At 42.2% G+C, this 106,143-nt stretch overlaps 5 protein-coding genes, 1 long non-coding RNA gene and 1 pseudogene across 8 annotated transcripts; 2 read left to right on the plus strand and 5 right to left on the minus strand.

Annotated features, from left to right (window-relative positions):
- Positions 1–7,135: 7,135 nt before the first annotated feature.
- Positions 7,136–20,565, minus strand: LOC139423887 (uncharacterized). Of its 2 annotated transcripts, none has more exons than XR_011635889.1 (5): positions 20,445–20,565; positions 20,270–20,337; positions 20,040–20,099; positions 19,730–19,797; positions 7,136–7,464 (listed from the first exon to the last, which is right to left on the minus strand). It is a non-coding gene; the product is annotated as an uncharacterized lncRNA (long non-coding RNA). The 2 variants fall into 2 exon arrangements; XR_011635888.1 differs by lacking the exon at positions 7,136–7,464 and adding an exon at positions 15,405–16,054.
- An 833-nt stretch (positions 20,566–21,398) lies between these two features.
- Positions 21,399–28,666, minus strand: LOC139423888 (transmembrane protein 150B). Its single transcript, XM_071175529.1, has 8 exons — positions 28,575–28,666; positions 28,302–28,371; positions 27,683–27,766; positions 26,108–26,167; positions 23,897–23,964; positions 23,691–23,818; positions 22,969–23,146; positions 21,399–22,665 (listed from the first exon to the last, which is right to left on the minus strand). The coding sequence occupies exons 3-8, from the start codon at positions 27,745–27,747 to the stop codon at positions 22,469–22,471; spliced, it is 696 nt and encodes a 231-aa protein (XP_071031630.1). The 5' UTR covers positions 27,748–27,766; positions 28,302–28,371; positions 28,575–28,666; the 3' UTR covers positions 21,399–22,468.
- A 1,216-nt stretch (positions 28,667–29,882) lies between these two features.
- LOC139364563 (adenylosuccinate lyase-like) lies at positions 29,883–49,948 on the minus strand. Its single transcript, XM_071101397.1, has 11 exons — positions 48,631–49,948; positions 45,996–46,199; positions 43,918–43,962; positions 43,673–43,752; positions 39,315–39,533; positions 39,078–39,168; positions 38,864–38,933; positions 38,257–38,495; positions 33,948–34,037; positions 30,631–30,807; positions 29,883–30,361 (listed from the first exon to the last, which is right to left on the minus strand). Exons 1-11 carry the CDS (start codon positions 48,883–48,885, stop codon positions 30,275–30,277), a joined length of 1,557 nt encoding a protein of 518 aa, XP_070957498.1. The 5' UTR covers positions 48,886–49,948; the 3' UTR covers positions 29,883–30,274.
- Positions 49,949–50,367: 419 nt separating this feature from the next.
- Positions 50,368–52,030, plus strand: LOC139423547 (GTPase IMAP family member 9-like; annotated as a pseudogene).
- An 11,099-nt stretch (positions 52,031–63,129) lies between these two features.
- LOC139364564 (cyclic AMP-dependent transcription factor ATF-4-like) lies at positions 63,130–66,675 on the minus strand. Of its 2 annotated transcripts, none has more exons than XM_071101400.1 (3): positions 66,088–66,675; positions 64,770–65,180; positions 63,130–64,436 (listed from the first exon to the last, which is right to left on the minus strand). In XM_071101400.1, the coding sequence occupies exons 2-3, from the start codon at positions 65,062–65,064 to the stop codon at positions 63,514–63,516; spliced, it is 1,218 nt and encodes a 405-aa protein (XP_070957501.1). In that variant the 5' UTR covers positions 65,065–65,180; positions 66,088–66,675; the 3' UTR covers positions 63,130–63,513. The 2 variants fall into 2 exon arrangements, with proteins under 2 accessions (XP_070957501.1, XP_070957500.1); XM_071101399.1 differs by having other exon boundaries at positions 63,130–64,439; positions 66,088–66,273.
- Positions 66,676–82,081: 15,406 nt separating this feature from the next.
- LOC139364565 (cathepsin D-like) lies at positions 82,082–89,346 on the plus strand. The gene is made up of 9 exons (XM_071101401.1): positions 82,082–82,307; positions 82,698–82,866; positions 83,164–83,287; positions 86,069–86,187; positions 86,424–86,623; positions 87,381–87,503; positions 87,806–87,950; positions 88,152–88,250; positions 88,478–89,346. The coding sequence occupies exons 1-9, from the start codon at positions 82,240–82,242 to the stop codon at positions 88,637–88,639; spliced, it is 1,209 nt and encodes a 402-aa protein (XP_070957502.1). The 5' UTR covers positions 82,082–82,239; the 3' UTR covers positions 88,640–89,346.
- Positions 89,347–90,674: 1,328 nt separating this feature from the next.
- Positions 90,675–99,636, minus strand: LOC139364566 (mitochondrial dynamics protein MID51-like). Its single transcript, XM_071101402.1, has 5 exons — positions 99,502–99,636; positions 99,161–99,342; positions 98,754–98,934; positions 95,956–96,218; positions 90,675–95,745 (listed from the first exon to the last, which is right to left on the minus strand). The coding sequence occupies exons 2-5, from the start codon at positions 99,305–99,307 to the stop codon at positions 94,918–94,920; spliced, it is 1,419 nt and encodes a 472-aa protein (XP_070957503.1). The 5' UTR covers positions 99,308–99,342; positions 99,502–99,636; the 3' UTR covers positions 90,675–94,917.
- Positions 99,637–106,143: the final 6,507 nt, after the last annotated feature.

Genomic DNA, 106,143 nt, shown 5'->3' on the forward strand with positions numbered 1-106,143 from the left:
TTGTTCCCCGAGCCACTTAGTTATCACTTTTGCCTTATGGCAAGGTGCTCCATCAAGCTGGAAAAGGCATGTTCATCACCAAACTGTTCCTGGATGGTTGGGAGAAGTTGCTCTCGGAGGATGTGTTGGTACCATTCTTTATTTCTTTGCTGTGTACTTAGGTAAAATTGTGAGTGAGCCCACTCCCTTGGCTGAGAAGCAACCCCACACATGAATGGTCTCAGGATGCTTTACTGTTGGCATGACACGGGACTGATGGTAGCGCTCACCTTGTCTTCTCCGGACAAGCTTTTTTCCGGATGCCCCAAACAATCGGAAAGGGGATTCATCAGAGAAAATTTACCCCAGTCTTCAGCAGTCCAATCCCTGTACTTTTTTGCAGAATATCAGTCGGTCCCTGATGTTTTTCCTGGAGAGAAGTGGCTTCTTTGCTGCCCTTCTTGACACCAGGCCATCCTCCAAAAGTCTCCGCCTCACTGTGCGTGCAGATGCACTCACACCTGCCTGCTGCCATTCCTGAGCAAGCTCTGTACTGGTGGTGCCTCGATCCCGCAGCTGAATCGACTTTCTTGGGCACCCTGAAGCCTTCTTCACAACAATTGAACCGCTCTCCTTGAAGTTCTTGATGATCCGATAAATGGTTGATTTAGGTGCAATCTTACTGGCAGCAATATCCTTGCATGTGAAGCACTTTTTGTGCAAAGCAATGATGACAGCACTTATTTCCTTGTCGGTAACCATGATTGACAGAGGAAGAACAATGATTCCAAGCACCACCCTCCTTCTGAAGCTTCCAGTCTGTTATTCGAACTCAATCAGCATGACAGAGTGATCTCCAGCCTTGTCCTCATCAACACTCACACCTGTGTTAATGAGAGAATCACTGACATGATGTCAGTTGGTCCTTTTGTGGCAGGGCTGTAATGCAGTGGAAATGTTTTTTGGGGATTCAGTTCATCAAATCAAATTTTATTTGTCACATACACATGGTTAGCAGATGTTAATGCGAGTGTAGTGAAATGCTTGTGCTTCTAGTTCCGACAATGCAGTAATAACAAGTAATCTAACTAACAATTCCAAAACGACTGTCTTGTACACAGTGTAAGGGGATAAAGAATATGTACATAAGGATATATGAATGAGTGATGGTACAGAGCAGCATAGGCAAGATACAGTAGATGGTATCGAGTACAGTATATACATATGAGATGAGTATGTAAACAAAGTGGCATAGTTAAAGTGGCTAGTGATACATGTATTACATAAGAATACAGTCGATGATATAGAGTACAGTATATACGTATGCATATGAGATGAATAATGTAGGGTAAGGTAGCATTGTTTAAAGTGGCTAGTGATATATTTACATCATTTCCCATCAATTCCCATTATTAAAGTGGCTGGAGTTGAGTCAGTGTCAGTGTGTTGGCAGCAGCCACTCAATGTTAGTGGTGGCTGTTTAACAGTCTGATGGCCTTGAGATAGAAGCTGTTTTTCAGTCTCTCGGTCCCAGCTTTGATGCACCTGTACTGACCTCGCCTTCTGGATGATAGCGGGGTGAACAGGCAGTGGCTCGGGTGGTTGATGTCCTTGATGATCTTTATGGCCTTCCTGTGACATCGGGTGGTGTAGGTGTCCTGGAGGGCAGGTAGTTTGCCCCCGGTGATGCGTTGTGCAGACCTCACTACCCTCTGGAGAGCCTTACGGTTGAGGGCGGAGCAGTTGCCGTACCAGGCGGTGATACAGCCCGACAGGATGCTCTCGATTGTGCATCTGTAGAAGTTTGTGAGTGCTTTTGGTGACAAGCCGAATTTCTTCAGCCTCCTGATGCTGTCCGTGTGAGTGGACTAATTCAGTTTGTCTGTGACGTGTATGCCGAGGAACTTAAAACTTGCTACCCTTCCACTACTGTTCCATCGATGTGGCAAAGAGGGACTTTGCAATTAATTTCAATTCATCTGATCACTCTTCATAACATTCGGGAGTATATGCAAATTGCCATCATACAAACTGAGGCAGCAAACTTTGTGAAAATTAATATTTGTGTCATTCTCAAAACTTTTAGACACGACTGTACAGTATATCCTCTGACTGCCTCTCCTCCCTATCCTGGTTGGGGGGGAGGGCTTCCACAATGTACCACAGTATATTAATATCCTATACAGACTTTTCCTTTGACAGGAAACACATTACCTCACTGCACCCCCCCCCCCATCTCCCAAACAAAATCCCTCCAACATTATTTCAACCTATCATCAACCTCCTTTTCAACATTCCCTAAAGCTCCACTCAACCTCCCATTGACCTCCTCCCAACCTTCCCCCTACTTACGATCAACCTTCACCCAACCTCCCAGGTCTGAGCAACATACAGGCATTGTCGGAGATAAACACAAACCTCAATAAATGTAAATGTACATAAAAACTACCCAAACAGTTAAAGAGAGAGAGTGTGGAGAGGAGACCAGGAGACAGCCTGACTGGGAGGGACCGCCACATCCACCACAGAAATAGAAACAGGGACACAGGTGTGTATTCTACTGGTCAGTCTGAAGGCTCTTCACTTACACCCCCCCACCTCCACTCTCCCCACCGCTGTCCTCCCTGTTTAGAGTGCAGCTTCCTGATGACACTGTCAGTGTCATAGTCCCTCATCTGGTATTCCTTTCAGATGAGAGATCACTCTAAGGCCGGAGGTCTAGGCATAGAAATATCATTATTAGAACAGACATTCTCACTTGAGTCAATGTTCTGTGGTGTACCGGTAATACTATTTCTATTGGTCTAGATTCCTGGAGGCTGGGTCTGTGATTACGTTGAAACCAATTTCAAACTGAAAGCCTACCAAGTTTCAATATATTGTTCATTTTTATTTAGCATTATAATCATATGCATTCTCACAGCCCAAGATGAATGTTGTGTTTTTTATTTTTCGATGAAAAGTGGGTTTAAAAAAATATTTTGTATTTTTTTATTTCACCTTTATTTAACCATGTAGGCAAGTTGAGAACAAGTTCTCATTTACAATTGTGACCTGGCCAAGATAAAGCGAAGCAGTTCGACACATACAACAACACAGAGTTACAAATGGAGTAAAACAAACATACAGTCAATAATATAGTAGAAAAATAAGTCTATATACGATGTGAGCAAATGAGGTGAGATAAGGGAGGTAAAGGCAAAAAAAAGGCCATGGTGGCGAAGTAAATACAATATAGCAAGTAAAACACTGGAATGGTAGGTTTGCAGATGAAAAATGTGCAAAGTAGAAATAAAAACAATGGGGTGCAAAGGAGCTAAATAAATAAATACAGTAGGGGAAGAGGTAGATGGTTGGGCTAAATTATAGACGGGCTATGTACAGGTGCAGTAATCTGTGAGCTGCTCTGACAGCTGGTGCTTAAAGCTAGTGAGGGAGATAAGTGTTTCCAGTTTCAGAGATTTTTGTAGTTCGTTCCAGTCATTGGCAGCAGAGAACTGTAAGGAGAGACGGCCAAAGGAAGAATTGGTTTTCGGGGTGACCAGAGAGATATACCTGCTGGAGCGCGTGCTACAGCTGGGTGCTGCTATGGTGACCAGTGAGCTGAGATAAGGGGGGACTTTACCTAGTAGGGTCTTGTAGATGACCTGGAGCCAGTGGGTTTGGCGATGTGTGTGAAGCGAGGGCCAGCCAAGGAGAGCGTACAGGTCGCAGTGGTGGGCAGTATATGGGGCTTTGGTGACAAAACGGATGGCACTGTGATAGACTGCATCCAATTTATTGAGTAGGGTTTTGGAGGCTATTTTGTAAATGACATCGCCGAAGTCGAGGATCGATAGGATGGTCAGTTTTACGAGGGTATGTTTAGCAACATGAGTGAAGGATGCTTTGTTGCGAAGTAGGAAGCCAATTCTAGATTTAACTTTGGATTGGAGATGTTTGATGTGAGTCTGGAAGGAGAGTTTACAGCCTAACCAGACACCTAGGTATTTGTAGTTGTCCACATATTCTAAGTCAGAACCGTCCAGAGTAGTAATGCTGGACGGGCGGGCAGGTGCAGGCAGCGATCGGTTGAAGAGCATGCATTTAGTTTTACTTGTATTTAAGAGCAGTTGGAGGCCACGGAAGGAGAGTTGTATGGCATTGAAGTTCGTCTGGAGGGTTGTTAACACAGTGTCCAAAGAAGGGCCAGAAGTACACAGAATGGTGTCGTCTGCGTAGAGGTGGATCAGAGAATCACCAGAGAGACTTGTTTTTAGAGAGTTGGATTTTTAAAAGTAGGGTACAGACCTGGATAGTAGGACAGAACTCTGCAGGCTATCTCAACAGTAGATTGCAACACTGCCCCCTTTGGCCGTTCTATCTTGTCTGAAAATGCTGTAGTTAGGGATGGAGATTTTAGAGTTTTTGGTGGTCTTCCTAAGCCAGGATTCAGACACGGCTAGAACATCCGGGTTGGCAGAGTGTGCTAAAGCAGTGAATAAAACAAACTTAGGGAGGAGGCTTCTAATGTTAACATGCATGAAACCAAGGCTATTACAGTTACAGAAGTCATCAAAAGAGAGCTCCTGGGGAATAGGAGTGGAGCTAGGCACTGCAGGGCCTGGATTCACCTCTACATCACCAGAGGAACAGAGGAGGAGTAGGATAAGGGTACGGCTAAAAGCCTTGAGAATTGGTCGTCTAGGACGTCCGGAACAGAGAGTAAAAGGAGGTATCTGGGGCGATATAAATAGCTTCAAGGTATAATGTACAGACAAAGGTATGGTAGGATGTGAATACAGTGGAGGTAAACCTGGGCATTGAGTGATGATGAGAGAGATATTGTCTCTAGAAACATCATTAAAACCAGGTGATGTCATCGCATGTGTGGGTGGTGGAACTGAAAGGTTGGATAAGGTATAATGAGCAGGGCTAGAGGCTCTACAGTGAAATAAGCCAATAAACACCAACCAGAACAGCAATGGACAAGGCATATTGACATTAAGTAGAGGCATGCTTAGCCGAGTGATCAAAAGGGTCCAGTGAGTAGTGAGGTTGGTTGGGGTCACGGCAATTCAGACAGCTAGCCGGGCCATCGGTAGCAAGCTAGCATAGGATGGAGGTCTGTTTTTAGCCACCTTGTGCGTTTCCGTAGGTAGATTAGTGGGGTTCCGTGTGGTAGAGGGGACCAATCCAATTGGCAAAATAGATATAGTTATAGTGACCCAAGAAAATTTTCCGATAGACCTATTCAGATAGCAGCCGATAAGAAAGCTAACGATTAGCGGGCCGCAGATGGGCGTTCAGGTAACGTTGTGACGGAGGGGCCAGTTGGATAACTCCCTCGGGCAGATAACGTCGGTAATCCAGTCGTAAAGGCCCGGTGGGGCTCCGCGTCGGCAGTAAAACGGGTCCGGATAGGTGATTGTACCCCAGGAGTGGCTGATGGAACTCTTCAGCTGGCTAGCTCCGGAATAATTGATGTTTGCTCCGGGATCGACGTAAGCAATAGTCACTCGGATAGCACCTAGCTAGCGGCAATATCCAGGTGTAAATGTCCAGAGCTTGCGGTTGAAATCCGGGGATATGGAGAGAAAATAGGTCCGATACGCTCTGGTCTGAGTCGTGTTGTACAAAACTGGCGATAGCTTTTCAAGCAAAAGGATAGCCGATGACCTCCAACCGTGGTTAGCTGAATACTAACGTTAGCCAGTAAACTGGATAGCTTCTGGCTAGCTTCTATTGTGGATTTGAGGTGAATAATAGGTGAATAAAAAAAATTATTGGTGAGGCGGGTTGCAGGAGAGTGTTTTGAAGTTGAGATTTTTTGAAAAAAAGATATATAAAAAGATGTGCGAAGAAAATACACGGTACACGACAAGACGAGGACAAAGGACGTCTGACTGCTATGCCATCTTAGGGCCCCAAGTTCCTTTATAGTGTTGCCATGCAGCTGCACAACTAAAGTGAAAATCCTTATAGGATCTCATAAATTAAAGACGTCAGATCAACTGGGATTCTTGGAAGACATTTATACACAGCAAGTCGCATCTGCACTTACATCAACACACACACACGTACTGTGTATACACACACCATGCAAACACACAGTGGAGAAGGAGGTGTTGACTGGTTCACCTCAGGACCCAACAATCAAAGCAAATAATCAGACAGGCCCAGACAGCACTGAGCCACTGTGGAATAATCACGAGACAAAAAGCAGTAACCGCATCCGAATATCTGCCATGTTTATACGCCTGTGTCTATATACACCTCATTATATATAAGTGAAATGATCGTTTATTAAATCGTTTTGGGGGAGACAGCTGCCGGTAAAGAGATGATGATGATCATTGACTGAGGTCCATGGGCAAGCCAGACCTGGGTTCAAATAGTATACAACATTTTTCAAATACTTTGTGTTTTGGTTGAGCCTGCCTGGAGTGAAGATACCACAGAGTCCCAGTGTTTGGGCTTGTGGGACCATTCCATTGGTCCCATTGCACTAAGATCAATCAAGGGCATCTTAAGTAGTTGAACGCAAACACTTACACACAACACAGGTGTCTACACTGTAAAACGGTGACCTCCCTGCCAGTGACCTCCCTGCCTAGAGCAGAGGGATGGTAAAGAAGCAAGAGGAGGAAGAACCTCATGAAATAAAACACATTATGTTTTACCAGCGAGGGAAGGAAATGAGAGGGTAGGAGTGAGCGTTAGTGGTTAAAGAGGGAGAGAGGGAAAGAGAGAGAGAGAGAAAGAGGGGAAATCCACATCTCACCTCTAAGGAGGAGGGGAGAGGGTGCGCCACCTGTTAGGTGTGAAGCCAAAAGGCTTGACTACATTCCTAGCCAGCTGCTCTCCTCTCCTGCAGGGCTTTCCATTGGGTTGCTCCCTCTTGGCACTCCAAATACAATGAAAATTGTGTCGGAAAACAATGTGAGCTCTACTTTGACAGGGGTAGCAGAGAACTGTGTCAAGGATGTGATGCTTGACTGCATGCACAACAGAGCAGGGGACTGACTATGTTTTATAATGTAGGGCCTTGCTATTTAACCTCAGATCTTAAAGTTTCTTCCTTCACAGTGGTAACACCTCACCATAAAGTTAGCTGTCAATGCAACACCATGGCAAACTCACCTTGTGCATTTTGCTAGCCCGTACAAACGGAAACATTTGTGAAGTCAACATTTTCAGGTTGGTGTTCTGGGTTCATGAATCAATGCAGGCATGATGCGATTGATTCCAAATTGACCTTTGATCCCTGGATGATAGTCAAATTAACATGTTTGAGCTACGATAAGAACTCTTTCCATCGTTGGTCTGCTTTCATACATTACAGAGCAGCCAAATCCTGCCCCACCCTTCCGCGCTACTCACAGCTCCATATGGCTTTCACATCAGCTCTCCTCTCGCCTCTCCTCCTTCAGCTTCCTCTCCTGTGTTTGTTTGTCCTCCGTTCAGGTCCCAGGTGTTTTCCTTCGCTGGCTCAGGATCTGCGTTCTGTAACGGAAAGAGTTGGTTAAGCCCGTCATCCTCTGACTCAGGTACAAGTGGTTCCCCTCCCTCTCCTTCGCTTCTCTTCTCCTCCTTCACCGCCGTGGTCCTACACCTCCCGTATCCGCCCCGGGACCCTGCTCCCGGCTTCCTCACTCTTTCCCCGCATCCAACAATAACACAACAAACTCCACTTCCTGTCAGAACGGGAACAATAGTAGGATAGCTTTGATGGCGTGTGGTAGGTTGTTGTAGGTGCTGGCTTATCAACCCTGAAATCACAACCTGAGTCATAGATCTGGAGTCAAACTCAATCTTGGTTGCTCTTACGTTCCTAATATCTTTGAAATAAATAGTTTTTTTCATATGATGTGGTCATTTTACTGTAGCAGACACTATTATTCAGTCAACACATATATCCAGTGTATAAGGGATGAAACCCACAACTGTGCCCTAACAACAGCTGTACAGATTAGTTGGAGTTGTGTATGTGTTATGAAACAAACCCCAGCGAAGCACAAAGAGGTGTATGTGTTATGATACAAACAGCAGCTAGGCAGGTGCTGCAGATGACAGAGGTAGTCATTAAGAAATGCATCAGGAGACGACTGTGTAAACACTGAATACTGCGTCAGCTCTCTCCCTCTGCCATATGGTGCCTTCAGCCTCCGGCCTCCAGTGCTGAGCCTTCAGCCTTCAGTCCCACTAGAGCCACTAGAGCCTGGACATTACCTCTCCTGGACTTTACCTAATAAAACAGTCCAAAGCCCTAAGGGCCGTGGTAAAAAGTAGTGCACTACATAGGGAATAGGGTGCCATTTCGGACACAGGTCCTGGACAGCCAGTGGACTCAGTTCACTCATTGTTTCTTTCTCTCTCTCTCTTTTTCTCTCTCTCTTTCTCCCTCCCTCCCTCCCTCCCTCCCTCCCTCCCTCCCTCCCTCCGTCTCTCTCTCTCTCTCTCTCTCTCTCTCTCCCTCCCTCCGACTCATTCTCTCCATCTATCAATGCCTCCATTTATTCGATTAGGCCCGAGTCCTCCCAGGGTCATCGTTGTGTTAGGATTCCGAGTTGCCCGTGGCAACAATTTGATCATCCCGCCTCCGCAACCAAGGCCCTGTCCCTTTTGTCCACACACACAGTGGACGGACGGAGGGAGTGGTGGTTCGAGGGGTGTTTGGGAAGGTTAGAGAGGGGAGGGAGGCGATGACTCATGCCACATACCAACCTGCAGGGCACAACAGCACCCCCTGTTGATGGTTAGGGGAAACCCCGCGGCGTGGGTGTATTGTCTCTAGAGAGTGCAGACATGTCATCACATAACAGGATATCTCCCACTCACCTCTTTGGTTTATGTGGCTGGGGTGGGAGTGGGGGGGGGCACAGGTGGGAACTAGTGTGTTGTTCTTTCTTTCTACTGTACCCACGGCGATAGGCTACTCTTACTCGATCAATGCCCTCCATTGTTTAATTTCATGAGCATTTACCAGGATTAACATTGCACAGCATTGATGGATATATACTGTATAATTGCACAAACAGATATTCTGACAGACGGTACACATTGAGGAGTGTGAGGCCGCTACTGTAACATTCGCCTTGGAAATCAGAATCCTTGGCAGACTCATTATACAACTAGCTGTTCTGTGATGTGGCCGCATGTCTTGACGTTTTGACGACGTCATAATAATAATGGACTATTATCATCGTCATGTGTTACGATGTGTTGCTACGTGTTACTATGCACTACTTGTTGTTTTGTTATTTTTTTATTTTTGTAACAGTTCTGTTAGGCATTGACGTCATCCCTCGGTATGACCATCTGTGCCCTCATACAGGAAACGGAGTGTTTATTGAGTTGTGAGAACGATGGATTGTCTTGTCAACAGGTGTACCTCGGGTCTCGTCTGAAACATGTGCTAAGTGAGTACCCTCCCTCTCTGCCGTCACACTAGCCCTGTCCTATATTCCCTTAAACACACACACACATGTGCACAGACACACACACAAACGCATGCCAGCACGCACATACACACACACACACACACCCACCAAGACAGGCACACACTCGCGGCGCGGCAGGGAGAGGAAACTGCAACACAATGATAAGGTCTCAGAACACAATGGGTCCAGCAGAGCTCACACAGAGCCAGGACCAGTTTAGCTCTGAAAGGTCAACAAGCCTCTCCAGGCTTTCATTCGGTTCCCGACGTTATTATTGTTCACGTTCTAATGATTACTCTGATGGTCTTTATTTTGCAAATGTGGAACCATCCGGAAATACCAATGAAATATGAAAATGCAAGGCCAGAAAAAAAAGAGAGACGGCGAATGTGTTTGACGTCGAGCTTCCCGTTGCCTGCGAGTTGTTCAGCTCTGTGGCTGCTGCTGCTGGGATCGCTGGTGAGCTGCCAGGTCAACAGCCCTTAGTCCTTTTGTCTTTCTCTGGGCAGCTAACAGAACAATACCCATCACTGGACAATGCATGGGGCAGTTTTGGAGGTTTGGGTTGTGTTTTAGGAGTTTTCCACTATTCAGACTGAATACGGCACAGTAGAATGTCTTGTGTGGTGATGCTGTCAGGAGAAGGTTATGAATTGTGTCCATATTTTAACCTCTGATGTTTTAGAGTAGCTTCAGTGTATTACAAAATCCAACTTTTTCAAGGTACTATATAAAGATACTATAAATTGAGCGTTTGCCTCTGGGGGTGCTCATGAGCCAAAAAGGGGTGCCTAAATAGAGGAGTACAACTTTCCCTTTAGATTAGTCATGAATCACCCTATAGACAGAACACAGAGAGAGGACCCGTCTTAACTTCGGTAAGACCGGATCGAGAAAGACAGCAATTCCTCTCGACAACAGTAGCCATGTAGCAGCATCTGTCTGCTCTATCCTCAAAGGAGAGGGGAGCAGGAGCACGTCAGCCCACCCAAATGTCATCCCCGGCTGTTACACAAGCCAGCACTGTATTCTATTCTGCATTATGGCACATATGCAACTAACATTCTCCATTCTGAACACTCCCAATGCAGCGGAAAAGGTCACGGTATAAAAAAAAGAAGAAGGTATTGTCGCTGACCACTGGCATCAGGCAAAGGTTAGGCGTGGAGAGATGACGACTGGGGGTGCGTTTTTGGAGGCTGTTTACCCCCCTGGTGTTATGTCTGTGATTCATAAATGATGTTTTATCTGCCACGAATGGATTGCACTCATTTATCAATACCATAATACGGGTTAACCGTTAACGTGAGCCGTATGGACATAAGGCCATTGTTGACCATTATATCTCAATCATCGGTTATTTGTCATTAAAGGATAACTGCAATAGAATTTGTAAAACTACCCTCTGGGTTAGTTTGAAACGCTCCAGGTCCATGAAGATGGCATTCTTTAGAACGTTGGTAATGACTGCAATTTCACATTGCACACAAAGACAGTGTGCAGTGCATCACAATAAAAACGTCAGAAGAACAAATATAACCCCAACTATGGGTGGTTATGAATTCATCATTGTTTTGTTTTTTTAAAGCACGCTTTTGATGAGCCTCAGAAAACGACTGATCCTATACTCTTACTCCTGCTGCTACTGGGGAGGCGGGCACTCAGAAAAATCCGACCTAAAGACAGAGACGCTCTTTCTTGGAGCATCTTTAGTTCTAATTACATGGTGATAAGACAACAACAATGACACATTACCAGAGGAATAAAATAAGAACAGTGGAGGAGATAAAGTGTTGGCTCCACTCTCTCATCTCCACCCTTTCTTTCTCTCATGATCTCTCTCTGTCTCTCTCTCTCTCTCATGATCTCTCTCTCTCTCTCTCTCATGATCTCTCTCTCTCACGCACGTACACTCACACACACACACACACTCACGAGCACACACGCACTCATCAAGCTTCTCATTAGATCAAACAACTGTCTTTGTGTGAACTACGGTGAGGTGTGGAATTCAGCCTCTGTTTGACTGTCAGCTTGTCACAACAGAGCTAAGTCAAGACTCAGACGGAGAGGGAGATTTGTGTGAATGAGAAGAGAAGTAGAGAAATTGATACAGTATGATATCTGACCAGAGCAGAATATAGGATTATTAAAATGTCAGTGTTTCTTAATCCTGATTGTTAATTTTGCCCTGGCACTACACACCTGATTCCACTAATCAAAGGTAGGATGATGAGTTGATTAGTGGAATCAGGTGTGTAGTGCTAGTGAAAAAACTAAAGTGTGCACCCATTTGCATCCCCAGGACCAGGACTAAGGAGCACTGGTTTAAATGCTTCCCCAGGTATTGGAAAGATTTGTCGATCTACTTACGCCTGCGAAGAATCTGTGCCTCTCAAACCCGCACATTGACAGTGGGTTGTGGGATGACAAGGGGAGGGGACAGAAGGCAGAGAGTTGGATGGGAGAGGTACATTGTCCAATAGCAAGGTTGGCAAGAAGACGAGGCAGTGAAGGAGTGAAGGACACAGAACGTGGACTTCAATATGGTACTCAGGGATGGACATGTGAATAACAGTGTCAGAGAAGAGAGTCAAGCCAATTTAAAGGAACAAGCACGTTCATTGTCTCTCCATTACTCTTGCCTTCCACTCTCCTCCTAATGCATCAGTGTGCAACCTGTGTGTGTGTGTTTGTGTTTGTTTTGCACACACTACAAGAAGGGGGAAGTTCTGCATTGTCTAAGATCTCCACTCAGTCAGCTCTCCCCACCATCATCAGCCTACCCCCTTCCCCCCCACTCCCTGTCTTGTGCATATTAACAATAGTCTATTCTGTGGCGCCCCGTGCAAGAAGGGACACACCCAACCCAAGGCCGTGCTGCAGGGAGAGAGAGTTGGGAGGTGGCCAGTCATCAGGGACAGTGGCTCGATTCTCGTCTGGGAGCGGGGAAAGGGGACAGGGGGCGGTGGTCTGTCTTAACTATCACATGCTGATTCTCATGGTGTGTTTGAGTGAGAGAGCGAGCGAGGGAGATAGAGTGAGAGATAGTGTGTGTGTTTATGCGTGCCTATGTGCATGCGTGTGTGTGTGTGTGTGTGTCATTATTATGTCTCAGTCTGTTCATATCAGCCCAGTACATCTATAGCATGGGGCATTTTTGATTCACTGTGAACTTACTTGGTTTCTCTCTCTCTCTTTCTCAATCCATCCCTTTCAATCCCTCCCTTTCTCTCTCTCACTCACTCTCTCTCTCAGTTCAATTCAATTCAAAGGTATTTTTTGGCATGGGAAACACATGTTTACATTGCCAAAGCAAATGGAATAGGCAATAAACACAATGGAAATAAACAAGGGAAACATTAGTGAACATTACACACACAAAAGTTAAAGAATATAGACATTTCAAATGTGCCACAAATCTTTCTGCTTTGATTGCACACTGTGGGATTTCGCCTAACAGATATGGGAGTTCATCAATGTTTGATTTGTTTTCAAATTCTTTGTGGGTCTGTGTGATCTGTGGGTATTTTATGTCTCTCATGTGGTCTCTCTCAATCCCTTCCTTTCTCTCTTTTTGTACATTACATGGGCCCCCGTGTCCAGCAGCTAGTGCCGATTGGGCCGCTGACCCAAAAAAAGTCCCCACCCGCGTTACATAGAATCACAATGCACCCCATTACAGTGGGGGACAGACCAGACAGAAGGTCACTCCCTCGCCCTCATGCTCCGACACGACAATCTCCCTCCCTAACTACACAGACCACAGTCTTTTGAGCTAGACTTCCTCCATTGTCACATACGCAAATATACCGTTTCTGAGTGTCTGGGTCTGCACACTAGTGCAATTATATAATTATGTGATTGTCGCGCGGGGGGAAAAAGAAAGAGGCGAGGGCTTTTGTGTGCCGGTGGATGGAATGTGGTGCGCATGGCATTTTTATGCAAAAGGGCAGTTTTCTGGAACCTTGTGCCAAGGAGAGGAGGGTGAGATCACAGCTGGTAGTGCCCACTCTGTATCTCTCTCTCTCTTACTCTCCCGACCCCCCCCATTCCGTTTTCTCTCTCTCTCTCTCTCTCTCTCTCTTCATACAGTATATACAGTATATCCCTCTATCTGTCCCGTAGAGTTCCAGGTTCGTGCCGCTGCTCTTGGACAGATCTGGCCTTTCACTACCCAGTGTGGAGCAGTATTTTGGGAGTCAGAAGATAAGGGTTAGGGCACACTGTGAGACCACGGTCCGAGGGCCTGGGGCGAGTGCTCCGTTCTGCGATAGTGGAGCAGCACTATTGTTGCTGGTCAAGAGCAGTTAGTGGGATAATAGCCATTTGAGCCGAGGCAGGTGTTTATTGAGATTACAGTAGGCTGCAGCACGGCGGCCTATTGAATCAAAGTCGAGGCTAACAAATCAGGCATTTCATCAACCGTTCTCTTTTACTGGAAGAGAATGTCTCACTCTCAACCGTTGCAAGATTTTCATCGATGACCTCTCTATTTTAACTCAGTTTTTTTTATTAGGTGTTATTGCTTTATCAGGGGGCCTCCTTTGCCATTTAATGAAAACAGCAGGACCCAAGGTTCTGTGGCACCAGGACTAGTTTAGGAATTCCTCCTCATTAGATGTACCGTAACACAATTTCAATCCCGTCTAGTGAAAATATCTATTAGTCTCTGCTACTTAATCCAAGTTATGTTCCCACTCTACTTGCAATGGTTCACAGTACTAGGCCTGCAGTGGCCCCAATGTCTTACTTAGCACACTATAAACAATAAACCAAGTTTGAAACGAAACCAAAAATAAAAAAAACGGGTACTTGGGGGAAAATTCCCATTGAATTCCAGCATGTCTGATCCCCTCGCCTCTCGTCAAAGGCCCCGTCTCGAGATCACACAGCGTGTAGTATGTGAAAGAATGCCAAAGGGGGACTGGGGGGGCAAGAAGAGCTAGGGGGCTTGAGATTCCCCGTCTAAAACCGATTACGCCGCATTCAAATGGACGCCAAAGGTATTTTATAGCGGCAATAAAAGTTGTGAAGTACAAAGAAGTAGAATCAAAGGTCATTTAATATCATCCTCTTGTCCACACAGACTGAACTGCATAAACGTGGAGATGAGTCAAGGACTGGACCCCTGCGATCACCATGGCTGGCCCTGTAATCAGCCAAGATACTCAGTTCATCTTAAAATACCCCTAACAGATTGTTTGCGAATGCAAAATGTCTGGCTCGACCAGGGGTATCTTCCAAAATGTTTTGGCATGTCACCAGAATGACATGTTCCCATCAGTATGATCATGCAATGCAGCTCCATGGTGCTCCATAGTGCAGTGCCTCCGGTGGCCATGTCTGTCCCTACAGGGCTGACGGAGAACATCTATAGAGTGGAGTAGAAGGTGCTAAACTAACATTAGACGAGGAGGTGCAACCTAAAATCATGAGCGCATTTGAAGGGGATATGCGCAACTCTTTCTCACATTTTAAAAACGTTGTGTTTCATTAGCTGCTTGAAATAGCTCACAGAATATATTGTACCCACAGAAGTAAGTTGTGTGGTAAAGGACATGGGAGATAGGACCACAACTCCGTGTTGTATTAACCTTGACATTTTTGTAATACTTGATATAAACGCAACATTCTGTATTTCTACGTTATGACAAAATTGTCCCTTGCTGCTAAAGAAAATGTGACATTACATTTATTTAACAGTGACATTTCACATTACATCATTGTGAACTTTTCCTTTCCTGCAGGCTCAAGCCACCCTCCAGTCTCCCTTCATCCTCTCTTTCTCTCTCTCACTCATTGTTAGCCAGCTGACAGGTGGAGAGACAGACAAAGGCCAGACTTTTCCTGATGTGGTGACAAAATGCTATTGCCACGGGTTCAATACACACGCAACACAACATTAGACAAACACACTATTGCTCCATAAATAAGGTTGCAGAACATCCAAACCATCCAATCTGTAAGGCATGTTATATTTAATGAGTTTACTTCATTTTTGTGACACCAAAAGATATGTCGTATACTGTGAAGCTTCAAAAGTGTTCAGTACGCTGAAGTGAGTATAGGTCAGTCGACATAACTGGCTTGGTGGCGCCACCATGTGGTAGAATGAACTAAATACAGTCCAGCACCTCTACGTCATCCTCACATAATTAAATATGTAGATAAATAACAATTACACATGACACTCTCCATGATGCATCGTATATTGAATATGAATCAGGGGTCATTTTCCCCATTACCGTCTTGCTAGCTGTGCTACCATACATTCTAACATACATTCTTACCACAGGAGGCTGCAGAGGGGACGACGGCTCATAATAATGGCGTCCTCCCCTCAGGGTGTATAGAATGGAGTGAATAGAATGGGAAACCATGTGTTTGATAATATTCAATTTAATTCCATTCCAGCAATGAGCCCGTCCTCCTCAATTAAGGTGCCGCCGGCCGCCTGCGACTCTGATGAGACCGTCGGTGCTCTGGGTCTCGCTGAGACCTTGCTTCTGCATAGTGAGCTGGTGACAGTCGATTGTGACGGAGCTCGGAGCAAAACAGGTCAAACAGGCCAAAGAAGGACATGACCAGAGCCCACTCAGAAATGGCCGCTCCAGAGCAGAAGGGCACATGAGAGAGTATGCCTACAGACACTAAAGAAGGGAAAGGGGAGGCAAAGTATTGGTTTCCGTGTTGACAGTACGTCATTCTGTATAGACAGATTCTGATTGGATTGTGCTGCCATGGAATCATATACACTTCACCATACAAAACAGCTAGGCAACAGCATATTTAACTCAACAGAGTAAACAGTTGAGAAAATCTAATCAAATCAAATGTTATTTGTCACATGCGCCGAATATGTTTACTTTACAAGCCCTTAACCAACAAAGCAGTTAAGAAAAATAATATTTACTAAATAAACTAAAGAAAACGTTTCACCAAAGAGCAACAATAAAATAACAATAATGAGTCTAAATATAGGGGTACCGGTACTGAGTCAATGTGTGGGGGTACATGTTAGTCGAGTTAATTGAGATAATATGTACATGTAGGTAGGGGTAAAGTGACTTTGCATAGATAATAAACAGCGAGTAGCAGCAGTATAAAAGGGGGGGATCAATGCAAATAGTCCTGGTAGCCATGGTGCTCCGGTACCGCTTGCCATGCGGTAGCAGAGAACAGTCTATGACTAGGGTGGCTTGAGTCTTTGACAATTTTCAGGGCCTTCCTCTGACACCGCCTGGTATAGAGGTCCTGGATGGCAGGAGACTTGGCCCCAGTGATGTACTGGTCTGTACGCACTACCCTCTGTAGTGCCTTGCGTTCGGAGGCCGAGCAGTTGCCATACTAGGCGGTGATGCAACCAGTCAGGATGCTCTCAATGGTGCAGCTGTAGAACCTTTTGAAGATCTGAGGACCCATGCCAAATCTGTTCAGTCGCCTGAGGGGGAATAGGCTTTGTCGTGCCCTCTTCACGACTGTCTTGGTGTGTTTTGACCTTAATAGTTTGTTGGTGATGTGGGCACCAAGGAACATGAATCTTTCATCTTGCTCTACTACAGCCCGATGAGAATGGGGACGTGCGCCTCACAAGTCCTCAACTGGCAGTTTCATTAAATAGTACCCGCAAATCACCAGTCTCAACTTCAACAGTGAAGTGGCGACTCCGGGATACTGGCCTTCTAGGCAGAGTTGCAAAGAAAAAGCCATATCTTAGACTGGCCAATGAAAAGAAAAGATTATGATGGGCAAAATAACTCAGACACTGGGCAGAGGACATCTGTCTAGAAGGCCAGCATCCCGGAGTCACCTCTTCACTGTTGACAGTCAGAGTGGTGTTTTCCAGGTACTATTTAATGAAGCTGCCAGTTGAGGACTTGTGAGGCGTCTGTTTCTCAAACTAGACACTCTAATGTACTTGTCCTCTTGCTCAGTTGTGCACAGGGGCCTCCCACTCCTCTTTCTATTCTGGTTAGTGCCAGTTTGCGCTGTTCTGTGAAGGGAGTGGTACACAGCTTTGTACGAGATCTTCAGTTTCTTGGCAATTTCTTGTATGGAATAGCCTTCATTTCTCAGAACAAGAATATACTGATGAGTTTCAGAAGAGTCTGATGAGTTTCTGGCAGTTTTGAGCCTGTAATCAAACCCGCAAATTCTGATGCTCCAGATACTCAACTAGTCTAAAGAAGGCCAGTTTTATTGCTTCTTTATTCAGAACAGTTTCACTACTTGGTACACCACATAAAATAAGATTTAAAAAAAGAGAAGTATTGCCATTGTACTTTTCCTCTCTATGCCCAGTCATAGAATTCATAAACTTAATCTCCATTTAAATTGGATTATTTGTTGCAACATGATTTGTGTACTGTAGGTCTGCGTTACTCTGGAGTCGTTAAACCCTTTACAGTGTTGTAAAGACCAGTGTGACTCCTACCTGATGTAGGGGAATCTCTCTGTGATATTAGAAGTCTCAGCGATACCCGGCAAGAACAAGAACTGTGTTTAGTATTTCAACACTTCAGTGAAAATAAAACTTTTTTCAGAACACACTGTGGAGTTTGACACCAACAGAATGTAGCTATTCAGTTCATGTATTTTGTTTCTCGCTCTCAGAACGTACGTTTCCTGTGTCTATTACTTTGCACCAACAGTACTTTTTTAAAATTATAGACACCTTTTCATTGTACATTAGCTTGAGATACCGGTGACCACAGCAAACCAGCCGGTCAGATACTCGCACCGTCCATACGCCCACAGTGCCAAACACCGCCAAGCTGATCGGAAGCAGCACACAGGACCACATTATGATCCAGTTAGGTCACCTGGGATAAATTAAACTAGACACCCATTTTAAAGTCATTTAAATGATCCTCTTTGCTCTTCTAATGATTATCTAATCCCATATAGACACAAGCTATGGGCTAAATATGGCATATGTTCTCTACTCTGTTTTGGAACACAAAGTTGCAGTATAATGTACTTTCAAAGTTCAAAATTGTAAGCTGAAAAATATTTGCCACTCAGTTCATATGATTACGTTCGTAAATGTGAAACACTCCATTTAGTATGGTATATTTAGGTTCCGTTATTAATTAGGTTAGGTCACATTATGAATGGAATAACGCTTGTACAATATCATCTAAATTAGAGGATGCATAGTATCACATGTCTTACCCAGTCGCACAATAGCATATGAATTGGATGGGAAACTAACTACAAAGGTTAGGTTAGGATCATTTACATGAAGGTTAGGAGAACTAAAATGACAAAGGTTAGGTTAGGATCATTTACATGAAGGTTAGGAGAACTAAAATGACAAAGGTTAGGTTAGGATCATTTACATGAAGGTTAGGATAACTAAAATGACAAAGGTTAGGTGAATTTAAGTAGCAGGTTAGTTTTCAAGCTATGTAACTTTCAAAATACATAAATCATCCCTGTAAGGATGCAAAATGCATCACACGGGGAAGATTTCCTGACAAGCAAAACATTGTGGGTCTATAATGTACTAATAAAACAAATACCAAAATATACTTTCTGGGGTGGAGTTTTCCTTCAAGTTTTGAATAAGGGTTAGGGGACGGGTTAACTCAAATGTATCAGTTGTCCCCTACTCAACTCGAACACGCAACCTTTGGATCGCTAGATGGTAGTGGATTACACCCCCCACCCAACTGACCTCCCTCTCTCCTTTTGTTTCTGATTTAGTAGGTATCATACGTCTTGGAGGTGCTAAGAAATACATTAAGTATGTTTCATATGGCTCTGAGGCCAGGCTGACTTACATGGCCTGATTGTGCTCCCATGTTGTAGAATGGACTAACTACAGTGTAGCGCCTCTCTCACCCTCACCCTACAGATTCCTGTCACAGTGAAAGCAATACCATGAGACAACCTACAGAGAGAGGAAACATAGCAGCCACCACTGCTGTAGTCAAAAGATGAACAAAGATCAGGAAAATCTCATCAATATTTCCCTTAAACTCAACAGAAACCAAACAAAGAGGTTTAGCTAAGGAGATGCCGCATCAAAGTTAGTAGTATTTTATTAAATAAAAAGAGTAGCAGTTTATTCAACAATAGGTTTAAAATATGTACACTTATGTAAAGCTCATCAGTCAGAGCTGAATGTTCAATTATTATATAATTATTACATTACTGTTCTGAGAGAGAGAGAGGGAGAGAGAGGGGGGTAGAGGTAGAGGTAGAGAGGTGTAGAGGAGGGATGATAGAAGGGAGGAGAAGGTTGAAATTACATACGAAAGACAAGAATGAATAATAAAGTGATATGAAGCAACATGTAAGTGCTGAATAAATTCACTTACTCAAGACCGAACAGATGTTGCAGACCTGGGAAAAGATACAGCTCTGTGGATCATAGGTGTCGCATTCACTGGAAGACCAATTCACATTTGAATTATTTACAAATCTGGAAACGACTTGGTAATGAAATATTGACTTTAAAACAATGAGCCACCCGTGTGTGTATGGTGGCATTGTGGGCTCATTAACATTTCCCAGCATGTTTTGTTAGTGTTTATACCAGTTTAACTGTGGTAGTGCCTCTATTGACATAGTCCAAATACACAGTGGAATTCGGGGTAAACCCTTTACAGTGACTAGCGTCACTCTTACCTTATGTAGGGGAATCTCGCTGTGATATTAACAGTCTCATTTGATACAGCGATACCAAACCTGGGAAGAACAAGTACTGTCGTTAGTATATCAATACTTCAGTGATTTTCTGTTTGTTGTTTGCACTGATAGTACGTTTCTTATCAACACCATCTCATTGTGCATAAGACCACACTATTATTCTATCTAGACAAGTAGCTGGAGAGCAGACCAGTCTGTTAGATACTCACACCACCCATATTCCCACAGTGCCAAACAGATTGGAAGCAGCGCCCAGATTTTTGTTTACTTACGTCACCTGGGAAAGACGAAACGAGACAACTGAGACACCCAGATACACTTGAGACCAATTTCAATAAAAAGGGACAAAGGTCCTCAACTAAGGAACTCATAAAAACATCTTACCTCAGGCCACTTCAAATGGTGACTATCCCAGAAAAATTAAACACAGATGTCTGCAATGATCTTTGAGGTGTATTGACGGGACAAACAAACCGTTTTACAATCGGGCATGTCAGACACCTGCCTCAGAGCCTTAGACAGGAAACTGTCAGAGGCACCTGTAACCTGGCAACGGAGTGGAATAGTCAAACAAAACGAAGGTTAATCGTTGGATGTTGAAGTGAGTATAGGCTTGGTGGTGCCACCATGTGGTAGAATTGATTAAGTGCAGTACAGCTCCTCTGCATCACCCTCACACACAGATTCCTGTAACAGTGAAAGCAATACTATGTGACAACAGAGGAACGAAACATAACATCCACCACTGCAGCAGTCAAAACATTGAAGACAAATTCTCCCCTTTCAACAGAAAAAAAGATGTAGGCTCTAGGTGAATAGATGCTGCAGACTACTTACTCCCAAGCAAATCTTGACCTGTATTTTCTGCAGTAATGCTCAGGGTTGACTTGAGACACCATGTAGCATGCCGTCTTTCTAATGCAGCGTGAATCAGTCAGTCTTCACCTTCAGCTCGATAGCCTGGCTAAATGGACTGACAAAAACGGCAGTGTTCTCCTTGGCAGGCAGTCAATCAGTCTGTGCGGCTGCAACGGCGGAGGACTGGTTGTGTTCAGGAGGGTGCAATGTTAAAAAAACGTTCAGATAGAAATTGGTTATGTAGAACAGCTATACTTATGTCACATAGAATTGGGTGTCATGCCACGTCTATCTGCAACGTTTTTAATGGGTAGTTCTGAAGAAAATGAAGGGCAGCACAGCTGATCACAGCCACCCCCTGCAAACAGCCCTTGCCTAGAGTAAATCAGGAAGTGGTAAGTTTCCCAAAGGTATTCTTTATGTTTTTTGGTAACCCACACCCAAGGCTGCTTGTCCTAAAGGCTTAATTAAGACACATAATGCTAATGTGCGTATTTATTCAGAAACACTAACAATAGCACTGAAAACAGATTTGGTACTATATATCAACAATATGGACCTTTGCACTGCACATTGATTGTTGTAAAAAATACATCTGATATAACTGCTGTTTTAAAATGTTTTAAATTCTGTTTTAAATGTGTTTGCACTGAGAAAACAAATGTCATGTTTTATTTTTTTGACGTGACAGACACTGATGGAAGGCTCGATATTCTCTGCACAGTTTGTTTAAAGTTACATTTTGTTTAACATCAGCAGAATAAATTAAAAACACTTACAGTTACGTAAACCCTCATCAGACACTTGTGTAAACCCTCATGACTTGAAAAAGTATCCATTCCTGTATCACATCTTCTTCTACATAAATAGTGTAGATATGTTTACAGTGTTCATGTCTTGATGTGCTCATTTAAATCATTTCTGTTGGTACAAAAATAAAGCCAAAAGGGAGAAAATCTTAGATCTGCTTGACTGAAAAACAGTACAAGACAATTAGATTTGGGATACAAAAATAATTATCTGAAAGCCACGCCCCTAATAGACCACGCCTCATGAAAATAACCTGGGTTACATTAAAAAAAGACCCAGCTGCTGGGTCAACCATACTGACGGTTAAAAAACTATGAATGGTTAAATTAACCCATGTTTGGGTATTCCAAACAACCCAACTTGTTGTTTGTTTGGAATACCCAACCATGGGTTAATTTAACCATTGGTAGTTTATTTAACAGTCAGTTGGGTTATTCACACAACCCAACTAGCTGGGTCAAAATAACCCTGTGTGTGTGTGTGTGTGTGTCTTTAGATGTTAAGCTATGAACAGTGTATCAATGCATGGTCACGGTCTCATTTTTATTTATTTTTTAACCTTTATAGGCAAGTCAGTTAAGAACAAATTCTTATTTTCAATGACGGCCTAGGAACAGTGGGTTGTTCAGGGGCAGAACGACAGATTGTTTTTACCTTGTCAGCTCGGGGATTCAATTTTGAAACCTTTCGTTTACTAGTCCAACACTCTAACCACTAGGCTACCTGCCTCATTGGCTGTACTATGAAACATAATTCATTCTGACCACTCCGTTGGTGCTCTGAGTCTTCAGACGTTGTTTCTGCACGGTGAGCTGGTGGAAGTCGATGTGACGGAACTCGGACCCAAAGAGGCCAAAAAGGACAAAGAAGGACATGACCAAGGCCCACTCACAAATGGCCGCTCCAGATTTGTAGCCGGTATTATGAAGTATAGCCACTGGGGAGGGAAAGGCCAGTCAAGGAGCAACAACACAAGCAGATGACCTGTCAATGTCTAAACGATACAGTTTGTATACAGTCTCATTCCCAGCTAAGTGTTCTGCCAGTCTGGCCAGGGAATATACACTACAGCCTCCACTGTATTTGTGTCATATTTTCACTGGTATTCAAGTTGATATATTTTGCATTAAACACTGTTTAGCATGGATCAAAAGTGAGTAATAGATGCTTTATATATTCCTACATGAAGAGACATTCTCTGAGAATGGAGAGCACCCCAGTGTATTATCTGTAAGGATACTGGTGATGACCAGGACGGTGCAGATGCTACAGAATGTAGCTCGAAGAGGTCCAACCCAGTGACGGTCTTTCAAGGGATGGGCTTTGTAGCAGAGCCACACCTGCAGCCAGAAGTAGGCCAGGCCCACGAAGAACGCCAAGAACGCTCCCAACAAGTGGATCCCCATCACTACAGATTGCTGAAAGAGAGGGATGAAGAGAGGGAGGGAGGGATGGGAGAGAAGATGGAATGAAGGAGATATTGTCAGCAATTATCAGGGTATAACAATATGTCAACTTTCTATGTGTACATGCAAGGGGTGGAGGATATTTAAGCAATAAGGCCCAAGGAGGTGTGGTATATGGCTGTTCTTATACACGACGCAACGCAGAGTGCCTGGACACAGCCCTTCGCCGGGATGTATTGGCATTATAGCACAAACCCCCAAGTTGTCTTATTGCTATTACAGTGGCTTGCGAAAGTATTCACCCCCTTGGCATTTTTCCTATTTTGTTGCCTTACAACCTGGAATTAAAATGGATGTTTGGGGGGGTTTGTATCATTTTATTTATACATCATGCCTAGGCACTGTATAAACTGGTTACCAGTGGCTGTCAGCCAATCAGCATTCAGGGCTCGAACCACCCAGTTTATAATAAGACTTAGTATCAGAATAATACAGAGATATTATGATAGTATTGCGATAACTTCAGTTTACACTGAAGTGAGATTCTAAACAATACCTGGAAGTTTCCGATGAGGGAGATGCCCACACAGGAGATGAAGCCCAGTACGATACTGGCGATGTTCACCTTGCTGTTCTGACCATAGTCCCTGACCTGCTGAAACCGGATCACCACAACCCACAGGGCTGACACAGAGAGAGAAGGGGGTATTAAAAGTGTGTGTGCGTGTGCGCGCCTGCGCGTGCGTGCATCTATTCACTTACCCAAGACAGCACAGACGTTGCAGATCTGAGCAAAGATGCAGCTCTGTGGATTATAGGTGCCACACTCACTGTGGAACACAAAATTCACATTTCAATTCTCTACGATTAGAAACACAACATCAGATGTAACAACCTCATAATGAGTATTGGTTAATTTAACAATACAAACCTTAATGTTTCCCCTCTCATCCTTTATGTAAAAAATGTGTCTTATTTTGGCTTCTACATGATTTGGACATGAAGCGCAAAAAAGCTAATATAAGTACCATTGTCACGCAGACAGGTAAACACAACTAAAGCATGGATTGCTGTCATACCTTGTCCATAGAAAACCAATGTCATTTTATAATTTGGGTGAACTTTAATGCTCCATGCTTGCTACGGTATCGGGGCATGAGGTCTGATACCAACAGGCTCAGAGACAGTTTCTATCCACAAGCTATCAGATTGCTGAACACTTGAACTGGACAGACCGCCTGCTCTGATTCTCCACACCTTAGCACACACACACACACACACACAACAGCTGCTGTTACCAGACTCGTATTATACTGCTCAATTTATACACGTGCACCCCTCACCAATACACGTGTAAATATTGGACTATAAATTGTGCTTTCCTGTACTATACACTGCTCAAAAAAATAAAGGGAACACTTAAACAACACATGTTTGGCATTTGCCAGAGAACACCAAGATTGGCATATTCGCCACTTGCGCCCTGTGCTCTTCACAGATGAAAGCAGGTTCACACTGAGCACATGTGACAGACGTGACAGTCTGGAGACGCCGTTGAGAACGTTCTGCTGCCTGCAACATCCTCCAGCATGACCGGTTTGGCGGTGGGTCAGTCATGGTGTGGGGTGGCATTTCTTTGGGGGGCCCCACAGCCCTCCATGTGCTCGCCAGAGGTAGCCTGACTGCCATTAGGTACCGAGATGAGATCCTCAGACCCCTTGAGACCATATGCTGGTGCGGTTGGCCCTGGGTTCCTCCTAATGCAAGACAATGCTAGACCTCATGTGGCTGGAGTGTGTCAGCAGTTCCTGCAAGAGGAAGGCATTGATGCTATGGACTGGCCCGCCCGTTCCCCAGACCTGAATCCAATTGAGCACATCTGAGACATCATGTCTCGCTCCATCCACCAACGCCACGTTGCACCACAGACTGTCCAGGAGTTGGCGGATGCTTTAGTCCAGGTCTGGGAGGAGATCCCTCAGGAGACCATCCGCCACCTCATCAGGAGCATGCCCAGGCGTTGTAGGGAGGTCATACAGGCACGTGGAGGCCACACACACTACTGAGCCTCATTTTGACTTGTTTTAAGGACATTACATCAAAGTTGGATCAGCCTGTAGTGTGGTTTTCCACTTTAATTTTGAGTGTGACTCCAAATCCAGACCTCCATGGGTTGATAAATTTGATTTCCATTGATAATTTTTGTTTGATTTTGTTGTCAGCACATTCAACTATGTAAATAAAAAAGTATTTAATAAGAATATTTCATTCATTCAGATCTAGGATGTGTTATTTTAGTGTTCCCTTTATTTTTTTTGAGCAGTGTACAAAACATTAGGAACACCTGCTCCTTCCATGATATAGACTGACCAGGTGAAATATGATCCCTTATTGATGTCACCTTTTAAATCCATTTCAATCAGTATAGATGAAGGTGAGGAGACAGGTTAAAGACAGATTTTTAAGCCTCGGAGACATGGATTGTGTATGTGTGCCAATGGGCAAGACAAAAGATTTAAGTGCCTTTACACACGTATGGTATTACGTGCCATGCTCACCAATTTGATTGTTTCAAAAACTGCAAGGCTGCTGGGTTTTTCACACCACCCAAAAGATATCCAGCCAACTTGACATTGTAGAGTCCATGTCCTGACAAATTGACGCTGTTCTGTGTATGCTAAAATTTTTATTTTATTAATTTACTTTATGTTGCTATTCTTATATTTTATTATTTGTTATTGTTGTTGCGTTGTCGAGAAGGAACCTGTAAGTATGTTTTTAATTGGATGATGTATACCATGCGTATCCGGTACATATGACTAATACAAATAGAATAATGTTATCATCTTAATATTAAAGTTATATAGTGTTGATTCCTCAATGATTCACTTTTCATTTTGATCCATGCCTTTGGGAATAGTTAAGAAGTACTGCGAAACATTGACTTGATTGAAAGACCAGTGTGACTCCTACCTGATGTAAGGGAATCTACCTGTGATGTTAACAGTCTCATTCGATACAGCGATACCAAACCTGGCAAGAACAAGAACTGTAGTTAGTATTTTAATGCCTTCGGAAAGTATTCAGACCCTTGGACTTTTTCCACATTTTGGTAGGTTACAGCCTTATTCTAAAATGTATATAATAGTTTTTTTTCCCCATCATCAATCTACACACTAAATTACAAAACAAAAACAGGATTATTTTTTTGTTGTTGCTAATTTCAACAACAAAAATACGGAAATATCACATTTACATAAGTATTCAGACCCTTTACTCAGTACTTAGGTGAAGCACCTTTGGCCTCAAGTCTTCTTTGGTATGACGCTATAAACGTGGCACACCTGTATTTAGGGAGTTTCTCCCATTCTTCTATGCAGATCATCTCAAGCTCTGTCAGGTTTTGATAGGGAGTGTCACTGCACAGCTATTTTCAGGTCACTCCAAAGATGTTTGATTGGGTTCAAGTCCGGGCTCTGGCTGGGCCACTCAAGGACATTCAGAGACTTGTCCCTAAACCACTCCTGTGTTGTCTTGGCTGTGTGCTTTGGGTCGTTGTCCTATTGGAAGGTGAACCTTTGCCCCAGTCTGAGGTCCTGAGCGCTATGGAGCAGGTTTTCATCAAGAATCTCTCTGTACTTTGCTCCGTTCATCTTTCCCTCGATCTTGACTAGTCTCCCAGTCCCTGTCAGAGTGACCATCACCTCGCTGACCAAGGCCCTTCTCCCCCGATTGCTCAGTTTGCCCAGCTCTATGCAGAGAATTGGTAGTTCCAAACCTCTTCCATTTAAGAATGATGGAGGCAACTGTGTTCTTGGGGACCTTCAATGCTGCAGACATTTTTTGGTACCCTTCCCCAGATCTGTTCCTCAACACAATCCTGTTCAGGAACTCTATGGACAATTCCTTTGACCTCATGGCTTGGTCTTTGCTCTGACATGCACTGTCAACTGTGGGACCTCATATAGACAGGTGTGTGCCTTTCCAAATCATGTCCAATCAATTGAATTTACCACAGGTGGCCTCCAATCAAGTTGTAGAAACATCAAGGATGATCAATGGAAACAGGATGCACCTGAGCTCAACTTCGAGTCTCATAGCATGGGGTCTGAATATGTATGTAAATAAGGTATTTCCGTGGGGGGGGTTACTTTGTCATTATGGGGTATAATGTGTAGATTGCTACACATTATGCCCCATAATGTAGGATTTTAATATAAAAAAAATATATATATATTTTAGAACAAGGCTGTAACATAACAAAATGTGGAAAAAGTCAAGGGGTCTGAATACTTTCCGAAGACACCGTGCATCTTTCAGCCCAAACCCTGTGGACGGTGACAGAGGCAATCATTTGATGTTTGTTTTGTTTCTTGCACTCAGAGCACAAGTGTTCTATGTTTGTTACTTCTACTGAAAGCAAGTAAACATTAACATTTTCCTCATTGCCATATCATTGTAGCATGAGACCACAGTATTCTTCTGCCTATCACTAATAAAGAAGTGGCTGAAGAGGAGAGCACACGTGGATGTCAGATAAATACTTACACCACCCATATGCCCACAGTGCCAAACACCGCCAAGCAGATCGGAAGCAGTGCCCAGAGCCACATAATGGTACACTAAGGTCACCTGGGAAAGACACAATTACTCCTTTGTAGTTTCTTTGAATGCCATGTAGTATCCTGACCGGAGTTTAAATACATGTGTATTTAATTATTTTTTATTTAAATACTTATTTTCTGTGTATTTTTTGTATTTTCAAATAATGTGGTCAAATCAACTACTTGAATCTATTGTCAAATCATTTCATATAAAATGCAAATTCATTATTTTAAATACTCCTAGGACCTGGGATCAAATGCATTGGAGTATTTAGTTGTATTTGAGCATTTTCAAATACATGCCAATACTTTCCAAGTATACATCCAAATACATTCCAATATGCAACTTCTTGTCTTTTCAAATATCTTAATTCTTAATTTAAAGTGGATGTGAACGTAATTGAAATAGTATTTGAACCCAGGTCCGGTAACATTAGTATAGGTTGATTATCTGTTCATACACATCTTACATATTCACCTCATCAGCTTTGATAAGGACATTTTGAAGCTATAGCCTACCCACTTGAGAAATCACTGAGTGATTCAGAACGACAGATTTTTACCTTGTCAGCTCGGAGGATTCGATCTAGCAACCTTTCGGTTACTAGTCCAACGATCTAACTAATAGGCTACCTGCCGCAATAACGACAAAAGACACAATTTACACAAATAAAGATACATTGACAAGTTTCACGTTACAAGTTAATGTCACATGCACAAGTACAGTGAATTTACCTTTCCCGCAAGCTCTATGACAAGATGTCATAGTAACATACAAGAGAAGAATATTTAAGCCAGAGAAAGAGAAGTTTAGTAAAAAAGTGGTTTAAACTCACAGAGGTTTTCTTGTATGTACAAGGAAGGAGGGAAAGCTGACAAACTCTAGATTTTTTCGCATCTAACTCAATTCGAAATGCCTCTCCCCCTTGGCCTTGATTGTCAAATATACCGTAATAACACCAGTAGAAAGTTATTTCTCACTCGCTTTACCAGAGAGGTTGTATGGTAGAAGTATTACGTTGGGTCAGGGCTGGATTAAGAAATATGCCCCGGGGTTTAGATATTTTATATTATTATAACGGTGATAATGAAGATTGGTACGAGGATGACGGTATTGATTGAGGTGTGAAGATGTGACCCGATAGTGATTTTGACCATGGCAGTGTTTTGATTAATTCAAATAAAGTTGCCACGAATCACCATGAATAAAAAGGGTAAGGACATAGCCCATGTTTGAGCATCAGATCATGCCCAAGTCAGTGGAACTGGGGAATTTGGGTTTAGACAGATACGCGAGTTTCCTTGGTAATACTGTACTTGATAGGATTTTTTATATTCATGTGTGTTGTGTATATCTGTAGATAATATTATTTTTTTTTTTTAAACATCGTGCAGGATACGGCAACGGTGCCCGAGGAAGAGCTGACACTTCTCCCTCCACTGCCACTGCCTTTCTGAACTGCCTAAACACCCCACCAGCAGTGGAACACCATCACTTGCTACTGCCAGAACCCTAAATGTATTATTTTTAAAGCGTATTTGAAATTCTCTTTGTAATGAAAAGCGCTATATACAATAAACCTATTATTTTTAGAATGTGTAACTATTCTACTTAGAATCATTTTTTAAAGTACATTTTTGAAGGGGTTTGCTATGCAAGACATTACGGTAACGGCGTGGCCAACAATATTTTTTTTTATTTACAACTACTTGCTTGCCAGTAACATACTGTACAAGCTGTGGGCTTCCTCTGCACACCTCGTTCTCACACTCCACATTACCCTTTCTTTCCATTTCAGGTACCTATTTTCTAAATATAATCTCTGTCATACATAATTCATATTGTACATCCACAAACATAGTGAAACCAAAGTATATCAAACACAGGACTTCATATAGTCTTCTTTCTCTCCAGACTGAAAGCTGTAACAGGGCGTCTGCTGTTGAGTATTAGATAATTCAAATACAAAGCAATAAATGAGTGTAATAATGGTTCCACTGAACCAATATTATCAACTTCATACGATGACACTCTTGGTAATAAAGACTGGTGGGACAAAGGACCTTTGATCCCAACCATTTGAAGAGGAAGCTGGGTCCTTTAGTCTAAAAGGTTTACTGTGCCTCAAATAGGTAACAAGGAATTTCATTAACAACCATGTTTATTTTTTGCTTAGTGAATCATACATTAAGTTAGGAAAATACAGTTTTGGAACAGTATGAAATATATAGACGTGGGGCCTGAAATATTTCAGAGATTTCATATGTATATGTTCTAACTCTGCTAGTTTCACATTACATCATTACAAACTCACTGACTTCTGATTTCAGTATTTTATTGTCATACAGTAAAGCATGCAATGTCAGTCATGAGGTTTATTTTGGTGTGTAACAGTATGTGTTTGTTTTAGTGAGAAGGCCACTCCTAACTTGCTAAACAATATTTCAGAATTGGTTTAAATTAAGTCAGGGTTAAATTAAGGGTGGGTTTTAGTATTTTGGCTAGTCGTTTTACAGGTCAGGATTGTCCCCCATTTTAGAGCTCCAGCTCGATCTTGACGTCAATCTCGGCCTTGTAAGGTTCCAGCAGAGGGCGTACCTCCTCAGAGAGAAACCTCGCCACCTGAGTGAGTGAGAGAGAGAATGATGAGTTAGGTTGCATCAACTATAGGTACATGGAGAAAAGCTTGTATAATGTAATAAATACAAAACAGCACGTGATTCTGATTCTCAACAGATTGAATGGATCTTTTTGCCACCATTAAATCTGTACCAAGATCCTCAGTGTGCTGGATATTATTTTCTGTTTAACTACAGGTATTTTAAAATGATATTACAAAACTCTGAGGCAAAGTTGAGAAAAACAAAGATAACAGGTGTTCTGTATAGTACCTGTTGGGGGGCGCGGCCGATGAAGGTCTTGGGGTCCAGGATGTTGTCTAGATGGCCCAGGATAGGGGCGAAGTAGGGGTCAGCCTGGACCCTGGCCAAAAGGTCATTGTCCCCCCCCTCCTGTTTGACCACAGTTGCTGCCTGCTGGGACAACACACGGATCTTCTCGTGGCAGTCCTGGTGAAAGAACACAAATACAAGAAACTGTTACTGTGTGACTACACAATAATAAACTGAACATAAATTACAAATGCAACATGCAACAATTTCAAAGACTTTGACTGGGAATACAGATACGCATCTGTTGGCCACAGATGTAGAGTGGATCAGAAAACCAGTCAGTTTCTGGTGTGACCACCATATGCCTCATGCAGCGCAACACATCTTCGCATAGAGCTTCCCTAAGACTGTTTGTGCAGAAATTCTTCGGTTGTGCAAACCCACAGTTTCATCAGCAGTCCGGGTGGCTGGTCTCGGACGATCCCGCAGGTGAAGAAGATGAATGTGGAGGTCCTGGCTGGCGTGGTTACATGTGTTCAGCAGTTGAGACCGGTTGGACGTACTGCCAAATTCTCTAAAATGACGTTGGAGGCGGCTTTAGGTAGAACAATTAACATTACATTTTTTGGCAACAGCGCTGGTGGACATTCCTGCAGTCAGCATGCCAATTGCATGCTCCCTCAAAACGTGAGACATGTTATTGTGTTGTGTGACAAAACTACACATTTTAGAGTGGCCTTTTATTGTCCCCAGCACAAGGTCCACCTGTGTAATGATCATTCTGTTTAATCAGCTTCTTGATATGCCACACCTGTCAGATGGATGGATTATCTTGGCAAAGGAGAAATGCTCAATAACAGGGATGTAAACAAATTTGTGCACAAAAGTAAAGAGAAATTAGCTTTTTGTGCTTATAGAATATTTCTGGGATATTTTATTTCAGCTCATGAATGACAGGATCAACACTTGTTGGGTTTATATTTTAGTTCAGTATACATGCAATCTGGGGATTAAAATGTCATTTGATTCAGTTACTGAACTGTTTAAGAAAATAAGCACACATACAGGAGGTAGCAGTATTGTCACGGTAACAAGTATCCATTAGCCTCTATCACACACACACAGTTCACAACTTAGGCACCAAACTAAAAGCATTAGGCAACAAACATAATTTAAGGAGCACCAGAAAGAGATAGATTTTTGGTATAGTTTATGCTTACATTAGGCCTGTACGAATCATACCTTTGAAGCACATATCATAAATAGCAGAGTCTATTCCTTTCTGCTAGTGCCAATCAAATTTGACTAGACCTACTGTCAAGTCACCAGGTTGTTAGCCAGCTAGTTAATTAAAACTTCTTATGGCTGCAGGGGCAGTATTGAGTAGCTTGGATGAAAGGTGCCCAGAGTAAACAGCCTGCTCCTCAGTCCCAGTTGCTAATATATGCATATTATTATTGGTATTGGATAGAAAACACTCTGAAGTTTCTAAAACTGTTTGAATGATGTCTGAGTATAACAGAACTCATATGGCAGGCAAAAACCTGAGAAGAAATCCAAACAGGAAGTGGGAAATCTGAAGTTGGTCGATTTTCAACCCAGCCCCTATTGAATACACAGTGGGATATGGATCAAGTTGCACTTCCTAGGGCTTCCACTAGATGTCAACCGTCTTTAGAAACTTGAATGAGGCTTCTACTGTGTTGTGGAGCCAGATGGGAGCTCTTTGAGTCAGTGGTCTGGCAGAGAGCCAGGTCCTGGTCACGCACATTTCACATGATAGCAACCTGCGTTTCATTGCTTCTCTACAGATATAGGAATTCTCCGGTTGGAACGTTATTGAAGATTTAAAATAACATCCTGAAGATTGATTCTATACTTAGTTTGACAAGTTTCTTCGACCTTTAATATAACTTTTTGAAGTTTTCGTCCAACATTCGGCTGGACCTGCACGACCTTTTGGATTTGTGTACTAAACGCGCTAACAAAAGTAGCTACTTAGACATAAATAAATGGACATTATCGAACAAATCAAGCATTTATTGTGTAACTGCTATTCCTGGGAGTGATCATCTTAGGTAAGGGAATATTTATAATGTTATTTCTGATTTCTGTTGACTCCAACATGGCGGATAATTTTTTTAATTTTTTTGAGCGCCGTCTCAGATTATTGCATGGTTTGCTTTTTCCGTAAAGTTGTTTTGAAATCTGACACAGCGGTTGCATTAAGGAGAGGTATATCAATATTTCCAAGTCTAAGAATTGTATTTTCATCGACATTTATAATGAGTATTTCTGTAAAATGACGTGGCTCTCTGCAATATCACTGGATGTTTTTGGAACTAGTGAACGTAACGCGCCAATGTATACTGAGATTGTTTTATATAAAATATGCACTTTATCGAACAAAACATACATGTATTGTGTAACATGAAGTCCTATGAGTGTCATCTGATGAAGATCAAAGGTTAGTGATTAATTTTTATCTGTTTGTGCTTTTTGTGACTCCTCTCTTTGGCTGGAAAAATGGCTGGGTTTTTCTGTGAGTTGGCGGTCACCTAACATAATCATTTGTGGTGCTTTCGCTGTAAAGCCTATTTGAAAATCGGACACTGTGGTGGGATTAACAACAAGATTACCTTTAAAATGGTATATGATACATGTATGTTTGAGGAATTTTAATTATGACATTTCTGTTGTTTTGAATTTGGCGCCCTGCACTTTCACTGGCTGTTGTCATATCGATCCCGTTAACGGGATTGCAGCCCTAAGAACATGACTGAACAACATTGTTTGTTATCAAACTAATAATTAGCAACCTAGGATTAGTTTAAAAAGGGACTCATGGTTTGTGAATTTCTCAAATGTGCATGAAATCGCACCGGAAGAAAAAAGGTCATATTTTATTAACCTTTTAAGCTAGAGACGAGCCATTTTCTTTGCTGTAAAGCATGCCTGTCGAGAAATGGTGCTTCATTGTTCCGCTATGTCACTCAGAGGCTACAGGACAGCGAACTTGCAACTGAAAAGCCTACTCAGACTGGCCTGTGCTCTTGGTTATACCAGGTGATGAAATGACACAATGTATCAACTCTGCTCACCCTGCTCCAATGTATAAAATGCACATGTAACAGAAAACTCATTAGGGTCTGCATCCCCACTCGCCACCACAGCTAAATTATATTTTAAAAACTGATGGAGGAATAGGTGTGCTACACTAATTATGCAATGTGCGACTAATTATGCAACGTGGAGTCTGAGAAATACGTTCTGTTCTAATAAGTTGTGGTGTCATGCTGAACTAGAAGGGTGCGTACCTGTCTGTTGCCTCCAGCCTTCACCATAGCCATGATTATGTTCTCTGTAGCCATGAAGGGAAGCTCATGATGGATGTGTCTCTCGATCACCTGACAGAGAGAGCGAGAGGATGAGAGAAAGCGAGAGGGAAAGAGATAGATAAATTATAGTGACGAGAAAGGGATACATATCATTAGGGGTGTAACGGTTCACCAAATCCAGGTTTCGGTACGTATTGCGGTCACGGTTTAGTTTCGGTACAGTAGGAAAATTAATGGCCAAGTTACTGTAATTAATTTTAGTTTGGGCAAAATATGCAAAACTAACCCAGGAATAGATCATATACAGTGGCAAGAAAAATTGTGTGAACTGTTTGGAATTACCTGGATTTCTACATAAATTGGTCATCAAATTTGATCTGATCTTCATCTAAATCACAACAATAGACAAAGTGTGCTTAAACTAACACACAAATTGTTGTATTTTTATTGTCTATATGAATACATAATTTATACATTCAGTGTAGGTTGGAAAAACGTATGTGAACCGCTAGGCTAATGACTTCTCCAAAAGCTAATTGGAGTCAGCTAACCTGGAGTCCAATCAATGAGACGAGATTGGAGATGTTGGTTAGAGCTGCCTTGCCCTATATAAATTTTTTTTTAAAATTACAACATTTGAGTTTTCTATTCACAAGAAGCATTGCCTGATGTGAAAAATGCCTTGAACGAAATAGATCTCAAGAAGACCTAAGATTAAGAATTGTTGACTTGCATAAAGCTGGAAAGGGTCAAAAAAGTATCTCTAAAAGCCTTGATGTTTATCAGTCCACGGTAAGACAAAATGTCTATAAATGGAGAAAGTTCAGCACTGTTGCTCTCTCCCTAGGAGTGGCCGTCATGCATCGATGACTGCAAGAGCACTGCGAAGAATGCTCAATGAGGTTAAGAAGAATCCTAGAGTGTCAACTAAAGACATCCAGAAATCTCTGGAACATGCTAACATCTCTGTTGACGAGTCTACGATACGTAAAACACTAAACAAGAATGGTGTTCATGGGAGGACACCACAGAAGAAGCCACTGCTGTCCAAAAAAAGAAAAGAAAAACATTGCTGCATGTCTGACCTGGATGTCCCACAGTGCTACTGACAAAATATTCTGTGGACAGATGAAAGAAAAGTTGACTTGTTTGGAAAGAACACACAACACTATGTGGAGAAAAAAAAGGCACAGCACACCAACATCAAAACCTAATCCCAACTGTAAAGTATGGTGGAGGGAGCATCATGGTTTGGGGCAGGCTTTGCTACCTCGGGGCCTGGACAGCTTGCTATCAATGACGGAAAAATGAATTCCCAAGTTTATCAAGACCTTTTGCAGGAGAATGTTTGGCTATCTGTCCGCTAATTGAAGCTCAACAGAAGTTGGGTGATGCAACAGGACAACGACCCAAAACACAGAAGTAAATCAACAACAGAATGGCTTCAACAGAAGAAAATATGCCTTATGGAGTGGCCCAGTCAGAGTCCTGACCTCAATCCGATTGAGATGCTGTGGCATGACCTCAAGAGAGCAGTTCACACCAGACATGCCAAGAATATTGCTGAACTGAAACAGTTTTGTAAAGAGGAGTGGTCCAGAATTCCTCCAGACCATTGTGCAGGTCTGATCCGCAACTACAGAAAACATTTGGTTGAGGTTATTGCTGCCAAAGGAGGGTCAACCAGTTTTTATATTCAAGGGTCCATATACTTTTCCCACCCTGCATTGTGAATGTTTACACAGTGTGTTCAATAAAGACATGAAAACATATGTGTGTTATTAGTTTAAGCAGACTGTCTATTGTGACCTAGATGAAGAATAGATCCAATGTTATGACAAAGTTATGCAGAAATCCAGGTATTTCCAAAGGGTTCACATACTTTTTCTTGCCCCTAATGTAGAGCCCAATAAAATGGCTTTATTTTTTGCCTAATTCCGTTTTGTTTTTCCAGGTTTCTGATTTTCCACTGTCAAAATCACTTTAAAAGAAAAAACAACATTGGAGACATTTTCATTTTTGGGTGTAGATACCCTTTCATTTAGGTGCACACCAGCAAGTGCCTTGTTTGGTTAACAGTGTTTATGTAGCACACGTGATTGCAGAGTTTGCTGAATAATCAGGATATCATATACAGTGCCTTCGGAAAGTATTCACGCCTTGACTTTTTCCACATTGTTAGGTTACAGCCTTATTCTAAAATGTATCAAATTGTCCCCCCCCAATCTACACACAATACTCCATAATGACAAAACAAAAACAGGTTTTTAGAAATGTTTGCTAACTTATTAAAAATAAACTGAAATATTACATTTACAGAAGTATTCAGACCTTTTACGCAGTACTTTATTGAAGCACCTTCGGCAGCGATTACAGCCTTGTGTCTTCTTGTGTATGATACTACAAGCTTGGCACACCTGTATGTGTGGAGTTTATTCCATTCTTCTCCGCAGATCCTCTCAAGCTCTGTCAGGTTGGATGGGGAGCGTCGCTGCACAGCTATTTTCAGGTCTCTCCAAAGATATTAGATCAGGTTTAAGTCCGGGCACTGGCTGGGCCACTCAAGGACATTCAGAGACTTGTCCCGAAGCCACTCCTGCGTTGTCTTGGCTGTGTGCTGAGGGTCGTTGTCCTGTTGAGAAGGGAACCTTCGCCCCAGGCTAAAAGGTCCTGCAAGCTCTGGAGCAGGTTCTCGTCAAGGATCTCTCTGTGCTACGCTCCGTTCATCTTTGCCTCAATCCTGACTAGTCTCCCAGTCCCTGCCACCACCATGCTGCCACCGTAGGGATGGTGCTAGGTTCTCTAGACGTGACGCTTGGCATTTAGGCCAAAGAGTTCAGATAAACGTGTTTCAGATAAACAAGTCTTTAGGTGCCTTTTGTCAAACCCCAAGCGGGCTGTCATGTGCCTTTTACTGAGGAATGGCTTCAGTCTACCATAAAGGCCTGATTGGTGGAGTTCTGCAGAGATGGTGGTCCTTCTGGAAGGTTCTCCCATCTTCACAGAGGAACTCTAGAGCTCTGTCAGTGACAATCTGGTTCTTGGTCACCTCCCTGACCAAGGCCCTTCTCCCCGATTGCTCAGTTTGGCCGGTCAGCCAGCTCTAGAAAGAGTCTTGGTGGTTCCAAACTTCTTCCATTTAAGAATGATGGAGGCAACTGTGTTCTTGGGGACCTTCAATGCTGCAGAAATATTTTGGTACCCTTCCCCAGATTTGTGCCTCGACACAATCCTGTTTCAGAGCTCTATTGACAATTCCTTCGACCTCATGACTGGATTTTTGCTCTGACATGCACTGTCAACTGTGGGACCTTATATATATTGATATATATATTGATAGGTGTGTGCCTTTCCAAATCATGTCCAGTCAATTGAATTTACCACAGGTGGCCTCCAATCAAGTTGTAAAAACATCTCAAGGATGATCAATGGAAACAGGATGCACCTGAGCTCAATTTCGAGTCTCATAGAAAAGGGTCTGAATACTTATGTAAATAAGGCAGCGGTTTTTAATTTTAATACATATGCAAACATTTCTAAAAACCTGTTCTCTCTTTGTCATTATGGGGTATTGTTGTGGATTGCTGAGGATTTTATTTAATCCATTTTAGAATAAGGCTGCAACGTACCAAAATATGGAAAAAGTCAAGGGGTCTGAATACTTTCCAAAGGCACTGTCCATAGATTACTTTATGGTTAACATTTCATTGAGAAGGTTTATGGGAAAGACTTTCCATCTACCAGAAGACAGTTGTCATTAGCATCATTGTGTACAGCTATACACAGACAGGGGCATTCTCGCTCCATTACCTCTTCAGAAAGTTAAAGGAAAAATACAAATGACATTTTGTTAATGTCTTATCATCATCTTGGGCAAATGAATTAATATTCTAATAAATTCAATACATTTAGTTGATTTCCTCCGAAGTTAAATACATTTTTGCGTCTACTGGGAAGCCAAAATGTTGCCAAACTGGAGATTTAAATGATGATGATGGAGGAGGAGGAGCGCTCTCTCCCACACACAACCGTTACACCCCTACATAACATACAAAACCGTTTGAGTTGAATGTTGTTCCTCTGTGATGTGCCAACAGACGTACTGTGGGATAAGTGCAGTTGGGTGTGCATTACTCATGAAATGACAAGGTTTAAAATGGTGGTGATAACACCTTATGAGGACAACAATGGAAATAAGCTCCCTGGTTTATTGTGTTTTTTATCCTCAATCATTTCTGTCTGGACAAGCCTACTACTTCTAATTATCTAATAAATTCAACGAATTTACCTTGGGGTAGACCACCAGGCCTTCGGTGATGTTCTGCAGGGTGCTGAGGATGATGTCAGCGGTAAGGAAAGACTCAGGGAGAGAGATTCTCCTATTGGCACTGTCATCCAGTGTTCTTTCCAGCCACTGGACAGAGGCGGTCTGGAGGGGGTCAGCGAGCAGCGCTATCAGGTGGCGGGCCAGACTACAACAACGCTCACAACGCATTGGGTTCCTCTTGTAGGGCATGGCACTGGAGCCTGGGGGAGAGGCAGTCAGAGGGACCCAGACAAGTAACAATGGGTTGGCATTTAGAAAATAACTTAAACTAGCTGTTAACTCTGAAACATCAGGATGGTTTACCAGTTGGTGCCTTAAATCAAAGTGAAGTCTAGGGCTAAAACTCAATTGTATTTTGTTGATTCTCTCCTTGCCTCTTTCTCAAAGTACATTGGAGCAGAAGATCAGAGGTGAAGGTTCTTCTGATATTTTGCTCCAATCTGCTTTGAGAGGTAAGGAGAGAGGGTGTGAGGAATCAAGGACATGCAAAGGAAATCAACCCTAGTTTTGGGATTAGATACCTTTATACCTGGGTAGGAAGTGGACCAATTTCCTTCTTATGACTCACCAATCTGCTCCTTTTCAAAAGGCTCCTCAATCTCTTTAAGGTTAGCCAGCAGGCGGATGTCAGTGCAGATCTGAGGAAGAGAGTATAATACATTACCTGTGGGTCATTCCAATACTGTCAAAGACCACCAGGAGGCATTGTTTCTCCATAGACAGACTTGTGATTTTCGGTAGTAAGAATAACAAACTGATGTCCAGTCAAATCTCATCCCAACCTTGTGGATGGTGGCTCCCATGCTGGCCAGGGGAGAGAGGGAGTCGATGTCTACCTTACGACTGTACGTCTGTCCAGTCACCATGTAAGCCCTGGGAGGAAAAAATGTACAGGATTGAAGACAAAAAAAAAACAAAAAAAAGGTATTTCAGGGATTTGCTTGTACTCAAAATGACAAAACGTGTGGCAAATAGGAAACTCAAGAGACTGTTGACATAAAAGTATACATTTAACTCACTTTTTGAAGCCTGCCATCTCCGTGACCATTCTGTCCAGATCCTCCACCTTATCATGGTCCCCCTGGAAGAGCTGCAGAAAGCTGGCCTGGGTGCCCGTAGTACCCTTCACACCCCGGAAACGCAGGTCTTCGCGGGCGCGCTGAAGGTTCCGCATGTCCATGGCCAGGTCCTGGAGCCACAGACATGCTCTCTTACCCACTGTGGTCAACTGGGCCGGCCTGGTAGAGGTAGGTAGGTTATATATATGAATTTATGATAGCGATAAAGATGAAAAGAAAACGAGAGAGAGGTGGAAAAAAATATAAATGTGAGAGGAGAAGAAAAGTTAAAATAAAATGTGGAGGGGAAAAATAAAGATTCATATAAAAATAAAACAGAAAGAAATATAAGGCAGAGAGATAAAAGTGGACTGAATACATCACTCTTTAATCTGAGAGGAACATAAGTGTTCATAGACAAATGGGATATATCCACAATGGCACATAGTCCATGAGCCGGGGGGGTTGGTCAGGCTCACTTAGGCTGACAATGTCTCATAGTGATTTTATTCCACACACAGATGTATACAAAGCTCTCTCCCGCCCTCCATTTGGAAAAATCTGACCATAATTCTATCCTCCTGATTCCTGCTTACAAGCAAAAACTAAAGCAGGAAGTACCAGTGACTCGCTCAATACGGAAGTGGTCAGATGACACGGATGCTACACTACAGGACTGTTTTGCTAGCACAGACTGGAATATGTTCCGGCATTCATCCAATGGCACTGAGGAGTATACCACCTAAGTCATCGCCTTCATCAATAAGTGAGTCAACGACGTTGTCCCCACAGTGACCGTACGTACATATCCCAAACAGAAGCCATAGATTACAGGCAACATCCGCATCGAGCTAAAGGCTAGAGCTGCCACTTTCAAGGAGCAGGGCACTAATCCGGACACTTACAAAAAATCCCGCTAAGAATCCTACTCGTCGGATGTAGCAGGGCATAAACTATTAAGGACTACAAAAGGGAAATCCAGATGTGAGCTGCCCAGTCACGCAAGCCTACCAGACGAGCTAAATTACGTTTATGCTTGCCTCGAGGCAAGTAAGACTGAAGCATGCATGAGAGCACCAGCTGTTCTGGATGACTGTGTGATAACGCTCTCGGTTACTGATGTGAGCAAGACCTTTAAACACGTCACCATTCACAAAGATGCAGGGCCAGACAGATTACCAGGACATTTACTCAAAGCATGCGCGGACCAACTGGCAAGTGTCTTCACTGACATTTTCAATCTCTCCCTGACCGAGTCTGCAATACCTACATGTTTCAAGCAGACCACCATAGTCTCTGTGCCCAAGGAAGCGAAGGTAACCTGCCTAAATGATTACCGCCCAGTAGCACTCACGTCAGTAGCCATGAAGTACTTTGAAAGGCTGAGCATGGCTCACATCAACAGCATCCTCCTGGATACCCTAGACCCACTAATTCGCATACCGCCCCAACAAATCCACAGATGACGCAGTCTCAATCGCACTCCACACTGCCCTTTCCCACCTGGACAAAAGGAACAGCTATGTGAGAATGCTGTTCATTGACCATAGTGCCCACGAAGCTCATCACTAAGCTAAGGTCCCTGGGACTAAACACCTCCCTTAGCAACTGGATCCTGTTCTTCCTGACAGGCCACCCCCAGGTGGTAAGGGTAGGCCACAGAAAGTCTACCACGCTGATCCTCAACACTGTCGCCCCTCAGGGGTGTGTACTAAGTCCCCTCCTGTACTCCCACAACTGCGTGGCCAAAACATGACTCCAACACCATCATTAAGTATGCTGACGACACAACAGAGATTGCCCTGATCACAGACAGCGATGAGACAGCCCATAGGAAGGTGGTCAGAGAACTGGCAGTGTAGTGCCAGGACAACAACCTCTCCCTCAATGTGAGCAAGACAAAGGAGCCGATCGTGGACTACAGGAAAAGGCAGGCCAAACAGGCCCCCATTAACATCGGCGGGGCTGTAGTGGAGCAGGTGGAGAGTTAAGTTCCTTGGTGTCCACATCACCAACGAACTATCATGGTCCAAACACACCAAGACAGTCGTGAAGCCCTCTTCATGACAAACCCTGCTGCTACTCGCTGTTTATTATCTATGCATAGTCACTTCACCCCTACCTACATGTACACATGACCTCAACTAACCTGTACCCCCGTACACGGGTGCCAGTACCCCGGTACATAGCCTCATTATTGTTATTTTATTGTGTTACTTTTTAACTTTAGTTTATTTGGTAAATATTTTCTTAACTCTTCTTGAACTGCACTGTTGGTTAAGGGCTTGTAAGTAAGCATTTCACAGTAAGGTCTAGACTGGTTTTATTTGGCGCATGTGACAAATAAAGTGATTTGATTTCCTTGAAAGTCCATGTAGGCCGTCATTGTAAGTAAGAATATGTTCTTAACCGACTTGCCTAGTTAAATAAAGGTAGAATTATATATATATATATATATATATATATATATATATATATATAATTCTATGTCCCTAGAGTTGGAAAGGTGTCAGTATACAACAATGTCAGTACACAACATGTTATATGCTCACCTTCAATTATATTATTGAAACGCTCAGATACCAATCTCCCCCAGGTGAACATAACCTTGACCTTTGACCTCTAGAGTACATTTCACAAATACCTGTTCTGTATAAATTGCCAATAAAAAGGAAACCCTGATACATTTTCATCTTTGTTTGACAAGTGGTTCTGAAAGGACATTACCAATAGTTAATAGGATAACATTGTATATCATTTTAAAATCAGCTCACATCCAGGACTATTCACTTGTACATATCCATTTTACATGCTTGAAGATAAAATATTGCAATTATTGATGATGACATCTTCAGAAATCAGCAATTCAGACAGAATTGTGGTAAGAATGTACCCGAAAAGCTGTGAATAATCTTTATATCTGCACACTTGGCTCATTTGGTTGTGTATTCTACATCAATTAACATTTTATGATATTAGAATTATATATTAGAATTATATTTCATACAGATATGATCATGCGAAATTGATCCAATAAGACCCTATTGAGTTATTCGGCGACCATATTAGAAAAAGGCTTCTGTGGAGTTAATACTTGAATCCTGTGATGTCCCTGCATCTACAAATCTTTTTAAAAGCCTGTTCCAGCAGTGTGTGTGAAATGTGGTGCCTCCATCACATGGGCTATTTTTAAAACAATAGTTGTAGCTGGTGCTTCAAAAGTTGGTTATATTATATATAATTTGAAATGTAAATTCATGGCATTTCAGAACCACTTGTCAAACAAAGATGGAAATGTATCAGGGTTTCCTTTTTTTAAGCAATTTACACAGGTAATTATTATATGTACTCTAGGGGTCAAAGGTCAAGGTTCTGTTGAACACTGTTGAATACTGACTTAATGGATAGCTGTGAAACTAAGCTTTTCAATGATATTTGATTAAAGGCCATACGTGAGCAATAACTTGTTCTATACTGACAACGTTTGTCATAGCTTAAAATCACTATGGGGAAAATGTATGGGATGGAGGGATGAAATTAAGGAGTGATAACACAGAAAGCTACCATTGCTGTACTGCTACCACACATTTTCCAACTCTAGAGACATAGACCTTGAAGAAAATCACTGAGATCGTCAGCCCAAATTTGAGGGTTACGCTCATGGACTAATATAGAAGTTATTGTTAAGTTAATGTTTTAAGTATTCCTATATTTCTGTTTTTCTCGATTTTCCACTGGTTCAATTCTGAGATTATCTACAAGTGACAGGTCAGCTGACCCTGTTGTACCAGAGTGTAGCTGTTTCAGAGTACTGCAAGTTGGACCAGTTCTGGTGTTTTCCTTTTTCTGCTCGTCCAATGACGGTTGCTGTATGTGGAATACCACTTTCTCTGTCAGCAAGCTGTTCCTTCATCTGCTGGATTCTGTAGTCGACCACAGAAGCAGGAAGGAACAGCTTGCTGACTGTGACTAAAAAATGAGCAGGCTCTCAGTAATGGAAAGTGGCAGCTTGAGTAATACAAATAAAAACTGTCACACAACCCATTTGTAATGGGGAACTTGAATAATACTTGGACATTTAATTATGCTGTTGATGTTTTATTTGTCTTTAAAGAACAGAGGAAGATTGTTATTACGGGACTATCACTCTGTCAAGAGTGTGCTTGCGCGGGAAGTTTGGTTGTTGATGGACCTAGCCTTGAGTGGAATGGCTACCTTATAGTGTGTTCATACGGTATAGTAAACTTTGTTGAACTGGAACCTTGTCGTTGTGTCATTTCGAGTTAACAGTTAGAACCTCCTGAGGTGTTCATACTTACTGGTAATGTGTGAAACCCAGGGTGGGGAGACCAGCGTATTTTTCAGCAAATTTTGATAGTCTGTCGATCACTCTGGCCAACTATAAAGACAGAAACTTGTTTTTAGTTTACGGAAGAGATGAGGGATATACAGGATCATACTTGGCTGACTTACTCAGACATAACTTTACAGCATACTATCTGTATCTAGTGCAGGCCTGGGGGTAGTACAACTAATCCTCCCTGGTCTATAACCACTAACTTACCTTCGGCAGGAGAATGTCAAAACCGTCACGAAGCATGATCAAATCCTAAAGGGAAAAAAAAGAAGAAGAAAACAGCAGGCATATCAGTCTTTATGCATAGAAATCTATATACACACACTAGAGGTCAACCGTTTATGATTTTTCGATACCGATTATTGGAGGACCAAAAAAAGCTGATACCGATTAATCGGCCGATTTTTATATATATATTTTTGTAATATTGACAATTACAACAATACTGATTGAACACTTAACTTAATATAATACATCAATAAAATCAATTTAGTCTCAAATAATGAAACATGTTCAATTTGGTTTAAATAATGCAAAAACCATGTTGGAGAAGAAAGTAAAAGTGCAATATGTGCCATGTAAAAAAGCTAACGTTTAAGTTCCTTGCTCAGAACATGAGAACATATGAAAGCTGGTGGTTCCTGTTAACATGAGTCTTCAATATTCCCAGGTAAGAAGTTTTAGGTTGTAGTTATTTATAGGACTATTTCTCTCTATACCATTTGTATTTCATATACCTTTGACTATTGGATGTTCTAATAGGTATTTTAGTATTGCCAGCCTAATCTCTGGAGTTGATATGCTTGAAGTGATAAACAGCGAAGAGCTGCTGGCAAACGCAGGAAAGTGCGGTTTGAATGATTGCTTACGAGCCTGCTGCTGCCTACCACCGCTCAGTCAGACTGTGCTATCAAATCATAGACTTAATTATAATAATACACAGAAATACGAGCCTTAGGTCATTAATATGGTCAAATCCAGAAACTATCATTTCGAAAACAAAAGGTTTATTCTTCCAGTGAAATACGGAATCGTTCCGTATTTTATCTAACGGGTGGCATCCATAAGTCTAAATATTGCTGTTACATTGCACAACCTTCAATGTTGTCATAATTTTGGAAAATTCTAGCAAATTAGTTTGCAACGAGCCAGGTGGCCCAAACTGTTGCATATACCCAGACTCTGCGTGCAATGAACGCAAGAGAAGTGACAATTTGCCTAGTTAATATTGCCTGCTTACATGAATTTCTTTTAACTAAATATGCAGGCTTAAAAAAATATACTTCTGTGTATTCATTTTAAGAAAGACATTGATGTTTAGGGTTAGGTACATTGGTGCAATGATTGTGCTTTTTTCGCAAATGGGCTTTTGTTAAAGTTGGCTGTCTTTGTTAGGAAGAAATGGTCTTCACACAGTTCGCAACGAGCCAGGCAGCCCAAACTGCTGCATATACCCTGACTCTGTTGCACAGAACGCAAGAGAAGTGACAGAATTTCCCTAGTTAAAATAAATTAATGTTAGCAGGCAATATTAACTAAATATGCAGGTTAAAAAATATATACTTGTGTATTGATTTTAAGAAAGACGTTGATGTTTATGGTTAGGTACACATTGGTGCAACGACAGTGCTTTTTTCACGAATGCACTTGTTAAAAATCACCCGTTTGGTGAAATAGGCTGTGATTCAATGATAAATTAACAGGCACCGCATTGATTATATGCAACGCAGGACAAGCTAGATAAACTAGTAATATCATCAACCATGTGTAGTTAACTAGTGATTATGTTAAGATTGACTGTTTTTTATAAGATAAGTTTAATGCTAGCTAGCACCTTACCATGGCTCTTTTCTGCACTCGCATAACAGGTAGTCAGTCTGCAACGCAGTCTCCTCGTGGAGTGCAATGTTATCGGCCATAATCGGTGTCTAAAAATGCAGATTACCGATTGTTATGAAAACTTGAAATCGGCCATTCCGATTAATCGGTCGACCTCTAAGATATACCCATGAGAAACAAACGTAACCATTAAGCACACTCATCCCAAAATAACGTGGTCCTTTTGGTCTAAAAGTAACTGTCTGCAGTCTGTTGCATGTAGAATACATGGCCCAACCCCAAATTAACACCCAAGCCCTGTGCCCTTGTGGAGATCTAAGAGGATTTTATTGGTATAAGCAATATGGTGAAACTTTCACCTAGTCCACCAGAGGCTAAGTAACAATGCCTACACCTGTCAAACCATCTCAGATCTAGAGGTCTATTTGGCATTGGGCTTCTCTTACCGTGTTGTCTCCCACGTAACAGGAAGTGGCACCCAGGTGGATGATGGGAGCAGCGGTGGGGCAGCAGTGGGCGAAAGTGTGGACGTGGGCCATGACATCGTGCCTCAGCTTGCTCTCCTCCTCTGCCGCCATGGCAAAGTCGATGTCCTCAGCGTGGCTCTCCATCTCTGCTACCTGGGCTTCGGTGACGGGCAGGCCAAGAGCCTGGAGAATAAGAGGACGAGATGGAGTTATAAGGAGCAGACCAATAGCCTGGAGGTCAACAGGAAGGACAAGAGGAGCAGAGAAAATTAGAGCTGGTACCCTAGAGGCGTAGTGAAAGCACTGCAGCCTGTCATTGTAGGTTTTTAACTGATACTCTGGGATATGCATTCAGTGTAACGCTAGCTACTTTATCAAGTGTTCTCTGGCTTTTATTAAGCTGAAACATTGTTGCTACATTGCAGTAATTGCACATTGTATGGTACTATATAATAAAAATTGTGTCAATGGGATGTGTGGTGGAACTGTCCAGAAAGTGGGTCAACATTTGCAGATCACTTTCAAACAGATAGCTACAGGTGGTTGCTTTGCTCCGCTCCGCTCCATATCTCGCACAGAAACTAGGAAAACTATTCCAGCACAATCTTCATTATGGTAGCAGGTCTATTTAAAACCATTGAAAAATAGAATATGTTGTTTGAGTAAGCAGAGCAGAGAAGTTTGGCCCTGTGTTAATGACAATAGCGAGCGACATTCCTTCCCCTTAGCCGTTAGTAATACTTAAATGTTTTTTACTTGGATCTGGATAGGTATGCTAGAAGCAGTGCAGTGGTGGAGTTTCCACTAATAATCACATGCAACTTACATATCTGAAAACATAGAAGGGTTATTTAGGGCCAAGGACAAGGAAGGAGAGTGAAGAGCTAGGCTAGGCTAACTCTCAGGGGGTTAGTGTCCTATTACCATGACATTTTGGCCTGGCTATTTTTGACACAAACCCACCCCAGCAGATTTCAGAGAGACATTGGAGACAAACTTGCTATTTGAAATCTGACGAAACAACATTTTGTACGGGAACACTGTGTGTACATTCATTTTCATGAGGGCACAAGACTATAGTAGCGACTAGCGAGTGTGAGAAGAGACAGATTCCACCACCATAGCCCTGCTGTGTGTGTGTGTGTGTGTGTGTGTGTGTGTGTGTGTGTGTGTGTGTGTGTGTATGTGTGTGTGTGTGTAGCTTCTAAAAGGCCCCATAGGCAGTATTTCTGTTACATCTATTTGAAATACGTATTTTAATTACTTCTGAGTATTTCGTCATTTGAATTACACTCCAATGTATTTTATATTTTCAAAATACTGAAAATTGTATTTTCAAAATACTTTCTTTCCTATACCATTTTTGTATAGCGGTTCACATTGTGGCCCACCTTTCACCTTGGTATCAGAAGTCTGATAGCACTATGGGTGTTCTAAAAGCAGCTGCTAAATTAACTAAATATACAAATTGTAACAATTGCAAAGCATGCTGAGTATTATTCTAATAGCTCTGGCCCAAAACAATACACTGTGTGTAGTTCATTTTCACATATACATGTAGGTGATTTAGCAGACACCCTTACCAGAGTAGACTTGCTCAACTAAGGTAAGTAAACAAAAACATAATACAATCAATGTAAAAACCATTACTGAGAATATTTTTGCTGTTTGGGCCAGCTACTTGCAAATATATTTGTCCAAGAATTTTGTCATTTATTTTGATACAAAATATCATAAAGTATCTGTATTTTGTACTTTTTGCCCATAGTCTAGGCCCTGCCTATATCCTTATCTTTGTGTAGTCCATTTCCCCTCCACTAACAGATCAGATGAGCTGTTGCATGTGACAGAGGGTCTGATAGTAAGGTTAATTACAAACACACAGCCTCCCTGTAAATTAGAAGAGCTGTGGAAGTCATTTTTGTCTTTAAAAATAGCCTGGTGTTTCTCTCTTAAAAAGGTATTTGCTGGACAATTCTTATCTAGGTTTCACTGTTTGCAGGTTTGTTTATCATGTGGAATAGCTGGAAATCTATATCCAGTTTCCAAATAGTGTAGGCCAACAGTGGGGTCAATGAACTAGCTGAAAGTGATTTAGAACCCTGATGTCAAGTTAAAGAGAGGCTAGACTATTGAAGATAGGGGTATACATCTGAAGGACTTCTACAGGGTTGATTGACTAGCGTAACTTACTATACCAACCATCCCAGTCACTTTCCTCACTTTGTCAAAAACTGGGTACTGTTGATGAATAACTACATGCATTGTTACATCCACAACCATGCATCAATATTCCACAGTTTATCACAAGACACTGCATCCTACTAGCTAGTTTGTTTGGTTTGCATCTTCTGTCTTGTAAGGCAAATACATAGTAACGTTATATTCTGAAGCTGTTCATTAACTATAAGGTCCTCCTATATTTAGAGCAGGGAACTTGAGAAGGATCTCTCAAGGTCGCAAACTTAAAATAGACTTCATTTTGTAGCAGAAAGTGTAAAAAAAAATATGGAAAACGATAGCTACTGAAACACAGACAATGACATGCATGCTCATTCACGATAACTAGCCAATATTACAGCTAGCTGGCTAAGTGGCTGATTAGAGGCAAAACCTTTTCCGCTTTGGCCAAATAGATCCACAGTTTTCTCCACGTTGTGAATTTCTTCTTGTCACTGAAGTTATAGGCCATTTCCTTGCTGGCATATCGTGACACCAGCGGCGAACGATACTTATTAAATTCGTCTCCAAATGTGTCCATGACTGAACCGTGTGTTGCAAGCCTCAGGCAGCACGCAGGTTTAACCTCATCTTCTTTGATGAGGTTTAACAGCGGTTGGCAATTCAATAAATGTTGCATTACCGCCATCTACTCGACTGGAGTACAACTCCCTTATACTTTGCTTGAAAAAATAAATAAATAAACAAATACCCTACCATCTAACAACACTCACAAAAAAAATTATATATATAATAAGAAGAAATAACACAACCCTACTCGACTATTTACATGATTTAGTCCTAACTAAGGCTGACAACCTGTACGGATGGGACACCACCACTTAGCACACCCTGTCACTCTTCTGATGTCAAGTCTCGCACACCCAAATTACCTCTCTGCAGCTGCCACCACAACCTCCATTCTCTGTGACTTGATAACCATTGCTATAAATGCAAAAAAATCCAATCTTACTGAAACATATATCACTTGTTGGTCTATCCCTCTGTACTGGTACTACTCACACCACTCCTCTCAGGAACCCTCCCCCATGACCCATCTTCCTCTACATTCTTCACTGCCTCAGCATATTACAATTTATGCACTACTCTAACCCTGGAAACCTCAACCTTCCTCTCGCACACGGGACATTTCTGATCCCCAGCCCCATGGGCACCCCTACAATTAACACATACCACTACCTTCCCCAATGCTACACATTCCTTTGTCTCATGCCCTTCTTCACCCTTCTCACACCTACAAACCTCCCTCCAACACACTGCTGCCACATGCCCATAAGCTTGACACCTGTAACAGCGTAATGTATTCGGCAGAAAATCTCATACACGATAACCTAATATCACTTTGTACGGCAAAGACAACATCAAAACTCAAAAGAACAAGCAATGGCTCTTCTGCTTCACCACTCACGCCACCCTGTCTGTGTCGCACAAAATTATAAGCATCACAAACACTGGCAATCTTGCCCTTCAGTTGGTCAACTTTTACATTTACTACTACCCCAGTAATTACTCCTTTCAACGGCACCCTTTTCTTGAGTGCAAAACAATTCCCGTTTCTTGCAATCATTCGTTCACCGTGGAGCGCCTTCTCCCTCTGACCAGCAGAAACACAAACAATTATCACAAGACCACAAGACCCACAACACCAAACTCTGTTTTCACCCACCCTGAAACCACACACTTCATGGTCTTCTTCTTTAAGTTTTTATTGTCGGTTTGCAACCAACTGACAGGTGCATACACTGCCACCTACTGTACTGGAGTGTGAAGCCGGTCACAACTTATCTTTAGCGCTATATTCTCTTAGCTAACCCTTCATTTCTAATAAAATAAAATAATTTCCTACAAACCTCACTACTCCCATCACCCCCACCCAAAATATCACCCAATCCCCATTCCCATCCAACCTATCTGACCGTGTCAAACAACCTCTCCCTTTCTACATCATACATTTCACAAAATAATAATACACGCTCAACCGTTTCCTCTACCATACAGCCATTACAGACTTCACTGCCATGTTTCCCTATCAACTTCAAAGAGGAGTTAAATCCTGTATGCCCTTATCTCATCCTATACAACATAACTTCCTGCCTTCATATCCCATTACATGACACTATCTCCTGTACAGATTTCCTTGTACTGTAAAAATGTCTGCCCTCGCTACTTTCATCCCATTTTCCAATTCTTCCGAATTAATGTTTTAATTCTCCCTCTGCCCAACTGCACCTGTATATCCACCATGTAATTTTTTCACTGTTTTTTTGCTATTATATCTACTATATCATCCAACAGAACTGAATTTCACAGGAAGGCAGCAGAGAAGCAGCTGGGTCATCTAGGAGGAGGGGCCTGGAGGTCCACCATGGTGCTCTTCACTGGGGTTGACCGGCTACCTGAGGGGACGTTCGTAGAGGGGTTCATTGCAGCTGAGGAGCCCCTTCAGTGGCTGGTGGAGAGGTGTGGTAACAGATACCATGGCCTGGATAGTAACACACAGCAGAGTGGGGATGACAACACGGTGAACACACAAGTTCAGGAGCTGCTGGAGAAGGTAGAGGAGCAGGTTAAGGAAAACCATGGCTGGTATTTTGCAGTAAACGAACTGATTCTGCTAGAGGAGGAGCAGGCAAGGAAGGCGGTGGAAGAGAGGCGGATGAGAGAGGAGGAGAGGGAGAGGCAGAGGCTGCGGATGGTCGGAGGGCCTCCCAGAGGTGACCAGCTCTTATTGCCTTCACTCTTAGAAGAAAGGGTTTCAAAAGGGTTCGCCGGCTGTCCCCACGGGACAACCATTTGAAGAACCCTTTTGGATTCCATGTAAGAACCCTCTGTGGAAAGGGTTCTAGATGGAACCCCTAAAGGGTTCTACCTGGGACCTAAAAGGGTTCTTAAAATAGTTTTTAACGACGGTTAATTTAATAACACCGGTTAACGTTGTTACAGAGTTTTGTATACTTGGCCTAATAGTTCATAAAAGTTCATTAAGGTTTGAATAAATAACCTGTGTTTCTACGTTTTGTATACTTGGCATAAAAGTTAATAAAAGTTAATTAAGGTTTGAATAAATAACCTGTGTTTCTACATTTTGTATACTTGGCATAATAGTTCATAAAAGTTCATTAAGGTTTGAATAAATAACCTACACGTTATAAAGCTTTCTATCTCTCTCTGTCTCTCACAGAGCTGAGGGTCCTTTTGCTGGGGTGGAAAGGAGTGGGAAAAGTTCTGTAGGGAACACCATCCTGGGCCGGCGGGACTTTGAGTCGGGGACAGAGACGGAGCAGAGCCTTAGGAGGCAGGCCGAGGTGGCCGGACGCAGGGTCATCATTGTTGACACCCCCGGCTGGGACTGGTTCTCCATAAGACGCACCACGAAACACGTCAGACAGGAGTCAAAGCGAGGGGCCACCCTCCTCCGGCCTGGCCCCCACACCCTTCTCCTGGTGCTGCCCATCATCTCCACCCTCACTTCACGTAAGAGGCGGACCCTGGAGGCCCACCTGGAGGGCCTGTTTGGTGATAGGGCGTGTCTCCACACTATGGTGCTGTTCAGCTGCGGGGATTGGCTGGGCCGAACGCCCGTCGAGGAGCATATTCAGAGGGGAGGGCGGAAGCTCCACAGGTTGTTGGAATACTGTGGGAACTATTATCACGTGGTGGACAGCAAGATGCCGGGGAAAGACACAAGGAACATCTCAGATCTGCTGGACAAAATAGAGGAAATGATCAGAGAGAACGGTGATGAGGCCTTCTTGCCAATACAGAGTGAGTAGACAGTAGATGATACTGAACAGCACTCTTCTTTCCCTGCTGTCATTAATTCTCTTCTGGATGAAATTCAAACACTTACCGTTCAAAGTTTGGGGTCGCTTAGAAATGTCCTTATTCTTGAAAGAAAAGCACATTTTTTGTCCATTCAAATGACATCAAATTGATCAGAAATACAATGTAGACATTGTTAATGTTGTAAATGACTATTGTACCTGGAAACGTCTACATAGGCGTACAGATGCCCATTACCAGCAACCCTAACTTGTGTGTTCCAATGGCACATTGTGTTAACTAATCCAAGTTTATAATTTTAAAAGGCTAATTGATCATTAGAAAACCCTTTTGAGGGCCTCCCGGGTGTACGTTGTTACACAACTAATTCTGATTCTTCCACCACAAGCGTCAGCAATTGTGGGTTCGATTATATGCTCAAAATGGCATTCTAATACAAAGAACTTTCTTCTGAAACTCATCAGTTTATTCTTGTTCTGAGAAATGAAGGCTATTCCATGCGAGGAATTGCCAAGAAACTGAAGATCTCGTACAACGCAGTGTACAGTCGTGGCCAAAAGTTTTGAGAATGACACAAATATTAATTTCCACAAAGTTTTCTGCTTCAGTGTCTTTAGATATTTTTGTCAGATGTTACTATGGAATGCTGAAGTATAATTACAAGCATTTCATAAGTTTCAAAGGTTTTAATTGACAATTACATGAAGTTGATGCAAATAATCAATATTTGCAGTGTTGACCCTTCTTTTTCAAGACCTCTGCAATATGCCCTGGCATGCTGTCAATTAACTTCTGGGCCACATCCTGACTGATGGCAGCCCATTCTTGCATAATCAATGTTTGGAGTTTGTCAGAATTTGTTGGTATTTGTTCGTCCACCCGCCTCTTGAGGATTGACCACAAGTTCTCAATAGGATTAAGTTCTGGGGAGTTTCCTGGCCATGGACCAAAAATATCAATGTTTTGTTCCCCGAGCCACTTAGTTATCACTTTTGCCTTATGGCAAGGTGCTCCATCATGCTGGAAAAGGCATGTTCGTCACCAAACTGTTCCTGGATGGTTGGGAGAAGTTGCTCTCGAAGGATGTGTTGGTACCATTCTTTATTCATGGCTGTGTTCTTAGGCACAATTGTGAGTGAGCCCACTCCCTTGGCTGAGAAGCAACCCCACACATGAATGGTCTCAGGATGCTTTATTGTTGGCATGACACAGGACTGATGGTAGCGCTCACCTTGTCTTCTCCGGACAAGCTTTTTTTCCGGATGCCCCAAACAATCGGAAAGGAGATTCATCAGAGAAAATGACTTTACCCCAGTCCTCAGCAGTCCAATCCCTGTACTTTTTGCAGAATATCAACCTGTCCCTGATGTTTTTCCTGGAGAGAAGTGGCTTCTTTGCTGCCCTTCTTGACACCAGGCCATCCTCCAAAAGACTTCACCTCACTGTGCGTGCAGATGCACTCACACCTGCCTGCTGCCAATCCTGAGCAAGCTCTGTACTGGTGGTGCCCCGATCCCGCAGCTGAATAAACTTTAGGAGACGGTCCTGGCGCTGGCTGGACTTTCTTTGGTGCCCTGAAGCCTTCTTCACAACAATTGAATAGCTCTCCTGGAAGTTATTGATGATCCGATAAATGGTTTATTTAGGTGCAATCTTACTGGTAGCAATATCCTTGCCTGTGAAGCCCCTTTTGTGCAAAGCAATGATGGTGGCACGTGTTTCCTTGCAGGTAACCATGGTTGACAGAGGAAGAACAATGATTCCAAGCACCACCCTCCCTTTGAAGCTTCCAGTTTGTTATTCGAACTCAATCAGCATGACAGAGTGATCTCCAGCCTTGTCCTCGTCAACACTCACACCTGTGTTAACGAGAGAATCACTGACATGATGCCAGCTGGTCCTTTTGTGCCAGGGCTGAAATGCAGTGGAAATGTTTTGGGGGGGATTCAGTTAATTTGCATGGCAAAGAGGGACTTTGCAATTAATTGCAATTCATCTTATCACTCTTCATAACATTCTGGAGTATATGCAAATTGCCATCATACAAACTGAGGCAGCAGACTTTGTGAAAATTAATATTGTGTCATTCTCAAAACTTTTGGCCACGACTGTACTACTCCCTTCACAGAACAGAGCAAACGGGCTCTAACCAGAATAGAAAGAAGAGTGGGAGGCCCTGGTGCACAACTGAGCAAGAGGACAAGTACATTATAGTGCCTAGTTTGAGAAACAGACACCTCACAAGTCCTAAACTGGCAGCTTCATTAAATAGTACCCGCAAAACACCAGTCTCAACATCAACAGTGAAGATGCGACTCTGAGATGCTGGCCTTCTAGGCAGAATTGCAAAGACAAAGCTCAGACTGGCCAATAAAAATAAAATATTAAGATGGGCAAAAGAACAGAAGTCCAGCATCCCAGAGTCACCTCTTCACTGTTGACGTTGAGACTGGTGTTTTGCGGGAGACACTCTAATGTACTTGTCCTCTTGCTCAGTTGTGCACCGGGGCCTCCCACTCCTCTTTCTATCCTGGTTAGAGCAAATACAGGTTTTAGAAATGTTTGCAAATGTATAAAACCAAAAAACTGAAATATCACATTTACATAAGTATTCAGACCCTTTACTCAGTGCTTTTTTGAAACACCTTTGGCAGTGATTACAGCCTCAAGTATTCTTGGGTATGACACTACAAGCCTGGCACACCTGTATTTGGGTAGTTTCTCCCATTCTTCTCTGCAGATCCTCTCAAGCTCTGTCAGGTTGGATGGAGAGCGTCGCTGCACAGCTATTTTCAGGTCTCTCCAGAGATGTTTGATCGGGTTCAAGTCCGGGCTCCGGCTGAGCCACTCATGGAAAATCAGAGACTTGCCACGAAGCCATTCCTGCGTTGTCTTAGTTGTGTGCTTAGGGTCATGTTGTTAGGTGAACCTTCACCCCAGTCTGAGGTCCTGAGTGCTCTGGAGCAGGTTTTCATCAATAATCTGTATGTACTATGCTCCGTTCATCTTTGCCTCAATCCTGACTTGTCTCCCAGTCCTTGCTGATGAAAATCATCCCCACAGCATGACGCTGCCACCACCATGCTTCACCGTAGGGATGGTGGTAGGTTTCCTCCAGATGTGATGCTTGGTATTCAGGCCAAAGAGTTCAATCTTGGTTTCATCAGACCAGAGACTGAGAGTCCTTCAGGTGCCTTTAGGCAAACTTGAAGCGGCCTTTTACTGAGGAGTGGCTTCCGTCTGGCCACTCTACCATAAAGGCCTGATTGGTGGAGTGCTGCAGAGATGGTTGTCCTTCTGGAAGGTTCTCCCATCTTCACAGAGGAACTCTGGAGCTCTGTCAGAGTGACTATCGGATTCTTGGTCCCTTCCCTGAGCAAGGCCCCCCCCCCCACCCGATTGGACCATTTTTAGATCGTCAGTGATGTGTACGCCAAGGAACTTGAAGCTTTCCCCCTTCTCCACTGCAGTCCTGTCAATGTGGATAAGGGGGTGCTCCCTTTGCTGTTTCCTGAAGTCCAAGATCATCGTGAGAGGTTATTTTTCTGCCACCACTCTCCCAGGGCCCTCACCTCCTCACTTTAGGCTGTGTCGTCATTGTTATTCAGGCCTACTACTGTTGTGTCATCTGCAAACTTGATGATTGAGTTGGAGGCGTGCGTAGCCACGCAGTCATGGGTAAACAGAGAGTACAGGAGGGGGATGAGCACGCACCCATGTGGGGTCCCTGTGTTGAGGATCAGCGAAGTGGAGGTGTTGTTTCCTACCTTCACCACCTGAGGGTCATCTGACAGGAAGTCCAGGACTCAGTTGCACAGGGCGGGGTTTCAGACCCAGGGCCCAAAGTTTAATGATGAGCTTGGAGGGTACTATGCTGTTCATTGACTATATGCTGAGCTATAGTCAATGAACAGCATTCTTAGGTATTCCTCTTGTCCAGATGGGGCAGTATGCAGTGCGATGGCGATTGCATCGTCTGTGGATCTATTGGGGCGGTAAGCAAATTGAAGTGGGTCTAGGGTGTCAGGTAAGGTAGAGGTGATTTGATCCTTGACTAGCCTCTCAAAGCACTTTATGATGACAGAATTGAGTGCTACGGGACGATAGTCATTTTATTCAGTTCCCTTTGCTTTCTTGGGTACAGGAACAATGGTGGACATCTTGAAGCAAGTGGGGACAGCAGACTGGGACAGGAATATGTCCGTAAATACTCCAGCCAGCTGGTATGTGCATGGTATGAGGACGCGGCTAGGGATGCCGTCTGGGACGACAGCCTTGCAAGGGTTAACACGCCTAAATGTCTTAGTCTCCGTCAGCCACGGAGAAGGAGAGCCCACAGTCCTTGATAGCGGGCCACGTCGGTGGCACTGTGTTGTCCTCAAAGCGGGTAAATAAAGTGTTTAGACTGTCTGCGACGTGGCTTGTTTTCCCTTTGTTGTCCGTGATTGTCTGTAGACCATTGTCTTGTGTCTGAGCCATTGAATTGGGACTCCACTTTGTCTCTGTACTGATGTTTTGCCTGTTTGATTGCCTTACAGAGGGAATAACTACACTATTTGTATTCAGCCATATTCCCAGTCAACTTGCCATGGTTAAATCCTGTGGTTCGCACTTTCAGTTTTGCGCGAATGCTGCCATCTGTTTTGGGTAGCTTTTATTAGTCACATCTCCTATACACTTCCTGATGAACTCAGTCACCTTATCTGTGTATTCGTCAATGTTATTCTCAGAGGCTCAGAGGCTACCCAGAACATGTCCCAGTCCGATTGATCAAAACAATCTTGAAGCAGGAATTCCGATTGGTCAGACCAGCATTGAATTGACCTTAGCACGGGTACTTCCTGTTTATGTTTCTGCCTATAGGAAGGTAGGAGAAAAATGGAGTCGTGATCAGATTTGCTTAAGGGAGGGCGGGGAAGCTGAAAAGTTGAGTAGCAATGGTCCAATGTTTTGGTCCAATGTACTACAGTTAATGTATTGCTAGAACTTCATTAGCATTTTCCTCACATTTGCTTTACAAAAATCTCCAGCTACAATAAATGCGGCCTAAGGATATGTGGTTTCCAGTTTGCATAAAGTCCAGTGTAGATCTTTGAGAGCTGTCATAGTATCGGCTTGAGGAGGAACATACACGACTCCCAAGAGAATTCCCTTGGGAAGTAATACAGCCGGCATTTGATTGAGGTATTCTAGGTCGAACCAAAGAACTTGAGTATCTGTATGTTATCACAATCACACCATGAGTGGTTAATCATGAAACATACACCCCCTCCTTTCTTCTTTATTCCTGCCTGCGCGATCACTGAGAACCCAGATGGCTGAAAGGACGGGGACAGTATATCCCGAAGGAGTCCTTAGCTCGTCTACTTAATTATCCAGAGACTGAACATTAGCAAGTAATATACTTGGTAGATGGTGTGCACGCCTCCTGAGTCGGACTAGAATTCCACTCCGAATACTTCTTCTCCATTGTCCTGGGGGGTATGAACAAAGGTTCCAATTTGGGAAGTTGTATTCCTGGTTGTAATGCTGGTGAGTTACCGACGCTCTGATATCCAAAAGTTATTTCCGGCTTCATGTAATAACACAAAACCTTTTCTGGGCTAATAATGTATGCTATAACACAGATAAAAATACTTCAAAGTTGCTTAGGAGCTAGAAGCAGAGCTGCCATATATGTCGGTGCCATCTTGTGTTTAGATTGCCAAGAATGTTTATTTATTTAATCGATTTTAGAATAAGGCTGTAATGTAACAAAAATGTGGAAAAAGTCAAGGGGTCTGAAAAACTTTACGAAAGCACTGTGTCGACACTGCTGGAGGTAATGAATATGAGGTTGAAAAGTGGCATAATTGCCCTTTAAAATCCTTAAGAGCCTATTGACATACCCATATAAAGAAATCCCATCAAAATCTGTCAGTTTAAGCTAGAAATATCTGTTTGCAATGGATGTGTCTCAATCGACCGCATCTGCCTATGTCAGCCTTCCGCATCTGCGGTGGAAGGTGGCCGAGCTACAGCGGTGTTTGTCAGACCATGAGACATCCCCGAAAATCGGTCTTCTCACATAAACGTCTGTGGCATCCGAACAGTTTTGCCTAACTATTATGACCACTGTATGGAAGGGGGAGACTCTAGTAAACCTGATGGTGTTCTCCGTTTTGCTATACGACCCCCACAAGTGTCACGGGACTCGTCTGAAGGTAACCCATACAAACAATTGGAAGTATGGAGGTAGTTTTGTTCCAACAAAAATAAAGGGGTAAATATATGTTGATAAAACAAACATATTTCCTGAGTTTAAAAAATATGACAGACAATTCAAAACCTTATTCCTTATGATTTATTTTTTGCCAGTCTTTTTTGCCATTCATGAATGTGTTATTCAATGTGTTTCTATGGGCTATGGTACTTGTCACGGCAGATTTCCTCCTCTTCCTCTGAAGAGGAGGTGTAGCAAGGATCGGACCAATATGCAGCATGGTAGGTGTCCATGTTATTTAATAAGAAAACTCACCATGAACACAAATACAACATAACACCGTGAACTGGCAACGAAACAGTCCCGTGTGGCACAGACACAGGAAACAATCACCCACAAAACCCAACCCAAAACAGGCTACCTAAATATGGTTCCCAATCAGAGACAATGACTAACACCTGCCTCTGTTTGAGAACCATATCAGGCCAAACATAGAAATAGAAAAACTAGACATACAACATAGAATGCCCACTCAGATCACGTCCTGACCAACAGTAAAACAAAGAAAACACAAAATAACTATGGTCAGAACGTGACAGTACTAAAGGACAAAATCAATATTTTTTCAAATATCTTTTACATTTTAAAGGACAAATAATATTTTTTTTGGTTTGTATTGAACTGTTTATCAATGGTAAAACTTAATGCAAGTCCTTTATACTGCAATACTGTATGCAATACTTAGGGCAAGCACATTGACCCAGTATAGAGTTGTAGTGACATATTTTGGGCATTTGAATGCTAGAAAGTAGACAAAATAGATTGAAAACAAACAAAGGCTAATAAAGAAAGAACATAATGTATATAATAAAAATATGGGGATTGGAAATGATGCAGATAATTACATTGATAGAAGCCACACGATCTGCAATATTATAGCTGATCTCATTACTCATTACAAAGCTATACAAGGTAACAGTAAACATGTTGTCCCCCCACGAATGATGCAGCCTTGGGCCAATTAGTAACAACAATTCAAACAAGGGTAACACTTTATTTGAAGGTACACATATTAGCCACTAATTTCTAGTTTATAAGTATGTATATAAGTAGCTTATGCCTTTATTGTGTTATTAGCCATATATAAGGCTTAATTAAGTGAGTTGTTATTCAAACATTATAAGGCATGTAATACTGGCCAATCCTCAATAACCTCATTATAAGTTATAATAAAGTAATAGTTATTGTTAATAAAGAGCAAGTTACACAAGAAACTGTCACAATGTGATACTAATAAGGGCATAGTATCTCAATATGTGTGTGACCGTATTTTTACTTTATGATATTTCTTCCATTAATGACCTCATTGGACAGGAAGGGGCACACCTCCCTATACCATACAGCCAACATTCAAGTTCCATTTTTATGTAAACAAGTAGCAACTCAAATTCCAAATATACTTGCATACATGTTGGCTGTAATTGCATATCATGTGGCATACTTACCATGACTGTGATATGGGGTTGCCTCACCTGATGTGGTCGCCTCAATGAAGGACAATTACATTGTGTGCAAAATGATTCATCATCATTTTTAAAGTGCTAAAGACTTACCCTAATTTACCTCAAATGTGTCACTGGTGTTACCTTCATTGGTGTTACCTTCATTGGTGTTACTACTCCTACTGGTGGCACAATTCTATCATAACGGTATAAATGATTTTAAGTCATTAAGCTGCCATAATAGTTCATTTGAAATGGGAAGATGTACCCAAATACAGTGGGGCAAAAAAAGTATTTAGTCAGCCACCAATTGTGCAAGTTCTCCTACTTAAAAAGATGAGAGAGGCCTGTAATTTTCATCATAGGTACACTTCAACTATGACAGACAAAATTAGAAAAAAATCCAGAAAATCACATTGCAGGATTTTTAATGAATTTATTTGCAAATTATGCAATAGTCCCAGTCAAAAGATTAGACACACCTACTCATTCAAGGGTTTTTCTCTATTTAAAAAAAAACTATTTTCTACATTGTAGAATTACAGTGAAGACATCAAAACTATGAAATAACACATATGGAATCATGTAGTAACCAAAAGTGTTAAACAAATCAAAATACATTTTATAATTGAGATTCTTCAAAGTAGCCACCATTTGCCTTGATGACAGCTTTGCACACTCTAGGAATTCTCTCAACCAGCTTCACCTGGAATACTTTTCCAAGAGTCTCAAAGGAGTTCCCACATATGCTGAATACTTGTTGGCTGCTTTTAGGCCTACAGTATAAAATGATTCAATACAGGTATACATGTTGTTCCCACAAATTTCATTGATTGCAATTGAACATTCAAATATGAATGTGCAAGTTGTTTGAGTATGTGTACTGCAATATACTATTAGATGAAACAGTCAGTAAAGCATTAGAAGTGTCCAGAGTTGCGATATAAAAAAAAGGAATGTTTCATTCCAGTAATACATAGCAATGCTGTCACACAACATCCCTCATTACATTGCAGTTAAGCAACATAAAGACAGGAGTGCCTTAAGGGACAGTTTTAAGACCATTCCTATTCAATCTAATTTCAAAAAATCATAACAGGGATCCAAGAAGCTAATCAAGGAATTACTTTACTTTTATATCCTTTCTCAATGTTAAATAAGGAAAACTTAGAAGAAAAAACAAATGAAGAGCTTATTGTACTGAACTGTATTTAACAAACATTCATTGTTTTTTGCAATACCATTCAAATACCATCCAAAGATATTTTGTAGGTCTATATGTCCAATGTAGGCCTATTGCATGTGTTCCCATATTTAAAATATGTCTGTGAACTGAACATAAACTTCAAGTGTTGCTGACACCAACCACAACTGAGGAATCAACAGAACCCACAGCTTGATAAAGCCTACTGTCTCAGTCAAGGGTCAAGATTGGCCAGTAACATGTCCACTATGGATTTCGCATGAGATTCCCAAGGAAGACTGAGTCGCATGACACTCCTGGAGCCAGGACACTTCCTGCTTTGCGGTGAGGGTTATTATCCATTATTAAATGATGCAACATAAGGGTTTAATTAAAAATTAGCTATCAGACAGACCAGTTGTAACATCAAGAGTTAACAGAAGTTGTGGTAAATTAGGTTTAATTTTCCTACGGAACTGGTTGTGCTTCTCACTGAACAGACAGCATCTTTAGGGAGCTTGTGAATGGTTTCAGAGAGCCATACATTGTGCCTCATTCACCACTTAAAACCTGTTTGGGGTAGGGGGCAGCATTTTCACTTTTGGATAAATAGCGTTCCCAAACTGAACTGCCTCCTACTCTGTCCCAGATCCTAATATATGCATATTATTATTAGTATTGGATAGAAAACACTCAGAAGTTTCTAAAACTGTTTGAATCATGTCTGTGAGTATAACAGAACGTATTTAGCAGGCGAAACCCAGAGGACAAACCATTCAGATTTTTATTTATTTTTAAGTCACTGTCTTTTCAATATATTTTCATGGGGAATCCAGAATTCTAATCGACTTTCCTGCAGTTCCTACCGCTTCCACTGGATGTCACCAGTTTGTAGAAATTGGATGAGGTTTTTTCCTTTGTGTAATGAAGAAGTACCATAGCCCAGAACGAATGTCACTTCATGTGAACGAATGTCACTTCACCTTTTGATAGAGGCGCGTAACCAGAAAAGTAGGGTCAGTTTGTTTTGCTCCTGTATTGAACACAGATCATCCAGTCTTCAATTTAATCGATTATATACGTTAAGAAATACCTAAAGTTGTATTACAAAAGTAGTTTGAAATGTTTTGGCAACGTTTGCAGGTAACTTTTGAGATATTTTGTAAGTTGGAAGCGGTGTTTTTCTGGATCAAATGTGCCAAATAAATGGACATTTTGGATATATATCGACGGAATTAATCGAACAAAAGGAGCATTTGTGATGTTTATGGGACATATTGGAGTGCCAACAAAAGAAGCTTGTCAAAGGTAAGGCATGATTTATATTTTATTTCTGTGTTTTGTGTCACACCTGCAGAGTTGAAATATGCTACTCTCTCATTGTTTACTGTTGTGCGATCATCAGATAATAGCATCTTATGCTTTCCCCGAAAAGCCTTTTTGAAATCTGACATGTTGGCTGGATTCACAACGAGTGTAGCTTTAATTTGATATCTTGCATGTGTAATTTAATGAAAGTTAGATTTTTATAGAAATGTATTTGCATTTGGCACTCTGCATTTTCCCTGGCTATTGGCCATGTGGACAAGCGTCCCACCTACCCCAGAGAGGTTTGGCACAATCCCAAATAGAGAATTTCCCCCAAGCTATCTGGACAAAAGCCCCAGAGCAACAACAAAAGTGTGTGAGAACCCTAGTCCCAATTTTAGGTTGAATACAGTGTCGTGTCACTGTGGAGGTCAGTGAGGTAGCTGGAAACTGTGTCCAACACAAGATGATCAGAAAATACAGAATTTGTTGGAACTTGGATGTATCCCAGAATGAACTAAAACAAAGTAAATTAACTATATAGGGGATATGGTGCAATTGTTAAACCTGACCCTTATCTGGGTAAATGGTTGAGCCAGAACATACTGATAATGTTCCTCCATTGAACCAGTATTTGTATGGGTCAGGAGGTCACTGGAGCAGGTCATATCTGGGCTATATTCAAACAACTGGCATTCGCACTTCTGAACACATTCACACCGGTATTAGCTAAATGAGGCCGAGGACCCTATTTAGAAATTACTATTTGGAAATCTCAATACTTATTTGAGACGCAGTAAAATGGCAAGATTGGTCCTAATAATATACTGTCTTCACTGTATTATGATCACTGTATATTCCCAGAGTTTGCTAAATGAATTGCACAAGACCAAATGGATTTTACTTTTTAATAGATAAAGGAATACAATTAGATACAATTCAGACTACAGTAAAAATACATATGTATAATAGGATTCAAAACCTATTTAAGACTACATGCTTCTACAGAAATATAGACGCGTCTTGATAAGAATAAACAATGACAGAGACGACAGAAGATCAGACTAATTACACAAATCAATATACTGTTAGGAAAATACTTAAGGTTTTAATACAAGAGATCAGGGACTACATCAAACTCAAGCTACAAGAACAGTCTCTTTAAACTCAAAGGAAGAGACAGGCAGGAAGGTCAATAGAACTTGGGCTTTGGGAGTCTCAATACATGCATTTAAAAAGCATTATAGATAGTAGGATACTTGGTGGGTTACACTACGGTTAGAGGTCACAGAGTCCCTTCTTGCTCTTCGCTTGGCGCACCTCCTCCATGAGGTCTTTGAGATACTGGATCCCATTGGCGATGGAGTCTGCTTTCTCCGCCAGCTTGTGGTTCCTTTGCTCCAGCTTGTCGCACTCCGCGCTCAGGACCTCCTGCTCAGTCTTCTTCTTCTGGCGGTAGCGCGTGGCCGCCGTCTTGTTCTGCACCATCTTCTTGAGCTTCTTCTCCTTCGGGGGTCCTCCAGTGGATGTGGTGGTGGGAGATGGCTGGTCTGGATGTTGTGGCCTAGACTTGGGGGTTGTTGGGTACGGTTTTCTCCTATTTTGGAACCTTGACCGAGTTGTGGCGATGGAGGGCCAGTTGAGCTGACCGGAGGCGCTTAAGCTGCTGTCACTGTCAGAGGAGAGGATCTCTGGGATGGTGCCGGTTGTCACGCCAACCTCGTGTTTAGGGGCCAGGAGGACAACGATGCGGGTTGGGGAGAGAGACAGCACGATGCTGGGGACCGACTGGGGTAACTCCAGGTGAAGCAGTTTCTCGCTGACACTCGCCGAGGCATCCACCTCACTGCCCAACTCTAAGGTGAAGGTGGGAGATGGAAGAAGAGAAGGGGCTGGGGACTGGGGCTCCGATTTGATCTCCAGCTCCTCCTGGGAATCGGGGACGCAGGGGGGAGGTGAATGGACCTCCTCCTGAGGGTCTTCCTGGGGCTGTGAGACGGTCGGGGGGAGGAGTGGATCAGTGGTGGTGGGGAGGTCCGTGGGAGTAGGGAGAGTTGGGAGGGGGAGTGAGTCCAGCTCCATGGGACACTCAAAGGAAGTAATGAGGTCTTCAGGGGAGCTGGGGGAACATATAAGGGAGTCCAGGTCAAACTCACTCAGGTCGACCCTCTTAGCCATCCAGTCCATGCCAGAAAAGGCATCTTCTGTGGAGGACAAAGAAAGCGGGTTATTCAACTGCTCAATAGCCAAAGTAATATGAAAATACAAATATTCGCATTACAAGTGGTGATCATAAATGTCAAAGTGGAAGTCTAAGTTTTCATATTTGTGATAAAAGCATTTCACTGTAAGGTCTACTACACCTGTTGTATTCGGCGCATGTGACAAATGAAATTTGATTTGAAAACTATTACCTTTTCTATACTGCAAAAAAAACAGATCATGGGAATAAAATTTAAATTGCTATGGATTTCTACACACTGTCGACCAGTATGAACATAGGTGTGGAGGACTTAGGACATGGTGGTCCTCACCTTTCCCATTATCTGCAGCAATGTGATGGGTGTGGCCTAGCTCGTCAGCAGATAGCCAAGGGAAGGACAGCAAGTCTACCTCAGCCTTCTCTTCCTGGAGGAGCAGCGAAGGCGGAGAGGGAGGAGGGGATAGAAGGAGAATTGGAGAAGATGACGAGAGGGGTGAAGCCCCCTCTATCAAGGTAATTTCATCATGGTGGAGCAGCGACCCCATGGGGTCGGCCATGAGAGAGGAAGGCCCCCAGAGAAGGGCCTCCATATCGTCCAGGCCAAACTGTGAGCTCATCATGGTCATAGCTCTGTTGTTGTAGTACAGTCACTAGGATCTGAGACAGTAGGTACTGCAGTAGGAGGTCGAGCGGTTCTTTTATGCTGTCAACTACAGCAGTGCTAAGGGTTTCCACAAGGGACCTGGGAAAGAGATAGATGATGACATGGTGAGTTCATGTAATAATGTAAACCGAAGCTCATAATGTGGGCTAAAGAAATTGCCTTTTCTCCTTTATGTTGATTCTATATTATGTCATGGTCAGTCATGTAATGTTGTGATTGAGTAATGTAATATTTGTCTGTGCACATTTTTAATTGGGTGGCAAAAAAAATATGTAAGTCTGAACTTATGTTTATATCTGTAATGCGTTTTGTGCACAACACTGCCCCTACCATTTTACAGCGCACCTCCTTGCACTGGCACTAAATACCCTCACTGCCATTGTCTTGTGACTCGCGCACACGCGCCAAATGAGGTCAGTCAGTTTCCACAGCAACCATCGTCAGAACAGAAGCAAAGATTTGTATAACTAAACATGGTTCTATCTGTGATGGAAGTGTGTCTAGCGAATGAGATGGCTGCTTCCGCCTCCCTAACAGACACGATTGTGTTCACCCTCCCGCCTTAAAACATTGATTATATCGCCATTTTGTTAGAAAAAGAACACGAACCATTTTGCTCCACGTTGGCATTCCTGGAATAAAATCGTATCACACATTCTATTAAAAAACATCTATATTTTTACCAATTTGGTGACAATGTCGCGGGTTGTTATGTTAACAGCTCACTGGCCATTTTACCAGAAAGAGATACAATGTAACATTCTCTGATCTGACTCGTGACGTCTGTATCCAATGTCATTCCAAGGATTTGTCTGGAGAATGGGAACCTTACGGCAAGATATACTATATGCATTTATAAAAATACTTCGCTACACAACATAAGCAGGCTAATAGTTTCACAAATTGAGGTTAGAGCGCATTGTCGTCATTGACCTGTCACAGATTCACGTTAGCCAGCCACTTGCCTACAAATATATATACTTACGTCATTTTGACAAATATGAAGTTGAAGCAGTGCACTGGATTGATGCACTGTTGAATTTGCTGCTGCTAGGACCGCCGCGAACCGTTAAACTGCCATTTCGCCCAAGAAAGCGATGTCACTTGAATGGTGCTGGTTGAAAATGGCACATGCTGAGGGCGCAGCGTAATATACAACTCTCAAAAAGACCAATGATGTATATATACACACTAGATTACTTATAGGAGGGTTTGTGTTGAAGCCACCGTGCATCCATCTTGCCCCCCCATTGTAAAACATATTTTGGAAGTTAAAGAAAAGCATTTATTAATGTCTACATTCATTTTGTCACGTTTATACTATTACAGACACCTTAATGCATACTTTGAAATTATATTATGTGAGATAAACATATAAAGTGAAAAAATAAAAATCACTTTCCTCAGATTCTTTGAGGTTACTGATGTTACTGTCCCCACTACAGATACTTAAATACATGTAATGTTGTCCTTTAAACATTAAAGTGAAATAGAATTCCATTCATTCCTATGGAGGACTGCGCCTACTGGGGAGTGCCAATATGTCCGACCAGTGGCTTCAAAGACTCTAAATGGCCAATCCCTAGCAATCAAGGGTTTATATACATCGCTGATGTAGACCTAGGATATCCTTCCACAGGTCCTCACTAGCTTCTATAGCCACAAAGTCATAAACCCCACCCATTTCTACAAATTATTCTTAAATTCTCTTCCTAACCTTATGACTAATCCCTAAATTTAAATTAAGACCAAAGCAATTTTTTTTCTGTGGAATCTGACTTTGGCTATAGAAGCTAGTGGAAACCGTATACTTCTGCACATTGGGGGTTAACAGGGGCCAGTTTTAGAAATCATCCTGTAATGTCTCATACTAATCACATAATTTATGTGAGCCAACAACTTTTCAATAAAGTTTATTGCACGTCCTTTTTAGTATTCAGATAATTCACAAATCGGATATAGATAAAATGTCCTGTGGATATTCTCAGCAGTACACACTGCATAGTAAAACATTTCACATTCAGACTCGTACATTTTAAATACTTTATTTGAATCTACATATCACATTACAGTCGAGAGGATTCAAACATTTCAAAGTTCATGGATATATGGAGACTTATGGATACAGAAAGCACCTTGGCTGCCCAAACAGTGGACACAGAGCAGTACCGCTGCTTTGCCTTTGTCCTATTCAGGCCTGCAATCTGAAAGCCACGTACTGTCAGCCTATGTACATGGCTGAGACTCCCAAATATTATCACTGCAAGTTTGCACTGATAACCGAGGCTGTTCACGGGGGCTGACATTTCAGTAACTTGTCAGCAAAGGCTGGCTTCATGTAGGCTTCAATAGGGCAACCCACTTCAAAAATGAGCACCTCCCTCCGGGCCTCCCCCCAAAAAACAATATCTTGTATGTGTCCAAAACATTGCCAGACCTTTACTACATTAACGACGGCACACACACATCTCAAAATCTACAAAATCTAGAGAAAGTCTGACACACTTGGTGCAGTTCATTGAGCTCCTCCTGTAGCTCTTGGGTCACACCACGAATCCTGGTTGCAAACTTAGTCTCAGAGCCCTTTTCAGCCTCTGGCTGTCCTTGTCAGTATAATACAGGTCCATGTCTCTGGCAAACCCTTTAGGATCATCTCAGACTTCATGCCCAACTGTTGGGACTTATTACACCCAGGATGCGCTGCCTCCAGCACCCTGGCTATCCGCAGGGCCTCAGGATCAGTATGATGGAGCCTGTGGAAGTTGTACTGCCTCAGCTCAGCCATCCCACTGTGGATGAAACAAAGACACAACTCCAAGTCTGCTATATCGGCTTTGTACTTCTGCACCACCTCCTCCAGCCTCTTCCGGTCCACAGAGTTGATTTTGTTGTTGCCCATGGCCGCTTTGATGCCTATCCCGCTACCCGACGCCACCATGCCCGCCCAATTGCTGTGGCTATGAGGGAGGAACCCATGGTCATGTGGGTGAGGACAATGCCCACAACGGCCACCGTCCGTGGGGCCCCCTGCGATAGCCATGGTTTTGGTTTTTTGCACTTTGTCCGGCTTCTCGGCGAGGTCGTTGAGCTCTGTGAAAAGGCCTCGCAGGGTATCGTTACGCTTCATTAGCAGGCAGTTGAACAGACAGAGGCCATTTTTCACATAGAGGCACCTCTGGTTGAACTCCCTGGTGGGATGGAAAGACCGATTTAATGAAAGACAGAGGGCTGATTAAATGGTATGCCTGCCTGTATTGGATGTAAGATCAAAGCTCTATCCTTGAAATGGTGTATTAACCACATGTGTACAGTAAGAGGTTAGTCAGTTCTCACCTGGTTTCATCCTCTAGACTGAGGCCATAATATGAAGGAGACATGTTTTCCCAGCCTGAAAGAGACACATACACATACACAATTACAAACCAAATGTATTATCCCTCAGTAATCTATGGTCACATATTTTTTTACAGAAGAACAGTTGCACGTTCTTTCATCCTTAAAAATGAATTAAATACAATGTAATGTAGTGTCAAATAATGCGATATACAGCACCAGTCATACGTTTGGACACACCTAGTCATTTTAAGGTTTCTTTATTTTTACTATTTTCTACATTTTAAAATAACAGTGAAGACATTGACATAACACATATGGTGAAGACTATGTAATAACACATACAGAATCATGTAGTACCTAAAAGATGTTAAATCAAAATATATTTTAGATTTTAGATTCTTCAAAGTAGCCACCCTTTGCCTTTGACAGCTTTGCACACTCTTGGCATTCTCTCAACCAGCTTCACCTGGAATGTTTTCCCACGAGTCTTTTCCTAGCCACCATGCTTCTACATCTGCGTTGCTTGCTGTTTCTGGTTTTAGGCTGGGTTTCTGTATAGCACTTTGTGACATCTGCAAAACTTTCAAATGACTGACCTTTATGTTTTAAAGTAATGATGGATTGTAATTTCTCTTCGCTTATTTGAGATGTTCTTGCCATAATATGGACTTGGTCTTTTACAAAATAGGGCTATCTTCTGTATACCATCCCTACCTTGTCACAACACAACTGATTGGCTCAAACGCATTAAGAAAGAAAGAAATTCCACAAATTAACTTTTTTCAAGGCGCGCCTGTTAAGTGAAATGCATTCCAGGAGTGTGCAAAGCTGTCATCAAGGCAAAGGGTGGCTACTTTGAAGAATCTAAAATATAATATATTTTGATTTGTTTAATTAACACTTTTTTTGGTTACTACATGATTCCATATGTGTCATTTCATAGTTATGTCTTCACTATTATTCTACAATGTAGAAAATAGTAAAAGTAAAGAAAAACCCTGAAATTAGTAGGTGTGTCCTAACTTTTGACTGGTACTGTACATCTGTGCTAATAATGTTTAACCCACATCCCACTGTCTTCATCCATCTCATTAGATTTTCATATTCCTGCTGAAAAACAAAAATAGGTACACATAGGTTTTTAGATCAAATTGAAATTATGGATCATCTAATAATGCAGGTGAACAGCAACAGAAAGAGGGGAAACCTCATGTGAAGCCTGGTTTTGGCTTAGGCACTGAGAATCGGACCTGTTCCTGTAAATATGCCTTTCCCCGTTCATGCCTTAGATAGTCACCATTAGGGTCAGGGTTTATCAGGGAGGCCACCGCTCCTTTGAGTATGGTAAGGCAGGGGGGGTCGCAGGGAAAATATTAGTATTTTTCTTATTGATTCTCCTGCGTATTCTGTGGTGCTGGGCCTACCTTGGTTAGCTTGTCATAACCCTACTGTTTCGTGGCCACAGAGGGCTCTCACGGGGTTGTTGCGAGAGTGTTCAGGTAGGTGCCCCCCCCCTCCAAAAACATGTTTGCAAATTATTTCACGTGAAATTTCACTTACACATGTGAAGTGTCCCAAAAACACATGTTTTCACATGTGAACAAAGACAACAAATCAACAAGACACAAGTACATTTAATAACCATAAGGGGACTTTTTGAGTTTCCGGAAGGAAGGAACATAAATAGAGGTAGTTATATTTCACTGTGAACACTTCCCTGTCTGTCACACACATACAGTATCTGCTTCACCTCAGATGAAAGCATATCATAATAAATAAATGGTGTACTATATCCTTTGAATGGCACCATGTGTGTATGTATAGTCGTGAGCTGCGTTTGTGCTTCTGTCAGCACCAGTTGGAGACAGGGGCATGTACGGCTTTCTCCTGCAGCAGGGATTGGAGTTGTGTGGCCAATCCCTGAGGGGGAATGAGACCGGGTGTGGGAGGGGGGCCCTCCCGACCATGGTGGGGGCCGTGAGGGGTGAGGCAACCTCTCATTGTCTGTGTTTGAGGGCTATTGAACATGTACAATCCCAGAAGCGATGTTAGTTGTGAATTGATATGAGGGCCTAAAAAGTAACTTGAGTGATGCTTACCGTCGGACTCTGGGATCTATTGACGTCATAGCCCCCATACAAGGACAGGGGTTCAGATTTGGGTAGAGCTGGTGGTCGAACAGGGCGAGGGGACTGACTGTGCTTTCGTTCTATGGAATCCTATACCAATACAAAGAAAGCAAAGATATCTGATTGACAGAAAGTAAAGTTACACTGATAAAACAGTGAACATTGATGTCTTTTCTTCTTTGCAATGAATATGAAGTACTCTCTCTCACCTGAGGCTGTAGTAGGTGCATTTCTGGTAGCGTCCTCTCATACTCTGAAGAGGCTGAAGAGGAGCGGGACATCATGGGGGACCGAGGGGGTCTCACAGGCCATGGGAGAGGAGGAGGGGAAGGCTTATTTTTTGCTAAACCCGTCGAAGGCCTGTGTTAAACCACAGCGTAGAGTAGTGGGTTGATTTGTTTTATTCAAGCTATCTTACTGTATACACTATATATTGGCTTATTCAGTGGTTCTCTTGGTTTACCTTCTCAGTCATTCCAAGTTTAGATCTATCAACATTGTCATCGTCCCCACCTGCAGATGGAGAGGGCCTCAGAAGAGTGCCATACGTCTTGGGAGGAACTGGAGGGCGGCGAACAGGACGGGAGTTCAAACGGGGGCTCTGATAGTCTGTTAGGGAGCCAGTCTGATTGGAGGTCTGTCAAAACAGTTCATCAATAAAATCACATTGACTGCAAAACAAAGTGAGCCAGACTAGAAAGGGAAGAATGAGAGGGGAAAAAGAGGAAGAGGCCCCGGCCTCTGCACAGCAGCATCTTCTACGCTGGTTCTGACAGGAAAACTGATTAGAAGAACCGAGATGTAATGAAACACGAGAAGAGCGTGTTGTTGACTCACCTGGGTATCCATCACATTGCTGTAGCTTCAGGAGAGGCCTGGGAAGCCTGGGTTCTGTCTCTTGTCCAGGGGCTCTGAGTGGGACATATACTGGGGTAATGCTGGCTGAGTCTAGATTTGGTACACAGATTGACTTCTTCCTGTTAGACTTAGCTGAGACACAAATCACAAAGTCACGATTATGTGCAGTTAAACGGTATATAGACTGTTGTGGTGTCATAGAGCTTTGGGCCAGTAACGGAAAGGTTGCTGGTTTGAATACCTGAGACGACAAGGTAAAAAAAAAAAAATCTGCCACAGTGCCCTTGAGCAAGGCACTTAACCCTAATTGCACCAGGCGCGCTGTACAATGGTGACTCTACTCCCTGCGGGTGTGTCTCAGGGGAAGTTGGGATATGCCAAAAATAATAAATACATTTCCATTACACACTTTTGTGTATCAAGACAAATATAAGCACCTTCCCAAATTAGTATTATTATTATAATATGAATAATAAGTACTTACTGTTACAGCCCATTAGGATGAATTAAATGATAATGTAGCTATTGTGACCAACCAGAGTTTTGAAACCCAGGTCTCCTCCATACGACAGTATAAGGTGCATTTCTTCATGTCTTTAAATCATACATTTTTAGTGCTGTCATAGCAATTGAGTATGGGGAAGAGGTTAGTGCTGTCCTGCATTTGAACTCACTTGGCTTCTACTCACCTGGGGCTCTGACATCTGAGGCCGTTGGTCACCAGCAGTCACAAAGTTTGGCCAAAAGGGGACCGGCTCCTTGACCTGGCAGACCCTGGTGTCTGGCTATTCCATGGGCTTCCATTGTCCCTATAATTCTATCAAATGCAATGCAAAAATCTTTAACACTGTCAAAGAAGGATTTGAAAAATTGGCAATTTTCCTTCTGGCATCATCCTTACCGTTGATGCGTTTTCCTCTTGGCTGTCTGAATCCACCTGTAAGGATGGGAGGTCATAGGACCCGATGGCCGTGGACGACTTCACCAAGAATGACTTCCTGGGGGGTATAGGAGGCTAGGGGCAGAATGATGGGAAACCACTACATCAAATCGCTGCAAACTCTCGCTTGTCTTTTTACATGGCAAATCTCCAGTGAGAGCTTTGTTTTGAAATGTTGCACTTCCCCCCTGATATCAAGTCTACTGTGTGAGGAAGATCCAAGACTCAGAAATACAAGATACATCTAACTATGAGCGATGACAAATACGTTTAGCCATAATGTGGGTTAAGGCTTTAGTTTCACACTGAAAGTGGGCGTTGTTTTAATGATAACACAACAACCAACCAATGAAAAGGATATCCAACCATTTTCACAACATTCCCTTTTGGAAATGGTAGGGCGATATACACTACCGTTCAAAAGTTTGGGGTCACTTAGAAATGTCCTTGTTTTTGAAAGAAAAACATTATTTTTTTTGCCCATTAAAATAACATCAAATTTATCAGAAATACAGTGTAGACATGGTTAATGTTGTAAATGACTTTTAGCTGGAATGGCTGACTTTTAATGGAATATCTACATAGGTGTTCAGAGGCCCATTCCATAAAAAATCTGCCATTTCCAGCTACAATAGTCATTTACAACATTAACAATGTCTACACTGTATTTCTGATCAATTTGATGTTATTTTAATGGACAAAACATGTGTTTTTCTTTCAAAACAAGGACATTTCTAAGTGACCCCAAACTTTTGAACGGTAGTGTATGCCATTTCTACATTTTATCTGTGATCCCAAATCAAATTGAATATTTTATAAGTTACAAGCTAAGACAATATTTGATTTCATGATATTACTTTGTCTTTACACATCTATTCACTACTGGCCACATCCCTTCAAGTACTGAGCAAATGTCAACATTTATGAAATTCACTGAATTTGCATTGTGAATGTCGCTTTAATGGATACAAGATATGACCTATTATGATCCATACACATGTGACATGCATAGTTCAAGTGTTATACTAAGTAGTTAATGTTGAGCCCAGTCTGTCACTCACTTCACTAAATATTTTAAACATATACAGTTGAAGGTGTGGTCTGAATATTCCCTTTTGATTGCACAAATATTCCCATTTGTTCACTCTGCTATAAAATAAACATGTTTTTCAGAATTACTGCAACAGATATATGTTAAATATTTAAGAGGCAAAAGCCTGAGGCTACAGCCTACCAACAAATAACCAGCCAGGCCACCACAAACATCTGCAGTACACTCCTCTCCCCACCCCCAGTTACTTACACACATACAATTCAAGGAAGATCAGTTTGTCTCTGTTTGTCCTCTGACAAATCAACTGTAAATGTCGGTGTTCCTCAAGGTTCCGTTTTAGGACCACTATCGTTTTCACTATATATTTTACCTCTTGGGGGATGTCATTCGAAAACATAATGTTAACTTTCACTGCTATGCAGATGACACACAGCTGTACATTTCAATGAAACATGGTAAAGCCCCAAAATTGCCCTCGCTAGAAGCCTGTGTTTCAGACATAAGGAAGTGGATGGCTGCAAACTTTCTACTTTTAAACTCCGACAAAACAGAGATGCTTGTTCTAGGACCCAAGAAACAAAGAGATCTTCTGTTGAATCTGACAATTACTCTTAATGGTTGTACAGTCGTCTCAAATAAAACTGTGAAAGACCTCGGCGTTACTCTGGACCCTGATCTCTCTTTTGACGAACATATCAAGACTGTTTCAAAGACAGCTTTTTTTTCCATCTACGTAACATTGCAAAAATCAGAAACTTTCTGTCCAAAAATGATGCAGAAAAATGAATACATGCTTTTGTTACTTCTAGGTTAGACTACTGCAATGCTCTACTTTCCGGCTACCCAGATAAAGCACTAAATAAATTTAAGTTAGTGCTAAATACGGCTGCTAGAATCCTGACTAGAACCAAAAAATGTGATCATATTACTCCAGTGCTAGCCTCCCTACACTGGCTTCCTGTCAAGGCAAGGGCTGATTTCAAGGTTTACTGCTAACCTACAAAGCATGGGCTTGCTCCTACCTATCTCTCTGATTTGGTCCTGCCGTACATACCTACACGTACGCTACGGTCACAAGACGCAGGCCTCCTAATTGTCCCTATAATTTCTAAGCAAACAGCTGGAGGCAGGGCTTTCTCCTATAGAGCTCCATTTTTATGGAATGGTCTGCCTACCCATGTGAGAGACGCATACTCGGTCTCAACCTTTAAGTCTTTACTGAAGACTCATCTCTTCAGTGGGTCATATGATTGAGTGTAGTCTGGCCCAGGAGTGTGAAGGTGAACAGAAAGGCTCTGAAGCAACAAACCGCCCTTGCTGTCTCTGCCTGGCCGGTTCCCCTCTTTCCACTGGGATTCTCTGCCTCAAACCCTATTACAGGGGCTGAGTCACTGGCTTAATGGTGCTCGTTCATGCCGTCCCTAGGAGGGGTGCGTCACTTGAGTGGGTTGAGTCACTGATGTGATCTTTCTGTCTGGGTTGGCGCCCCCCCTTGGGTTGTGCCGTGGCGGAGATCTTTGTGGGCTATACTTGGCCTTGTCTCAGGATGGTAAGTTGTTGGTTGAAGATATCCCTGTGGGGGCTGTGCTTTTGCAAAGTGGGTGGGGTTATATCCTTCCTGTTTGGCCCTGTCCGGGGATATTATCGGATGGGGCCACAGTGTCTCCTGACCACTCCTGTCTCAGCCTCCAGTATTTATGCTGCAGTTGTTTATGTGTCGGGGGGCTAGGGTCAGTTTGTTATATCTGGAGTACTTCTCCTGTCTTATCCAGTGTCCTGTGTGAATTTAAGCATGCTCTCTCTAATTCTCTCTTTCTCTCTTTCTTTCTCTCTCTCGGAGGACCTGAGCCCTAGGACCATGCCTCAGGACTACCTGGCATGATGACTCCTTGCTGTCCCCAGTCCACCTAGCTGTGCTGCTGCTCCAGTTTCAACTGTTCTGCCTGCGGCTATGGAATCCTGACCTGTTCCCCGGATGTGCTACCTGTCCCAGGCCTATTATTTGACCATGCTGGTCATTTATGAACATTTGAACATCTTGGCCATGTTCTGTTATAATCTCCACCCGGCACAGCCAGAAGAGGACTGGCCACCCCTCATAGCCTGGTTCCTCTCTAGGTTTCTTCCTAGGTTTTGGCCTTTCTAGGGAGTTTTTCCTAGCCAACGTGCTTCAACACCTGCATTGCTTGCTGTTTGGGGTTTTAGGCTGTGTTTCTGTACAGCACTTTGAGATATCAGCTGATGTATGAAGGGCTATATAAATAAATTTGATTTGATTTTGATTTGAAGATCTAAGTCTATTCACAGTGTCTCAGGGTAGCATTGCTTATCTAGGATCACTGATCAGGTGAGTGTCTCTCCATGTACTGCCTGATTGGATATTGTTGTATTGAATGTGTAAAATATATATGCAAAGGGACAGTTAGGTAACCATTTACAGTATCTGCAGTGCATTATTAGCCTACTCAGTAAGTGAGCACCAGCCAGACAGAAGACCTAGATAAATTAGCTACAGAATGTAATGTAGAAATTTCGGCTTTCTGCAGCAGGTACCTCTGGCCGGGCAGCTTAATCATGTAGCAATTTGAGGGACTAACTTAATTCCACTAGCTAGCTACTAATAGCTAGCATGAGGGACTAACTTACTTCCACTAGCTAGCATGACTAACTAGCCAACCTGCTAGACAGTCAGTTAGCCAGCTTGCTAGCTAGTCAGCAGTAACATTTGCCGGCTAACGCTAGCCAGCCAGTTGGTGCAAGCCAACTTTTTTCAGTTGTTGTTGAGTACCTTCTATTGGCATGCCAACTTCATGATAAGTTAAGCATCTTAGCTAACATTACTATTTTTATCTACCTGGCTGTCACACGACTTTCTCTGTGCTAATGACACTGCAGCTCAACCCAGACTGTAAACATACACCATCCATGAATATTATTAGGGGTGTGTATTTCCAGGTATGAACAAAACAAAACACATTTGATAAATGTTGTTTTTATTTGTTTTCTGTTAGTCTATTCCCAATTTGGACACCATAAACGAGAAAATGAGTTGACACCTGGTTTTCGTTTTGGTTTTCAACTAGAAAAATTCTAAAACTATTAGTTTCCTCTTTTTGGCCTTGCCGAGATAAAAGGAATTATCCAAAAGCACACGGACCAAGTCTCCTGATCATTCCCATGTTTGGTTAATGATATTTGTCACTCATGAGTCACTGTAGAAGTGGAAGCCTTTTTCACTTCCTCAAAATCACCCGAATTGATACAAACTCAAGAAATCTGTAATTAATTTAGACGTTTTTGCAGAGGATGTTTTAGTTGTGTAATTTTACATATATCTAAGGTGTTTTGTGCAGTATTTCTTGTGTAGTCTTTTGTAAACAAAGTCGGAGCTGCTGGGCAGGTCTGTCTCACTGTCGATGTTATTGCGCTGGCATCTGTGTGCGTCTTGACAGAAAGGCTGAAAGGCCTATTTATTGCCTACCTCCCTACCCTTCTTCATTTACACTGTACATAGATTTTTATTTTTTTATTTTATTTTGTGTTATTGACTGTACATTTGTTTATGTGTAACTCTGTGATGTTGTTTTTGTCGCATTGCTTTGCTTTATCTTGGCCAGGCCGCACCGAGGTAAAGACAGTTTCAAGTTGGATATTCAAAGATATTTGCGCTTTCAAACCTCAATAGCTTTCAAACCACTTGAGCCACAGACTCCAAATAAGTGTCATTATGTTGGATAAATTGCGCACAACATTGCACAGGTCTAATTTTCATGATTTGGACATTAATTCGCTTTCCAAAGCTAATAAACATGTGGAAATGTGAGCAGCATTTTGTATTCCTAGTTGAATTAGTAAACAAAATACACACTTTTTTTTACATTCGAATTTCAATAGCTCATTGGTCATGTGACCTACACAATAGAAACGTCTATATACAGTGAGTGCAATTGAAGTGAGATTAGGGAGGTAAGGCAATAAATAGGCCGTAGTGGCGAAATAATTACAATTTCGCAAATAAACACTGGAGTAATAGATGTGCAGAAGATGAATGTGCAAGTAGAGATACTGGGGTGCAAAGGAGCAAAAAATAAAATAACAAAATGGGGATGCGGTAGTTGGATGGGCTATTTACAGATGGGCTATTTACATATGCAATGATCTGTAAGCTGCTCTGATAGCTGATGCTTAAAGATAGTGAGGTAGATATGAGTCTCCAGCTTCAGTGATTTTTAAAAATTCGTTCCAGTCATTGGCAGCAGAGAACTGGAAGGAAAGGCAGACAAGTGAGGAATTGGCTTTGGGGGTGACCAGTGAAATATACCTGCTGGAGCGCGTGCTACGGGTGGGTGCTGCTATGGTGACCAGTGAGCTGAGATAAGGTGGGGCTATACCTAGCAAGTACTTACAGATGACCTGGAGCCAGTGTGTTTGGCGACGAATATGAAGCGAGGGCCAGCCAACGAGAGCATACAGGTCGCAGTTGTGGGTAGTATATGGGGCTTTGGTGACGCATCCAATTTGTTGACTAGAGTGTTGGAGGCTATTTTGTCAAGGACAGGTAGGATAGTCCGTTTTACGAGGGTATGTTTGGCAGCATGAGTGAAGGATGCTTTGTTGCGAAATAGGAAGCCAATTCTAGATTCTAATTTTGGATTGGAGATGCTTAATATGAGTCTGGAAGGAGTTTACAGTCTAGCCAGACACCTAGGTATTTGTAGTTGTCCACATATTCTAAGTCAGAACCGTCCAGAGTAGTGAGGCTAGGTGGGCGGGCAGTTGCTGGCAGCGATCGTTTGAAGAGCATGCATTTAGTTTTACTTGCATTTAAGAGCAGTTGGAGGCCACTGAAGGAGAGTTGTATGGTTAGTTAACACAGTGTCCAAAGAAGGGCCAGAAGTATACAAAATAATTTTGAGCAACAAGAGCAACATCATTGATGTATACTGAGAAAAGAGTCGACCCGAGAATTGAACCCTGTGGCCCCTCCAATTTGACACTCTATATCTGAGAAGTAGTTGGTGAACCAGGCGAGGCAGTCATTTGAGAAACCAAGGCTGTTAAGTCTGCCGATAAGTTCCTAATTTCCCTGAAAAGTTTCATATCGCGGGGGCTATTCGATGCTAATGCAGTATGTCACAGGATGTTTTTGTGCTGGTCAAAGGCAGTCAGGTCTGGGGTGAACCACACAATCATGAAGTGGAACGACATTGATCCAAAACATAAAGCAAAATCTACAATGGAATGGTTCAAAAATAAACATATCCAGGTGTTAGAATGGCCAAGTCAAAGTCCAGACCTGAATCCAATCGAGAATCTGTGGAAAGAACTGAAAACTGCTGTTCACAAATGCTCTCCATCCAACCTCACTGAGCTCGAGCTGTTTTGCAAGGAGGAATGGGAAAAAATGTCAGTCTCTCGATGTGCAAAACTGATAGAGACATAGCCCAAGCTACTTACAGCTGTAATCGCAGCAAAAGGTGGCGCTACAAAGTATTAACTTAGGGGGCTGAATAATTTTGCACGCCCAATTTTTCAGTTTTTGATTTGTTAAAAAGGTTTGAAATATCCAATAAATGTTGTTCCACTTCATGATTGTGTCCCACTTGTTGTTGATTCTTCACAAAAAAAATACAGTTTTATATCTTTATGTTTGAAGCCTGAAATGTGGCAAAAGGGCGCAAAGTTCAAGGGGGCCGAATACTTTCGCAAGGCACTGTATCTGTTCTTAGTTCTACATTTTTTGAACGGGGCATGCTTATTTAAGATGGTAAGGAAAGCACTTTTAAAGAATAACCAGACATCCTCTACTGACGGAATGAGGTCAATGTCTTTCCAGGATACCCGTGCCAGGTCGATTAGAAAGCCCTACTCGCTGAAGAGTTTTAGGGAGCGTTTGACTGTGATGAGGGGTGGTCGTTTGACCGCGGACCCATTACGGACGCTGAGATCCTGGTCAAAGACAGCAGAGGTGTATTTAGAGGACAGGTTGGTCAGGATGATATCTGAGGGTGCCGAGTTTACGGAGTTGGGGTTGTACCTGGTAGGTTCCATGATAATTTGGGTGAGATTAAGGCAATCTAGTTTAGAATGTAGGACGGCCGGAGTGTTAACCATATCCCAGTTTAGGTCACCTAACAGTACAAACTCTGAAGATAAATGGGGGGCAATTAATTCAATTCATTAATTCTATTGCCATGTGTCCCCGTTCATAGGAGCATGAAAGACTCGTCACTGGCACTGTATTGGCCCAAACACCCACAGACCCACAAGGTTGAGGTTACTCATGGTCAGTAATGTCTTTTTTTTGTTTTTTTGTATTGATGCATTGTGTCTTCAAACTGTCCAAGAATAATATCCAAAGTGATAGGAAATATTTGCTCCCATAAATACAAAGGAGGATGTCTCTCCTCATACCTCTGGCACTTTAGTCAGACTGCTAGACTGTGCACTGGGGAAGCAATATAGAAATTTATTGATCCCTTAAATGATTTTACTATTAAATGACCCATATCACAACCCTCATACCTCTTCACAAAAATGTACCTAAATCAATTTTGGAAAAAGGATTTTACTCACAAAAGACGTAGGAATTCATTTTTCCAGTTAGAAATAGTAGGCCATGCATCAAATAACTATTTTCATCTGAAAAACGAACCCTCAAATGCACTATTGCATTTTGTAAGTTGTCTGCAGGTGGCTTGTTGTGAATGCACTCAAATATCAAGTCCTTATCAGGTTATGTAAACTGCGTTCTAATTCTCAACGTAGAAGGATTTGTCTTAATGTACAGTGTATGAAAGTGATGCTATAAAAATGATTCTTTCACCTTATCAAGCTCACTCTGACTGACAAATCACTGCCTATTACTGTGATTAAAAAGAGCATGTGAAACATTGTTTTCATAAAAGCATCTCTGCTTCGAACACCTCTCCTGTCCTTGATCCATACCACATACAGCCATTTGCAGATCTTTTCAGTGTCCATGTGAAAGATAGTTATTGCGAGGCTGGAACATTTGTTAACTTCAAAACATGTTTTTAACACCCATGTGAAATGAAGGCCTGCAACACTTACAGATTTAAGTCTAATAGCATGATATGAAAGTAGACAAACATCAGAGCGTGCAATATGAAGGTATAGTCAGTCAACATTCTGAATCTTGTTTGAGGTTGGTAGGTCACATGAACAAGGAGCTCTTGAAATGTTAAAATTAGACATATTCATGTAAGATCTTGTGAGATGAAAATGGACAAACTAAAGGGTGTGCAATATAGAAGGGTAGTCAGTGAACATTCTGAACCTTGTTTGAGTCCAGTTGGTCAAATGACCAATGAGCTATTGAAATTCAAAAATGTAAATAAATAATTTAAAATAGTGCGAGATGTAAATTGACGAAAAATAAATGTGTGCAATGTGTATCTATGCCATCGGGTTAGCTAGAACCAGTTTTGAACGTTTTAGGAGTAATGGTTAAATAGCTATTGAAATTTGATTTGTCACTATGTTGACGGTCCCTAACTGCTGTTGGTGGACGTAAGGAAGACTACAGACATATATCCGTGGAATATCCAACCTGAAACTGTCTTTACCTCGGTCCAGGTTGCAGTTGTAAATGAGAACTGATTCTCAACTCGCCAACTGGTTAAATAAAGGTTAAATAAATAAAAAAACCTGCAGCTGAGCAACTCATCCACAACTTTATTTCATCCAGTCTGGACTATTGTAATGCCCTTTTGGTTGGCACATCTGCCAAGTGCCTGAACTGGCTACAATATGTCCAAAACTTTGCTCCACGTGTCCTCACCCACAGCTCCACCACAAGCACATCATTACAGTGCTGCTCAACCTCCACTGGCTCCCCATTCCACTGGCTCCCCATATGCTCACGCATGGACTACAAAATCCTGGTTCACACCTACCAAGCTATCCACAACTCTGAACCCAAGTACCTGTCTGACCTCAATCTGCCATCCTGCCCCAGACGCACCCTTCGCTACTCCAGGTTCGTCTCCCTGCAGCAGACTAAAAACTATGGGAGATGGTTTTCAGTTGCGCTGCTCCACGGCCGTGACACGCACTTACAGACACTATTAGGGCTGAAGAATATCTGTCCTCCTTTAAGGCACAGCTCAAGACCTTGCTTTTCAGAAAAGCTTTCAAGGGACGTACCCGGATGTTCGAAACTCCGTTTTAGACGAGACTGACTTTATGACCAAAATTATTATATTTACACTTTGTAGTAAATTTTGACACTATAATAACTTTTTACGACTCATATCGATGCCCGATAGGCTGTTTTAAAAGTGATGCGTTGCTTTTTAAAGGCAGTCGGTCTTTAAGAGGGGTTCTTGCAGATGCAGCAACGCCCCGAATTGCGGGCCGCAATCAGACCCTTCTCCGTGTATCTTGTGATCCGGAGACAACGACTTGTCAAGTGGGTAGTATGGTGGCTGATTTATAATGGTCGGTGCTATCCAGGATCCCCCCAAGCTTTTATAATTTTAATCAACTGTGCAGTATATAAAAAAACGTCCACTCCGGACGTCCAAAGGATCCCCGATTGCACAGACCAATTTAAAAGGATGGACACTTTACTAGCCAATAAGACCGTCTAATGTATGTGCTCTCTCCAATCAGTGTTCGGCCGAGTGAAGAAAACCGAGTGTTTACGGAAATCACCGAAAGACATACGGATATAACTGGGTTTAGTGCGTAGATTTGATAGTGCTCGGGTCTTCTGTGGACAGACGGGTTGGACGTCCAAAATTCGTGCTTAAAGTGAAAGAACTTACCATCCAGTTGGTCTATCAAAGACAGAATATGAAGTGTCTTAAAATATTGTATATAACCATCGCGCTGTTGATCGCGCACAGCTCTGCTATTATAAGGTAAAATATTTTTATACTGTTTGGGAAACTTTTGAATAACTAAATAATAATTACTCTTACGCCATCCTGTGAGAATAGGTTATATCTGGGGTAGTTTAATTTCCTGACATTATGCAATTGTTATTACATGCATGTTTGTTTAGGCACATGTAGTTCAGATTTTGGTGCACACGTAGAACGTTTCCATAACGCTGGAATGTCCATGACATCTAGTTTGCATTGAGGTTAACATAGATTGTACATTAAACCAAGCTGCTCGTAAATGAATGGGGCCATCAGTAGAACACTTGTATAAAACAGGAAGTAGAGCGCACGAGTTCTGCATGATTCGTTAAACAAATTACGACAAAAATGGTCTCTATTTTCCTTATCATACATATTTGGCCTTAGAATTCCCCTCCACAAGACGCGCAGTATGCGCCGCCTGATGAGTGACAATGGGATGAGTTTTGAACAACTCCAGGACATGGCCAAGACCGTTGGTGGTGCAGGAACTAACGTACCAATAAACACTCCGAGCCCGAAAGTGCCAGTTGAGAGACTCACCAACTTCATGGATGTAAGTGGATATTGTCACTAGGCCTGGGTTAACTCTAGCTTGTTCTAGGCTGACTAAAGCAATTATAAGTAAAGCCAGGGTTCTCCAGGAGTTGGGTGTGTAGGCTTTTGTTCCAACCCTTCATAACATGGCCAATCTTCTAATTATGGCCCAGATTGAAGATCATGTAATATATGGTTGAATAAAAGCTTGCACATTCAGAATCTCTCCCTAGGAGCGAGGAGAAGAGAACTGTAGTATAGACTTAGGCATATGTATTTATCATATGAATGTTGTTTGTATCAAATCTCTCTACAGGCTCAGTACTATGGGGTAATCAGCATAGGCACACCACCCCAGGATTTTACTGTGCTGTTTGACACTGGCTCCTCCAACCTGTGGGTGCCCTCCATTCACTGCTCCTTCCTGGATGTCGCATGCTGTGAGTCAGTCTATTATTGCATTCACTGCACTTTACCATAGCCGCAGGAAGTAGGGGTGCTGGGGGGGGGGGGGGGGGGGAATTAATGATGTTACTGAGTTACAGTTAATATAAGGAAATCAGTCCATTTAAATGAACAAATTGGTCCCTAATCTATGGATTTCACATCACTGGGAATACAGATATGCGTCTTTTGGTCACAGATGCCTTAAAGGTAGGGGTGTGGATCAGAAAAGGAGTCAGTATTTGGTGCTACCACAATTTGCCTCGTGCAGCATCTCCTTCAAATCGAGTTGACCAGGCTGTTGATTGTGGCCTGTGGCATGTTGTCCCACTCCTCTTCAATGGCTGTGTGAAGATGTTGGCGGGAATTGGAACACACATCTATACACGTCGATCCAGAGCATCCCAAACATGCTCAATGTACTATGCAGGCCATGGAAGAACTGGGAAATGTTCAGCTTCCAGGAATTGTGTACAGATCCTTTCGACATGGGGCCATGCATTATGCTGAAACATGGTGGCGGATGAATGGCTTGACAATGGGCCTCAGGATCTCGTCACAATATCGCTGTGTATTCAAACTGCCATCGATAAAATGCAATTGTGTTCATTGTCCGTAGCTTATGCCTGCCCAGACCATAACCTCACCGCCACCATGGGGCACTCTGTTCACAATGTTGACATCAGCAAACCGCTCACCCACACAATGCCATACACGCTATCTGCCATCTGCCCGCTACAGTTGGAACTGGGATTAATCTGTGAAGAGCACACTTCTCCAGCATGCCAATGAACATTTGACCAGTGAAGTCGGTTACGATGCCCTGGTGATTACGGCGAGCATTCAGATGAGCTCCCTGAGATGGTTTCTGACAATTTGCAGGTATTCTTTGTGCAAACCCATAGTTTCATCAGAAAATCCTGGTGGCTGTTCTCAGATGGTGGTTGGTCTCAGACGGTCCTGCAGGTGAAGAAGCTGGATGTGGCGGTCCTTGGCTGGTGTGGTTGTGAAGCTGGTTGGACGGACTGTCAAATTCTCTAAAAGGATGTTGAAGGTGGCTTATGGTAGAGAAAATTAACATTCATTCCTGCAGCCAGCATGCCAATTTTACACTCCCTCAACTTGACATAACTGCACATTTGAGTTGCATTTTGTCCCCAGCAGAAGGTGCACATATGTAATAATGATGCTGTTTAATCAGCTTTATATGCCACACCTGTCAGGTGGATGGATTATCTTGGCAATGGAGAAATACTCACGAACAGGGATGTAAACAAATTGGTGCCCAAAATCTGAGTTAAATTTGTTTTTTGAGAGTATGGGATATTTTTATTTCAGCTCATGAAACATCGGACTAATACTACATGTTACGTTTATTTTTGTTCATTATGTATGCATGTATGTGCACTCAAACCACCGCATTTAACCATGGCAAGGTGACTGGGAATATGGCAGAATATAAACAGTGTAGTTATTCACTCCGCAAAGCAATCAAACAAGCTAAACGAGAGATAAAGATAAAGTGGAGTTGCAATTCAACGGCTCAACCACGAGACGTATGTGGCAAGGACTTCAAAAGTAAAACCAGCCACATCGCGAGAAACCAACGTCTTATTTGATGAATGTTGAGGTAATGGCTTGGGATGGGATGTAAACAGCCGTGGCAATGACGGAGGATAATTCTCTTAGGAGATATTATGGTCAGCATTTAATTGAGGTACTCTAGATCAGGTGAACAAAAGGACTTGAGTTCCTGTATGTTCTTAGAATTACACCATGAGTCGTTAATCATGAAACACCCCTCCGCCCTTCTGCTTCCCGGAGAGATATTTATTCCTGTCTGTGCGATGTAGTAAGAATCCTGCTGGCTTTACCGACTCTGACAGAGTATCCCGAGAGAGACATGTTTCAGTGAAACAAAGTATGATACAGGCCCTGACGTCTCTCTGGGAAAAAATCCTTGTTCTCAACTCAACTTTGTTATCCAAAGTTCCAAATATCAGGGAGTAATATACTTGGAAGCGGCGGGTGGTGTGTGCACCTCCTAAGTTGAACCAGCAGGCCGCCTCTAGTGCCTCTCCTCCGCCAGTGACGTTTTGGGTCAGCCTGTGGAATGAGTTACATTTCTCTGGGGAGAGTGAACAAAGGATCTAATCCAGGGAAGTCGTATTCCTGGTCGTAATGCAGGTAGTTCTGGTGAGTTACCGCCGCTCTAATATCCTATAGCTGTATGTAATGACACACATTTCCTGAGCTAATAATGTAAAAAAAAAAATGTACATAAAAAATACTTAAGTTTCCTAAGAGCTAGCTGCTATGCTGCCGTCTCTGTCAGCGCCATTTGATCAGATTAACTGTTTTGTACAGATAATTATTGGACTCATGTTACAAATGCTTGTGAACACTGAAATAGAAATACATTTAGTTGAAAAAAAATTCACATTAGTGCACTGGGCTAGTCCTGTATTAGCGGACAATATAGATGTCTACAGTGCAGATTTTTATTTTTTTTTTGCATCCTGTCGCTGCAGCACCCCACTCCCAAACTACTTCCCGTGGCTATGCACTTCACTCATAACATTATGGTTTTACTACCTGCCGAGTCTCCTATCATATAGTCATGAGATGGGTGCAAAAGCTAAAGTTGCAAATACCTTGTTTGCTCAGCCATGTTTTGGCATTGGAAGGACGTGAAGGACGTGTTTGTTTTGTATGAAAATTAATGCCATTTATTCAGCCTGAGAAAGGTGTGAACTTCATATTGCACCTCTGCTTAGGGCTCCACCATCGTTATAACTCCAAGAAGTCGAGCAGCTACGTTCAGAATGGCACCAAGTTCTCCATCCAGTATGGCAGAGGCAGCTTGTCTGGGTTCATCAGTGGGGACACCGTCTCTGTAAGTGGACTGTTCTGTGTTGTCCATTGTTCCTTTGCATTCCTCTCATTTAAGTGGGCAAATCCACAGCATTTTTGTGTCATTTTACCACTGTCCATTTTAAGTGATTGAATGTGGAGCATAGTCTGCATACCATTCCTTACTGTGTATTGTCTGTAAACCTCACCGTTTTAGTATTCAATAATAGTCTGCTTTGTACATCACACTTCCTGTTCTTCATTCCGTCCTTTTCTCAGTTGGCCGGCATGCAGGTCACTGGTCAACAGTTTGGTGAGGCCATAAAGCAACCTGGCATCACGTTTGCAGTGGCACGCTTTGATGGGGTGCTGGGCATGGGCTACCCTACCATATCTGTCAGAAATATAACCCCTGTGTTTGACACCGCCATGGCTGCCAAGCTGTTGCCTCAGAACATATTTTCCTTCTATATTAGCAGGTTGGTTGGTTTTAGGGGTTTTACCTTTTTGAATACATTCTTACTGAGGGCCCTAGGTCAATGTGTGGTTTGTTGACTGTGATTTGTTTCAACACTTTTGTCCTGTTCACCGTTGGTGGAGATCAACTGAAAGGAGTTTCTTGTATTTGAACTGGGATATTTTGAGCTCTTGTTATCCTGAAATTCTTTAACTAAATTTGCTGTCATATTTCCTCAAACAAGGAAGTGAAATAGTTAACCTAATTTCAGTTTGTGACAACAAGCACGTTATAGTGTAGATAATCATTGTACCATCTAAACTGCTGTTGAACTATATTTTCCATTTTACCAAAAATATTGTATTTTTAGCTGTTTGATGGTGTACAAAACTGAAAGTAAGATGCAACAATAACTTAATGGAAGCATAGAAATAGTGCACATAACATATCTACTGCTTAGACTTGCTTGCAATGAGAATGACATATCTATAACTCACATTTCTATGTGAATTTGGTTAGGTCACCCAAAAAGTTACATATTGCAGCTTTAAAATGGCTTCCTTTTTCTGGGTAAAGTCTTTGAACATAAACCACAGGTTAATTCAATTCATTTTCATAACTTGTACAACTTTCTATTCTTGTCGCCACTAGCTTCAATGGGGTTGAGGCAATACGTATTCTGATCTGATATTAGATTGATCAAGACCCTCTTCCAGTGCACAAGTAGATTTATCCAATGAACAAATAACTTGTAACCCCTTTGATATCCTGTTCCTTAGAGATCCATCGGCTGCTGTAGGAGGAGAGCTGATGCTGGGAGGCACGGACCCACTGTACTACACTGGAGACCTGCACTATGTCAACGTCACACGCAAGGCCTATTGGCAGATCGAGATGAACAAGTAAGCAACTTGGTTCTCATCTACACAGAGGCTCTATTATAATATCCATACAAGAGAACTGCCCCCTCGTCGAAGCCATGAAGCTCAAGGCTGATGGGGTACTGCATGCTGTTTCCAGAAAGCAGGGTCCCCATTATAGTGAATGGAAAAATGGCAATCTTCATGTAAATTTAAATAATCAAAGACAATCATGGTAACAATAATTGCTTCTATTACACCAGATGCATGTCCTTCAACCGATTTTATAAAATCGCACACAAAAGTTATGTCTTGAGTGATCACAGCTAATTGGTGCTCTGCAGTGTGGAAGTGGGCAACCAGTTGACGCTGTGCAAGGCCGGTTGCCAGGCGATTGTTGACACGGGAACATCCCTCATCACCGGGCCTGTAGAGGAGGTCAGGGCGCTGCACAAGGCCATCGGCGCCTTGCCTCTACTGATGGGAGAGGTAGGTTAAATGTCTACCTGTTGTTCTGTCAGTTCCAACCTCTGTTTTAGTTCTCCTGAATGGTCAACAAAAGATCTCAATCATGCTTGGTAAGGCTCTATTTTCTTGTAACCTCCATTGTTTATTTGTATTGTACTGACAGAAGTTAAGTTTTGATTTGTGAAGTACATGCAATTATTTTTAACTTTCACTTCCTCTCAGTATTGGATTGACTGTAAGAAGGTTCCATCTCTCCCCGTCATCGCATTCAACCTAGGAGGGAAGATGTTCAACTTGACTGGAGATGACTATATCCTGAAGGTAAATTACGCCTTCTGATCAGTGTTCACTGTGGCCTGCCTGTAGTCTGTGAAATTTGACATCAATCAGCATGAATTAAACGGTTAATCACAGTTTGCCTGCATAGAGATACGTTTTATTACGTCTAGGAAATGTATCTATTTCATTCTGTGGACATACTTGTAGATGGGTCGAGTAGAGGTTGAAGTATGACAAATCATTCAAAGCTTCTCCCCTATGTGCTGCAGGAGTCCCAGATGGGTCTAAAAATCTGTCTGTCAGGCTTCATGGCAATGGACATCCCTCCTCCGGCTGGACCGCTGTGGATCCTGGGAGATGTGTTCATTGGACGGTACTACAGCGTGTTTGACAGGGACGCAGACCGCATGGGGTTCGCCCCTGCAAAGTAGAAGGGAGAAAAAACAGCCCCTAGCCAGTTGTGGAGATTTTGAAAGGATTTGAGTATAAGAAATATGGTGGGCTTATGAAACCAAGGTGTGCAAGGTGGAACTAGTACCTATTAAATCCCCACAGATCATGCTGAATTAGGAGGAAAAGCACAACTCCAAAGGGGCACCTTTGCTTTGTTCCTTGTCTGTTTTGCTTCTTGTGGGCCCTTTTTTTTGGGGGGGGGGTTTAAATGTTCTTTTAAGACCAATAAGTGTTTGTGAGTTCGGTGAATGATTAATAAATAGTTGCAGAACGAGACTGATATGAGCTGCTGTAGGCAGTTCAGCTTGGTGTTTTGTATGAAGACAGTGACGCAACTAGGCAGAAAAGATACACTATCTCCTCTGACAACGCAACCACTTTGTTTTTGGAAAGCAGATTACTGAATGCATGTCTTTACTCAAAATACATTTCCTTTGTAGATGAAGCAGAAGACTGCATGCATATCATTGGTGATTTAACAAAACTGATGTCCAGTGAATTTAACTATGTACCAAGGTCCAGTAATACTATCAAGGGTTGTGAAACAATGTGTACACACTTACTCTTGTATGTCAACCACAATGCTTCTGTTATAGCCTAAAAATGTATGCATTACAGCATCAAGTGATTCTAACCGATTGAAATAAGTGCATTTTATTAAATAAAAATCAAGCCTTTTCCAGAATTAACTCTTTAATTTTTTTTTTTAGCTTATATGCTTCGGCAGACACCCTTGGAGTTTAAGTGCCCTTAAAGAAGCTATACATGTGTGTTAAGCACAGGGAAGGAAATTTACCCAACTGTCACAATTTAAGAGTAAATCATGACCCCAACAGCACAGAAATGATAGCTGAAGTCAGGTCTGCAAACACACATCCTCTATTTATAGAAAGTCCCATGAATTCAGTACATCTGAAGTGAAGCACTTCTTCAGAACACTACTGTGGTTGTGGTGGTAGCATTTCCAAACGCTTTCTGGTTACAAATGTACAATAAAGTCAACTCTACACAGATTGTTGTATATTGCACTACTGTACCAAAGCACACCCTTCACTCCTAGAAGACTACCTGTGTGAGACAATATTGTGGTAATTGGGAAGATAGAAAAAAAAATCGGATGTGCAAAGTGATAATTTAGGAATAATGATGCGTATTTGCATAAATCTTGAAGGCTTGTGATTGAACGCTGGACATCTTGGCATGGGATGGTTATAGCTGCCACCTGACCTGGTTTAAATCCCGGTCTGCTGGACATCAACTCGGTCAACACCGGATTAACCCTGGCTGTCTTTCAATGTGGGTTTACCAGAGCCCTTAAATGCACACAGTGTAAAGTTAATGGAATTATCATAAATAATAAGGGAAATGTCTCAACTGAACACTTTTGTTCCAATATCCACACTAACATACCACCAAGAATGAAGCAATGTATAGGGTTGGGCATGCATTCCAAATAAGTGGTATGATGAAGTGGATATGGGAATATAGCCCACGTGTCCTTGGCCAAAGTAGCTCTTTGAGAAATGAGCCACATGTCCAGTGCCTTCAGAAAATTATGAAGTGCCTTCAGTGAAGTTAATTACATTGTTTTAAATACACCATTGATAAACCGGAGTTTAAAGGCTGCGATAGAAAACTGAGGATGGATCAACATCGTAGTTACTCCACAATACTAACCTAAATGACAGAGTGAAAAGAAAAAGCCTGTACAGAATAAAAATATTCCAGAACATGCATCCTGTTTGCAATAAGGCACTGAATAAAAACTGCAAGAACTTTGGCAAAGAAATCAACTTTATGTCCTGAATGCAAAGCGTTATATTTGGGGCAAATCAAACAGCACATCACAGAGTACCACTCTTCATATATTCAAGCATGGCGGTGGCTGCATCATGTTATGTGTCTGCTTGTCATTGGCCATGCCTAGGGAGTTTTTTGGGATAAAAAAAAATAAAATAAAAAAATATATAAAGCAAAGCTAAGCAAAGGCAAAATCCTAGAGGAAAACCTGGTTCAGTATGCTTTCCAACAGACACTGGGAGACAAATTCACCTTTCAGCAGAACAATAACCTAAAAAACAAGACCAAAGACAACATTGAATATTCCTGAGTGGCCTAGTTACAGTTGACTTAAAATTGGTTTGAAGATCTATGGCAAGACTTGAAAATGGCTGTCTAGCAACAACCAACTTGACAGAGGTTGAAGAATAAAAAAAAGTACAGATAAATGTTCAATCCTGGTGTGCAAAGCACTTTGACTTACCTAGAAAGACAGCTGTAATCGCTGCAAAGTGATTCTAACATGTATTGACTAAGGGGGTGTGAATACTTACGTAAATTATATATTTCTGTATTTCATTTAATACATTTGCAAAAACATTCTAAAACATGTTTTCACTTTGTCATTTATGAGGTATTGTCTGTAGATGGGTGAGAAATATATATTTAATACATTTTGAATTGAGGCTGTAACACAACAAAATGTGTAAGAAGTCAAGAGGTATGATTGCTTTCTGAAGACACTATGACTGAGCAAGAGTTACCTTATACCAGTAGGGGCCACTGAAGCAAGATCAGACCCGAAAGGCAAACACTATGTGCAACTGGAAACAAACTTTTTTTCTCACAGTGACCGACAGAGGTGCTCTGTTTTTGGTAATTTTGCTCTCAGCTTAACATCCCAACTATCACAAAGTTTAATTTGCAAATGCACACCAACCATTTTGTGTTATGAGTAGGAGAAAGTCATGGCAGATTTTTCATACAAGGTATGCAACAACCAGTTCTACCTAACAAAGATCTATGAATGAACATATAGGTCAAGCATTTCATCTTAATGTCACAAGACATTTGACATCATAGACAGTACAAAGATGGTGTATAACAACTCAATGTATGATTAACTTTCTACATTGGTATTCTTACTCATGCAAACGGCAAACCTACCTAGCATTAAAGTATATATTCTTATTTCTCAACCTTCTTTCATTCAACAACTTTGTGGGAGGAGTACTAGGAAACACACAAATCATCCGCAACTTAAATCCCATGAAGATAGAAACCTCTATGTGATTTATACAATAGGCCTTATAGTGGGTGCTTCCACCAATGGAGGCTGCTGAGGGCAGGACGATAATGGTTAGTTAGAATGCAGTGAATGGAATCAAAACACATGAATGTGTTTGATAACATTCACTCCATTCCGGCCATTATTGAGCCATCCTCCCCTCAGCAGCCTCCACTGGTTTCTACCTTTGCAAAGTTTGCTTCAATTTCAGAAATAACTGCAAGTTGAGCTAAATTGAACCAAAATCAAAACACTCGCTTCAAGAACGACAAAAAAAAAAGAAAAAAAAGAAGTGGGACATGTTCTTTTTTTAACTCAAGAATATCAAGATTTCAGTCGTACCACAAGCATTTATTTGCTTTAGGGGCGGCTCACATGGTCAATATTACATTCTATCCATTTACACAGTGGTAGAGTAGGCTAAGTGCGACCTAGTCCCATACTGTATGGAGTGTAAGCAACTCTTCTAGCCATGCCAATGCCATACATGACGAGAAGAGTTGGCTACAGCACAAACTGTACGTTACCATTCTACAGTACCAGAAGTGCCCTGCAGTAGAAGAACAACCCCTGCCATGTCCCACTCACTGGTCTTGTTTCCTCGTGGACCACAACAGTGCTTAAGACAATTTACCTTGTTAGGGGTGGCAGTACTGACGGTGTCACCAAACTATCGGTCCATTTGAACTGGCATCTCATGTCAGAGTGTAATAAGCACCCTGCCTCCAAGTCTCAGCTAAATAGTAAGCTATATACACTAACGGTCAAACGTTTTATAACGCCAACTCATTCAAGGGGTTCTCTTTATTTTTGCTATTTTCTACATTGTAGAATATTAGTGAAGACATCAAAACTATGAAATAACACATATGGAATCATGTAGCAACCAAAACAAGTGTTACACCAAATCAAAATATATTTGATATATTTCCAATTCTTCAAATAGCCACCATTTGCCTTGATGACAGCTTTGGTTAAAAGTTTTGTGGAATTGATTTATTTCTTAATGCGTTTGAGCCAATCAGTTGTGTTGTGACAAGGTAGAGGTGGTATACAGAAGATAGCCCAGCCCTACTTGGTAAAAGACCAATCCATATAAATGGCAAGAACAGCTCAAATAAGCAAAGAGAAATTACAGTCCGTCATTACTTTAAGACATGAAGGTCAGTCAATAAAGAACATTCCAAGAACTTTTAAAGTTTCTTCCAAGTGCAGTCGCAAAAACCATCAAGCGCTATGATGAAACTGGCTCTCATGAGGACTGCCAGAGGAATGGAAGACCCAGTGTTAACTCTGCTGAAGAGGACAAGTTCATTAGAGTTTACCAGCCTCAGAAATTGCAGCCCAAATAAATGCTTCAGAGTTCAATTAACAGGCACATCTCAACATCAACTGTTCAGATGAGACTGTGTGAATCAGGCCTTCATGGTCAAATTGCTGCAAAGAAACCACTACTAAAGGACACCAATAAATAAGAAGAGACCGGCTTGGGCCAAGAAACACGAGCAATGGACATTAGACCGGTGGAAATTTGTCCTTTGGTCTGGAGTCCAAATTGGAGATTTTTGGTTCCAACCACAGTGTCTTTGTGAGACGGGTGTGGGTGAACGGATGATCTCCACATGTGTATTTCCCACCGTAAAGCATGGAGGTGTTATGGTGTGGGGGTGCTTTGCTGGTGACAATGTCTGTGATTTATTTCGAAATCAAGGCACACTTAACCAGTGTGGCTACCACAGTGATACGCCACCCCATCTGATTTGGGCTTAGTGGGACTATCATTCATTTTTCAACAGAACAATGACCTAACACACATCCAGGGTGTGCACGGGCTATTTTATCAAGAATGAGAGTGATGGAGTGCTGCATCAGATGACCTGGCCTCCACAATCACCTCACCTCAACCCAACTGAGATGGTTTGGGATGAGTCGGACCACAGAGTGAAGGAAAAGCAGCCAACAAGTGCTCAGCATATGTGGGAACTCCAAGACTGTTGGAAAAGCATTCCAGGTGAAGCTGGTTGAGAGAATGCCAAGAGTATGCAAAGCTGTCATCAAGGCAAAGCGTAGCTATTTGAAGAATCTCAAATACAAAATGCATTTTGATTTGTTTAACAATTTTTTGTTACTACATGATTCCATGCGTGTTATTTCATAGTTTTGAGAACTTAACTAATATTCTAAAATGTAGAAAATAGTAAAAATAAAGAAAAACCCTTGAATGAGTAGGTGTTCTAAAACTTTTGACCGGTAATGTATGTAGAGACCAATAATGCTAGAGCCGATTATTGAGGCTTGTTCACTTGACTGAAAGATCTCTTTCATGCCCCTGTTAAGACATGATATTAACTCGCATTAGACTAATGTTACCCATCATAATCTCAGTTTGAAAGACCAGCAATCTGAGAATGGAGCTAACAAAATATCTTTCAAATAGACCCCAATTTCCATTCCCACATAAATTATAATTAATAAATATATTTTTCAGACATCATTCATTCCAAATTGCTTACATAATATTACGGTAACATAATATTAGCCAATGAAGCAATCCCCAATTCAACAAACACTGAGCCCTAAACCAAGGGATATACTATGAAGCAGGTTCAACTTTGATAAACGACCAGAAATAACTGTAGGTTATTTTGGTTCATTAAGAAAGCTTAACTTAGACCAAGTCCATTTGAAGATCATCTTTCTACATAAAAAAAGCAATTTTCAGGATATCTAGGCAAGTTAGCTGGCTAACTCCTTGATCATGCTTTGTACCCCTCTGAACAGTACTATTTATAAAACGGCTTACGTGCACCATTATGAAGAGACTGGTTTCATCATCTGAGGTTTAACTGGTATTTGGATGATCCTGTATTTGAATTTAGCAGATATGGCTTGCATGTCAAAAATATGTTGTTAAACATACCCTACCAAAGTGGTTGATTTGGCATTTCTACTTAATCACAAACATAATTACACAAATAAAAAAAGTACAAGAGAAACATATTGATGAAACAGCGACTCCAGACACGTGATGTTGACTCAATCACACAGCAACGTGGTCACAGGGGACATGGTCCATGTCTGAAGCACATATTAATTACCTATCATATCCTCTTCTGCAGTATGGAATCTATGGAACCTTAGTTAGAATTATATACCATCTGTCCTAAACCCTAGAACCCATGACCAGACTCAGTCAGAATAAGGAGTCCTTAGGAGTCCCTCTGGGTCAGAGAGAGAACAGTAGAGGGTATATCCTAGCTCATCCACCTCCACTGGCGTCAGCTCACAGAACAGGTTGACCTTTGGGATCAGGGCACAGGGGAGCCTCCCGGCCTCTAGGTGTCCCACGAGCGAGCGGAGCAACTGCAGAAATCGGTCAGCCAGCACCTCCTGGGTCCAGTCGCCCTCCTTCTCGCTCAGCAGCAGTATGGCGCTGGTGAGCTGACTGGCCGACAGGCGCGCCAGGGCGGGGTTCAGCTTGCACACAGCTTTAGTCACCTTGAGGCAGGCGCAGCGGCAGCCCCCGTCCTCCTGGTCCAGCGCCCGCAGACGCGCAGTCTCCGCCACGCGGAAGCTTTGCCGCCAAAGGTTTTCGTGGCGCTCAGCAGCCAGCCTGTGTGGTTTGGCGATCAGCGAGGCGCCGTCGTCCATCACCAGCAGAGGCAGGAAGTCCACATAAAGATGGCGGTCCGTCTTGTACTGGACCTCCAGGGTGAGCGTCTCCGAGGGAACCACCGGCCGGATCACGTAGTCCAGAACACTGCCGATGGCCGGCCAGTTGATGGAGCCCGCCACCAGCTTCTCAAACACCTCCAAGACAGACTTGGGGGAGAGGTAGCCTCCTACCATGCAGCGGTCCCAGTAGCTGCTGCCTCGGGGGAAGTATTCTAGGTTCTCCCTGCGAATCAGCCAGAAGCCCGGAACATTCATAATGGTGTCCTCACCGGGCACTGACAACCACAGGTTCTTCTCCAGGGTCAGAGGGACCATGAGCTGAGCGTGATCCGCTGTCACCACCTGAGAAAGAGTGGGAGAGAGAGCGAGTTGGAGATGGCAAATAGTGTTATTCTTGTAAACCACAACATTTCAAACCCAGAGACGAGCACAGAGATAAAAAAAAGCATTGTTTGTGGTCACAACACTCCTAAGCCTGTGAAGTGATATCTATCCTTTATCCCCTTCCCCGGGAGGGATAATACAATTGTCCTACTACTACCCTCTTATTACCTGCAGGTCATCGTAGAGGCTGCCGCTGAGGTACATCTCTCGGAGAGGCATGTCGGGCAGCTTGCCGTGCAGGAAGATCCTCAGCTCAGCGCAGATGTCCAGGGCGGCCCGACGGGCTGTGGCCTGCTCCTCAGCGGGAATGGTCACTCGCTCCTGGTAGAACTCCCACAGTTTCTCCTGTAAGGAGAGGCGCATCCTGGCCCGGAGGAGGTCGGACTCTCCTGCAGCGCTACATCCCCGCCCCGTCGCCCTCCACATGCAGTCTGAGGGGGATACAGCCACGACAGGCAGAGGTTAGTAATGTGCAGGTATGGGTAAAATAACAATAAAAATCGGCATATACAATGTATATAAGCCCAAGTGGGCTGGACATTCTGATAATGCCAGACACTTTAATAATGAAATAAATAAATCAAATATGTTGAAAGGGCATGGGAGGTAAATAAGAACGAAAGAAAGGATATTGGGTGACGACAGGAAATCAAACCCAACTAATGGGAATAAATACCACGAGAGAGGCTGCTAAACCATTGGGTTTACAAACGATCCTCTCCTACAGAGAGTAACCTACTACTAAAGCCAGGCTACACCATTTCTTAAGTTGAGATCAGACCGTATTGAGAATCCTCACGACCAAGTGGAGAATCTTGTAGTGTGTGACCCCCACTGGTTTGTGCCACATTGTTTAGCGTGAGCACCAATATGTTGGGAAGACAAAGAAACGACACGAAAGACAGTCGTTAAATGTGAGAGACTCAGCAATGTTAGGATTTTGAAAGTTGTGTAGTGTACACCCGGCATAAGAGAACCATCCAAAATACCACAGACTTTGAGTTTTTTTTTTTACTTTATAAAATAAATATCTAATGGAGCTCAATAGAAACTAGCCACCTGAGTCTATTTAGTGGGGCTTCTACTAACAAAACTATAGGGTCGTTCCATTCGATTTCAATAGCTTTGGCAGCACCCCTTTAAATTTGAACAAAACTTTCCATACATGTTTGCCCATGGTAGAAGTGGTCAGAAAGGGAATTTTTGGACCTGAATGCCAGAACATTCAGGAGAGAGGTGCCCAAAATGTGATTCATGTTGCATACCCCACCATACATACATACATCCACTGCATGTCTTTATCTCTTGAAAATATAAAATGGCTCAGTTTGATATCATTTAAAAGCTTAAACAGGATTGTCAAACTATTTGGTCATTTCTTTAAAACAAAAAAGAAAAGAAAAATAGCCTTTAAAAAAAAAATTGTTTTAACCTTTAACGTCAATTATCTAAAAATGTGTGAACACAGATTTTCACAAATGTTGTAGCTTGGATCCTATTTTACATCTGAGGTTTATGTTGAAACTGCCATTGGTTGAGACACAGCATGCACTTGAATACAGAGTGGGTGTAATGTTTTGGCTGATGAATGCACTAAAATGGGAATGACATCGACATTTCAACTTTCCAATTGGACCACAAAGATGATTGGAGGTGTATGAATATGTCGAAGATAAATACACGACGCAGAGGACGTGAGGTCAAAAGTACTGAAAGTCAATAGGGAATTATCAATGGAAATAGTTGGTTTTCAGTTCAACATCTGTTAGGAATGTCAGTCCTGAACTTATAGCTAGCTACGTGTGGCACGTTCTCATTATCCTATCTCAGGTTGGACCACTTGTTATTTGGCCATTGGCCCAGTTTTATCGCAAGGAATTCTAATTGGTCAACCACAGGCTAGGGCTGGGTTACAAAAATTGACATCCTGTCCCTTTGTTCTGTGTAATGAATCATTGGGGAGAATCACTGAGGACAGGGGAGCATGAACATCTACCTCCATGCATGATTCGTCGTCTTTGAATAAGAATAAACCAATTTTCCTCCCCCTGATTTGCTTTGGGGTCTGTGTTATTGAAGAGTAACATCAACTGCTAACAGAGGTCCACACAGAAAATATTGACTTGAATGGGAATATCAGTTGTTTTAAAATTACAATGTCAATCTTCAATAAGAAACCTATTGAAATCATATAAATATAGATAATAGAATAGACATTCCATTTAAATTGACATTAGATGGTGGGTGGACCAGTGGCCATCTTTGCTGTAGTAATTGGAATGTCAAATTTCAATTCAATTAATTTCAAAGGTGTACCAGCTAAAATTGCAGCTGTCTGAAGGGATGGGTCCATTCTATGAATTATATTTATATGATTAAAATGACACCCACCCAGTATTCAAGAGTGTGCCGTGTCTCAACCAATGGCAGGCACAACACATCAGATGATATACATCAGGATCTAAGCGTCAACATATGTAAAAATGAAAATAAATCTGAGTTTACATGTTTTTAGATCAATTAAATATATTTTTTAATGCAATTTATAATATAGTTTGACAACCCTGTTTTCAAGCTTTTAAATTATTTCAAACTTAACCGTTAATCTTTTCAAGTGATGAATACATGGTCGTCTCATGGTATGGTATGCAAAAATGGGTCAACTTCAAGCACCTCTTTCTCCTGCATGTTTTAGTATTCAGGTCCAAAAAGTAATTTTCTGATCACTTCAACCATGGGCAATACTTGATCTCACATCCTCTACCTTGCCAACACGCATAACCATCCTGCTTGACAATGTACTAACCAGTCGCACCACTGAAAAAGTACCAGTTTGGTAGCGCCATTGGCAACGTTTCTGTGGGGTGAGCTAACGACACGATTGTAACTGTTATATGAGCAATGTTGATTGTTATTCCGCATTACAACTTTGTGTGTGACACCCTAAATACATTAGCGTACCTTACCTGGTTCAAAGGAGTTGGAGGTGGTGGGTAGAGTCTGCAGTGACCTGCTCACTGTTGACTTCATGTCATGGTTAAGTACCCGTTGTGACGAGCCCATCCAGCTGGGCTCCTCCCAGCTCCTTTTCCCTGATGGTTCCATCTTAGTAGGGCTGGTCGGTGCACTTATGGCACGGTCATACATCTGAAAGGAGATTGAATTGAAAAGCTTCATTGTCCATTAGAATGTTTCCTGAAATGGACATGTCTTCCACTCATGGTTAAAAACAGTGAAATTACTGATGTGGAGATCAGAAGCCAAATAGTGAGAGGTGATCAAATTTAGCCTACAACTGAACTGGCACAAGGGACAAATAACGTACATGATAACATTTACAAGAAAATAATTGCTTAGAGAATGTCCCACTTACTCTTTTGACTGCTAGTGTTGCAATGCCAAGCATGGCAGCTCCTCCGACCCCAAGCACAAGCTTGGCATTAGAGAGCAAAAAGTAAACGGCCGTGCCCATTCCGTTGTCATCCTTCTTTCCTTTATGGTCACCGTTCACTCCCGCCATTCTGTCTTTGTGAATGTAGAGTTAGAAGGGAAAAACTATGAGAGAAGAACAAAGAAAGAACTTATGCAGATGTGAAGAGTCTTGCGCTCTATTACCATAACTCAAGGACAGTGTAACTTTTATTATTAAAAGATGTATTATCATCTTATGAGAGCGATAGGATAGGTGGTCAGTTAAATATCTGAATAGTTTACCTGTTAGTGGTCTGACACAAGCACGTCTTGCTAAAGGTGTGGTTGGATGGTTGACCCCCACCTACATCAGCCCCCCCAGTCTACTGCTTAGGAAGAACTGGCCCCTCTTCAGTGCGTCCTCCTTGTCGCTCGGCACGGTCAGGGCCTGGGCAGCGGCGGAACTCCCCGGCCACGGCGCGTTGGTAGCAGTTGCGGTCTGTGTAGTGAAGGTGGCGCCCTGCACGGAGCAGTGCTCGGTACAGCTCCAGCACCGCAATACGAGACCAGCCGCCCATTAGGGATGCACATGGAGAGGGGAGGACTCCTGTGAGGAGAGAGGAGAGAGGACAGTAGGACGTTTATTTATTTCAATAGAATAGAATAGGTCTTCATCATTATATGCAAGGGTAGTATTCTCTTTTATTTTCGAACACTGTCGCCTAGGCATCTGCCATTGGTGAAGCAGAGGGACAACATGGACCAAGTTAGGCTATACTAATCCTGAACAGTAACTTCAACTACTTGGTGGCAAGATGGCGCCGATAGAAATGACAGCTTCGCTTCAAGTCCTTAGGAAACTGTGCAGTATTTTGTTTTTTTATGTATTATTTCTTACATTGTTAGCCCAGAAAACCTTAAGTGTTACTACATACAGCAGGGGAGAACTATTAGTTATCAGACTTACCAGCACAACCAGCAATACAACTAGGAATACGACTTTCCCAAAGCGGATCCTTTGTCTGCACCTCCCAGGGCATTTCAACTGATTCCAGAGGCCAACCCAAAACAATGCCGTAGGAGGAGAGGGTGCCAGAGAGGTCTTCTAGTGAGGCTTCGGATGCGTGCACACCACCCACCGCTTCGGAGTATATTACTCGCTAATGTCCAGTCCCTAGTTAACAAAGTAAACAAAATTAGGGCAAGAGTTGTTTTCCAAAGAGATATCAGGGATTGTAACATACTCTGTTTCACAGAGACATGGCTAGTTAGGGACTTGCTGTCAAGAGTCCGTACAGCCAACGGGCCAACGGGATTTTCAGTGCATCGCACCGACAGAAGCAAACATCTCTCTGGTAAGAAGGGCGGGGTGTATGTTTCATGATTAACGACTCACGGTGTAATTGTAACATACAAGAACTGAAGTCCTTTTGTTCACCTAACCTAGAATTCCTTACAATCAAATGCTGACCGTATCATCTCCCAAGGGAACTCTACTTGGTTATCGTCACAGCCATGCATATCCCCCCGCAAGCGGATACCAAGGCGTCCATCAAAGAACTTCACGCAAACTGGAAACCATGTATCCCGAGGTTGCATTTATTGTAGCTGGGGATTTTAACAAAGCTAATCAGAGAACATGGCTACCTAAATTCTATCAGCATATCGATTGCAGTACACAAACAAGTAACACACTCGACAACTGCTACTCTAACTTCCGCGATGCATACAAGGCCCTCCAAGCCATCCTTTTGGCAAATCTGACCATGACTCCATCTTGTTGCTCCCCTCCTATAGGCAAAAACTAAAAACAGGAAGCGCCCTTGCTTAGGTCTAATCAATTGGATTCCACGCTTCAAGATTGCGTCGATCACGTGGACTGGGATATGTTCCGTGTAGCCTCAGACAATAACATTGACGTATACGCTGACTCGGTGAGCAAGTTTATAATGAAGTGTATAGGAGATGTTGTACCCACTGTGACTATTAAAACCTTCCCTAACCAGAAACCGTGGATTGATGGTAGCATTCTCACAAAACTGAAAGCGCGTACCACTGCATTGCAAGGCGACTGGAAATATAACCGAATACAAACAGTGTAGTTATTCCCTCCGTAAGGCAATCAAACAAGCAAAGCGTAAGTAGAGACAAAGTGGAGTCGCAATTCAACGGCTCAAACGCAGGGTCTAAAATGATCCCCGATTACAAAAAGAAAACCATCCCCGTAGCAGACATCGGCGTCTTGCTCCCAGACAAATTAAAACAACTTCTTTGCAAGCTTTGACAATACAGTGCAACCGACACAGCCCGCTACCAAAGACTGTGGGCTCTCCTCCTCCGTGGTCGATGTGAGTAAAACCCTCGGCAGACGGCATCCCTAGCCACATCCTCAAAGTATGCGCAGACCAGCTGGCTGGTGTGTTTACGGACAAATTCAATCCATCCCTACCCCAGTCTACTGTTCCCACATGCTTCAAGATGGCCACCATTGTTCCTGTTCCCAAGAAAGCTAACTGAAATGACTATTGCTAGCACTCACTTCTGTGAAGTGCTTTGAGCAACTAGTCAAGGATCATATCACCTCCACCCTACCTATTACCCAAGACCCACTCAAATTTGCTTACCGCCCCAATAGGTCCACAGACGATGCAATCGACATCACACTGCACTATCCCATCTGGACAAGAGGAATACCTATGTAAGAATGCTGTTAATTGAATACAGCTCAGCATTCAACACCACAGTACCCTCCAAACTTATCATTAAGGTGGAAAGTTTTAAGTTCCTCTGTGTACATATAACCGACAAACTGAAATGGTCCATGCACACAGAGTGTGGTGAAGAAGGCAACAACGCCTCTTCAACCTCAGGAGGCTGAAAAAAATGTGGCTCGTCCCCGAAAACCCTCACTAACTTTTACAGGTACACAATTGAGAGTATCCTGTCGGGCTGTATCACCGTCTGGTACGGCAACTGCACCGCCCACAACTGCAGGGCTCTCCAGAGGGTGGTGCGGTCTGCACAACGCATCACCGGGGCAAACTACTTGCCCTCCAGGACATGTACAACACCCAATGTCACAGGAAGGCAAAAAAGATAATCAAGGAAAATAACCACTACCTGTTCACCCTGCTTCCATCCAGAAGGCGAGGTCAGTACAGGTGCATCAAAACTGGGACAGAGATTGAAAAACAGCTTCTATCTCAAGGCCATCAGATTGATAAACAGCCATCACTAGCACAGAGGCGGCTGCCTACCTACAGACTTGATATCATTGGCCACTTTAATAAATGGAACACTAGTCACTTTAATAATGCCACTTTAAGAATGTTTATATATCTCGCATTACTCATGTCATATGTATATACTGGATCCTTCACTATCTATACTTTACTATCTATTGCATCTTAGCCGCTCCGTCACTGCTCATCCATATATATAATCATCCCATTCCTTTACTCGATTGTGTGTATTAGGATTTTGTTGTGGAATTGTTAGATATTAACGTTAACTGTTAGATACTGCTGCACTGTCTGTCGGGTCTAGAATCTTAAGCATTTCGCTACACTCGCAATAACATCTGCTAACCATGTGTGTGTGACCAATACAATTTGATAGGGCAAATTTAGCTAGATAACCATTGTGAATGATGAGATAAGAGATGAAACTGGTCATTTGCTGCTGTAGATTCGGTGGTCGTTATACCGATTGTTGGTACTACTAGCTAGCAGCAAGTCATCAAGTTAATTTGAAAACTAGCTAACATTAGCTATGTTACGCCTGTCTAGCCTGCAGGAAGCCTGGCCGATTAAACTCAACTTGAAATCGTGAGTTGAGTTTAGTCAGCTATGCAGCCGTGTCAGACCAGAGCAACACATAAAATAAACCAAAGATACTGAACTAGCTAGCTAACCCCTTTCATCTGACATTAGCTAGCTATATAGTTTACGATAGCACTAGCCCAGCAGAACACACGTTAACAATGTAATGTTAGCTAGCAAACTTTTTTAGTTGCTTCTGCCCCGTTGTCCGTATAAACAGTACGATAAGTGAGCTAACAATTAGCTAGATAACGTTACTATAATAGCAAAACCAGTAGCATGAGCATTGTTCCCTTTAATTGGCTAACAGTAAAAATAAAATACAAAAATCACGTTAGTACTACTGTAAAAAGCTAACTAACCTTTACTGATTAAAAAAATAAAAATTACTATTAGCTACTAGCCAATCAAAGGGAACAAAGCTGAACGAGGCTGACCTTACACATTGAGGAACTGATACTCACAATCAATTGAATAAAAATATAGGATATTGACAGAACAACATTTTTACATTGTCAAGAGAGAACGCTGAACTTAGGTTCGAGAAACTATTTCAAAGAGTTATCCTTGAAATAGGACACAGACACAACAGACACAGTTTCCCCTCACGCCGGGGTCAGAATGGAAGGTATTGGCTACTTATTTTTTGCACTGGAGTTACTACATCCGGTTTGAAGTATTTTTATGGTTGAGAAATGTGACATTACAGCACTCAATCTTATTTAGCCTACAAACCTACACATTTCTATGGTGGAATAAAGCATTTTTATAAAGAAGTCGTATAAGAAACATATGTGAATAAGATCATAAGCCAAAGTAATATTAGGACTAAATGAGTAGACCAGAGTAGGCTAGAGAAGAGTGGAGTATTACTTTATTGTTGGGGAATTGTTTTATCACCTGTAGCATTATCACTGATTACAAGGACATGACTAGGATAAATGTAACACATATAATTAAGCAAACTCATATTAATATGTATTGGTCAGTTTGTGAGCAGCTAAAATACTGCACAATCCCTCTGGCACCAGAGATGGGTAGATTCAACAAGTCCCCGAAGAAGAAAAATGTGTGTATTATGTGAGCTTGGGTTAATAGAAAGTGAAGCCCATTTTATGTTTAATTGCCCTCTGTATGATGACTTGAGACATGTTCTATTTGTTAAAATTGTTGGTGCTCACTCATGAAGTGTTTGACTACAGGATGAACACAGGCTGAAGTTCTTTTTCACAAATTGCACAATTTATTTTCCTGGGGTAGAGAAGGAGAATTGTATTGTTTGTGTAGAGAGACAAGGTGAAAACTGTACTTTGTTATGATTGCTAATTATGCATTTAAGTGTTAATTGCATTCCATTTGTTTAATGTAACATTTTGTTTTGTGTTTTGTACACACATACGTGACACTTGATATCTTGTCTTATATGCCTATACGGGCTGGGCACCATGTTGCTGGTGGTTTCAAGTTTTATTTGTCACATGCCTAAGTACACTGAAATGCTTAACTTGCCCTTGCCCTCCATAACAGTGCAGTATTCAATATCAAATAATATATCTAATAACAAAATATAAAAATGTTGTTATCATTAATATCTACATTATTTTTGTTGTGTAATTGAAGAAACAGCTACTTAGGAATTACACATAACTAATCAAAGTTGTTTCTGAGATTGGGGAACCAAACGCCATTAAGTGGTGAAATCTCACAACTAGCTTACCTAAGCAGCTCGCAAACAATCACATACTGTTTGTCCCTATTAAGAATGTCTGAGTACTTTGTATGCTAAATTACCCTTAGTGAAAATGAGGCACAATAATCTGCATTGTCAGCAATCTTATCCAAAGGCTTACATTTAATTATATTCTCTCAAAACAATCATAATCTTAAACAAACAGAAGCAATGCCCCACGTTTTGGCTAGGTGCCTTTGTGCAAAACTCCAAATAGAAAGACTGACAAAAGGAGTAATGTTGGGATACTATATGTCTAAAGTTAAAAAAAAGGTTTAAAAAATGGCTAAGAATTGTATTTGATTTACAATAAAAATGTACAGCACAGTTCTGTCTAAGGTGTGTCTGTCTAAGGCTGGTGAGGCCTACTTCGGTCAGGGAGTCTCGGGCAACTGTGGTCAGAGGTCAGGGGGGTTTCGGGCAGCTGAGTGTAGGGGGCTTCTGGTAGTTGTGGTCAGTGAGTTTTGGGAAAAGCACCAGTTTTGAAAGTGAAACTACATTGGCCAGACCCATATGTTAAGAACAGTTTCCACTAAGGGAGGAAAGGGAAACAAGGCATGGGTTTTACTATGTACACAATAAGAAAAAGCATGCACCAGAGTATAAATATAGGTGTGAAACCTCAGGAGGCTCACCACACATCTTTGACACTTTGACTGGAGGTATGGACATTTTTTGGCAATTTGCTAATTTACTGAAATAGGGATTTGTTTTTAACTAGGCAAGTCAATTAAGAACAAATTCTTACTTACAATGAAAGCCTACCCTGGCCAAACCCTAACAATGTCAATTGTGTGCCGCCCAATGGGACTCCCAATCACGGTCAGTTGTGGAACAGCCTGGAATCAAACCAGGGTCTGTAGTGACGCCTCTAGCACTGAGATGCAGTGCCTTAGACTGCTGCGCCACTCAGGAACCCTGAGCTATTCCAATATTTCAGAACTGTATACTATTGATCATAATCAAGAATACCAATGTCACATGATTGAATGTATGGTGGTCTGTATTAAAAAATAAACCAAAGATTTCTCACATTACATTTTTCCCTATGGCCATCAGGATGATGTTTGTGAGTCAGATAATGTTAGTCTACCTAACTGAACTTCACAAGGAACCAAGTCACTGGCAGCAGTGATATTTGTAAAAGTGTTTTCGAATATGGTCTAAATTGTGTTAAATCATTAAGCCTATTGTAACTGGAGATGGCATAAGCCATTGCGAGAGACAGTCATTACTAATTCAGCCTCATGCCTCTAATTCTACTGTAGCTACAAATCTAATTATGGAGACCAGGAGTCATGTACCAGGAGACATTTTCGAAACCAGTTAGTGTGTTTAATGTAAAGTCACAGGGGTTAAAAGGTCATGTGGAAAACTGTCTGTCAATGACTGTTT

Source organism: Oncorhynchus clarkii, chromosome 13 (assembly GCF_045791955.1).
Source record: "Oncorhynchus clarkii lewisi isolate Uvic-CL-2024 chromosome 13, UVic_Ocla_1.0, whole genome shotgun sequence".
Lineage (NCBI taxonomy): Eukaryota > Metazoa > Chordata > Actinopteri > Salmoniformes > Salmonidae > Oncorhynchus > Oncorhynchus clarkii.

What these genes read in the sequence shown, in the direction of transcription:
- LOC139423888 (XM_071175529.1), bottom strand. Translation starts at nt 27,747, where the DNA reads ATGTGGCTCTGGGCACTGCTTCCGATCTGCTTGGCGGTGTTTGGCACT. An exon ending in ACTGTGGGCATATGGGTGGT is followed by an intron (nt 26,168 to 27,682) that starts GTAAGTATTTAT and finishes TGTTCTTGCCAG; the next exon opens with GTTTGGTATCGCTGTATCGA. An exon ending in CCCTCATCGGAAACTTCCAG is followed by an intron (nt 23,147 to 23,690) that starts GTATTGTTTAGA and finishes CCTCTCTTTCAG; the next exon opens with CAATCTGTAGTGATGGGGAT.
- LOC139364563 (XM_071101397.1), bottom strand. Translation starts at nt 48,885, where the DNA reads ATGGCGGTAATGCAACATTTATTGAATTGCCAACCGCTGTTAAACCTC. An exon ending in TTGACATTCTCCTGCCGAAG is followed by an intron (nt 43,753 to 43,917) that starts GTAAGTTAGTGG and finishes CTGTCTTTATAG; the next exon opens with TTGGCCAGAGTGATCGACAG. An exon ending in AGGCTGGAGGCAACAGACAG is followed by an intron (nt 30,808 to 33,947) that starts GTACGCACCCTT and finishes TTCTTTCACCAG; the next exon opens with GACTGCCACGAGAAGATCCG.
- LOC139364564 (XM_071101399.1), bottom strand. Translation starts at nt 65,064, where the DNA reads ATGACCATGATGAGCTCACAGTTTGGCCTGGACGATATGGAGGCCCTT. An exon ending in TGCTGCAGATAATGGGAAAG is followed by an intron (nt 64,440 to 64,769) that starts GTGAGGACCACC and finishes TGTCCTCCACAG; the next exon opens with AAGATGCCTTTTCTGGCATG.
- LOC139364565 (XM_071101401.1), top strand. Translation starts at nt 82,240, where the DNA reads ATGAAGTGTCTTAAAATATTGTATATAACCATCGCGCTGTTGATCGCG. An exon ending in CACAGCTCTGCTATTATAAG is followed by an intron (nt 82,308 to 82,697) that starts GTAAAATATTTT and finishes ATTTGGCCTTAG; the next exon opens with AATTCCCCTCCACAAGACGC. An exon ending in TTTTCCTTCTATATTAGCAG is followed by an intron (nt 86,624 to 87,380) that starts GTTGGTTGGTTT and finishes CCTGTTCCTTAG; the next exon opens with AGATCCATCGGCTGCTGTAG.
- LOC139364566 (XM_071101402.1), bottom strand. Translation starts at nt 99,307, where the DNA reads ATGGCGGGAGTGAACGGTGACCATAAAGGAAAGAAGGATGACAACGGA. An exon ending in CAACACTAGCAGTCAAAAGA is followed by an intron (nt 98,935 to 99,160) that starts GTAAGTGGGACA and finishes ATCTCCTTTCAG; the next exon opens with ATGTATGACCGTGCCATAAG. An exon ending in CTCCAACTCCTTTGAACCAG is followed by an intron (nt 96,219 to 98,753) that starts GTAAGGTACGCT and finishes TATCCCCCTCAG; the next exon opens with ACTGCATGTGGAGGGCGACG.